This window comes from Catharus ustulatus, chromosome 7, assembly GCF_009819885.2.
Source record: "Catharus ustulatus isolate bCatUst1 chromosome 7, bCatUst1.pri.v2, whole genome shotgun sequence".
Lineage (NCBI taxonomy): Eukaryota > Metazoa > Chordata > Aves > Passeriformes > Turdidae > Catharus > Catharus ustulatus.
The window spans coordinates 33,076,950-33,221,128 of NC_046227.1; the positions used below are offsets into that span (position 1 = coordinate 33,076,950).

A 144,179-nucleotide genomic window follows, 5' to 3' on the forward strand; every position below is an offset into this window, starting at 1 on the left:
GCAGCTGTAATGGACTGTGCCTGCACTTGGGAAGAGAAACCAGAATGTCAGATGAGCCTGGTGCTGTAAACCAAAGAGCTGTAGAGGACAACCTGTGTGTCACTGGCAGTTGTATGCTTTTAAAACTGGAATAAGTTATAAAAATAAACTGTGTTGCTGTGGATAATGCTTAACAGTGAGGTTTATTCTTAATTCAGCTCCTGTGTCCCAGTTAAGTGGGAATCTGAATTAGCTGGGGATTGGTGATGATCCGTGGTGCTGACAGCAGTGGAACGTTTCAGACACAGGTGAGCAGAGGTGGAAGGCACACTCAGCGCTGGCTGGGTATGCACTGACTTCAACACCAAGGGATCTGTAACACTTCATCTCCCAAAACCACTTGACAGTTTAAAAAGAATATTTACAAGCAATATTGCACATCATACTTAAATTACAGTGGCCTCAGCTTGAACTTGAGAGGGAGGCACTGGCATTCTGCTTTTTTCTAATATCCTAACTTCTGCCCTAATTGTAGGTTTAATTAGCTTTGCCTTCTTCTTTGGTTTTCCAATGTAGTTACTAAGAAACATCATTATTGAGTGTGCTCTGATAGTCCATCACACTGACTTATACAGTCTGGGAAACACAACAGACCTAGACTCCACAGTTACTCAAATTTATTGACTTTTTACTTGGCTTAAACTGGTAACTTTGATTTGTTAATTAACCCTTGATTTAGTGCAATTTGCAACAGGAACTCCCTAATAAAGATACTTTCCATTTTAATCCAGATGGATGTGTCCTGGTTTGGGAGAGAAAAAAATATTCTCTTAGAATGCAAATTATTTTGTTTCCCATGCCAACAACTGAAAACACACAAGACATCCCCTTCAAAGAACCGAATCCCAGGTAATGCTCCAGCTGTCAAACTATTTTTTCTTATTTCTATTTAATATTCTTATTTTTTCTTATTTCTATTTCTAACTATTTACATATAGTTAGTTACCTTTCCTTTTCCTAGGCCTGTGAACTGCAGACCTCTGTTGTTTCCAGACACATCTGTGCTAAAGGCTCTCAGATGAACAGCAAAGGCACATCCAGCAGCAGCAAGTTGGAGAATTCCACTTTGAAAACTGTAATTATTTGAGAATGTAATATGAATAGTTCCTGAGGATGTAAAAGATTGTACACTTTCACAAAATTACATATCCAGTCAATAGTAAGCTCTTCTTTTTCTTCCTTGTTTCAAGTGGTGTCGAAGAGTTTGAAAATCATATTTGCAAAACCATTTTCAAAATACAGAGTGTTCAACATTTCACTCACCCTTCTCGTGAAACTCGGTTTGCAACTTAGGGCTTCAAATCAGATGCAGTAAATGCAAACTGCAGTTGCTGGAAATGCCAAGAGAATTAATGCAACACATCCAAATTTATCAGAGAATTCAAGACACACCTTACAACCTAACCTCCTCCTCTACATACACCTCTGTAACAGAGATGTCTCTGTGTTCATCTCCAAAAACAAATTTATAGTTTGATTCTATCCAACCTTTGACATTGTCTTTAAATCTGTTTTGTAACATGAAGAAAGAAAATTTAAAAATAAAATTTGAAAAAACCCATCTCAGAACCATGTTCAGACGGTATTTCTTTAAGAAACATGCAGAGGCACAACATGCAAAGTTTACCCAGTGAGCAAGATTACTGCAACACGATTTCCACATGCTGCTTCCTGGGAGAGGTAAAACAGATTGTGTATTCTGTCACTTCCTCCATCACCTTTCCCCTGTCACGCCCTTGTCTCCCCCAGGGTGAGGGCAGGGCAGGGATGGCTGCGGCTATCGCTCCTCACACCCGGGTGCAGGAGGTGCCCCTTCCTCTGGCAGCTGCCTCAGCCATGGTCCTGTCAGGGCTGCAAGGGAGCTCTGGGGGTCACTGTCACTGTCACTGTCACTGTCAAGGCAGGGTCACCTGGAGCAGGGACACAGCAGTGTGTCCAGGTGGGTTTGGGATGTCTCCCTGTTCCAGTGCTCTGCCACCCTCGATGTAAAAATGTTCTTCCTCATGGTGAGATGATATTTCTTGTACTTTAGTCTATGCCCATTGCTCCTCATCTTGTCACAGGGCACAACTGAAGAGTCTGGCAGCGCCCTCTCGGTACCTGAGTTTGAAATATTTATATTGTATTTGAGGTATTTATTCTGCATTACAGAATCACAGAGTCAACTGGTTTAGTAAAGACCCTGAGATTATCTCCAAACTGACCGAACACCACATCAAGCAGACCGTGACACACCGTAAGTGCCAAAGCCAGTTTTTCTTTAAAGACTGAGAGGAATGGTGACTCCACCACCTCCCTGGACAGCCTATTCTAGTGTCTAGCCATCCTTTCTGTAAAGAGATTTTTCCTAAAGCTGCCCTGGCGCAACACAGGCTATGTCCTATGGTTCTGTCGCTGGTTCCGTGGGAGAAGAGCCCGGCTCAGAGCCAGCTCCACCCTCCCGTCAGGGAGCTGTAGAGAGCGGTACGGTCCCCTGAGCCTCCTTCTCGCCAGGTTGAGACGCCCCCTCAGCCGCTCCTCACAGGACTTGTATAAATACAAGGGGACTTATACAACCCCTCTCTTCTTAGGCTAAACACAAACACGGGCAGCTCCCACGCCTCTCCTAACGCCCCCAGCCCGTTTCCAGCGGGACAGCGCGGAGGGCAATGCCCGGCTCCGGAACGACACCGGACCCTTGCTGAAACGCCAAGATGGCGCCGGGCTGAGGGGGGCGGGACTCGGCCCCGCCCCCGCGCGCGCTCGGGGAGGGGGGGGGGGCGGGCGGGGCGCGTGCCGCGCGCGGCCGCCAATCAGGGGGCGGAGGCGCCGGACCGCGCGCGCAGGCGCGCGGGGGGCCGTTGGTGCGGCGGCGGCGCAGGCGCGGTGCCGCTGTCGCTGAGGGCGGCGGGTCCCGGCGGTCCCACGATGTGGTTCGGCGGCTCCGTCCCCGCCGCCATCGCCGCCGCCAAGGAGCGCAGCTCCGTCTTCGTCGTGTTCGTGGCAGGTACGGTACGTCCCGGGGCCGCCCGCTGCACCCCCCCCGGCAGGGCCCAGCAGCGCCTTCCCAGCCGTGTCCCGCCCGCCGCCCCTCCCGCCGAGCGGGATTTGTGCTGTGTCAGCCCCAGCCGCGGTGTCGGTGTCCGGCCCCCGCCCGCCTTGAGCAGCGGAATGGCCCGTCCGACGTGTCTGTCGCCTTCCCCCCGCTCTGCTCCTCTGGCTGGGTTCTCGCCGTGCAGCTCTACGGGCTGTTGTGTTTCGTTTCCTTTCCTCGTACCGACAATGCGTGTTTCATAACACTGTAATTGGAACCTGTAGGAATTCACATCGTCTTGTGTACGCTGCCTTTTCTCTATGAAAAAAAAGATGGGAAATAGAACACAGTCTTGAGCTGCGCCAGGGGAGGTTTAGGTGGGACACTGAGGAATTTCCTCCCAGAAGGGGTTATAGACAGTGGAACGGCTGCCCTGGGAGTGGGGAGGTCCCTGGGAGTGTTCAGGAAAGCCTGGACGTGGCACTCAGTGCCATGGTCTGGTTGACAAGGTGTGTTTGCTCATGAGTTGGACTCGATGGTCTCACAGGTCTTTTCCAACACGATTGAAGCTGTGATATTCTGCGATTAGGCAAGCTCTTTAACTTATTTTTGAGCTTCTGTGTATCTCTGTGTGTGTTGTTTCTTAAGGTTTTGCTGTTGCCCTAAGTGCTGGTGGCTTGGAAGTTTTTCAGGTGCCTCATGAAACAAGCAGCAATGTTAAACGTGTGACTTAGTGTTGTTCCCTTACGAACTGTTGAACTGTGGGACTCACGTGGCTTCAAGAAGTTCACTCCCAAAGGGGATATGAACAGGAAAGTGCAGTTCAATTCCTTTGCTGACACAACTCTCCATGTACTTGGAGAACAGCATTTTCTGCTGGATAGTAAACATACTGATAGAAGTCAAGGTCTTGTCAGACCACAGGCTGGGCTGTGTTGTTGTTGGAGTAAGGGATGGGGTGGAGCAATTCGTGAAGAGCCACAGCCCTTGGGAAAGAGTCACATTGCAGAATTTGGGAGGGACCCCACGCTGGAAGAGTATGAGGAGTCCAACCCTGGAGGAGGAAGGAGCAGTGGAGACAAGGTGTGAGGAATTGTGACTGCAGGAAAGGTGGGGAGGAGATTTGTTTTTATTTCCCATGATCCTGCTCTGATTTTTGATTAGTAATAAGTTAAATACATTTTTCCCCAAGTCAAATCTGTTTTGCCTGGGAAGATAAGAGGTGACTGATCTCCCCCTGCTTTTATCTCTTCTGTGAGCCTTCCATTACATTCTCTCCCTGCCCAGCTGAGGAGGGCCGTGACAGAGGGACTTAGGTGGGCTTCTGAGTAGTTTCAACTTGATTCTATATCAGGCCTGAGAAATGCATGTTGTAACAATATATTTTTTATGAAACAAAAATTGTGCACAAAATGAGGCCTATTAGATGCTGATGTTGACTGGGTGGATGTAGGAATATGTAGATATACAGGGGAGATAAATTTATAGTTGCAGAGATGTAACCTAGTTTTGTCATTGTGTGTGCTGGGAGGATTTGTTTTGTTTGTTCTTATGAGCCCTGGAAAAGGCAGAGCGTGACTTCAGCCTGGCACATTTCTGAAATGGAAGAGTTGGAGAGTTCTGCCAACATCTGGTCCACCCTGGGCACCGTGGGATCAGGGCAGCTGATCCTGGCAGAGCTGATCACGGAGCTGCTCTGTTACATGAGCTGGGAAGCCCACGAACTTTCTTGCTGTGTGTAGAAGCAGCTGAGTTTGAAGGATGTGAAGTGCTGAAAGAGCAGTCTGACTTTGTGTTAGCAGAGATTGGGTTTGTTGTTTGGGTAGAAACACGTTTCAAACTGCACGGTGATGGTAACTTTGAACCTTTACACTCCACACTTCCCACTGGAGACAGGCATTTGAAAGCACCTGGAGAACAAGCTTTCATCAGTGTTTGGTTCTGGACACTTCATCCAATAATATCTATGGGAAATAATGAGAGAAATTGAAAATGTAAGTGAACTATCGTTCTGGGGCGGCCATTGTGGAGGACTGCTCTTAGGTACAGTTGATAAAAAGTAGGAAATTCTGATATGTCCATCTGTGTTTGGTTTCTGCCACCATCTGCCTGTCCCTCTCTCCCTCTCCTCTGCACTTACATTTTCTCTAGAAAATGAAGAAGTGGATTATTCTTTCTGCTTCGAGAATATTTTCTAGTCAAGCAAAGAATAACGTGGTTATTTATCTCAAAAATGAGGTGACATTTGTGATTGTAAGTGTGCATTGCTTGAGCAGGTTTCTCCTAACACGTTTTTGCTTGCAGCCATAATCCCAGCATTTTTGAGCTCAGTGTTTAAAACCTTCATGGTTCATTCTGGTGCCAGGATGGTGTAAGGGTATTAAAGATCCCACTGAACTCATGGGAAGTTGCAATAAAAGGGATTGCTCCATTCTCCCCGGAGAGCATGAGGTGAAATGGGTCTGCCTTAGGAAAATGGTTTTAAATACTCAGATGAGATGTTAGAGGCCTCTGGACACACCAGGTAAGGGGTTGTGTTTGGGGAACAGATGAGTTACTTTGTAGCATCAAGAAACTGCCAGCAGCAGTTTCCCTGTACTGCTGCCCAGGGAGACTGTTCCTGACAGTGAAACAGCTCTGGTGCCCCAGGGGATGGTGTGAGGTTGTGTCAGGGAGGTTTGGGCTGGGTATCAGGAAAAGCTGCTGTCCCCAGAGGGTGCTGGGCAATGGAACAGGCTCCTCAGGGAAGACTTCAGGGAGAATTTGGAAAACACTCTCAGGTACATGGTAGGATTTTTGGGGTGCCTGTGCAGGACCAGGAGTTGGACTTGATGACCCTTGTGGGTCCCTTCCAACCTGTTATGATTCTGTAAACATCCCTGGTATCTTGTTGGTAGCTGTTCTGCAGAGGATTTTGCAGCCTACAGAGTTAAAAAAGCCTCTGATTATTTCAGTCACTAAAGTTGATAGTTCATTTGATACAAAACTCCTCTGTTCTGACTGAGGTGTTTAAGATTATTCTTTCCAAAGGTTAGACATGTTCTGATCATGAATATACCAGGCCACTCATAAAAAGTGCTTTTCAGAGTGAAAAAATGAAGGAGTATGTGTGTGAAATGAAGGGGTATGTGACAATAAAAAGCTTGAAATTAAAATATTTCTTTCTTTTTAATGTTTGTAGAAACCCTCCTCCCTTTGTTCATAACTTTATTCTTTTAATAATGTCCATACAAGATGGTGATTTGCACACATAAGCTGTTTGTTAGTTATTTGTAGCCAAGATGTATCAAGGCACTTTTCAAGTTAAATAAGTGAAATGACGCAAAGGAGGAGGAGGTGAATGCTTTAAAGTCCTGGCTTCCTGGCATTTCCAGAATGGCAATCCTCTCTTGCTGAGTAGTTATGAAATGTTGGACATGGAAAAGCCAGTTGGGCTTAGCTCTCCCCTTCTGAAAGGAAAACACTTCCCTGATGACTGCATGCTGGTGGAAATTAGTATTCTGACAACCTGAGATGGTTTTGATTAAGTTTCTCATATAGGAAGTAAATTATTGCAGGAAAAGAGTCATGTCCAGTATGTGAATCACTTGAGAAATTATTTATGTTTTCACTATGTAGATTTCAGGTTTAAGAGATGAAGTGGTGTGACTTTGAATTGTTTAAAGATCATTCCACTAATTGAAATAAAGTGATGTTTTTGTTTGAGAAACAAGAAATCTGAGAGTTTTGGGATTAGAATTTTGAGGCTGTTGTGCCTGCTCAGTGTTTAGCAGAATTATGAATTATGTCAAGTTCTGTTGTGCTTGACCTCTTGACTTATCTGATGTTTTTCCTGTGACCTGGCAGTTTTGATTTCCGGATATAATTACTACTACAGAACTGTAATAAATGAACCCTAACCCCCTAAATGAAAAAGGGTTATCAGAACAAAAAGATGTATGAGAACAAGCAGCTGTTCAGTGGGTAATCAGTGCATCAAGGCACAGAGCTTTATAAAACATGAGCTCTCAGCATTTTCATTCAGTCATCTCTCAGACTGTACTGAGCAGCCTCTGCCCTGTCTGTGTCTTTCAGCATTCTTTTTTCTCCAGCAGTTGGTTGTGTGGAAAAGTTAGTGTTAGGCAAGTATTTAGGTATTTTTAGTAGCCTAATCGGATGAGCACATGTCCTTTTGAAACAGTGTGTGGTGAAGCAGCTGCCTGCCTGTGAGCATTTGGAAACAGGAGAGGAGGCAGAGCTGCTCTGGGCACAACAGCTGCATTGACCACACTTGGAAGCACTGCTTTTAAAGCAAGAGGAGAGGTTCTCACGTAAAATAGTTTAAATATTTGCTTGCTTATGCAGAAGAATAATAAAAGAGGCAGATACTTTCTTACTTGCTCCAGTAATTCCAGGGAAAAACTGAAACTCGTGATTGAAAACCACTTGTCCAAAATTGTATTTTTGATACGTGCCCCAGTGAGAGACCTTGTGACCAGACAGCAGCACTTCACTGGGAGATTCCATGTAACTCCTGATCTTTAACAAGTCAGAAATATTGCATGGAATGGCAACTGGGATGAAACAAACAAGTGGTTTGTTGTTGACACTGAATAATGGACTACTATACTTCTATACTTGTGACTCATATTCTTCAGCAAGACTGCAGTCCATTCCAAGCTGTTAAGAAGTAATACAGATTGGAGATAAAGAATGGTTGCAGGCCAGTGTACTTGTTGAAAGATGGTTAATACTCATCAGAATCTATTTATTAACCCACACCCTCACTAAACTGGTATTTTGGGACATAAATGTATGATTGATATGTTTCTTCTGATTAAAATAACACCTCTGAATCTGTGGCCCCTGAACACTTTTTCAGTTTCTCTTATCCAAGCAGCTCCTCTGCATTTGTTATTCTTGTTCTTCTGTGCTCCTCACACCCTTTCCTCCCCTCCTGCTGTTACTGTTCATGTCAGGAACTGGAATACAAAACTAAGTTACAAATAATCTGCAAATAAATGTTTCATGGTTTGGGGATTTTTTTAACACTGTCAAACTGTGAAACCTTACCTGCAGAGTTATGTTTTTAGAGGGAGTGGAGAACATAGTTTTACCTACTAGCAGCTGATGTATTAATATGGAATTACATTTATAATGAGGGGCAAACAGAACATAATTTTGATATATTATCAAAGTGAACCAGCTGGAGTGAATTGTCTCCAGATTATTTAAAAAATAATATAAACTGACTTGAAAATAATCCCAGAGTGTTTTACAAAGATGATTCCAAGGGATTGAAGCAAAGCTAAAATCAGGGCAGAAACAGCAGTTTGTGTTGGGTTTAACTTGTGTGTGATGTGTCTTGCAGGTGAAGATGAACAATCTACTGAGATGGCTGCAAGGTGGGAAGACGAGAAGGTGACTGAAGCTGCATCAGATGGTTTTGTTGCTATTAAAATTGACACCAAAAGGTTTGAGCCTATTCTAATTCTGTCTCTTATACAGTCTTTCATTGATGATGATGATGAGAAGTAAGAGGCTTTTGAAGCCTTTCCTCACCCTGATTAGGAGATAGTGGTTCTAGAGCAGAAGTGAATTCAGTACTCCTGAAATCCCTGAGAAAATGTCAAAATTTATTGCTGTGTTCTGCACATACTCATTGTGTATTTCAGACTGTATTCCAGTACTAGTAATAGAATGGTTGAAGAAAGTTTGCCCTTTCTCAACTGGAAGAGACACAAAAATGCTATTAAAAATGCTGGAATAAAAATGCAAGTGCTAGAGGCAGCTCTTGGTTTGCCAAGTTACATAATGAATTAAAAACCTTTCATGAATTCAGAAAGATAAAAATCTGTAAAGCCCCAGAGAAAATGTGTTTGTCTCCATTGTAACACATAGAATGGAGAAGCATTTAAGTTCCTGGGTAAATTACTCAGTTATGTTTGTGTTCCAGTCCAAGTGCACAAAGTGCACTGACATTTCCCCAAATGGTATTATTTTGAAATGCTCTATAGACATTTTATTAGATTTACTACATTATTTGTGCTCAATAGACTACATTTCTTTTTCCTGAATTGCCTCTTAGCACTGCTTTCCTAATTCCTATGTAGTCAACTGTGATAACCAAGGATTGTCACCATGTCAACACTTTTGCAGAATGTTAATGATAAGATGCAATGCAAATTTGCTTTTAGTGTTCTCTCAAGTATTTAAATAGTTTTGTAGGACAGTTATTTTTATGATGAAAGACTTAATCTGAAGTTGTTGCAGAATGATTGCTACTCCTAAATGAATCTTTTCTTTTAAACAGTGAAGCATGCCTGCAGTTTTCTCAAATTTGTATCCTTTGAGATCCGTTTAGATGCTACATTATGATTACAGATAATTGCTCTTTACAAGTTAATACCCTTCTTAAGACAAATACTTACAAGCAGTGCTATTGAAAACACTTATTTTGGCACAAAACTATGCAATAAACTGTGTATTTAATAGATACCATCTGTGTATTCAACTAGCTGTCAGTTATTAGAGAAAGTGAGCAAATTGGTTTTTTTAATGTTAATCCTATGTAATTCTCTACATAAAGCTTTAGATAATTTTCTATTTAATCTAAATAATGTATTGGTTCTACTAATCAGCATTGGAAAACAAACAAAAAGTGCTTTAAATGATGAGCTGCAGCTCAGAGGTGCAGAGGAGAAGGAAGAAGCAGTGGCCAGGGTTCTATCACACACAGGTGTGAAGTCTGGCAAACTCTGCCTGTCTTAAGGAGGTCACTGCTTATGGTTCATTAACTGTGTGGTGCTGTGACTTCTGTACCTTAACTTGGATTTCCTTTATGCTCTGGAGATTTCATTACTGTCTGCTTAAGATGTTGTCTGACACTAAAACAAAATCATTCTCCAGTCAAAGCATAATCAGTTGCCTGGAAAGCTGGAGAAAAATGCTTTGGCCTAAACCTGAAAAAAGAAAATAAGAAATGCTTACCAGTTGCATGAAATGTTTGCCAGCATCTTTTTCTTTTCTTCCTCCCTTGGCCCTGGCTGCTGGTGACCAGTTGGAGATCAGAGCTTGGGGCTGGAAGCTCCTGTAGGAAGGAGGTCTGCTTTGCCCTGTAAAGTTCCTCTGTATCAACTTGTGTCCTTCACCACCCTTAACTGTCACCGTGCAGATCCCGTAGTGTGCGTCCCATCCAGTTTTTTTATAGGAGACAATGGAATCCCTTTGGAAGTTATTGCTGGCAGTGTGTCTGTGGAAGAGCTTGTTACCAGAATCCATAAAGTCAAACAGGTAATGCTGACAGGCTGGATCTCCCAGATGGAGCTGGTAATGCTCAGGACAGTGATGGTCCTGGCCCTAAGCTTGTGCCTTTGGGAAGTTACTGGTGAAAGTAGAACCAGTGAGTTACTGGTTCTGTCATTCCAACAGTAAAATTTGCACCCTTGAGTTCAGTACACAGGTTGGAAGCACTGTGCACAAGTGCTGCATTAGTTTTTGTTTGGTTTAGATCACCTGTGTAAACCCAAATGTGTAAAGAACTCTAAACTGGAATGACAAAATGTGACTACTCACCTTTAAGGGGATTACTCTTCAGATCATAGTGTGGTTTTGTAATATTGTTCTTTAATGTGGATTTCTAGAGTTACACAAAAGTGTAGATTCCTTTATCACTTTGATTTCAAGTGCAAGACAAAAATTAGAAAAAAATAATAAATGCATGATTGTACCATACTTAACAATATGTGGTAATTCTAGTTTTATATTTTCAATAGGGCTGATTATTCAGTAATAATATTTCAGTCTTGACCTTTTAACCTGTGAAAAATATTTGAACTTTCCATTCTCCCTTTTCCTAATTTCTTAGATGCACACAGGGAAAGGGCGGCCTTTGGAAAACGGCAGCCAGGCATCTGCTCCCTGTCCCTCCTCTCAGCCTGATGGTGCTCCAGAAAGAGCAGAATCCAGAGCAGGGCTCTGTGGCTCTCCAGAGGCTGTTAAGCCTGAGACAGTAGCATCTTCTGCTGGTAATGGTTAGTGTTCTTACACAAATGCCACCTCAATTCGCTTTGGAAATGGTTTTTCTTAAGTTATTACATGATGGTACTTAAAGGGCAATAAATTGAACAGATTCACTGAGGAAAATCTTGGGATATTCCAGAATGATTTGTGCAAGTCTAGAGAGAAGGGTAACTTGTCATTCTGCTTAGTTTTAATAAGTGAGGAATCTGGTTTATAATGTAATAAAATTGTGTATGCTTTCCAAAAAAAAGAATTGTAATAGTAACCTGAAACCAAATTGTTGAGGGGGGGACTCTAAGTAGCAGAACCTCGTGTCTCCCTGAGGTGTCCCAATTGCTGCAAACTGTGGCTAGCAATGAGCCTAATCATTGTTATGATAATAAATACACCTTTTCTTTATTTCTTATGCATTGCTTTCTTGTAAATCCCGTGCAGATGAAGCAAATTCAGGTCAAGCAAGCCAGGAAACAACTAATTCTGCACATGAGCAAGCAAATGATGCTCAGCCTGTGAATGATCTTACACTCAAAGTAGAAAGGCAAGTCTTCTTTTGCAGACTTCTTAATGTTGTGTTGTATTTGTTTCTCTGGAGGTAGTTTTGTTGGGTTTTGGGTTGGTTTGGGGTATTTTTAGCAAACACATTTAATTACAGGATTGTGGTCCTTAATCTGTTGTCATCTGGCAAATATTTACTTGGTCTTATTTTTTATTACATGTCTCTGACAATGCTAGGGCTGATACCAAACCAGGTTTTTAATTATCATCATTTCTCGTGTACTTTGAAGAAAGAGGTAATCTGGAGAACTGCAAGTGTTCACCTTTGATAAAACTTCAATAGAGATTGTATGTTTGCTGCAAGTTCTTGAACTAATTGAAACATTGAACTCAAAGCACTGGAGACTGATGCAATAAAATTCCAACCTAGCTTTTGTATAGAGATGTCATCTTATTTCTTTTTGTTGATTTGATGACTGTTTGTAGTTTAGGATATTGAAAAAGTCAGTGGAATCCTGTTCTGAGACTCCTGCTTTGATCAGTGAACAGTAATCAGTTGAGTTTAGTTTTTTGAAGTATGGTGATCAGAAACACCTGGCTCAAAACATGATTATTCATTATTCATTGTTTTTAAATATGGGATATTGTTTATAAACTTGTTTTTAATGTGTATTTGAAATACACTGTCAAAACCCATAACACATGTTTAGCAAATAGGAATGTTTATAATGCTAAAATATATTTTTAAACTTTTTAATGCTTATTTCAGTTTTCTTACAAAGTTATTGGACAAGAGGTATATTTTTTACTTACCTCTGATAAGACAATGCAGTCAATATTTTACTATAATTATCAATGTTCTTTTTTTAAAAATGCATTGGTCTTAGATACAAATCTGGCATAATTTATCTAGAACATTTTTTGCAAGGGGGAGAAAGAGGCCAAACTCTGTGATAATCACCACTTTCTTTTGAAGAAAACAGCTGCCATACAAACATTTTCCTGATTATGTGACTTTTCATGCTGGGTCATGCCTGCCCTTTCCTCAGACTTCAAATGTGTTGGGATTTTATTGTCAATCTGTACTGAGAAAGTAACTTTGTTCTTTTAAATCAGTCTTTATTCTGAGGCATTTTTCTGGATAGCTGAGACAGATGCATGTGCATCTATGTCAGGGCTATATATTACTTGTGTTCCCTTTTAGGAGGTGATGTGCAGAAGAAACCAGATGGCTTAAATAGCTAAAAAGAGATTTAGTGTTTCTGTTACCACAGATCATAAATAATATTTGCTTATTGTATGTCTTCATAAGTTGGTTCAACAGTAAGCATATGTAGGATTCTTGATTTAATGAGTGGAAAGAGGACAAAGTATGTTAGAAGAACTCTAAAAGTGAGAAGGGAGGTGGTGAAATCACCCTTTGCATGGCTGGTGCAGCCGCATGGGAATGAATCACTGCTGGTACACGAGGTATTAGCACTGTGCTACAGCTCATTTTCATGTGTTCTCCTGCCTGTGCAAATGCTTCATTAACATTGGAAAATACTGCAATGATAAGACTTTCCACTCTGTTCTTAAATGTAGGTTAACAAAAAGGCTTGAAGAAAGACGAGAAGAGAAAAGGAAAGAAGAAGAACAGGTAACAAAAATGTAAAACCCCTTGCAGATTTGGGGTTTTTTACCCTTATTTGAATAAATGTTAAATTCCTTCTTAAACAAACATACTTCAGTCTTTGCTCTTGTCCAAGGCAATTTGTGGTCCACTTTTTATATCTCTCTATTCAGAAAGAAATTAAGAAAGAAATTGAAAGAAGGAAAACTGGTAAAGAAATGTTGGAGTACAAAAGACGACAGGAAGAAGAACTGACCAAACGTATGTTGGAGGAAAGGAACAGAGAAAAGGCAGAAGAGAAGGCTGCTAGAGAGCGCATAAGGCAACAGATTGCATTGGTAAATTTTGCATTTTGGAAGAGAGCTCGCTGCTTCTCTCTCTCACAGTGTACTAAAATGATAAATCTTCTCATTTGATGAAGCTTTGAAAGATTGTTCATTTTTCCATTTTCCATTTCACATTTCCATTTGTGGCCTTGTATAGTTATGTTTTTTGTTTGGAGTTTATGTAGCATTTCCTGTGCATAAAATGAAACTTCTGCTTTCATCTCCACAATTCTTTTCTATTGGAACAAACATTTCTATCATGTTGCTTGAAGCAAGTGGAGAATTATCATATAAACATAAAAATAATTGCAATTTTGGCATGGTACTAAAAGAGAAGCACAGGGAGTATTTAATTGTAGAACAAGAATGCTGCTCACAAAATGATAAGGAAGATTATTTTCCAAATTAGTATATATGTGTGTGCATATATGGATATAAACAGTTGATAGCAATTGAAATTCTTCCTCATTATTAGGTTTTGGTATAGAACACTTAGAACTGCAGTCGTGTAACTTCTCCTACGGTTTTTGCCTTTATCTTCCCTGGAGTGTTGAGCTTGCATGGGAAGATCGTCTCTTAACAACTGGTTGTGGGAAGTGACTCAGTGAGAAGTGTTATCTTGGCTAATGACATGAGATTGTGCAGTTTGGCAGTGAATAATTCTTTGCAGTTCCACTGTCTTTTCTCCATATGGTCTGTTCATATCTGTGCAGTTGGTTCATGAGTACAGATCATAGCTGTTTTAATGAACATTAAGCAACAAGTTATGTTAACAATTAAAGTTTCCCTTTGATCCTTCCTCAGGATCGTGCTGAGAGGGCAGCTCGCTTTGCAAAATCGAAGGAAGAAGCAGAAGCTGCAAAAGCTGCAGCTCTGCAGGCTAAACAGGCTGAAATAGAGGCCAGAAAAGAGGCAGCTCAAAGGGAGAGAAGGTGAGATGCAGTAGAGACACAAGTGTGTATTTTGGGGGGAGAGGCAAAGAAACTTTTGTAAGAAAGTTAATATATCTCCTCATCTCTTGACAACATGTTGCCCTGTTGAGCTGTTTAAATAGTGACATTAAAGGTAGCTATTTACATGAACGTCTTTGATAGCTCTTATCCTTTTGACATTCATGATCATGAAACACTAACCACCTTTAGATAAAAGCTTTTTCTATCTGAGCTTTGATTTAAATACCAGTACGATTTAGCATGAGGGGGAACTAGATAAGGTGAGAATGACAAAGATAATGGGTGCAGATCCAGGGGCTGTGTGTGTGGATGGCTTGGGTTCAGCAAGGCTGGGCTGAGGCCATCAGCTGCCCTGTCAGATCTGTCTCCTGCTTTGCTGATTTAAATATTATCCGAACCTATGGGGCCCTTATACGGAGTTACAGAAGAGATGCATTGTGAGAGATCAGCAGCTGGTTTTCCACTGTGAATTCAATCTTACAACCCATCTGCACTTCCCTGGGCAGGATGGATGCCAGTCCCTCTGTCCCACATTTCACTGCTCCCATTATCTGTAAGTGTCCATGTCCTGACTGACCCCAACACCTGTCCTGCAGTGCAATAGCCAGGATTCAGTTCCGCCTCCCCGATGGATCTTCCTTCACTAACCAGTTCCCATCTGAAGCACGGCTAGAAGAAGCCAGGCAGTTTGCTGCACAGGTGAGCATCAAGTAGTTGTTGATGGTGGTGGAGTTGTCATCAACTCCTTTCCTTGCTGGGTATTTGAAGGGAGTTTTGGTAGCAGCCTTCTCCAGTGCCACCAACTGCCTTTGGATTGCAGTGTATCATTAGTAAGAGATAGAGGAAAATGAAGGATATTTCATATCCTGCTCTGAGGGTGATTGATAGTTTGATACATAACTCTTGTTAAGGTATACTCAGCTGGCAAATATGCAGTTGTTTGAAAATGAACAGTTACAAATAAAATGTTTTCTTTATATGCTTCACAGACGGTTGGTAACACTTATGGCAATTTTTCACTGGCGACAATGTTTCCCAGGAGGGAGTTTACCAAAGAAGATTATGGAAAGAAGTTACTGGAACTCGAGTTAGCACCCAGTGCTTCAGTAGTGTTGCTGCCGGTAGGTGTTGGTTTTGGTGTGTTTGATTTTTCAAACAGCAGTACAGTGGCTGGATATTTGGTGTTGCTGTGATAGTATTTGGCTTGAATTTGGGAATTCTTGTCTAAACAGATTGCAAAATTACTCTAGTTTTTGTCAGGACTTACTTGGAGAAGTTTTTCTGAAGCAGATAAACATAGATTCTTGTCTAAAGTGTAATAATCAAAGTTTTTTCTGCCTACAAGAGCAGACTTTAATACCTGACAAATTTGCTTGGTGTGTTCATGACAGGCAGGAAGACCTGCGACTTCTGTTGTTCAGGCTTCGGGCAGTGATCTGTGGAAGTTCTTGGGCACAATCCTTTACCCCCTCTTAGCGGTTTGGAGATTCATTAGCAACTTTCTGTTTACGAGCCCACCCCCCTCCCAGCCCTCTGTGAGATCAGCTCATCAGCAAGACCACTCAGCTCCCTCAGCGTCGGGCAGCATGGAGCAAAGCAGGTAAGGCAAAGTGTTTGAGGCAGCTGTTTCTCAAGATTCTTGCTGCAATTACTTTAATCATGTAGTGGGGAACTGAACTTCCAGTTACACAGTAGAAAAAGCATTGTCTTGCAGTCATTTATAAATAGGGAATTCAGCTGTAACTAGAAAGATGAGCTTCACTTCAGCTGATACTGTTTGCAAGATAAAAATGTTAAAAGTGAGGTATCAAATTGTTACAGGATGGTTGTTCAGCAAACAGAAGCAGATGAAGTTTAGCTTTGACAGGTTTTGTATTGCCTAAGGAATGAAATCTCCCATGTACCAGGAGAGCTGCTCAGCTCTTGGTGAAGAAGCCACATATTGCTTCAATAAGAGGGAAAATGAGAGTCTGCCACTCTTGACTACTAAGTGACAAATTTTCACCTGGGTATTGTTTCCCAAAGAAACAAAGGGTTGAAGATTATTGAGGATAAGAGAAGGATGGATGATTTGTGTTTATTGCATTTGCTGCTTCTTTTGTGTAATTATTATTGAGGAAACTGTCAAACCTCACTGTTCTTTGTGCCCTAGGCAAGCAGTCAGGAAACGAGTGGTGGAAAAGCGGGGGGAAGACTTCAAAAAAGAAGGCAAAATATATAGACTGAGGACTCAAGATGATGGAGAAGATGAAAACAATACTTGGAATGGAAATTCTACACAACAAATGTAGTTTTGAGTAACTGCAGTTACTATCTGGCTGCTTTTTTTTTTTCCTTCTCTTATTTGATCTAAGTCAACTAAAGCTTCTGGACAAGTGGGGCTTATTTTACACTGACTGAATTACTTAATTCTTATTCCTGCGGTGGATTATGGAATAAAGTCACCTATGTCAGAAAAATCAAGTGGGTGTAGGTGAAACCTAGTAAAAAGACTGAAAATCTCCATCAGCTTTCATAAATACTGCCCTATGCCATAGAAAGGCACTTTTTAATCTATAAATATTCTGCTACATAAATTTAAGGGCCAGATATATTAATATAAAGGTTATGGTAGAAAATGATTAAAATGAGGGTTTCAGAAGCACTATAAGTAGCAAATCAGGTAACTAATTTATGTTTAACTTTTTTCTTGCTTCTGCAACTGCAAGCAAAACCTTGTAGTTTTTAATTCCCTAAGCACTCAATAAACTATTTTCCAGAAAACATGACTGTTCTGTGAAGTTCCTCTGATGTTCTGGTATCACAAGGAAGCGAGCAAGGTCATGCACTGAAATTTAAAATACAGCAAACATTTTGTTCCAGTTTAAATGACTGTATATGAAACAAAGGAAGAGGGGGTGAAAATCCAATCTATACAGTAGCTGCAGTGTAGCAGTTTTCACCAGGAGAGACAGTAATTTGCTTAAAATTCTAAGAAGCAGAAGAACTTCCAGGGGTTCTTTCAGAACTGTGGATGGTGATGATGAAGCAAGGACAGATGCCTTATATGCAGATAGGAACAAGCAATTTTACTTTGGTCTTTAGGTAATCAAATCAGTAATGCCCATGGACAAAAGAGGCAGTTAAAACAGAAAAAGAATTTTCCTCCCCCTTTTTAAATTGGAAGGCAAACAACAAAATGCTGGGGAGCCATCTCTGAGGAAAGAGTGCTGCAATACTGCAAGTACTAGTTGCTTTTCCTAGTGGTGTAGACTTTTTTTGAAGAAAAAACCAAACATTTTATGATGTGACAATATTACATTTTACTACTAAGTTCTATATGTGATTGTTTATGAGATCTTTTGGACAATTTTCCGTATTTGAATGCAAAAAGAACCAGGCTCAGTGCTCCAACTGCAGAAAGGGCAAAAAGCACATAGAGTGCTATTTCTGCACTATGGGATGTCAAATCCAGTCCCAAAAAGTTCACTCTGTCAGCTGCTCCTGGAGTGGGGTCTGTTGGTGTCACTGGATGGGAAAACAATGAGAAAGTGTTAGTGCAGAGCCTGGGGGAACTGTTCCATGCAGCTGTGGGCACTGCTGCTTCCTGTGGCTTTTAACGGTGTTGTCCAATACTCTGGTAGGAGCTGTAATTCTGGGGATCAGGGATTAGAGCAATTGTAGCTCAGAGTAAAGGCACAGCTGAGGCTGATAGTGCAATTCCTGGTAGTACAGGTGAGTATTCTCATTCCCAAACCACCACACTAGCCCTGGTTGCTTTTTACTGCTCCAGTTGAGAAGACACAAATGACAAAAGAATTTGTATTTCCAAAGCCTTACCTAAAACATGGATTTGTATAAAGCTCTTTTTTTTTCCTAAACAATCTTATGGGAATATTGAATGTGTGTGGTTTGGAGAACATTTTGGGCAGTTCTGTTTGAGAAAAGTCTAATGGAATAACTTTTGCTACATTTTTAAGACAGGCATGCGTTGAGGTGCTCTTGCCCAAGATTTAGTCTGGTGTTGCACAGGGAAGTGATATTGACTGGAGTCTTTAAAAAAAAATTGCAGAAAATGGTGGTGTCTCTAAAAACCTTTTTGGATTGGGATTAGATGCAAACACCCAAGCACTATTTCTGCTGCTTCACTTACCTTCTGGATCCTGTTCCAGACAGGGATGTGGGCCTGTTGCTGGGTCTGGAAAGCCATTGCAGTTTATGATCTGTGAGTAATACTTTGCTGAGGCCTTGGGGCGCCGTGGCAAGGCAGGGTCTGAGAAATTCACATAGTAGAGCCCAAACTTTTCCTCATAACCCGCTGCCCACTCGATGTTGTCCATCAGTGTCCATGCAGTGTAGCCCCGTATGTCAACACCATCGTGCACGATGGCTGCAGGCAGGAGCAGAGAGAAGAGAGAACAGGTCAGTGATTATCCCTCAGCCAGCCAGGGCAGGAAGGTGCTCCAGAACATCCACACATGGCACAGTGAGATTTACTGCCATTTGGGGCTCACAGGTTTTGTTCTCCCCATTCCCACCTCCCCTGTGTTGACTTGGTTCAGCTGTTTCGAGGTAGCTCAGCTGCCAAGTTACAGCCAACAAGCAGCCAGGGTAGTTCACTCAGTGCCCAGGACTGGACACTGCTTTTCTCTGCTCCAAAAATTAAAGCTTTTGTGCAAAGGGTTAGGAACAGAGAAGAAAAGCCATTAAAATGCAAACAAGTGTTTGTGGGGCCTTGCTGTTTGCTACAAGGCAATAAATGCCTGAACACCTGGCTGTTCCCAGTGCACCAGAAAAGCAAACTGAAAAAGCCCTTTCCTGAAGTTGTTTGACCACTGTTGTAACTGAAACCAGTTTGGAGGTTGGGTTTTTACTGTTGTTTTTAAAAAAGATGCAGTTTTTAGACACAGCAGTAGTCAGACTAAAAGGAGTTTAGGAGTTTATCAGGTAGTAGCACCTTCTCTCACCACATGCAGCAAATCAAGGAACCTGCAGGTTACCCCACTATAGCCAGGCTTTGTTCTTCCTTTAGATCATCTTTCCTGGCACATTTGTGACTATCCATGGGCAGTTTTTGGTAAACCCAAAGGCTCTTGGAAGTGGATTCAGTAAGTCCATGTAGCTGTGTAACTTGGAGGAGTGATGGCAGTGGTCTTTCAGCTCTTTACAACTTGCTTTATACACCAGATGTCAATAATCACTCTTACCTTTCAGTGCCTCATTAATGTAGCTCCGATAGTAATGCATTCTCCAAGTGTCATTGAATTCAAAGGCTCCCCTTTCTGAGACCCCATTTTCAGTCACATAAATGGGAGGGTTGTTGTACTCTTCCTTTATCCACCTGAGGATCTTCCTGAATCCAAAGGGTGTCACCTTCAGCCAGACAGAACCGGAGTCCAGCCAGCTGCGGTCGGTCACTGTGGCTACGCCCCTGTGGAGGAGAACAATGCTCAGGGCCAGTCCCATGTGCCCTGCACCTCTGTGCCCAGGGCTGAGGTGCTGCTGCTGCTCACAAGCCTAAAAACACCCCTCATGCTTTGATTGACAATAACACTCTGTGTAAATCAGCTATGGCTGACAACGTGATGTTGGTTGTATACTACACCACCATTTCTACTTTTCAAGGCATAATGCAGTGCTTGAGCACACAAAACTGCCCTTTACATTACATGCAGGAATGTAATGAGCCCTCTGTCCTAAGGGTTGAAACTATGAGGAGCTGGGATGTAGCAGCAAAGGAAAGTTATAACAATTTCATCTATTCCCTGTGGAAACATTTTGGAAAGGAGACAATTTCACTCCCATGTGTGGTCCCACCATTACCTGAATTCTCATTAAAAAAATTAACAAGCTCCTAATGTTTACTTTTTGAAGCAGAGGAATAAAATTAGTATCTAAATAAAAAATCTTGACTTAATCTATACTGAACCATGAAGTGATTTAGCTATTTAGGCTTTGAACTTACATTTATCCAATGCAGTCAGGGACCTAAACCTGCTTAAGAGCAAATGGATCAGTACCCACAAACCAGGATAACACCTCTCAGATTAAACTGCAGATTGGAGGCAGGAAGTATGATAAATACTGTTTATCACCTCATGTGTGCTGGACTTTTGTGAAAATAACAGCACCTCAGGTACTGCTTGGTTATATTATCCCTAGTATTGGTTTATAACAGCTTAAAATACCTATCTCACAGCTTTATTTGCTATAAATTTACACTTGTCAGTTAACCCAGGCTCCAGCTGTGCAGATTTTACTTGACCTAATTTATATTCATCTCTTACCTATCAGAGTCATATGACTTAACACTTGTAGGGTAGTTCATGTTGTATGTTAAAACTGTGGTATAATGATTTAGACCAAAGTAGTCATAAGTGCCTTTAATTCTTTGTTTTTCACTTTCAGTAAATTCTGGAAGTCTGCAAGAGAAAACAGAGAATTCACTTTGCCCACACTCCATGGTGATGCTGGGATCCCTGGTACCAGCACCACAAGCACAGGGAGAGAAACTGGGAACTGGGAATGGAAAATAAGAAATGTAACTGAGGGACCAATGAGTTCAGTACATAGTTTTAAGAAAAGTTAAACAAATTTACCACAGGCATCAAGTAAAGTACTGTGGCTAATGCGGGGCAGTTACTGTGTCGCTGAGCTGACAATTTATTACCCCAAAGATATATTAGTCAATTTAGTTTGCAAAGGAGGTAAAGACAGGGAATAGGCAAAGCCCCCTGGCCTAGATTGCAACCAAGTGTTCTTAAAGGTCCCTTCCAACACAAATTATTCTGTGAGTCTCTGAAAATGTACACTAGAATTTTTCTGTGAGGATACAATAATTTTTTTTTAGAGTAACATTGGAACAGAATCATTGAAATGTATCATTTCTGTAAGAAAAGCATGTTTCAGCACAGCCAGTGAAACAAAAGCAGGTGTGTGCCTGGGCTCTTACCGGGACTCACTCAGGCCCTGAGCCAGACTTCGTTCCCGAATCCTTCTTTTCATCACTTCACCGTAATCACCATTTTTGAAAATGGGGTGAGCAAACCAACCTAGGAAAAACTAAACCAGGAAATAAGAGAGGATAAATCATATATCAAAACATTTAGCCATTTAGCTAGAGGGATTTAGCCATTCCTCTGTTATGTGTTGCTTCATAGTGGTACCTGAATTTACAACAGGTACAACAGGTACAAAAGGGATGGCCATAAAACAGCAGTAAATTTAATAAACTTTAGTCACTACAATCATATTTTGTCTCATTTCTGTTGCATTCTTGATCAGCCCTCATAAGAAGGGGATACATTTCCTTGCCTCACCATTTCATTTCAGTGAGATGCTCACCTGGGTTCTGGCCATGTCCAGCACCCAAAGAGGGGGTGTCACCTGGGCAGCAGGGAGAGCTGTGACCGGGGTTCTGTACCTGCATGAATCGTCTGGCAGATTCGATGTCCTCCTGTCTGTGTGGGTTGCGTGGCTCTGCCCAGTCAGAGTTGATGGTGATGGAGATGAGCCCTCCCTGCCTGGCCCGGTAGGTCTCGTTGTAGAGGTGCCAGGCCTCCGCGTGGGCCTTGATCAGGTTGTGTCCCACCTCGTAGGGAAAGCGCCCTGAGAGATCCGAGATGCCTGCAGGGACAGGAACAGCACAGGCAGTGCAGCAGCACTTCCCAGCCTCTCATGGCTGTTTCCCAGGTTAACACAACCCCAGGGCACTCAGAGCTGCCCCTGGTAAAGGAATGAATGTGCAGCACCAGGTGCCCCAAACCCACCTCTGGGCTGGAATCAGCACGAGGCAGAGGCAGCAGAAGGAGCAGCTGCCATGGCAAGGCTGTGAAGGCAGGACCCTGCATTGCCCCTTCTCCCCCTGGACTGGGCCATGGACTGCCAGCCCTGGCAACTGGCTGCTGCCAGTTTGGAAAGCAGAAAACTGTGTGTTCAGGTCAGCTCACATCCCCTCTTCTCTTGGTTCTACTCCTGAGCTGGGTCTTCCCTCAGCCCTAACTCTTCTCCATCTTCCCTGGAGCTGGTCTGGAAACAAGGTCTGCTCCAGGCAGCAAGTGTAATCCAGACTTGGAGGTGACAGACAGAGTAAAAGAAGGAGTTGTTCACCACAGCAATCCAAACCCAATCTATCCACAGCTCACCATTTTCCATGTTCCACCTTCGCAAGCCCCAAGGAACCACTCTGCTGCAGCACAGAACAATTGTGCTGGCAGTGCCATGAGGGCTCTGAGGTTATGCCCAGCAGTCTTACCTGGAGCAGCTGTGCCAGTGCCATGGCCAAGATAGGCAGTGTTGTAGGGTTCATTGAGGGTTATCCAAAATTTCACTTTATCCCCCAGCCTCTGGAAAAGGACCTCAGCATATTCCTTAAATCTCTGAACTATAGTATCGTTCCTCCACCCACCAACGTTCTGCAGTGCCTGTGGGAGGTCCCAGTGATAGAGAGTCACCTGTGGGGAAAGACAGGAGGACAAAGGACTCAATCAGTCATTCTCACAGTAACTCAGATTCATTTATGACCACAAATAAACTATGCTTTGATCTGCAGTTACCTGTTCCTAACGTAGTTTGATGTAGTGATCACTCACGCACTCAATAAAATCAATTTTTGCAGTTTCTTTAGGGACTGCCTAATGGTAAATATGAAGCTTTTACCAAAAACCACCCTGTGACAGCAAGAACTCATCAGTGAAAAACTGCTGCACCTGCATGGCCTCTCAGGTGAAATACAATCCAATAGAGCACCTGTCTGGGCTGGCACTGTCTGGGTATGAGGACAGAGCTCAGAGTCCCTCATCAGTGCTGAAAGAGCTGATTGATGCAGGGGTGAGGTCACTGTCTGTTGTATGTGACAAATAACACTGACCAGTGGAGCTTCCTGACTCCCAGGAAAAGAATAAAGTTCCATCTCTCTCTAAGAAAGGCAAGAAGGAAGATAAGAAGGATCCTGGGAACAATGTTAGTCTCACCTCAGTGTGTGAAAGATCTCTGTGTAAGTCCCTGTGGAAGCTATTTCCAAGGTAAAGGGATAAGAAAGCAATTGGAAACTGCCAACAATAGGTTTACTGTGGTCTTTCTGGGTAGTAATTTCAACATATCCCTACATTCCAGGTTCATTTGCTTATGCAATATCCCATGTTTCTTCACAAAATTAAAAATATGAAAAACAATTTCTGTGTGAAGAAGGGTATGGATGGAAACACACACGTTGCTCTGAGCATCAGATTTGGGGTTTGCTGTTTTTCAGTTACCTGAAAGTTACTGGGTGTAGTTACCTGAGGTACAATGTTGGCTGCCAGAAGGGCATCGATCAGCCTTTCATAGTAGTTCAGTCCCTTTTCATTGATGTATCTGGTGGTTCCATCTGGGAGAACACGGGACCAGGAGATGGAAAAGCGATAGTGAGACACCTTGAGGCTTTTCAGCATTTCCACATCCTCCTCAATCCGGTGGTAGCTGTCACAAGCTACATCTCCAGTTGCATCTTTGCCAATTCTCAAGGGAGTGTGGGCATATTTGTCCCAAATGCTGAGTCCTTTGCCATCTGCTCTCCATCCTCCCTCAATCTGTAATTGAAAATGGGGGAAGAATTATTAGCAAACCCAAATTCAGGTCTAGCAAAGAATTCAGCCTGTTATTCTTTGTGGTGCCACACAATTAATTAACTATCCTCAGATACAGTCCATCTCAGTTTCCTGACCTGGTAAGCTGCAGTTGCTACACTCCACGAGAAGTTCTCTGGAAACTCTCCATATAAAAATTCATCTTCCTTGGGCAGTGGGATGCCGTTATTGCGGATGATTTCTGCATAGTACACAGCAGAGCGCTTTGGCGTTCTCGGCCTGTTGGGGTTGTCAAAATCAATCTGGTGCAATCCAAATCTTGGCTCATAACCATCCACCCATTCAAAGTTATCCATCAGAGACCAGGCGTTGTATCCTTTCAGATTAACACCATCTACCTTGTAAGCTGAAAGACCAGAAAAAAATGGAGGAGCATCAGTGGCATAATCACACATTAAATGAACCCTAAGGAATTCACATGCAAGTCCATACAGTCCATAAAGGTGGCACGGGTCAACTAAGATAACTGAAAGAATTTTCATAGTTGCAGGAAAAAAAAGTACAACTATGCAAAGGATATAATAAAAACAAACACTGTGTTTATATTGTATTCAGACTATTCAAAGACTGATATCAATCACTTTTAAAAAGTACTCTTCACAGGAGTAAAGTAACCAGAAATCTAGAGAGGGGACACACAACATCAACAGAACAAAAGCAAATTCTGGTACCTTTTAAAGCTTCATCAATGTAAGTTTTGACGTAAAATATCCTGGCATTGTCATCAATGTCCGATTTGGACTTTGCCCCCACACCATTCTCGATGATATATATTGGGGGGTTTCCATACTCCTCTTTGATCCAGTTCAGTAGCCTCCTCAGCCCCCAGGCCACGGGCCGATGGTCAGGGAGAGCTGAGGTAGGCCAGGAGCTGTCAACCGTTATTGAAATTTCCCGATCATAATCGTAAGAGGAGGGGCTCAGACGTGTTGTTGAATGGCTTATAATTTTGGAGGAGTATGTGTTGAAGCAGAAGACGTCTGCGGTGCCCCGGATGTATTCGCGCTCCTCCGCTGTCAGAACCGGCAGGCGCGACGATGGCAGGTTCTGGAGCTCGCTCCTGTTCCCAACTTTCCACTTCATGACATCAGGGTAGTCCCCGTTCTTGTAAATGGGGTGTGCAAACCAACCCACCAAAAACTGCAAGTACCTGTCAGCAGCTTCAATGTCCCTGGGGTCACTCGGTGTCTTGGGCTCAGCCCAGGTGGTGAAGAGGCATGGGGCAATGATCCCTCCCTGAGTCGCTCTGTATTTGTCATCGTAGGTGTGGTAGACCTTGGCGTGGGCTTTCAGGAAGATGTGGGCAACCTTGTAGGGAGCATCACCAGGCTCCTTGACATTGGGTGGGAACAAGCCCTCGCCGTAGCCCAACCAGGCGAGGATGTTGGGTTCATTGAACGTAATCCAGAACTTCACCCTGTCCCCAAACGTCTGGAAACAGAAGTCTGCAAAGCTGTCAAACAGGTCAATGATCTCTTCGGTCTCCCAGCCACCGATGTCCTGGAGAGTTTGTGGTAGGTCCCAGTGGTAGAGAGTGACAATTGGAGAGATGTTGTTTGCAATCAGTCCATCAATGAGGCGGTTGTAGTATGCAACTCCATAGCTGTTGATTGAGTTGTTCCTTCCAGTGGGGAAAATTCGAGGCCAGGACACAGAAAAACGATAGTTCTTTACCCCTAAGGCTTTCAGCATGTAAATATCTGCCTCCACCTTGTTGTAGCTATCACAAGCTATATCTCCAGTATCGTTATTGTTTACATTCCCTGGGACATGGGTGAAGTTATCCCAAATGCTGGGTCCTTTGCCATCAGCATCCCAACCTCCCTCTATCTGGTAGGAAGAGGAAGACACACCCCATGAAAAATCCTCTGGGAATGTCCCATAAAAATACATGTCTCTTTCAAAGGCAGTCTGGGACGAAAACTTCTGCCAGACAACCTTTGCCTTGGAGGGAACTTCTGATGCTGGTAAATTTGGCAGCTTCGATGGCACAGGTTGGTCAAACATCACTGGTGCAGAAAATCTGCCCAAGGCTTGGGATGGAAAACCATTATTTTCAATAACACTAGAATAGAAGTAAGCAGATGCCTTGGGAGTCCTTGGTCTGTTGCTGTCTTCAAAGTTCACGTGATGCAGCCCAAATTTTTGGCTGTATCCCACAGGGCCTTCAAAGCCATCAAGCAGGGATCGAGCAATGTAGGACCCAACACCAACGGCATCCAGTTTCACCGCTGCCACAGAAACAATGAGACATTGTTAGTTACCCACCTGGCCATTTCCTGGACACAGCTCAGCACAACAGAAGCACCACAGCCAAGGATATGTGTGACACGCCAAACCACTTACAAATGGTTTTAAAGGCTAAAAACACGTCACAAACAATTAAGAGTATCTGACAGAAAAAGCAGTCAGCACCATAATAGGAGCTGGTGAAATGCTTAGTGATAGAAATGTGTAACAAAAGAAGTATTAGTCAAGAGGTATCTGAGTACAAGACACTTGTGCCACTGGTATCCCTTCCCTTGTGTTCTTGTTTTCAAGTAGATTTCACCAATTTAGGTGTATGGTGCACTTTTAGATTTAACACTAATTAAACTGAAACATTGCAGGTACTTAGTGCTTTCCTATATTCCCTGAGCACAAGAGAGCTTCTTTTAGCAGAACAGTGTACCCAATACCAGCAGATGCAAGTCCACTATACCTCCTCACATTGCTTACAAAAAAAGCACTAAATCTCTCTTATTCAAGAAAAGCTCCCTTCCATGTGCAGTCCATCCACTTTACTTCTGCTGAGGCATAACAGCAATGGTAAATTGTGTTTCCTTAGCTCTCTCAACACTTCTAGCAGTATGTTGAGATCTAGGTCAAGCTAATCAAATGCTGTACACACTGATCACCAACATATTTAATACCGCATATTTTATGTTTTTCTGACAGTATTGTTTAGTCTATCTAGAGAGCATCAGTCAAATCTCTATTTGAAATCTCAGCTCTATACATTCTTCCAGAACTTGTCACTAACGTTATTTTTATGCCAAAAGATACACATCTTGCAAAGATACAAGCATAACATGAGCATTCTATAAGCATAACCTAAACATTTGCAAAATGATTGAGGTAGAAATTTTAGGAAGATATTCTCAGTCTGAAGTGGTCACTGCAAGTTAGATCTGATTAATTGGTAAAGGTAAATTGGTAAAGTTCAGCCCCAATTTATGAGAGATCTACAGGCAAGAGCCTGCAGGCCATTCATCTCCAGGGGAACTGGAGTGTATGAACAGTGTTCTCATAGAGGGACTGACCTTAGGATCCACGCTACATTAATCCATATATTAAAAAAGTGCATTCCAATATCGAAACAGAATGGAGAGCTCCATGTCTGGACACCAGATAGACTTAAGTATATAAAGTCACACTCATTACCTACACAACAAGCAGCTACACAACATCACTGTGCAAGTGGTGATGTTTTAAAGTTAACCACTATGGAAGGTCTAGAATGACCACTCGGCACGATTAAGAAAAAATAAAATAATTGGATTTGTCCATACCTTTCAGGGCCTCATTGATGTACTGGCGGAAATAATCCACTCGCAGAGTGTCATTGAGAAGATCCCCGGTGTCTGCTGTCGGCACACCATTCCCTGCTATGTATATTGGGATCTTTGACCCTGTGTATTCCTGGGATACAAACTTCAGCAGCCTTCTTAATCCCCAAGGGACCACATGGATCCAAGAAGAGGCAGCCTGTGGCCAGGAAGGGTCTACATGCAAGGAGAAGTTCCCAATGCTCTCATAGCCTGGTGTGCAGCTGGCGTTAGCTCCAGCACTGACCAGGCGGGAAGTGTAATGGGAAAGGCCAAAGAAATCTGCAGTCCCTTTCACCAAGGTCTTCTCCTCCTCTGTAAACACAGGCAGCTGGGCAACTGTTGTGGAGCACTGCTGGTTCACTTCCTGGATCTGAGCCTTCAGGATATCTGGGTAATCACCATTAACAAATACGGGGTGAGCAAACCAGCCAAGCATGAACTGCAGGTACCTCTCAGATGCCCTCACATCCTCGGAGCTGGATGGAGTCTTGGGTTCAGCCCAGTCTGAGTTCAGCACCAGCCCCACCTTTCCCAGTTGCTGAGAACGGTATTTGTCATTATACAGGTGCCAGACCTTGGCATGAGCCTTGAGAATTGTGTGAGCAACCTGGGAGTAGAAAGCAGAGGAGAATGTGTCACACTCCATCTCACAAAAGCTCTTAAGCATTGGGTTTATTGCCATGTGAAAATGTCCTCTCCATCCATAAGAAAACACCTTGACAAAACAAATAATGATTGACAAGGAGTGTAGCAAGTTTTGGAATAAGCAAAAGAATCTCACTATCCATCCACATCAGCTTTCAGAATAGAAAAATAAAATAACAACACCTGGCCTCCATTAACTAACCCATTTCTAGCAAGTATCATAAATCCAGCAACCTAATAGTTGTCTCAGAGGCCACATTAGGTTTGAACATTGTTAAAGCCCAGAACCATCATGGAAAATAACAAGAGTAGCTGCAGGATCTCAATTATTCCTGTGGCCCTACCTTGTAAGATGCTGCTCCAGGGTCAGTGATTCCTGGAGGATGCTCTCCGGTGCCATAGCCAGCGTAGCTGATAACCCAGGGCTCGTGGAACGTAACCCAGAGCTTGACCCGATCCCCGAACGTGGAAAAGCAGAAGTCTGCATAGCTCACAAAAGCATCTATGATACTTTCATTCTGCCAGCCACCAAGAGCCTGCAGAGCTTGGGGTAGGTCCCAGTGGAACAGAGTCACCATGGGCTCAATGTTAGAGTCACACAAGAGGTCAATTAAGCGGTTGTAATAATCAACACCCTTGGAATTGATGGTCTTGTTGGTGCCAGCAGGGAAAATTCTAGACCAGGATACAGAAAATTTGTACAGCTGGGGGTGAAGGCCCTTAAGCAGGTAAATGTCATAGCCGGTTTTATAGTAGCTGTCACATGCCACATCTGCTGTTTGGTTCATGTGGACATGGCCTCCATGCCCAAACTGGTCCCAGATGCTCTCTCCTTTCCCATCCTCTGCCCAAGCTCCTTCGATGTTAAAGGCACCTGTGGATATGCCCCAGAGGAACCCATCTGGGAAAACATCTTGCAGGAAAGAATCCCTCTCTGATTCAGACTGCTCAGCAAACATTTCCCAGACTGTTTGATAGGAGGATCGAGGGGCAAGAACAGCATCTGAGTTTTTCTGTAGAGTATTTATTTCACTGGAAATATAATAAATAGAAGTTAAAATCTCCAAGGTGGATGTCAGTGCCATAAAACTTGTAAACACGGAGTAGAAAGGAAGTTTGCTTCCCATTCAGGTCACATAAGCTACATACAGATCCTTTGACATCTGATCAATCTAACCCTGCTCTCTCCCAGCAGTGAGTAACTGCAGAACAGCTCTTTGAATGTAGAGTCTCATAATTCATTAGTTAGGTCAGAGGTGCAAGCAAAATCCTTGCAGTGAGCAGCAAATTCCATGCTACAACTGCTCCATGAATTTCCTGGCACTGTAATCCTTAGCATTTGCCTGCACAATGACATCTCTCACATTTCCATAAGCTCAGTTGGCTTCTCCCCTAGGAAAGCCTCTATTGGATTTGTTTGTTTGTAACCATTTTGCTCTTCAAAAAAGCAGAAGGCTTGAAAAATGTGCTTGTTCTATTGGCTTGAAGGTGCAATTTGGGTAACCAAGGATGAGAGTGTGGAAGAGGATTACATTTTAGGATTAGTAGCAGGATAGAGGATTGCAAGTAATTGGGAGAGGCTGGGCTCAGCAGAAAAGCAGCTCTTTGCAGCCTTTTCAGCAACTAAAAGCAGACTTCACCACTAAAATGTCTTGTGTCTCCCTGCACAAAGCTTTCTAGAGGATACTGTTTCATTACTGTACTTTATTACAGTATTGTATGCTATTACAGTATTTTTATAGTACCTTAAAACATGAGGTAAGTAGTCCAAGAACTCATTAATGTCACACCCAATTATGTGTGCTTCTTCTTTATTAATAGCTGCAAACAAACAAATGGTAAGTGATGGATGTAGTCTTAGATGCCATGGACTGCATGACACTACTTGTAACAAACAATTACATCTTGAAAGAAATTTTTCCTAATATCCAACCTAAACCTCCCCTTCTACAATTTGAGGCTGATGAAAAGGACTAAAAGATTTGGGAAAGATTTCCTGTTTCACCCCCCTCAACACTCACCATCCATCCTTAATTTTCCAAGAATACTATAAAAAATTGCAAAGTTATTTAATCTAATAGCAGTAGCCTACATTGGATGATTTTGAATTTCCTCTATAAGTTATCCTGCCGATCTTAACTAAAAAACTCTCCTTGTTCAAACATCACTCACCTTTGACAATGGCAGCTACTGGTATGAAAGGATGCTCTGACATGGGAGCACAGTCAAGGGCCTTTAGACTAGAAACCAAGATGTCTTTGTCCTTCCAGACATTCTGCAAACCAGAAGTGAGGGAGTAGTATGAAAAAAAGCATCAGCCAACTAGTAAAACCATGTTCTTGGCATTTTTTACATTTTACATGGGCAGCTCCTTATCCTGCTACCCAGATGCTGGATGACTCTGCTTAGGAATTTTAAGAAGGCAGTTCACTACCAGAGGTTTAATATAGGTTATAATAGGTACCAGCCTACAGCATCACTGATGTTGGTGCTGCCATGAGATCTAATCCTTTAATAAACTCACCTTCAGTAACATTTCTAGCACTGGCTCTGCTGATGAAGAATGTGAAGTTTGGCAGCACTGTTGTAGAGCTCATGCTAGAATTTAATATCTCTTAGTATTTTGGTCAAACACTTAGCATGTGAGAGAGAAAGCTTTTCTGTCCCAGACAAAAGGATTTTGTCATTCCAGTTGTTAATACATCAATAATAAGCATTGACTAAGATGATCCTTTCCAGCATCTTCCAATAACAGTTTTTAAGTCAGAATAGCAATAGAGAAATGAGCACTTTGCAGCTGCTTCCCAGTGTAGCTGCTGCCTGAGCTTTCACAGAAAATCACAACTGTTTAGACATGCATCACAGCACATGAAATTCTGCTCCTATTTATGGTCTGCTGTTTGCTGCTATCATTTTAACCCTGTGCATAACATTACCTGGAATTCACTCAATTTCTTGTAGAAATATGTTTCATTTCCACAATGATACTGAACATTAAGAGACACAAAGTCTACTGAATCCTGGAAAGAAGAAAAGGAAAATAATCATGCTGGATTAAAATGGGTGGGTTTTGGAAATATTACATTAAAAATACATAAAACTGTGTAAGGATTGATAAAGACATATTGCTGGAGTAAGAAGCCATACAGCTGTATGGGAGCCCTGGACAATATAGGGAGCACAAACTGGATACTGTATGGGAAGATGTGTTTTGCATGTCTCCTTCTAAACAAAATACAATTTAAACAACTAAATTAAATTCTATTTTATGAATTTAATATTAATGATTTACAGATACTTCCTTATTTTCTGTTTATGATTTATCAGAGAAACCATTATAACTACGTGGTTCAGGTAGGTCTTATCAAAACACTTGGTTGAAAGTCCACTTTAATCATTCCATAACACAAGTGTTATCCCACTAGAACTCATCAAGCTCAAGGGAATAGATTGCATTTTCTTGTCAAACTAGCTGATGAAGCTGAAGAAAACTGATAAGCCTTCAGTTTGTTTTTCAGTCTAAGATTTTGTTCTAGTTTTGACCTCCCTACAAACCACACCTTGCTTAAATCCTTGCAATGTCACACCTACAACATTGCTTGACTTGGTTCTAAGTTTTGAAAGATTATAAACACAGCAAAAAGCCCTGCACTGTTATCTGTGCACTGTAACCTACATCAACATCCTCTGGGTGAGGACAGCTACAAACAGGGAATTGGGTCTTTAGGAAAGGATGTCATTGCCTTTGTACAGATAATGTTCTCCTTGTGTTGTGCCATCCCTATGCAACTACAGCACTTTTAGCACAGCTCAGTCTGGGTTTTAACATAATCAGCAGATATTTTGAATATCAGCTAATTAGGATAATGTATCAGTATCTTTGGTGGTGCATTAGGTATACCTGCAGAGAAAATGGTAACAGGTACACTTTTTGGAGACACCTTGTCATTTAGCAAGTATATTGCTAACACTGCCAAATTATGAGAGCAAATTTGTCTCCATGTAGCTTAATCAGCGCCTACCAGCCAAGAAAGGACACTGAAACAAGTTTTAAATCAGCAGTTTCACATAATCAGACTAATCAAATAATTAAGCTTACCAAACTGGTCAACCTGCTAAAATTTTATTTAACTTGCAACAGGTTATTTGATCCCATACAAAAAAAACCTAAAGCTAAATCAAGGCAAATTTATATAAATTTAGAAATACTTCCTTAAGATGTTACCTGAAGAGAAACTGAAAGCAATTCTGATGAAGCACTGTCCAAGACATCACCCATTTCCAAAGCAATGGACAGCTTTCCACCTTGAGAAAGAGAGGCAGTCTGTTAGTAACATATTAAGGACAAATAAAAATTTCAGTTTACTGCAGTCATTCTAAAAAACAGTTTTGAATTGTTGAAGCTGTGGAACACCAGACAGTGCTTCAAGCAGTTGATTTCAGAATACCCACTGTGATCTCAATGCAGAGCTGAAAAAGGTAGAAATTCAAAGGCATCATTCAAGGGGCCTTCATCAATAAAATGCCCTTCCACCCCCAGCATAATTATAATTAACATATTTATTAATTTTCATGCCTTTGTGATGGTTCTACAATTGGTTTTTTTTAATCCATTCTATGTTGAATGTTTCTGAGACACTGGGGTGGGAAGAACTTGGAGGAACAAAAGATGCAGGAGGGAAGATGGGCAACTTCTAAGGGCTATCACCAGATAGCGTGAACTGTACAACAAAGTGTACAAATGTAAGAATTAAAAATTCTTCCTGAAAAATGCAAGAATTAAAAATAGATTAACTAATTAAAATTTGGAGAAAAGAAATGGTGACTTAGCCAGCTGTACTGGTTGTCTGTCTGGAACAGAAAAATACCAAGGCTAAAGAAGGCAGAGGTGACATCTGCTTGGAAAATCCCAGGTACCCATCATGGAAGAGGTGAAATTCTATTGCTGTGTGTAATACAAACAGGTAGGTGTGGGATTCAATTACTGTAAACCCTGGTGTCTGCAATGAGGAACGTCAAACAAAGGACACTGCAGCCTTCCTCAGAGTTATTATTGTATAGGAAACTTCTTGTGCCTTGTTTTTTCACGGTTTCAGGTACATTCCAAAAAGCTTTTAGTCTTTCCTCCATGGATCAGGAAGAGGCACACACAAATGTCTACACAGAGACTGAAGGTAGCAGTTGCCATTTAATGCAACAAGAAAATGTTTGTGGGTCATATTGAAAAACCCTGCTCTCTTACCTGCTGGTGAGACCATCTCATGGAGCATGGTGTAAAATCCTTTATGAGCAGCAGCCACGGCCTGGACTCGCTCCTGGGGCTCAGCGTAGGGCAGGCTTTGAATGACCTCTGGCAGGTCACTGAAGGAGAGCCACACATCCACCAGGTGCCCAAAGGCACGGAAGCTGAAATCTGCGTACTCCACAAAGAGCTCAGAAAATGCCCTGGCTCTCCTCCCGCTGGCCTGGACGGCCACAGCGCTGGGGACGCGGCCCTGGTGCAGAACCAGCACAGCTCTGAGCTCTGCAGCAGCCAGGGCCTCCAGCAGCTGCCGGTAGCACGACACCAGGGCTCCATCCACCTCCGTGGTGTTCCCCTTGGGAAGAAGGCGAGCCCAGGGCAGGAGCACCTTGTAGTGCGTCACCCCCAGCTTGCGGAGCCGCGAGAAGCGCCGGGGCAGCTCGGAAGCCACGAGGTCTGCCCGGCCCAGGGAACCCTGTGCTCCAGTCACGGCAGGGCCCTGCTGTTCCTCGGGCAGCACCTGCTCCTGCAGGCACAACCTCTCTGCCAGCTCACTGGGTAGAGGCCCAGCCATGGTTATAAAATTCCGAGCAAATTCCCCATCTGTCCCAGGGCTGAGAGAAACCAACAGAAAGAAGATGACTGTCCTACAAACCAGGTCCATTTCTGAACCTTACTTCAGAAACAGTTCCACACTACTTATACAGCAGTAGAGGTAATATTTAACTGAAATTACCTGTTATATACATAGTTACAGATATATATGTCTGTTATCTGTATTATAACATAGATAAATATTTTCTGAACTAGCTGACACTGGAATAATAGACCAGGACTTTCATTCAGTAGATAAACAGACAGATAGATGAGCACAAAAACACTTTCCATCAGCTAGAGAAAGGTCATGTAAAAACATTTTATGAGATGCTTATGTTTCCCTTTAAGTTTAAATATCAGTTGACATTTGTTAATACTGCCTCCCATTTAGAGGAAGATGAAATAAATAGATAAACTTTCCCTCTCCTTTTGGCCTTTTTCAGCTTTAGAAGAATTCCAGCATAGCTCTGGATGCAAAATCAGTAACAGTGTTATCTGCATGGCTGGGCTGGCTCCACCATGGCTCAGGGCAGGCAGGGCAGCAGGAGGCACGTTTGTGGTCTAATTCTGAGTGGATAAAGGAAATCTGAGATGTGGTACATCACCCAGCTGGAAAAGTGACTCTGATGTGAATTCAGGCAGCAGCAACACTGTGCTTCCTCCTGCCCCTTACCATCAAAGAATTTCAGTCTCATTTCTTTGCTTTCCAAAGCACTTCCTCCTTCAGTCCCAAAAACACTGCTCTCCCTGTAGGGTGGACAGATTCAGGTCACTCACCTGAAGTGCTGAAGGGCAGAGCTAATTCAGCTTTTCAGCATTCCAGTACAGCAAAACTGAACAGCTGAGAACATTTTTAAACCAACTAAACACAACATTCTACATACCTATGAAATGTTGGGTCCGTCTCGTCTTCTTTAATAACCAGAATTCTGTCTAAAGCATACCTGCAATCATCTGGGCAAGTTGTTGCTGTCAAGCAATATTATCTTTAAGTTACAGCAGGAGACATCCCCCAATATGTGCTGTTACTTAAACCTTATAGAGGGGGTTGTAATTTGTGTACTCTGACCCTATAACTTTGACTCCCAGATTTTTTTTTCAGGAAGCCCTAAAGAACTCACTGTAACATTGTGCCAAGTGGTCTGAACAAGTTCCCTTCACTGTGATGTCTGAAGAGCAAGTTTAAACATTAACTTTACAGCACCACCAGGTGTTTACTTTTCAGTAGAGCTGCATAAACTCAAAAAACCCCTCTCAGCCTACTGAACTGGGGAAAGAAGAAGAAAAAATATTTTCTCCTACATTAACAGTATTTATTTTCAAACAAAGATTAAGAGGAGGAGAAGGGGAAACACATAACGAAGGCCAAACATCTTCCTATTGTTATTCTATTAATATAGAATAACATCAAAGTGTTGTTGCAGGTGGGTGGCTATTTTTAATGAAATGTAGAATTTACCAAAATGTGGTTTATGAAAGAAATGTGTGGAGAAGTTACTGCAGTTGGAGTTAGGGGCCAGTGATGGGGTAGTGTTGATGACAAGTATTTATGATTCCCTCCCTCCTTAAACAGAACTGTTATTTTTAATGATATGCCTAGTTAGACCAAGGTGTAACTCTGCAAAGCTGGGAGAGACTAAGGGGAAAAGAATAGTGTCTTACAAACCAGCTCAATTTCTGAGACTCTTTCAGAAACAGTTATCTCACATTATTTCTAAATAAAATATGTAATTTTGATATCTTTCATGCATTACAAATGTTTCTTAGGTGCTGGTATCCAGTCAACAAGACAAATATTCAGGTATTAACTCTTAATACATTATTTAATAATCCTGTAGTTTACAGTAAAAACTGAGAATAGAAATTCAAGCAAAGTTTTCTTATAGAAAGATCTACAAACAGGTTTACAAATATAGTCTTAAAAATCCCTCACAAATGGTGGCAGGTTTCAATTAACTTACAAGTCAACACATTAATTCAGGTTGGGGTTTCTGCCCTGCTGACTTAAAGCCTTGCTTTGGGCTTGGCTATTTGCAATTTTCTACTTTACATATGCAACAGGAGCCTGCACATCTTTAGTCCATCTAAAAAGAAAGAGAAGTAATCAGTTTCTCATTAACAGAAGTTTAAAAAAATCTTCTTAAAAAGGAGCATCTGTCATCCAGGAAATTTGGTCTTCCCTAAGACATTAAATATTTAGATCACTATTTTTTTCAGCCTCAAATTACAGGCAGAGAAAACAGCAATCTCACATGTTAGACAATGTAACAAACCCACCTCCAAATATTTAATGAGTTTTTATTTTTGTTAAGAGAAACAGTAAAAACCTATGGCCTAAAATGTCTACTAAAGAACAATGTAAAATTAATCTTGTTTAAAACAAAAGCATCTACACAGCTTGATGGTGAAAAAAGCCATTGGATGATTCTCCTCTGCATCCAGGTGATGGCACTGAAATTCAGAGCTATCAGTGGAACTAATATATGTGTGTCATGTCTTTAAAAGCTTCCCAGGTATGCTCAGTGTAAATGAGAAATCACATATTACTGACCACACTCTGGCACAGTCATAGGAATTTAAGGAATTAGCCATACAGCAGCCCCTGCAAGAAAAGAATGCATTTTCCAACTTGGAACCAGTCAGCTCTACAATGCCATTCTCAGCCCTCAGTCCTCCAGCAGATAGTTTGGGTTGACAACCAGGTATGGATCATCATCAAAAGTCTCCTCTTCTCTGGATCCTCTCAGTCCTGACTGGGACAGTTCGATCAGAATGTGGTCCTGCAACAGAAAAAGATTCATGTTAAAACATGAGGTTTGTTTGTACTCCTTGAAAGGCATTTTTATACTGGTAGAATCCCTTATTAGTTACTTAACCCTTTTAATTGTGAGCTCCCTCTAACAGATTCTTAACAACAGCATTCTGTGGAAATCACTTCTATGTTGTATCCTTTCTGGGAACTTTTCAGCTTAGTGCTTTCCATTCTAATGGTTTTATGGCTTTAAAAACTAAAAGTAGTTATTTTGTCATACTTTTTCCTCCAAAATGCCTTCATACCCCTCTGACTTAAGGCTATCCATTGGATACAAATGTTAATTGTATTTTTGTATCCTAATGTATAACTAATGTTACAGAAATATATCACACTTCTGTAGTGACTTAGTATAGTACTTTGAACTTATACACATCTCTAATTTATTTCAGTGCTTTTTTCTGTAATTACTGTAACAGGTGTGATACAAAGAAGGCATTTATATTGCATCAGTCAATATAATGGAAGAACAAAACAGATTTCTCCAAACACAAGTATATTCTATTAAAAATGAAACATTTTTAATATATATTACAACCCTATACAAGTTAACACCCTTTTCACTATCCACACATCTCTATACATACGTAATGTGTAAGTCGGTGAATGACCCTCTCGATGATCTTCTTTTTATTTATTAATTCTTCTTCAGATTCAATTTCAGATTCAATTTCCTTTAGATACCAATTAATAAGTTCACTCTTCTTTAGTGCTGCATCGTCCTCTTCTGCAGAGAAAATAATTTGCATAAACACAGCAGCAGTAAACCACCACTCAAACCATAGGAGCAAAGGATTTACACATTAACATTCACAATGCTGAAGAGAGAAACATGCTTTTTGAGTTGTTTAGGAAATGTCAGACTTCAGGGGTTTTTCTTAAAGCACCATGTTTTGCACAGGAAGATGTGTCATGGTTTAATTGGAGATAATTGGATTGAAAATGGAAGCTTTCAAGTGGCTTCCAAATCCCATCAGCCTTCAGTTTCATGAAAAACCAGCTGCAAGGACTCACACACCTTTCCTCTAAGTAAGGGCTAAAGAAAAACCACTGTCACACAAAGCCAGAGGAGCCATCCCTCTACAGGTACTCAGCATTTGAACAGACACTGTCATCTCCACACCCTTCCAAAAGCTTTGTAGATTTAGTATCTGCTATGAGACAACTGCATTTCATTGCAGGAGCAGCCTCATTGCAGCTGAAATAGCTTCTGAAGAACTAATCCAGCCATTTGCTTAAGACAGGCTGTGGGTGCTGGCATGCCTTAAAGCTCCTGCTCCAGTTTCTACTACTGCAGACTCTTCTAGCTTGGTTACACCATTGTGTGATACAGATCTTCATCTGGCTCTGCTCTGCTGACAGATCTGAACCCTCATCTTAATGGGTTTTGATAAGTGACTAAGATAACAGAGCTAGAAACTCCAGGAAGTTCTGTCTGCATCACCAGATGTAGTACTGTCATACAAGCATGGGTCTACACCTGACCTGACAAGTTAGTTGTCTCAGCAGGATTGAAAATCCTATGTACAACAGCAAGAGATTGCCTTCTTTGCAATAAAGAAATTCTTACCTTCCTCTGCTTTCCGGAGGTGCAGCACCAGGAGGTTGGAAATCCGTCGGTACTCAGAGAAGCCCAGCCTGAGAGAAGCTTTGGGTGCAGCATCCTTGCTCACATCCTCAGAATGGCCATTGATCCCATTCACAACACCATTGACCCCAGCTGGAGCTTCTGCCTCACCTGTTTGGACACATGGCCACGTTTAAAGCTGCAACATCTTTCAGCTATTTAATACTCTGAGCCACTGAAAAGCCTCCCACTGACCAACCAGGTGAGTTGCTGAAGGAGACTGAAGAAACAAGAGAGTTAAGAACAAGAGTCCAGGTTTTTAGAGCTCATTAGATGAGAAGCAGGTGAGAAACTGAAGAGAAGCACATGCTCAATCAAAATAAGCTGTAAAGACTGGAAGGACTTTCCCCTTTGAAAAATTTCTCTAGTAATTTACCATTGACTCCATCTTGGTCCTCCTGATCCTCCATTTGCTGTTCATCATCTTGGTCTAAATTGACATCAGGAGTCTCAACTCTAATGATGGACTTATTTAAAAGCCTGAAAGCTTCCTTCACATGTTTTGGGTGAACCTGAGGAAGATTTGAAAAAATATATATTAAATAGGCACAGGGGCTCTCCTAGTTTTCCAACAGCTCCAGAAGCTCATTTCTGACTCTAACAAAGGGATTTTCTATGCATCTCACCTGATTAATCCTAAGCAGTAAAAACTGGAAGTTAAATTATATCCTGCTACAAGTACTCCAAGGTCATGCAAGGTTATGGAGGGAAAAGCAGCCTGATTAATCTTTCAGGATTTAGCAATCATGTGAAGTCGATAAAATTTTTGCTAAGCCAGGAACTATTGGGAGAAAGATCAGTGGAGCAAAAAACATTAAAGAAATGGGTCTGAACAGAGACAATATGAAAGAAGGAGAGATGTAATTAATGATACTCTCCTCCAGAACTGAAAAGCAAAAACTGGAAAAATCATCTGTAGCTGAGCCATAAGCTAAAAGCTATCTGTTTCTTTATAAGCTGAATTTAATTTAAAAGAACTCAAAGGGTGTCCTTACACAACCAGCAAGCAAGGTTCCATCCCTGCATGTGTCACATAGCCTCTAATCAATGTTTCAAAAGGCCTGCTGGGTTTGAAAGCAGGGACTAGAGGGGCAGTAATCACACTACAGTTAACAGCCAGAACAACACATGCTTTTCAGCAGTGGTTGATGTGAGCAGGAGCTCAGATCACACATGCAGGTACTCCTGGAAAGGTACAGATACTTTGATGAACTTTGGCTTCTTGGACTGCACATGGAAGAGAGCCAAGAGATTACAAATGGAGAAAGATCAGGAGACATGGCTGACAGCAGCACATGACTGTCATGATTTAATAAGTGTGCTGACACAGCTGTAATATAAAATCATGCAAGTTCTCAGTTTGGACCAGCTGACCTTAATTTTACAAGTCATCCCTTAAACAGTGTTTCTGGCACACAGACTGAGTATGAGCATGACTCAAGCTCTCCTCCTTACCCACAGGACTACATCCAGTATCACAGTGAAACAGCAAATGCAGAACTGCCACACATTTCCATGAAGGTTTACCCAACCTTCCATCACACCCTGTTACCTCATCACAGCAGTGCATGCGGGCCATGGCCTCAGACAGGCGGATCATGCTCTCCAGCTGCCTCACTGTGATCCTCCAGGATGACTTGGTCACTCCAGAGCCATCGCGCTGCCGCAGCCGCTTGTACTGCTCCACTATGAAGTCCTCAGACTCCTTGGATATCTGTGTGGCATCAGAGTGACACGAGTTCCAGTGGTCAGAGTACTAAAGCTTTTTCTTCTTGCTGTAGATTGGCAGTTCCCAGCCTTTGCTGTACTGCTTTTATCTGAAATATTCTATGCTACAGACATACTCTATGGAAGTATAATGACAATCACATTATGCTGAAATTATGTTGTAATAATGATCACACTTATCAGTGATAATGACATTACAGCAAGTATATCACTGCATTAATTATTTTATAGCATATTTTTTAATAATTTCTATTTTTCTATTCCACTGACTTGTTTCCAAGCATAATTGTCTGTCCCTACTAGATTGTTATGAAAAATCCAACACACAGCTCATCCAAGCTGCTACTTGAACAGACCCCAAAAGAATCTGTTGTTAGATCAGTTTCCCATGCTCTGTATTTTACCAAAAAGCAAAGAAATAGAGGCACAATACCCTTTTAAAATAAAGACACATAAACTGATTAAGCAGCAAGTAAGTCAAAAAACTCTGCAGCAGCCATGTTGAATAACCCATGCCTGTGAGGTATGAGAAGGCCATGAAGTGACCCCTCAATTGTTCTAGACAAAGGTTAAGAACTGCCATGGACTATAACAGTCTCAGTTGGGCTGGCTGGGTTTCTGGAGTTTAGGAGTACCAGGTTCCAAAATATATTCTGTTTCTAGGTAATAACTTGAGTTTACGGCTCCTTCCTTGAGAGAACACTACCCCAAGTGTTTGGCATTTGCTGGAGAAAAGCCTACTGCAGAGTGACTGTTCCTTTGGACCTCCTCAGACAGAGTAACTGTTCCACAGTTTACTTCAAAAGTAGAATTACCTTTGGTTTAAACTGTCTTGCAAACAGCAGATACCTTCGGATATCATCCAAGGAATAGACACGGTCAACAGACTCCTCCACTCGGGAATGCAGATCCACAATGCGCCGGGCAATGGCGTAATCTGTCACCTGGGATATTGGGGCTGGGTCAGGATCACTTGCACAGCATCAGCCAAAGAGTAAAACAACAGTTCTATTCTTCCTTCCCAATCACCCTGCTCACTTGTAATCCTCATGGCAGAGCTAGCCCTTCCAGTAGCCAAACTCTCTGCCAGGAGGTCCAGGAGAATGCCCTGGGGGTTTTTAATACAAGGACACACAGTAGAAGAGGGATAAAACGCAGTTTTAGGATTTATAACCTCTTGGAACTCTCCTGGGTAACAAGTTAGCCAGAGAACAAGCAGAAAAGCTGGACTTTGCAACGTGGGAACTTTCTTCCTTTTCAGCCTGCCCGTCTCTCTCACCAGTCCCTTCTCAATTAGATAATCAGTCTGAGCAGAACAGTGGCTGAACCAACATTAATCACAGGATCTCATGCGTTCCCAAGGCAAATGCCACATAGACAGGTGGCAGCAGTCTCAGCCTTAGTGACCAGCCATTTGTAAAAATGACTGATGCTGTTAGTTTGCAGGTCAAACCACTACAGGATGAAAAGGCTGTGTCCTTGTATTCAGCAAAGCATGTTCAAATTTGTACTGCCAGCTTTTAGCTGCACAGAGAGAGTAGAACAGCAGGAGCAAGACACTCTCATGAGATTTGCTTCGCTCAAAATTGCAGAGGGCCACCAAGATGGTCAGAGGGCAGGAGAACATGATGTATGAGAGGGTAGAAGAGCCAGGTCTGCTCAGCTTGAAAGGAAAACAACTGCTTTACTGGCCAGCATAGATGTGATGAAACCAAATAGTTCTTGAGTAAGAGGCAACCCACATGAACTGACCCATGAGAAATTCTGATTAGATATAAAAGTTATTATTTTCTGAACACATCAGAGATGTCACACATTGCAGGGGCCTGGAAACTGCAGAACCTCCATCCTTGGAGATACTCAAAACCCACCAGGTCAAGTCTTGGCAAACTTCTCTCAATGATCTGTTTGAGTGCAAGGTTAGATTGGAGACCTCAAGTGATCTTTTCTGACACAAACTATTCTATAATTCCTTAAAATTACCTCATTACATTCATCCACAAGGATGAAGAAGAGATCAAAGCGGGACATGATGGGAGCTGACAGGTTGATGTTTTGTTTCAGTGACTTGGATCTGTCATAGCGGCCACCAACTGGGTTTGCTGCAGCCAAAATGGAGGTTCTGGCATTCAGAGTAGCCTGACAGTGGGAAAAAATAAATTAAAACAAAGTTGTATCTGTGACCACTTCCTAAACCAACTCATTGCAACTCAAATGGGTCAGCATAACTCTTTTTAGATGGAGTTCAATGCAGGTTTACAACAATCACTCCTCCAAAGTACCCAGACTCCACCTACAGGCCCTTTCTAACCAGGTCTCTGCCCTGAGACACAGTTTGATGATCAAAATTGAAACAGTGCCTCACTCTTGCCAATAATACTGAAACAAGCCCTTAAAACTGTTCTTTTTTTTGCTGCAAACACACACCATTCCGTAATCTTTTTTGGGGTTACTTCAAGGTTAGGTTTTTCCCATTTTCTGTTTCCTGTCCACTACTATCTCTTTTTAACTCTCAGTAATATTTCTGACCTTCTTGGGGTATATGCCACAAAAACTTTGCAAAAAGTGATCTCTGTCCTGCCACAGTGAGGCAGCTGCAGAGGTGACATGAAGATCTGGCAGGTGAAGTCACACCAGTACATGTAACAGGCAGCCAGGTAATGCTACAGACTACACACAGAGTGCAATCTACCTTCACTCCAGCTTTAGTAATGGATATTGTCTGCTGTTCCATTGCCTCATGAATGGCTACTTGATCCCGCACGTCCATCTTGTCAAATTCATCAATGCAACAAACCCCCTGCAGTGGAAATATGAAAATAAGTGACCCAGCTTCCATTGCTTCGGGAACAAAAAAGCATCACTAAGACAATTTAGGGCTCTATGTCATTAATCAAACTCATTCTAGGAATGCAGGAGCCTCTCCCCTTCCCAGACTCACGTTGTCTGCCAGCATCAGTGCTCCAGCCTCAATGACAAACTCGTGGGACTCCTCATCTTTCACCACAGCCGCAGTCAGACCTGCGGCGCTGGAGGCTTTGCCACTGGTGTACACAGCACGGGGACTGAACTCATCCACATGCCTGTGGGAAAGAGTAATAAACCCTCCAGTATTTTTTCTATCTCTGATATTTTAAAATGTGCAATTAATTTGTATTTTTAATATTCAATGTCCTTTGAAAACATTTGGAAATTTGTACGTTGAGTTTGCTTTACCCCTGTTCAAATACTTCAACCACATCCACACAATCACTGGGAAATATTCTCAAAATATTTTACTTCCCTTTCCTATGTTTAACACAGAAAAAGGCACAGTGCATATTTACAGCTCTTGTCACACTGGACAATATTTAAATACTGGGTCTTTGACTTACTTTAGAAACTGACTCTTGGCTGTACTCGGATCACCAACAACACAAACATTGATGTCCCCACGCAATGAAGTGCCTTCTGAAGTGGTCTTGGGAACTCCTCCAAAGAGCATCAGCAGGACCCCACGTTTTACTTCATCATTACCTGCCCCAGAAGAGATTAAACTAAACATACAAAGAAAACACCACAATTTTTCTATTTAAAAAAACCTTCATATCATTAGAATTTTAGAGCATTTGGGCACATCTGCTTAGAATTCATCTATTTGCAGACCTTAATGATTTAACACCAGAAATATCCAAAAAGTAGATTTTTCTCTTCTAGCACTACCAGAGATGAGGGGGAGAGTTTGTGGTAGCTGGCAAAGAGCTTTCAACCTTTCCCAAAAACTACAGATACAGCAAAAGGAATTAATAATTACACAAGTGAAATCTTCCCTGTCTGAGGCCACAAACAGATTCTTACCATGGATAGTGGGGAAGAGGCTGGTGCACAGATTATGGTAAAGGTTCTTATCTTGACTCATTTCAAAAACCTTTTCCCACTCCTTCACAGACATTTGGTTTTTAATGCTTTCTGCAGTTTGTTCTTCATCTCGGAGCTCTTTTCCACCAAACTAAACCAAGGAAATAATACAGCAATAAAAATAATAACAGAGTCACTAATGAATGTGAGCACTGCAGACAAGTCACAAAAACTTGCTCTGAAATCTAGATGGGAGGAACACATTCTGAAAAGCTGCCCTTAGGCTAAGTAACCTCATTACCTCATACCTTTAAAAAGCAATAGCCAATTTCCTAGCAGGCAAAATCAATGGTGTAACTTCAGTTAGTAAGAAAATCCCAAGTGAGTTGCTTGTACAGAGATTTAAAAAAACCAGTAAAACCAATATGACTTTCTTTGACTAAAATTGTCTTTGTAAGCATTCTTATATTAACAAGAACTTCCAAGGTCTTTTGTTGCTCTGAAATGGGGGCCAGAAACTTCTACTCCCAGAACAGACCAGATACTCTTTTTATCCTATGTGATGGTGATGCTGTTAGCAGAATGACAGACTACAGAACCACACCATGCCAAAACCCAGATGTAATCAGTATTATTTGTGCTGCAGTAACACCCCAAGATGTCACTTGATAAACCAGAGGGAACAAAAAGGATCCCTGTTTTTTCTTGTGACAAAATGCAGCAACAGGATTTCCTGGAAGAAAAAGAAATGCTGCAGAAATGGATGAAAGCTGAATGGAACTACATATGCTAGTTAGCTGTTTAGAACAAAGTGTAACATAGGCAAATAATTGCATCTGTGAAAGATGCTATGAGCAACAAGGACAGGAAAAGAACCTTGCTATGCAAATTCAATGAGAATATAAAGACAGTCAAACCAACACAGAAAAGTGGCACACACACACACTTAAAGCTTTAACCATTCCTGCCCCCAAATCTGAGGGAAAACCATACAGAACAGAAATCACCAACACCTTAAAGCCTCCTTTCTCTGCAGACTCACCCGTGGATTTGTTGGTGCAACATAACAAGCCAGAAAGACAAGTTTATAGGAGAGCTCTCGGACGCCGAGGGCACGCAGTCCCCGGATGCCTTCGGTCTCGTAGCCCTCTGTCCCTGTCACCCGCGAGCCGGTCTCTGCGCGTAACCCTGCCAGGGAAACAGGGGTAAGGACAGCAGCTCCCAGCACCAGTGGGAAGGACAACTCATGGAGGTCATGAGTAGCAGCAAACCTGGTGTGGAGAGCTGGGACACGTCAGGCACGACAATGAGTGAGCCGGTGAAGTCACATTTGTCACCTGCCTGGGCAGACTCCACGGCCTCTGCACGCAGGATCACCTCCAGGCTGCGCGGAATGCTGCCGCGCGGCAGCTCGCCCTGCGTCTCCTGGATGCGCACCTGGCAGGGACAGAAGGTTCAACACCAGCATGGCACCAGATCTGAAACTGCTTCAACAGCTACACTGCTAAAGATGTGTTCAACAGCATCTGACTGCTGCCATCCACTCCATCCCTCTCACAAAGTGACAAACAATCATTACCCAGCACTAAGGAGTCTTGGAGCGGCTTAGAGGATGTACAAGGGCCGCAGTGACAATTCTGAAAAGTAACCTGAAAAATTTGCTTAAAGTGACTGACATAAAATACAATTGTGGGATGTGAAGTGCTGAGGATTTGGGAGAGTAAATCAGATACCATAAGCACCTCTTTCCATACTTGCATTAAGCAGCTACACACAATGTACTGGAAACGTAAGAGTAACTCTGGCTTGAATATGTGGGGTTTCAGTGGCTTACTTGGACAATAAACATCATACAACAAAACCAGTAATTTCCCATTCTTAAAAATAAGTCTTCCAGGAAGAAAACTTTTTGCAGAAATTGCAGTGCCTTTTCTTGATGTTGACAGAACAAAAATTAACCATATTAATTGTGTAGAAGTACAAGCAACACCTTCCAACTACCACAGGAACATTACTGGTTGTCATCATCCCTAACATCACCCCTGTACCTTTTGGAAATCAACAAATCTTGATTTGTTTGTGTCCAGCAGGAATCTCCTTCTGTTGGCGCAGACTGGGTTTCTGCAGATGTTTGGTTGGGTGTATTTGAATTGCTGCTCCACATCTTTGATCACTGTCTGGCAGTCGAGGCACAGGAAGGTTCCACTGACCAGCTCTGGATGGACGGGGTGGGTACGAACCACCTGCCCACTGATGCGCAGCAGGGAGCCAATTTTTGCTGAAGTCAGTTCTCGAATTCTGTTTAAAACAGACATTCACAAGGATTAAATTATTGACTTGACAGTTTTAGGCCCAGGGTAATAAGATAGAATATAGTGTCACTGACTAAAGAATTACTGTAAAAAACAAAAGAAACAAACTTACTACAATATGTTCTCATTTTAGATCAATACTAGAGGTCAAACCAATGCAAAAATTTGCATTGGTACCTCAAAACCAACACACTCTAAATTATTTTTTTTAACAAGAGAGGCTACACTTGTTTGTAAAACATGATGAATTTAACTATCTGAGCATGATTTACAAATGAAAAACTGTGTCAAAAAATCTCCTGCACAAGATCAGGAAACTTTGTCACAAATGTACTGGCAAACTGCACATTTCACACTACATAACCAAAACAGCATGCTTTGACATGTTTTCCCCTGGTAGTAAAACAGCACAAGTTTCTGGAATTGATAATCATCTTACTTGTGTCTGGTAGGCAGGTCCTGGAATGCAACATAAAAGTCCTTGTTTGCTGGAACATTCCCGTGGTCTCTGGCAAAAGTCTTTGTTGCTCGACACAAGTATGGATAAACTCTGAAACATGAGGAAAAAAAGTTCAAATTTTAGAGAAGCTATCAAGATGCCTTCTCTGCTTTAGATTACATCAAAGGCTTGTATCAGATTTCCAGGTTTTTAATGCTATGCTGTATAACCCAAAAAAAAGACACTCCAAATATGCTAAATGTGAGATCACTGCATAATAATGTTATTTTCACTACAACAGACTTTTTAAAGTCTCATTTTATGACGCTTTTATCTTTATGTTAAGAAATATATCTTCAAAATAAGTGACCAAGTCAAGACCATGAAATTTTAGAGTTTAGTTTGTATTCTTATAGTGACCACCTACTTCTTCACAATAAATGCAATTATCTGGTTAACTCATTGTTTCCAGAGGGGAATTCACTGAGAAATGTTTTTGCCAATGAAAAAAAAAAATCTTAAATATAAGCGTTTTCAGGATGCAGAAAGAAGATAAGCCTCTTATTTTTTTAATCAATGCAAAACATTTTGGGCCTTAAGACTCCAGAAGAGCTCAGCTTTACCTGAAAAAACCCACTCTACATTTTACCTGTAAAATTCCTCCTGAATAGTGGTAGAGAGCTGCTGATTGAACTGCTCCAAATCTGCAAAGCTGACGATCAGCGTGTTCCGCTCCGGCCGGATCAGTTCTTCAGCATCTCTCAAGTACTTGACCTCCCCATCGCTGTTCTGGAACCTGAAAGTGATTCAGGAAAATGTTTCACAGTCACACACCAAGCAAATGAATACTTTTGAATTCAGGAGAAAAGACAGAGGAAAGGATCACTCACATTCAGGCATCCCACAGTCCCTTGCAAAGCTCTTTTCAAAAATATTTCTTCTTCCACCCCCTTGCTACACCCCAGCACAGAAACACCGGGTTTACATTTCATATAGCAGGAGAGTTGTCCCAGTGCCAGACAAAGTGTCATTTAAGGTTTAACAATGGCTCTGCACCAGCAAACACGGTTTTGTTTCCTCCGGGTGATGCTAATGGTTTCCTTATTTGATGCGGATGGGCCCCTCAGGAGGCAAAACGAAGGGAGCCAGATGTATTAGCGTGTAACACCCAAACCAAGGAAAGGGTTTCCAACACAGCTGTGACAAAACTTTGTTAAATGGGACCAAATGCACCTAAAAAACCCCATATAACCATGGAACGATTTGGTTTAGAAGGGATTTTAAGATCATCTCGTTTCAACCCCCTGTCATGGGCAGGGACAACTCCCACGACACAAGATTGCCCAAAGCCAGACTCAACCTGATCTTGGACACTTTCAGGACATCCCAACTCCTCCGGGCATCGTTTCCACGGAAACCCCCCGAGAAGGGTTTTGCCTACCAAGAGACCACCGTGCTGCCTTCTTAAAGGTCCCCCCAGGCAGAGGCTGAGACCACAGCAGCGCTTTTCCAGCTGAACGCCAAAGGAAGAGGCACCAGGCCCTGACAGGATCTCGCCAAATGGCGGCCCCTCCGTGAGGCGCTGCCGGCCCGCCACCCGCTGCCGGCCCTGCCCGCCCCCCGCCAGGCCCGGCCGCCGCCACTCACTCTTCTAAGAAGTCCAAGAACAACTTCTGGCACTTCTCGGCCACTTCATCGCGGACCTGCTGGTGCTGCGGCGCCGCACCCGCGCCCCCCACCGCCGCCACGGCCAGATCCATCCCGATCGCTGCCGCTGCCCCGGCCCGGCCCCACAGCGGTTCGCGCCACACCGCGCACCACGTGGGCCGCGCGCCCGCCGCGCCGGCCAATCGGCGGCCGCTGTGCCGCAGAGCCCCGCCCCCAGCGGCCGTTTTCGCGCCAAAGGCGAGGGGCGGGCAGGACAGAGGGCGGGCTCTGAGCGCGGCCGGGACAGCGCCGGGCACCCGCGGCCCGCCCCGAGCTGCGCTGTCAGCGACAGCGAACCGGGGTTTGTCAGCGAGCTGCTCAGGCTTAGGGCTGTGCCACAGCGCCACAATGTTTCCCACTGAGAAACAGAGGTACAGAATGCTAAGGGCTTGTAAGGGACCTTAAAGATCATCTAGTCCCAGCCTACCTGCCATGTGAGGGACACCTCCCACTCGACCATGTAGCTCAGGGCCTTATATCCAACCTGGTATTGAATCCTGTCAGGGATGGGGAATCCAAAACCTCCCTAAGCATCTGTCCCCTGTCCCTCCCTTGCACTGTCTCACCATGCTCACAGTGAAGAATTTCTTCCTAATACCTTATTTAAATTCCCCTTTTCCAATCTGTCTCCATTCCCTTTGTCCTGCTGCTACAGTCTTCCCTGTAGCCACTTCAGATACTAGAAGGTTGCTGTGAGGTCTCCAAAGAACCTTCTCTGATCCAGGCTCAACAGCCCCAACTTTCTCAGCCTGTCTTTGCAGCTGACGTGCTCCACACTCCTTTTATCAATTTCGTGGCCCCCTTGTAAACTTGTTCCAACAGTTTCATGTCCTTCTTATGCTGGGGAATCACAACCTCCATGCTGCTCCATGGCACTGCTCTCCCCAGGAAGAAATCAGCTATGGTAGCTGGAGTTAATATTACTGTGGTGTGGCCAGGGCACTGCTGAGGAATCCCCAAGCCAGGGAATCCCCACAATGGGTGCAGGAGGCACTTGGGCAGCTGCTTGCTGAGGAGATCCATGCCATGGAGCAACTCCAGCTTCTGAAGAACTGGCCCAGGTGGAAAGGGTGTAAACTATGCCAGGTGAGGGTCAGGCCACAGTCTGGACACTTGGCTCCTTATTGGCTCTGTTGTAGGATGGTTGAAGGCAACATTTGCCAAGCAGTGCCATGGCTGACAGCCATTCCCGAATGGCAGCTGCTGGCACACGGCACCTGCCAGCAGGAACCACTTCAACATCTATGAAAAATTGCTTACAATTGCTCTGCCACCTGCAAAGTCATTAATCTCTGCCTAAACTGGGAATTTTGCTGTAATTAAAGCAGCTAAGGGCTCTTTTTCAGTTTTGAAACCCTTTCAGAAGTGCCAGCAGCAGCTCCCTGCAGCAGTGCGTTCATGTTACAGCACATTTGCCATACAGTGAACAGAGACTTAACTGCAAAATGATAAAAAAATAAGAGACTTGTAGAACTAACTTGGTAATTTTTAAAACACTGGTGGTGAGTAAATTCCATTTTTGTGAGATCATACTAGGAAAAAATGTGCACAAGTTGGTTATGAGGCTTGTTTTAAAAGAAACAATCCATCCTAGATGATTTTTCTCTCAAAAAAGAATGTACTACCACCCAAGGAAGAAACAATAAATAATTAAAATTTGTTTGGGGAAGTTCCTGGAAGCCCAGTATGAACTAGAGTCCAAGGCAGCCATATGGTGTTCCACAATGGATATTGTCAAGCCATTCTCCTCCATCACTTGCTTTCACATGGAGTGATGTCCAATATGCCTGGAATTGACAGGCACTGGGTGAAAACACAAATTTTTCTGGCTTTTCCCCTCCTCCTGCCCTGGCCCACTGGGCAGGGAGCAAGCAGCTGGGAGGTGCTGCCCACCAGGGTTATCCCAGCAGGTGTGGGCAGCCATGGGGAGCCAGGCCTGCTCCTGGCTGCCAAAAGAACAGCCTGAGCCCTCCTTCCCACTGGGCACATTCAGCCAGCTCAGCGAACACAGATGGGTTTTCACAGGAAAACGGTGTGGTTAAACTTCAGAAGCAACTGAAACTTTGTGTTTGTTTTGAGCAGACAGACTTCCTGGCTATTCTAACCAATATGCTTTATAGTTCCTACTAATGTTAATGGTAATTACCATGTGTATATAATGAAACAAAACAAAACCAAAACCATTTTACCTGGTGGAGAGGCAGCAGCAATGTGGATTCCTTGTAAACTCATAAACTTCCTGCAAGTTACTGGAAATAAAGTACAGTACAGGTTTTACTTTCTGAGAACTGTTACAGCAGACTTGCTATCTATCAAAACATCATAAAGGTCTTCCAGACCTTCATTATTTGCAGGGTTTCAAACCAAGTTCTAACACTCTGCAGCTCCCACTGAAGTATCCCATTAAGATGACATTCAGGACAAATGCATTTTGCATTTTGATTTATGATCATAATTATTTTCTGTTAGCTAAGAAAGGCTGTATGAAAGGATTCAGCATACAAAGGAATTGGGGCCTCCAACCGAATTCTTGTTCTTGTGCAGTTACTGTGAATAAATCAAACTACAGCATGAGTTTGAATAACTCCTAACAGAATTGGTATAAGCACAGTTGTTACAGCATGTATGCACAATACTTGCTGCCAAATCTAGAGCAAGAAACAGCACCCAGGGTATTTTTTTTTTTTCGTGGACAGGAAATTTAAATCAGTAATTTTGCTCCTGCTTAGAAGAATGCACATCTGAAGTGGAATATATTACCGGTTCTGTGTGAACAAAGGTAATCAAATTAAATTCATTCCAGTTGGCTTAGCTAAATAAAAAACTGTTTTGAAACTTGGATTCATCAGTAACAAGTGACAATGAGCTGTGTTTAAAATCCACTTAGCTTTGCAAAGTACAACTGATTACAGTGTAAGATTTTCAAGTTAACAATTTGGGGAAGATTCCACAGTAAATTAATTACAACAGACTCATAAGCAAAGCTGCTAAGTGTTATTCCTTGAATTGTGTGACTTCTAAACAAAGTTTAAGTTCTACATTTCCAGTACTTTACCTGACTGACCTTTAGTATGATTGTTTTCTAATGGAGAACTCTTGTCATAAGGCATTAAAATTAAGTCTTGTTCAATGGCAGCTGCAAAGATGATTTGCCCTTTTGTGAAACTCTACACAATTTATACACAGCCTCACTGACCTTTCTGTAGCATAACCAATATGTGACTTCTCTGACATTTAAAAATCAAGGTAGCAACAATAACACAGACCATCCACACCATACCTCCTACTGAAAGCTTAATCATATAAAATGTTAAACAAAAATTAAGTCAGGAGTTACAAATATGTATGAATATCAGAACAACTACTGCAGTATCCAAGTCAGGAACTTAATCCTTTGCTCTGTGGCAGCAACACTTACAAACTGTTTTAGATTTGAAAACCAACTCTCAGATGCAGTCTACAAAAGGAAGTTTCAGATACATTGGTGCCTCTCCCAACACAGGGAACATTCTCTGGCTTGGGAGGAGGAGGATGATGAGAAGTAGCTTTATGCACTGCTGCAAATTGAGGAGCTCAAGTAAGTGAATAATCTGAGAAAAAGTAGGTGTAGAAAGAATTTCAGAAATACTCTGACTTACACAAACACTCAGATTCTCTGAGTGTACAAAGTTGGGCTGTTCACAGCATTTATAAATTAAAAAGAAAAAACCATCCTGAAAGAAGTTGGCTTACATAATTTGGGTTTTTTTCCCTTGGTAAAAGATGCATGAAATCCTTGTTTTGTTTGTTATCTCAGAGGCTGGGTCAAAGAGGAAAACACATTACCTGCTCTCAAACTCACTATCCATTTATTTTCTGAAAATATTGTATATCCCTTGTGTATTCCATTAGCATGTGTAAACTTGCAACCATTCTCAAATAGTAACATAAAATAAAGACCAGGCCTATGGCTTTTGTACAACTTTCAAAAAAATGGGGAGAAGAGAGAAAATAAATTTAAACTTTAGACAGTTATTACATCAGTAAAAAACCAAACCAAAAAAGTCTTATTGATGCATTATCTTGTGAGGATTTTTAAGTTAAAAAAAAAAACAGACAGATTTGTATCTGATTTACTTTGAGAGTTTTATTTCAACCTATTTGAACAACTTCTGACAAAGATTTCTTGTTAAGAATGTTCTCACCTGCTTCCCTACCTGACACTCACGTAAATTATCAACTGTCTGGTCTCTCCAGATTTTTAACTTGCAAGCATCCAGTCACTTTATCTTGGAGCCAGTACTTCAGAATATTCAATCTTGCTGACATAAGTTAAAAAAGCAAAATGGTTATTGCATAATTTATTAAAATGCTTAGAAAAATGGTACAATTTAATGTGACACTAAAATACTAATTCAAAGTATTCCATTTTCATTAAAAATGTGCAGTTGCCAATACAAAGAGTCTTGATCTGTTAAAATATTTTCCTTTAAATAAACAACTACGGATAAAAAAAAATTACTGTGGCACTTGAATAAAGGAAAATTTTGTTTTTAATTGCATATCACAATCCTCAAATTAATCAATACATGTTCATCAGCAGCAGGGGTTATGCCTGCAGTCAGATGCTATTTGCAGGGCAGAGCATTCCCAACTCTCAGAGCAGCACCATCAGGGCGTCAGGCGTTTGGGATCCCTCGGGAACATGGAGGTCTGACGGACGTTGTGCAGCCCCAGGTACAGCATGGTCACTCTCTCCAGCCCTACAGCAGATGAAAACAGCACATCAGCACTGTCAGTCTTTGTTCCAAGCCCAAAGGAGCTGCAGGAACTCCCCAGCTAGAGCCAGCCTCACACAGTGTGAGCAGAGCCCATTACGCGGGCATTTCCTAATCCTTAGACGGTGGGTTTTTGTAACACACCTCCTGCATTAAGGTTTCCACCAGGAACACCTTAAATCCAGTGTTAATTCTTGTGGCATCTCCTGTTTGGCTGGTACTTTGCCACGAGGACCATCTACTCTGAAGAAAAGATGCAGCTTCAGCTTCCTTCATGAAAATTCTGACTGGCCTAAATTATTTGGAATTACCTGCAAATGTTGCATGCCCCCAAACAGACAAAGAAGCAAGCACTAACACCTTCATCAAATACACAGAGACCAGGGGCTGCTGGTATGATGGTGACTTTGATAAATTCATATATAATACATTATTTTCTTGCTTCCTCATTGGTCAGATTTGAAAGTGATGTGCCTGGCTAGGGAGGTGGCACCTTTTCTTGTGATCACCTTCTTTTTAAACTCGTCAGACTGTGCCATTAGTATTTTGCTATTTATTTTATGATGATCCTTAAGTTTGAGCTTCTCTCCTTAAATTCTCCAGAATAAACAGCCCCATAGATTTACCTAACAAGGTCACTATTCAGAATTTTATACTAAATTCTGCTTTGGACTGAGCAGTATAAGTTAAGGTCAGGCTAAACAAAAATCAGATACTTACCTATTCCACCACCCGCGTGTGGAGGTGCACCAAACCGAAAGGAGTCAATATAAGCCTTTATTTTCTCCAAATCTAGAAAAGAAAAATATTGGTTTCTCACCTGCTTAATGAACCCCAAGTCAAACAGATAAGTGCCTGCAGGACTACAAGCACAACAAAAAAACCTACAAACTAACAGTGGGGCTTTACTCATTGAACATGTAAATTGTCCAGAGCTATCTAGAATTTATGACTGTAATAGTTTTCTTACATAATTTTATTAATAATTATTTATTAATAACTATTCAACAAGGTTTTGCTGGAAGACTCACTAGTTTCTTAATACCCCACTCCAGATGGTTAAACAGAATTAGATGGATTAACAGTAAGAATGAAACAGAACTCTAATTTTACTAGTCGGGTAACAAATTATGCCCCAAATTCTTCCTCTAAAGGACACAAATCAAGTCACAACTTATGTTCTTTTAAATTGCCATGTTACCAATGCCATGATGCTTGGCTCTTTCTGTCAGCAGCTGGGGGTCATGAATTCTCTGAGCTCCAGACAAGATTTCTTCTCCTCTCATGAACATATCATATGAGTTAGAGGTTTTCTGGAAACACAAAAAGGAGTTTATTTCCTACCTACAGTTCCGTAGTTTGCAAATATTTACCTCTCAATAACTTAATTTTCTGATATCTAAAGCCTATTTTCTGCTAAAGTGTCTGTTGCCCTGGAAGAATGTTTTTTCCACTTTTCAGTGATGGCAGCAGTTTTTGACCATGGAGATATCTTTATAAAGCTATCACATTTTTGCGCATTTCCTTCTGGTATGTTTTTACCAGTGAAGAGTAACTGAAAACTTTTGACAAGTCATGTAACCCTGACCTGATCATGTTACCCTCATTTTAATTACAGCAAGGCTGGAATGTAATGATCTTTAAGTTCCCTTCCAACCTAAACCATTCAATGATTCTGTGGTCATATTAATACACTTTATCTGTACTGTCAAATTATCCCGACATGGAGCAATTTAAACTAAAAAAAAAAAAAAAGGAAAAAAAAACATTGACAACAACAAGAATTTTACTTACAGGGTTGGCTGGGTCTGGCATTGTATAAAAAGGCCTCACAGCAAGAGGATATTTGTCAAGAATGTAGAAGTCTGTGTCATACTGAATAAATAATTTTGAACAGTTAGTACAAGAGAAAACTATGTAAAAAAAATTACAAGAGAAAGACAGAATCAGTAAATATTTGAAATAAAATAAAAAAAATTCCCAATAGTTTCCCACAATATTGTCTAAGTTATCAATAAAAGTGGTGCATTCTTTCTTAGTTTTTCAATACTATTTCTAGTGTAAATTTACAAATGCTGAGCAGTAAAATGTGTTGCTGTAACATGTAGGTTTTTTTTTCCCCAAAAGATCTCATCTTCTCCTGGAGATTTTGCTAGAATGTTTTGTTGGTTTTTTTTTCCCAGTCTCCTAAGAAGTGGCTCTGGAACACACTAGCCTGTTTGGTGTCCTCAGTACAACATATGATAGAAATAAATATAAAAGTTTGAGAATAGCTTGAAACTGCTTCTTAATGACAAAGACAAAACTGACAGTAGATGGAATACACAGCACCAAAATGGGAATACAGTCAATTAAACAAATGGCAATCACCAAGGCTTCACAATTTCTGCATGTTCTGAGATACTGCTGACATGTAGGTATTTACACTGACCCTGTGACTCCACAATATCAGGTTTCCATTTCAGTGCCAAATTTATTGACTCTAAAATAATTGTTACCTTTTCCTTTACCAGGCGTCCCAGGAGCTTTTCATTAGGAGTGCTGAAAAAGATTATCATCATTAAAATGAAGTGATTTAAACCTGTAATGGTGATATATTTCACAAAGTCCAAAAGATTACAAGCTACAGATCTGCTGCACTCTGACCCTTAGAAAATCTAGTATTTGTTTCAGATTGTTTTGGGTTGTGCACACAGAAATTGCAGAAATAAAATCTATTTCTTTGTTTCTAAATATTTTGTATTGGTCCTAGAAATCCCTTAAATTAACTGGTACCTAAAAATATTCTTGCTCTCAATGTAACTTCTTCCTAGTTACCATATTCTGATTACTAAAGAACTGTGTACTCCATTTCCTATTGCCATACATCTTATGTATGACACAATAAATGAGAAACACATCAACAGTTGCTGAGGAAATTATTTTCCTCCATCAAACTCTTATGATGGAAAATTTATTTGATGCACAGACCATTTAACTTAAATCACACAGCACCCTAATGGTGCTGGATATACTATGGGGAAGAACAGAATTGTTTTAATTCATTGAATGTCTTTAGTAAAGTTTATATATAAACTGCTAATTAAATCATCTTTCAGTAAATTATGGGAATTCATCAAGATTGCTTAATCATTTTCCTGAGACGTGGAAGGAAGAAACGGAAGAGTGTTACTAAAAGATAAACCTAAAGGCAGTAGAATCTTTTTGTTTAACCCTATTCAAAGACATGCTGTAATTCACATGAAGGACTGCAATTGCTGGACAAAACCCCACTTCTTTAGAAGATTCAAGTTGCTCTCACTTTATGTTGTCAGTTATTTTCTGTCAGATTTTAGAGTTTGTACCTATAGCCTATGTTAAAAGAAAGGATTATTTTCACATCCACCCATTTATTTGTCAAGAGATCTGGACAAAAGTGCTGTTCATTCCTCTAAAAGCTGTGGTTCCTTATTGAGGGCTGTCAGGTGCTCAGTACAAATCTGACACTTCACTACCACTTTCCCAAGACTGACAGAATTATGTCTTGCCCAGTACCTGAGATCCTCTTCATCACCCATCTCCACACCCGCCTCTCGAAGCATGGCCACACCTTCCCGGTATTCCAGCCTCAGAGTTGGCTCCAAAAACTTAAATGGCTCACATGGGAACTGTTTGCTCACTGTCTGAATTTCAGTTTGGAATCTACAGATAAAGAAACAAGAACAGAAGCAAAATATAAAACAGTCCAGAGTTTGCACCTAATAATGATTTTGTGATTTTGCCACAAGAGGTCTCTCTTGCAACATAAAATCTGTATTAAAACCACTTCTGGAGAAATTCTCTAATGAATTGTTTCAAGAAAATTAATGCATCTACTTCACCAATGTTAGTATTTTACTACCAATTCTGTTTAAAGCCTTTTGTAAGAAATAATTGACTAGGTCAAATTTTCACAGAGAAGACACTGAAATCACCCCTTTGGTTTGCAGTATTTACTTGGGGTTTTTTCGGTTTGAGTAATATTCAAATATAAACAAGAAATGTCCTTCTGGACAGACAAAGATTTGCATTTCAGCTGGCAAAACAGTCTAATTTGTAAGCAAATAGAAACCACTTCCTAAACTTCTAGCCTGGTTTTTTAATGAGTTAGACTGTGAATAATGGAAAATAATCCTTGCTGGTATCATGGAACAAATGCAGGCTGGTACAATCACTTTTATTCAAGAAAGCTTTTTTATATAGTAGATATTAAAATAATTTTGAAATAGAACAATCTAGCAGTAGTGGCACAAAAAGAAGGACATTTTAAATTAAGGATGGATCATTTCTCTTAGGAAGTCCTTTCAACAGCAGACAGCAAGTTTCTTAGTGGCAGATAGCATACTTAGGAGAGCTGCTAAAAGTAGCAACTACTATGGCTTGGTCTATGGCTTGAGTGAACCTTGGAAGTCAGGCACAAAAAGTAGTTAACAGCAAAGCAAAAACATCTCGCAGAGTTGTGCTGTAAATCAGATTACCAATGATTACCTGGCAAACTGAGGATAAAAGGCTTGCCTACTTCATTCCACAGTGCAAGAAATGACAAACAAAGTTGCTCATTAAAAGAAGGAAATGCTTTTATTACCTTTCCTGAAGCCCCTTGAATATCTGCACCAAGGTATCTGCAATCTCATCTACCACTTCATGATAGTGATAATTAAAAGCCATTTCAATATCCAGACCAACAAACTCTGTCAGATGTCTGTGAGTATTGGAGTCCTCAGCTCTAAATACTGTAAAATTAAACAACAGAAATTTTAACTGACCTGAAATTATCATTCCAGTTGGAAAAATAACAATCATTTGAATTATAGACATGAAAATTCTCACTGAAAGACACAGATCTAACTAGCAGCCTCAGAGCATGATTTTTAACAGTGACAGGATTACTGCAGCTGTGGTACTCAAAGGATACAAGACAGACACAACCACAGAGAGGCAGGATCTCTGCTTAGACCAACAGACACAAGTGGAAAAAACAGACAAGCTTTCAAGCACACAAGAACTTTCAGATTTGAAACCTGCCTTTTTCTGAGGAAATGGACTTGTACACGTGTGTGTCTTTTGGGATAGGTGCATGAGTCTAAAATAAACATGTCTTCCCATAAACCATGACTCATCTCTTAGTGATTAACAAGACATTTAAGACCTTCTGAATTACTTGGAATTCTTTTTTGTTTGTTTTATACACTGTTATTGACTTCTTTTCAGCATTTAGAGGTTAAGCATCTTTACACCATTTGAGGTCTTTGAAGAAAACTACTGAATTGCCACCTAAAGAGGCTATGTCCTATCAGCCTTTAAGAAAGAGAGCATGGGACTGGAAATTACTAATTTTTTATTATTTACTGACAGTTAAAAGTAATGTTGTTCTAAGTAATGTTGTTCAGTACATGTACAGCAACTTCTCTGTCAACTTTACTGTCATTGGTCGCCTCAGCTGAAATTTGGTTTGGCAAGTGAAACTACACCAAGTGAAATGATTCAAAGCTTTAGAGTGTGTGTGTGTGTGTGTAATCTTACTTGTACCACAGCTGCTAAAAACCACCAGGGCACACTTCACACGTTGCATACAGCAAAGCTTTTCTTACCTGGCCCAACGCAGAAAACCTTTTCAAAGTCAGCACATATACACATCTGCTTGTAGAGCTGTGGGGACTGAGCCAGGTAGGCACTGGTTTTGAAGTAGGATACAGTAAACACATTGGCTCCTCCTTCACTGGCAGCTAGAAGGCAAGTGCTTTTATAAGGAATTATTGAAATAAAACCAAGCAGTTATTAAAATAAAAATGTAAAAAATCAGTCAGAGGTAGAATGACAGATTATTTGTCTTACATTTAAAGATCAGAAAGAGATTTTTCTTTAAAGCACATTAGAGGAAAAAGATATATTTGCATCCATCCATCCATCCACGGCAAGGTAAATTTTGCAGGTCAGGACTGTCACACCTTGTCTTGAAATCTGCAAATTTAGCTGGGGTAGTATAAAATGTTACTATTTCAGCTGACCTTCACCTTACAATTAGAACAGCAGAGAATACATATCTGTACTAACACATCTACCTGCACCCCCAGATTTCTGTGGAAACCTATCTCTGCCAGTGGCTCAGGCTGCCAGGGGTTCATTGCAGAGCCTGAGAGCAAAGTGCATATCCTGCTTTGCCAGGACCATCCTCTCTAACTGAAGGCATAAATACCTCACACAGCCAATTCCGGATTTACCAGAGGGCATGAGCCAAAAGTATAAAGCCTCTTCTCAGTTTGAAGCAATTTTCATAGACAGCTCAAGAGCAAGATCACATGCATTTCCATTACTGCAAAGCACCTACCAAAACTGCATCACTTCACCTGGCCAATTCCCCGTGTGTGACATGAGAGGTACAGTGACCTAACACAAGTAACTTTTAAAAACCTCAAATTAAACCAGTTATGATGTTTAAATTGGAAGTTCATAAGGATTGCACTGATTTAAGTTAGTTTTACAAAATATGGTCTCATCCAAACAATGGGATGCTTGCTTGCTTAGGTCTTACAGAAATAAACTGCATAGGACTTTTTTAGTACTTCATAGTATATAACTATCTCCATAGGAAAAAGTCATCCAATCTTCTAGTTCAATGGCACTTTTCATGTTGAAAGAACAGATATTACATGCATTTTGTTAAAAAGCTCATATTTTATCTCAGCCAAGAGATGTCTTCCAAAATATAAATACAGAAGCACAAAATTCTGTAAGCAAGACATTCTCTATGAATGTACATACAATAACACAGTAACACAAATGTTCTGCTCTGATTTCCCATGCCAAGTATCTTACTGGTATCAACAAAACCTCAAAGAACACCAGTAAGACAGAAGAAAAACCTTTACCAGTAAATCAAACCATTGGACTTTAGAAAACAATACAGCAAATCAAAAGGATTAGAAGCAAAATCTACATTTCAGACTTTAAGGCTGAAGCTGTTATTCCACATTTCCAAAAAGAGAAAGGTCTACCACATTCTATTCTGCCACATTCTCATTCCTAAAGAAGTGACAAATTGTGCCATATAATGGCAACATATTTTATATCATGTTTGTTGCAACATCTTTATGATGGAATGTGCTTTTAATCTAAACTAAAATGTTTTCTTTTAAATACTGAGAACAGGCAGTGCTCAACACTGAGAACACTGATTTGAAAAATAATGCACATGATCAGAATTAAACATTCATATGCATTGCAAACTAGGTTACTCAGGTATACATATAATTTTTCTTGTCGTTCTTTTAATACCTTGTGTCAGTAGAAAAGTAAAAACCAACTCTGACACCTGCTAGAAGTTTGCTATGTTGCATCTAAGCTAAAAAGAAAATTAATGTTTTTAAAATAAAAACTTATTAAATTTTTATTTACATATGAAAAATAGGTACAGATAGGTACACTGAGCAACTATAAAAAATCACACCTGTAGCTGCTGGATCACACATACAATACCTGAAATGATTTTGGGAGTCTGAATTTCCACAAATCCCTTGCGAATAAGAGTTTCTCGGAAAAGCTGACAAATACCAGACTGAAGGCAGAAGATTGCCTGACTAGTGGAGGTCTACAAGAGGAAGATAAAATAATGAATCCTATGTTAGTTTTTCCTCTCTCTACTACTTCTTCTGAACAGCTGAAAGGATGAATTCCTTCCCTCATGAATACCTGATTATTATATCTACCTAAACAGTGAAAAATGCAAATCCATAATTGTCTGTTACACAGAAGGAAACAGGAAAGGAAACCAGAGAAATTATTAATTTCAATTTATAGCATATTCACTTATAAATGAGGCACTATGGTCAATTCTACATTAAAAAAATACCTGATTTATGAGATGTGCTTCTGCAAATAAAGGTTTTATAGCAAGAAACTGAATAAAAACACTGAATCTATTAAAAAGCTTTCAGCACACTGAACTAGAACAGCTGCAGAATACACAGTGCATGATAAAAGCAAAGCCATTAATAAATTACATAAGGTAGAAATGTCTGTTAAACGCTACCAAATACAATGTTTTTCATGAAAAAACACAGCCACACATTAACCATGTACAACACTGCCAGAAAAACATCCAAAACCCAGAGTCTACACCTCCAACATTTAAGCAGCCCACAAAACACCTGTTGATATGAACTGCAGTTTGGGTTTTTTTAACCTTACTTTAAAAGTAGATTGAGCTGAAAACAGATTTAACTGAATTGGTAATTTTCTTTTTGTTTGTGCACGTGACACAATTGAGCTGCTCATGTGGGTTAGCAAATACCTCCACTGAACATTCCTGGAACACTTTTGGCATGAAGAATAAAAAAACCACCTTAGTGATTGCTGTAAGACTGCAAGGCATCAGCACTGAAGCCATATCTGATTTTGTGCTCTCAGCATCTCAAACGTGACAGTGAGCACCCTAAAAGAGCACAAAGAGACCAACGAGTTCCTGCCAACGAGCAAGAGAACGGCTCTTTACATCAACCTGCGTCACAGCACTGTTTACTTCTCTTTCTGAACAGCACCCAGCTCTTCAGTTAGGGTAAGAAAGGTCTTGTGGGCTTTTTCACATGACTCCTCTACTAAACCACAAAACAAAAAACCCCCAACCAAAACGAATTATATAAGCAGCCAAATTTAGACAGTCAGTCGGTAGAAACACTAAAATAAAGTTACATTCATCATCTGTGCAAGATAAAGACATCCCTTTACCACCAAAGAGAAAACTGCAATAATTCTGCAGCTCTGTAGCTGTTTGGAGTTAGTTGTCATTTTAGCTGACCAATGAAAGATTTCAGGAGGGTAAGTGGTTGAGACTAGTAAATAATAGCAGTTCTCACTGTCTGATAAACTACGTCTGACAGACCACAGCTGCTACTCAAAATGAAGGAAATGAGGTTTTGAGCAACAGTTACAAAAGTACCCTAAAAGTTTTTCACCTTTTTCACATTGGTCTCCAAGAACCAGACATATAGTTAGACTCTGCCTGAGTTATGGGCATAATTTGGCAGTGTTACATCCAAGTACCAGGATGACTCAAAGGGATTTTTTCTTCTTAACCAACTCCTACTTGAAAGGTGAAAGAGCAGACAACTTCAAGTCACCTTTGAGTTTCCCAATAAAATTTCTGATGAACTAGACACATCTAAAATTGCTAAGAGAGAAGATGTGTGACATTAACATAAAGCAGGATAGGAACAATGCATCTTCCACCCTTGGTGTTAACCAACAGCAGTTTCATGCCAGAGCAGGTGAGAATGCAGCAGTAACCCACACAGCCCCAGAAAAAAAAGAAACCTGGTTGCTAAACCCAGCCTGAAAGCAATTACATGGTCTGACCTAAAACTGCACAGACACACAGCCAGTCAATACCTAACAGAGATCTCCAGTAACAAAGGTTCATCAGGCAAACTCCTCCTGTCCTTTGTGAGGATGCAGGGCAAGGATTCTATCTTCCTAAGCCATCTACAGTGGTAAGTTATGCTTAGAAACCGCATTTATGAAAGCAGCCAAATTCACAGAACTGGACACTGAAGCTTTTATTTAACTACAGACCAAGAACAAGCAGCAATTCTCCATACCTCAAATTTGATCTGACAAGACCACTCTTCTTTCACCAAAGGTGGCTGAGTTTCAGTGTGTATTCATTCAGAGACTGCCAACATGGATAACAGGTGGAAATTTGTGATACTGCAGTCTCCTTGTAAGAATTAAACAGACCCACAAGACATCTGAGATAAGCTCCTAAAGAACTCCATCTGAAAATCTGCAGTGGAGTCAAATCAATGACCTCAAAAGTTTTATGTGCCCCTACAATTTCTAAATATTTTAAAAATGGAGAAAAACTTTTCAGATTTAATAACATTCTTTGCACTGGTGTGATGTTCAGAACAAAAAGAGAACAAATTCATTTGAACAAAATTCAGTAACTGAGATGCTGGTATATACAGCAACATTTGTACATTGGTAAGTAACACAGCCACATTTTGAGCTTCCACACCTAGGTGCAATACAGCAAACTAAAGACAGAGTCAGCTGTCAAAATGATTTGATTTTTACTGTTACCTTAAAATAAGATTTTGCCACAACATTCTTTTTGTGTAGTGTTTATTCCAATAGGAACCCTTCCACATACATATTGACAAACTATCTTATCTGAGAACTCTGGCAAAGACAGTCAATATTGCTTCAAGAATTAATCAGAAACAGGAACAAATTTGTGACACTTAATTGCAGTTAACAATGTTAATGTTTTAACTCAGTCTGCAAAGCTCATTTTACAGAAAAACTCATTATTTTAAATAATCACCTTTGTTACAGTTTAGAGAACAATGCTGAAGAATGAGTTTCAGTCATAACCTCACTCTAATTTCACCTGTGTATTTATTATACAGATGGCACAAAGGAAGATATTTATGATAAAACTGAGCACTGCAAGATTATAAAAACAATTATCACTTTTCATTTGGCACAAGCTGCAGTGTCACAACAGCAGCCATGTGTGCTGCCGAATGTTTTTCATCGGAATTGAGGGCAGTTCACACCATGATCATATCTCAGAGAGGTGAGACCAACGCACAGACACCAAAAGTTGTGAACTTTCTTTTTACTCTCACATCAGCTGCAGAAATTGTTCTCCTTCCCCCTCATTTTTGCTTTTCTGTTTGCCTGCTGTAGCTACCTATCTTCCATCAGGAACAACCATGTCATCTATATTCTTTGAAGTAATATACATTGTTTTAAATAATGCAACTAATTTTGCAATTCCTCCACTATATATACAACAAATGAAGTTTTGCTAAGAAACAGAATTTATCTTCAATAACATTTTTTAAACCTCCAGATGACTGAAGTCTACTTTTATGCAAATTTTAGTACTAGTTATAGTACAAGAATATATGAAATGTGTAGTTTGTAGTCTGAATGACTGGGACTGTGTATGTACACACTGCCAAATCACTGCCCACAAGAAAATAAACTGTATGTGCTTGTTCATTACAGCTTGGATTCAGTCAGGAAAAACACAGCTTTTGCAATGAGGAAATTGAATCCAACACTATGAAATCAAGCTTGAAGTAATTGAGTATTTGGGAAAAAAGTGCATTAAGATCAGGGTACAGCTGGATTATCACATAACACAGTCTGACATCCATAAACTACTAAAGACAGTTTCATGTTAATGCTCTACCCTGAGCAGTATAAACAGGGTAATACTGACCCTAAAAAGGGTTTGCTTTGGTCCCAATGAGCTGGGCATTAGCAGACACAATTGCAGCAACAGGACTGCAAAAAGGCACACAATTCAAGTCACATTTGGACAGATACTGTTGAGATTAAAGTCCTGCTGAACACAAAAAATAAACCAGAGCAAGGACTTTGGTCAGGTCCATTGTAACCCTGGGTGAATCTGAATTGTTTCTTTCTTCAGACTCAGGCAAACTGAGAAATAAAACCCCAAGAATTTGTGTTTCTTTCACTGATCTTTCCTTCTTTTTTTTTTTAACAATGTAAAACTGGATTAACCTGAATTGTTATTTTTAAGAAGTAAACTACAAAAATCAGAGTTTCACTAGTCTTTTCTTCATTACTTTTAATGTACCACAGAACTTAATGAAATACAGTTTCTGCTGGTCTTTTTACAGACATGGAAAGTCTACACACCACCAAATACTTCAGAGAGACTTAAGAAATGCAGAAAAGTAAAGATTTAAAAACACAGTCAGTGCTCTACTTTGCCCTTTTTAACTGTTGTGATAAGTGAATGGTAAATAAAACATCTCTATGATCAAGTGAAAGCCATTGTGAAAACTAGATACTTAGGTCAATAGTGGTTTCCTCACAGTCACCTGTGGTTATCTGAAAAAAAATCTAGTCTGCACAAGGGCTTTTCTTTCTTCTTACCAGTCCTCTTTTCTCTAAAACCCCATCTTTTCTACTCCAAGGGTGTGACCTGTATTTTATGAGTTAACCCACCAGGAACAGGCTCATTCTTCTCCAGTAACCATCCTTTGGAAATGATTTTCAAAACCCCTTAGCCCTAAATAATCACCATTTTCTCTCCATACCTCACAATAACAACTACAGCAGTAGCTTGGCATCTTGGCATTTAAGTACTTCTTGTCCCCAACCTTAAAAAAACTAAACTACCAGATACTTCTGAGACATCTTTGTCAGCAAACAGAATTGTTAACAAAAGATTGTTAATAATTCACTGCAATACTCAGTCTATTTCCACATGTACACAAGAGTGGAAGTCTTGCAATCTTTGCAACATACTTTGCATCTTTCATTTCCACTATTGTAATTTCCTTATTATTAATTACATTCCTTGTATTGCACCATCATCAAACCTTCCTTGGTATACATCACAGCTGGATGGAGTGATGCCATTTTCAGAAATACAGTATTTTAACTCACATAGTAACTGAATTTCCCAAATCCACTTTATCATGACTTGCCCTATCCAGTTAACTCCTTTGTTAATCACTATTTAAAATTAGCTAATTACTTAACTACTTTAAATACTGTGTTTAAATGGACACAAATAATTGCATACAAATGACTTTTTTTAGTCTGAGCCTAAGCAAGATCTATGCATTTAGTTTGGCAAACCTTTCTCAAAATAACAGTGTCCCTATTTTTGATGTTCAGTACCTCCTTCTTCCTTAAAAAACTGGGGCACTGAGGAAGCCAGAACTAGATGATATATTTATCTGTGGCTGGACTCCCTCCCACACTTGTAGGAAGAGATCACCACAGCAGCTCCGTTAGAACTATCCTGTTAACAGTTTCCCTGTTGCCCATGATATGGTTTTCCTAAAAGGAACAGCTGTGGGAACAATGTTTCAGATAACACATCATGTTTGCAATCCTCCTTAGTTATGCAGTGCATTTGAAACACTAAAGGCTCTCTGAAGCCTCATTTGTACTCCAGCAGTTCCAATTTATGGAACCAAATAACCGAAAATCAATTACTACTTTCTGGTTTCTCTGCATTCCTACTCTAGTGATTCCACTACATCCAGTGCCTAGGATGTATATATATATATAAATGCATGTGCTCTCACTGACACTTTCTTCTTCTTCATTAAATATCTTTTCTGCTTATTCAGCACTCCCTTACAAAAACAGATTAAAATAACACATATTTAAAATCTGCTTTTGTTCTGAAACCCATAATGAAAGGTGCAACAGAAAAGACACACAGCAATGTGACAGTCTGAGACAGAAACTTTTCTTGTGCAGAGGAGGAAGGTGATATCCAAGCCTAAACATGGGCAAGCTGTGACCAGATCACACCCAGCCACAGGTGTATGCAGAGGATGAGACTGCAGGACTGGGATCTGGCATTTCATCCTGCCATCAATTCTGTGAAAAGCTAACCTGAATTCCTGTTCAGCATGGAAGAGCTGCTTAGCACCACACTGCAGCAGCTGCTGGAGCTAAGGAGAAAAACAGCCTAATGCAGAGTTAAGGTTCAGAGCTCAAAACAAGGTGCCAGACATTGCTGAAGAAAGGGTGTCCCAACAGTGGTTGGGACACAGGAGAGGTTACAGCAACATCCACTTAGGTCAGCAGTTGCACCCTCCAGGCAGAACACTGACAACTAATGCCCCACTGCTGTACTGACAAAGGTATTTCAAAGTATTGGGAGGGCCATGCTTAACTACTGGATGTGTACAGGGACAGAAAAACTTCAGTCCAGCCCTTTCCATTCCACCTCCTGTGTTTATTCTGGCATGAGTCTTCCTTGTTTTTCCATTGCTATTTACCTTCTTAGGCTTTGCTCTGCAGATGCCCTCAACGGCACTACAGCCAAGGATACTTCCAAGTCATTTTCACCTAGGATTTTTAAATGTTATTTCCCTTTGTATAGTTTCTCTGTTCTCTTTGGGCCTCAAGGCTCCTTTCAGTTTATTATACAGGTGTTTCTTTAATATAATGGATTTTCTTAGGTTTCTCTGGAGTGCTGCTGCTTATTTTTATTCATCACCAGATGTTCAAGTAAAGCCTGCAGTTCAAGCACCCCAGATTTCACCCCTTCAGTTCAGTACACTGCCTTAGCACTACCAAAGCTGATGATCCTCCAAATGATTTTCACTTTCAATCATCAGTATAGAACTCTTTCCATTAAAGGCTTAATTTAAGACAGATTAAGAGTCCAATATGATGTGATACTGAGTACCCTGAAAAATAACCACATAATGAAGTTATTAATAGTATTATTATCAGTATTATACGTAAGGTCAAGTGAAAAACAATTAACTTTGGTACAAGTAAAACAATTGACACAAGTAGTTTTAGTTGCTGAAATAAGGATGTTGATCAGATGTTGAAAAGTTCTAAGTATCTCAGTGCCAGAACTTTTCCAAATTTTCCAATAAATGAATTTTTTTGTTTCATTTCTCAGGTGCAAAGATTGATTTACTGAGAAACTGTCATTAATCAAGAACTCTGAAGGCAGTACTAGGTATCAAAAAAAATGAGCTAAGCAGAGTCTTCATTCAGTGTTGATTAAAATTTTATAGTGGAGAGCCTAAAATGGCTAAAAAGCCTAGGAAAAGGCCAGGATGCCTCAAGACAATAATGTTTAGTTAGCTACACACTTGAGTGTCAGCTGTTGTTCATTAAAAAAGAATTAAAGTTCTGTAAGTAATTTAGTAGAGAGTATTTTGCTGCAGATCAGAAATGGTAAATATTTGAGAGGTCTGTGAATTCACAGAAGGTTGGGTCTCTATGGCCTGGTTAAAGAAAGGTGTTTCAGGAAAAAAAAAGGGAAAATACATGAATGCTGTAGAGGAAACAAAGAGAAGAGATTGGGATTGTGGCCTGGTACAATTTATCTGGCAAGACATGCATTACAGCACTGCCTGTTAAAACTCAGAGCTTCCATCTTATACTTCAAAACCGAGCTCTCTACAGGTTTTGGATAACAAAAACTGCATCTGAAAAAGAATGTCACTAAATTGTCTCTATCCAGTCACCTTTGACTTTTGCAGCTACAAAGCCCAGATGTACACAGCAACATGTCAAATCATCAATGTTTGCATGTGAACTACTAATATATATTCTTTAATTAATGTCAGTCAAGGTGAACATTTAGGATTCTAAAATCCTGTGCTTTTACGATACCATGCAAAACCAAAAAACCATATTGTTTATTTTTCTTCTGCCCAACAATACAACTCCATCAAATCCATTACTTTTATTGCTTTGTGGATTAGAAATATGAAGACTAAACACTTGCAGGCAAGCCTGCAGTACTGCATGTTCCTTACCCTCAGATCAATGATTCTGTTGTCCAGTCTTGTATCTTGGTTTACAGTAGCTCTTCCATCCTAAACAGTTGTGCAAAAGCACATAGTGAATACATACACATCCAAAAAACAAACAAAACCAAAACTTTGACAAAACAAAATCAATGGAGAAAAGCACCCTAGATCATTCTAGAAAGAACACAGAACAAACTGGCAACATAGCAAAGTTAAAGCTGTAACTTCTCCCAGAGGTCAAAGGCAGAACCCAACTATGAGGATGAACCAGACACACACATAAGACTGAAAACCCTCTGGTTTTGACCTTCCACTGCAGTTCTGCAGACATCAAAGCTATAGAGATGTTGAACACAGTTCTGGGTAGCACAAAGAAGTAAAATGCAAACCTAACCAACCCCCAGAATCACCGCATTGAGGAAGTTGCTTGGCTTTTGTGCTTTTGTTCAGCTACAAAGACAATAAAAAGTATTTGAGGATTTGAGTTTTCACCTCCTCTCCTTCCACTTCTGGTCGAACAGCATCATCCAGCTGTAAGGGCAGCCGAGGTTCAGCTGAACTGATCACATAGATCTGAAATTGAGAGAGAACAGAAATAGCATGAGGCTCTGCTCAAAAGGAGGTGTGATTTACACAAGCGTATTTCTAGCAGAGACCTGAAACAGTGTTTGCATAGGCAACTCGCTCTAAGGCTGTGATTTTATCCCAGTACTTGAGATACACTGTGCACTCTCATGGCAATACTGAAGTGCTTAGTTCTTGCTTTCCCTTTGAAAGATTTGAAGTATCTTTTTTTCTTCCGGAAGCACCGAATTGAGCCAAGTCCATACAGCCTGAGGGACAAGCTTTTTGGCATGAAAATGCCAGCTCTGAATATACCAGATTTCACTGAGTTTTAGGTTCTGATTCCAGGAAGATCATCCTGTTCTTCTCCTTGTTAATGTATAATTTACTTATCATCTGAATATAGCTGAAAGAGCTATTTCAGATTCAAAAATTTATGAGATAACTAAAATACAATCAGAGAACAAAAACCACCTTGCTGTGCCTTATGGTCTAGTATTGCTCCTAGAGGAACACTGATTTTGATGCTCTTCAGAAAAATCAAGCATAGGATAATCTGCACACATATTAAAACATATTTCTTCAAAATCTGCAGATTTTCCCCAATGCTGTTAGCTGAGATTTACCTCACTGCTATAATAGCCATTGTGCTCTACTCCTGAGGCGACTGGGTTCAGCTGTATTGTAGGCATACAGTCTAGTTAAAAACCTTTAGAAGAAAAGGATATTACATAAAGGTATAAATATGCTTTCTATTTAAACAAATTATAAAGTTACACTTCCTCCAGCCCTACAGCACAAGCTCCAGGAACTTTAGATTTCAAAAGTTTCCATACTGTTAAGCCACTGAGTTTATTTCTGTGAGAATTATGTATTCCAGTCCATTGTACTGAGGGGAAGATTGTAACTCTGATAAAGAAGAAACTCCTGACTTGCACTTAAAAAGAAGCAGACTTTTTATTCCAGTATTTACTGCAGTTAAGAATCAAACACTAGAATTACAATCTTTCCTAGCCAAATTTTTCTAGTGAGATATTTTACTTACTCGATACTTTAATTCAAATGGCAGATAAAAACAGAGAAATATAAACTCCAAGTATCTTAAAACCAGAAGTGTTTGATTTTTACATATAAAACACTGAAATCTGTACTTCAAAAGCAGTTTATTTCTCTGGCATGGGATTCTTTACTGACAAAGTTTATGTATGTAGACAGACAGACAGTGTCAACAGATAATCTATCAAACAATTAACCAGTGCTCCATTTGCTCAAAAATTTACCCTTTGAACGTGCAGTTCAACATCTTGCTGAGTACAGCCTCCGATTTTCTGATGTGCTTTTCTCACAACGCCTTCTATGTCCACAATGCTCTCTTTGGTGATGCTGGCAATAGAGACAAGACAGAAAGCTCAGTAAGTTCCACTGCACACTGCAGCAGCCTCAGCACTGAGCACCATTCATGCACTGCATGGACTGCTGAACAGCAGAACAGAGTAAAGGATCTGAAGTAACTTTTCTATCTAATAACTGATTAATGGAGGAGTGTGCTGAAATATCCCCATCCACAATGAATTCAAACTGGGATGGAAGACTTGAGAAAGAATTATGGTTGAGCTCAGTGCTGGCCCATTGTCTGTGTGTGTTTATACATAAACTGACAAGTGGCAGAGTTCTTTTTCTAGGCCACAGACACTCTTCCATGTGTCAGCTGATGCAATTATCTGCAAGATGTGTCTTCACCAGCAGAACAACAAACTGAAGGGACTCCTAGAACTGAAGGGGAAAATCAAAACTGGTTCAGCTTGTTTAAACTATATGACTTGTTACTGAAAGATGCAAGATGCTCCAAAGTCATTTCTCTCCACTAACAGTCACCAGTAGTACGTTACAACACCACACACCATCCTGGAAGCCTTGCACAGATATGATATAAAGTGTGTGTGCTACAAGCAAACAGCAAAAGCCTCAAGAGTCAGAGGTGAGAAAAGAATTTGTATGAGCAGTTTTCATTTACCCATTTAAGGTACTGGAATTTAATCAGAACTTTGCTACAAATAATCTCACCCTCAATGGAAATATATTTTCACACTGTCTCTCTGTTAGCTTACAGAAGGCCAAATATCTAAAAATGTTACTTTCTTTTTTAGGAAAATTAATGTTACAATCATCTTTCACTTGTGAGTCCTCCTTGAGAGAGCTGAAAAGCACTTTATGTACATCACTTGACCACCTAAGCCCTTAGACAGCAGGAAATTCACAATTTAACTGCAAATAATAAGAGGTGAGTGAGGATGTCATCAGACAAGCTGGCCACTGCTGAAAGCAGCAAAGCAAAGAGCCATTAGCAACCCTCAACTTTACAAGACTGGCACATTTTTTACTCTGAATAAAAATCTTGAAAACTCTGACGATATTAAAGTAACAGTGGAAAATACAAGGATCAAATTCTCAAAACCTAGTAGTGGCACTACAAGTAAATTCCAATTAACTGAAAAATAAAAAGCCAAATTTGAGTATTTTAGCTGAATACACTTTTTTGATGGCAATACTTTCAGGTGATAGAACTTATTAGCTGCTCTGAAGTTAATACAGACAAGAGTGCTTCATATGCTTGACTTGCTTAACCATTAGGTAATTCCATGTACTCCAATAAATTTGTGAACGGTATGTTCTTCTGGTACATTTACACTTTAGAAGAGCTACAGTTGCTCAAATCATGACTAAATTTGTACAAAGCAGAGGCTGAGAGCAGGCTTTAAATAAGAATCCATTTAGTTATAGGTGAGCCTCCATCTCCATCAGTTTAGCAAAGGCAACAAATATGAGAAAGGATAATTGAAATGACACCAAGTGCTTCCAAGTACTTTCTATCACAAATGATTCTGTTTGGAACTCCTTACACACACTGTGGCACCAATACAAGACAGTGTGAGCATCTATGAGACTACATGATGCTAGACCAGTATTAAGTGTTAACTATAAATTCCCTTTTCTTTTCAAATATGTGAATGTTTAAAAGAATTGAAGTTTTACTCTTATGTGAACGTTTTTCCCTAGACAGTTCTCCTCTGTTTTTCCTGTTTCCTTTTTCATGTCAACATTTTGGCAAATGTCCAGAAAACACCACTAATGACATGAATAGCAGTGTCTTCCCTGAAAATATCAGTTTCTAATCTGCTGAATAAAAGCCTTCTCACTAATAACAGCAAATAATGTTTTAAATTTATTGAAGGAAATTCTTTGTGCTATGAAAAAGAACAGTTAGATAAAAATGTGTTGTATGAAGGATTCATAATTAGATTGGTGATCCCATGGATGAAAACTGTTAGCGAAGTCTGTACAGAGCTCTGATCAGAACATGCAAGGAATTCAAGACATGCAAAATGATATCAGGTTAAAAATAAAGGAAGAAACTGACTTTTACATCACTGTAACTGCAATACTGCTTTGCAAACTTGCATAACTTTAGAACTTTGCACATAGGATAAAATGAACTTTGTCTGCATCTCTACACTGGAGTTGTAATTAAAACATGTTTCTTGATCTGGAACATATTTTAAAGTGCAGCATTCCTTAGTCATTACATTTGGCACAATTTCAAGATGTATTTCAACTGAGTTCCTAACTGTATAGGTCCCTGTAACCAAATATTCAAGTAATTGCCTGGGCACACAAAAGCACCAGGAAAGGTCCTACTGCAGGTGATGATCTTTGCATTTATAAACATCTATCATCCCCTCAAAACTTTCATTTGATAATTAAAAAATGTTCTTTTCCTCATTTAAACTCCACATTTAATCCAGTATGGAAATAAAAGCTGGTGTTTTGAGTTCTGTTTGAAGCATGCTCAGCAAGACCTAGAGCTGAAGTGCCTGAAGTCCATAACACTGCATCAAATGTAAACCACAGAAACCTGCAAGGTGCTGCTTTGATCCCAGCAGGTAATTCCAAGGCTGTTACTGAAATGGCATTTGCAGTTCAAGTTCCAACAAGAAACAAGATGCTTTAATAAAATGCCAGTAACTACAGCAAAGCATTCTCCACAGCAGCAGGAATAAGAAATCTAGGTGATTTTTGATAAAATTCCCCTGGGTAACAAAAAATCCCCAAACACCAATGAAAGTGAACAAGTAGCAGAAAAACAGTACCACCATTTCCATTAAGGACAACAACATTTATTACTGTAATTAATATTATCAGGGACTAGAAATGAAAGTAGGATGCATAAAGCACTAAGAAAAGACAGATGAAGTCTTTACATTGTTTAATCCAAAAAGAAACTATTTAAATATACAGATTAATGAAGCCCAACAATAAAAAATGTCTCTATATTGGAAATTATGTTGTATGTAATGTTCAAAAAAATCAAGATTATAATTTCTAAAGTGTCCACTAGATGCCTTATGTCCCTCTTAATTAGCTGCATGTCTATTAGCCAAGACTTTCTCTTTTAACCACAGGATTGCATTCTTGCAGTCTTTATAACAACATCTTTCATCAACAGCTTTGTGTTGCAAGCTGAACCCTATGCTGGCCTCCCAAAGTGAATCACAATCAACACTTTCTTGGTCAAAAGCCTGAAGAATAGGAAGAAACTTGGTTATTTATAGACTTCAAACAGAAAAAGTTAACTTCTTCTATATCATCTATACTTATTCTGGCATTTTGTTGTTTTTTCTTCAACACCTTTCTGTAAGCAGACTGCACAAATTATATTAATACATTATTAAATTAAAAATATTAAATAATTATCTTAATACATAATTATCAATAATCCTTTATCTGAATGCCAGTGAAAGTGAAGGCAATGATTTAATTTCAAAAAATGAGTGCATTTTGTAAGTAGTTAAGAGTATAAACACTTTGTACTCAACAACAGCAACTGTAATCCTGTCTGTACAAATACAGAAGCATGCATGAAGCCCCCTGAAAGGAAATTATCTGACATTGTGTACAAAAAGGCCAGGTAAACACCTATTCTTATTCTCTTCATTCTAAAACTATAACGATTGGTTTCCTATACCAACATTCTAACACTTGGTTGGACCTGGATACTTTCTGGGGAAAAAGAAGCCAATCTGCTTTTAAAGATTTTAAGTAACAAAACCCACAATGCATTTTTAGTACTTTTCACTAAAAAACCCCTACATTATATTTCCTTTCTAAATTTCCTTAATTTCATCCTCTGTTCATTGCATCCTGCCCTACCTTTGTATCTGCAATGTAAAGAACCCCCCACTGGCAGAAAATCTTGCGTAGGCACCACCAGACTGGGATTTAAATCATTCACCAATTTCTGCAGGATAGGACAGAGTTTTCTTTAGTCTCACAGAAAGCAGATTTGCCTAACCATGTATCATTTCTTCTTGCAACTTCACCATCAGCCTTTTCCAATCTGACATGTATTCAGACACAAAGACAACAAAAGTGGACAAAATATTCCAGAATTGCCTAAAACCAGGCACATATTACATTAAAGGCATTTTATGAGTCTTTTCCAAAAGTCAGAGAACTGCATGGGCTCCTGTCAAGTCAGTTATCTATCACAATCTCACCCTTCTCTCTGCACTTTTCTATTTACTAATCCTCAACACCCACAAAATCTGACCAAACAATCACAAAGGTACAAATGCAGACTGAAGAGCACTTAAGTGATTATTCTAAATGAACCCTGGTTACTACAAACTCCTGAGTCTCTATTTACCAGTCAAATTTCTGTGTCACCAGCAAACTTAACTGCAATTTGACATTTTCTTCCAGTCTTCTGATATAAAAATGAAACAGAAAGAGATAAAGAAAACATTCTGCAATATCCAGTAGTCTGCCTGGTATTACCAATTTATCTAGCTAAAGAACTTACATATATTTTTCTACATTGTGAATTATTTTCATACAAGTTAACCATTTCCCTTCCTCCGTTTTTAATCTCTTTCCTGCATTTTTACTCTCTAGTCTACTGCAAAGAGCCATCAAGTTACTTCCTGTGCAAGGCAGATTTTTGGAGCAGCTATATCAGAACGTGTTAACCACCTCTCCCAACTTCTCTATCAGACAGTGAGGTGGCGGGAAAGGCTCAGTGCTGAGATAGAAAAGGAGAAAGAAAACCAAAAGCAGCCACACCCAATGCTTGATGGAAAAAAGGCAGGTTGATAAATTACTAAGATAAATTACTAACTGGCACTTCTGCTGTTTAAAAGAGAAAATTAACTGTTTCTCTTACACAGCATCTCTTGCAGGACTGGGCTGAATTGTTTTTTTCTGATAAAAGACAGAAGAACAATTCCACAGCTGCCAATCCAGCATCTCAACTGGCTCTGTGCTATGTTTGTTTTGGAAGCTCAACTTCAAACTTTACACAGTTAAACTCACAGAAATTTCTTTGTAAACCTGAGCTGAACCACTATAAAGTGGTTCAACTAAAAACTCACATTCTAATGATAATGGTGGTAATTACTGTATGAATGCTGCTGACCACAGAACATTATGAAAGTTCTTGGTTTCCATGTCCCAATATCTAAAAGAGGAACTGGTTTGTTTATAATTTATGAAAATTTGCACAAAAAAAGCTCATTATTTAATCAACTAAAATTAAAAATTCAAGATCCAGAATTTTACAAACTATTTTAAACAAAGTTGTGGAGAATGTATGAGAATATGAGAAAATAACACATGGAAAATATAGTTTATATACTATCAGCGAAAACATTAAAAAATTTAATTGAAATTTAAGATATTTGAGTTAGATGTTTTCATCAATAAGTGTGTATTTCCTCATTTAACATGTAGGAAATGAGATGATAAAAAAAGACACTGAGAAAGGAGGGGAAACAGGATAGTTATTTTTAGACATCTAAGCCCAGCCTCATCTGCTAGAAATAATGGGATCACTCCAGAGCAGGTGAAAGGCAGCAGGGAAGTGACTGAGGACAGGCACGTACTGGGGCCCTGCTTCAGGTGCTGCTGACACAGTGACCCCACGTGCACTCACCAGGCAGGGAACAGCAGCAGCCTCTGAAGGACAAGAGGCAGCTGCAGTGGCAGCAGCAGAGAGAACTGCAGGAGATGAAACACTGGAAAAAGTGAGAGCATGGCAGGATATTAATAATATAGGTTTGTTGGTGGGAAGGAATCCTGAGAAGATGACTGTGCTAATGGTGTTAAATCAAAAGCAAACTGCCAAAAGAAAAACCAAAAGGATGTAACAGAGTCAAAGCACTCAGAGAACATGATGATGAGCATGTAATCATTTCAGAAGCAAAGATAATAAGGGAAATATGAATGCTACAAAGTGAGTGAGGCTGAAGTACCAGGATTCAGCTAGCAAATGCTATCCCAAAAAAGGAGCAGAAGGAAAAGTCAAAAGACAGTATGAACATCATCAGTCTGGCTACTCAGGAATTCAAGTCTCTCATCAAGAGGGTAGATGGCAGGGAGCTGGGAAGAACCTAAGGATGAGGTTCTGCCTGATTTATCAGCTCACTGCTGCCAGAAGAGAAAGGAGCTTTACCCTCTACTGCTCAGATACCCTCTTCCACAGTTTACCATTCCTTGTTAGCTCTGGACCTCCAAGACCTAATTTAAATCACTCACGTGGCAGAAAACTGAGTAGAAAAAGATCAGTGAATCACAAAAAAAATCACAGAAGGTTTATAAGTGGCAGTCAGCATATGGAAAAATGAAGACCAGCTTCCCTCTCATGAGCTCCTAACCACAAAGATCTACCAATCATGAAGTGTAAGAAATTCAGCAGTGGAGGGAGGAATGAAGAAAACTGAAAAAGAGAGCTGTTGAAGAGAACTGGAGAATAGAACAGTGTGCATCACAACTCTAAGAGTTGTTCCACTGCTCTGCAGCACAAGTTTCTCGAGGGAATACAGGCAGACTGGTTGGGAGCTTCAAGGGAGATGAATTAGGGAACAAGTACATTATGCACTTAATTCTTTTCAGAGATTCCAAGCGCTGAAGAGAACAAATCATTTCATGAAGAAACAGAACACTTCACTTTGGCTCATAAACACCTGTGAACAGCATGTTTCACACTGGCACTGCCAGCACTGAGAACCGCCAAACAACAAACACTGCTGGTTCTGTTTTCCTGCTGCCTTGAACCCCAGCAGCAGCAGCATTATCCCAACCTTCTTAACTTGGCTTCTGGAAGTCTCTGCTATAATGAATCCTTCCCCTCCCTGACATATTGAAGGTTGAAGGCTGTAGCACTTTTGCAGCTAATTAGTGGGGGCTCCCTTCCCAGCCATGAGAGTAGTGCCAAGAACTGCACAGAAGCAACTCAAGTGCCACATGTTAAACATATTCTGCACCAAATAAACTGCACAGAATTGATCCACATTTCTATTTGTGAACAAGTAGACAGACACAATTAAAGGTCTATTATAAAGCACATTTGTCACACAAGCATATCTATTACAGGATAATCTTGATGCAAACAGAAGGGAAAGGTAACTTTTTATATTTAGGTACAACACAAGACAAATAACTGAATTCAAATTCCTGCAACAAACACTGTTTCAATTGGCAAGTCTATTGCTCCTGCCAAATTTTTTTAAAATTAAAATTTTAGTGCCAAAAAATAAGGTGTAGATAAGGCTAACTCAGTGCACTTTTAGTTTCTTCAATTCAGTAAGCCACTTGCAACATGGGACTTCTTCACATCCGTTGTAAGTATAAAATGTATCACTACACTGAGGTCTGGTAGAAGAAAAATGCTGAACATGTGCAGACACACAGCACCACCACACACCAAACCAAGTGTCCCACTAAGCTCAGCTTGCCAGACTTTTTGTTAGCCAGCTTGGAAGAAAATGTAGGTTGTCTATGGGGAGAGAATGCTGCTTCAGCAGTTCAGAATGAATTTCAAGCCTGTTCTCTATTTTATCTTTTGTCAGTATAATGTATTCAACGCAATAGAGAGCTGACAATTTAAATAACTACATTTTAAAACAAACGAAGCATTGATGTTAATGTGTGAAAATGGTCCCAACCCCTGGGAGTCCTGGTTCCCACCATTGTTTACTCTGACAACAGGATATAATTGCTTACTTACTTGGCAGTAAACTTTACCATCTGCTTGCTTGCATGCTGTCCCACAGCCACAAGAGCCTGGATATTAAACTGCTGCTGACGCAGGACTAAGAAACACTGCTTCCCTGAATACAAAGAGAAACAACACAGGTGTATTAAGGACAAGTTACTTGAGGTCTTTGTGAATGAGAAAAAATTCTTTACTACTTAAATATAAACTGAGCTTTTCAGAGTGTGTGTGTGTCTCTCTCTCTCTCATTCATTGCTGCCACCACTCCAAAAAGCTGCTTCAAACTCTTCAGCTCTACATGTACACACACACACACACACAAACATTGAGATAAATTAATTGTGCCTTACATCTATAAACATTGGAATGGACATTTTCTAAAAATAACAGTAAGCCTTCCAAGATAAAGAATATTTAGACAAAAGAAAAACAACAAATCCTAACTCTTAAAGTAACTTTTTCTTCAACTCCAAGAAATACATCATACTTTTCCTCGTTTCTTTGCTCACAACTACTTCAAGTGTAAACTATTTTTAAAGAAGTTTTTTCTCATCTTCTCAAATCAAAGCTGTGGAGTTCACTTCACAAAGCTGCTCTGAGAGAATCAGGCTTGGTTTTGCACCACAAGGACTAAACCAACAATGTTCATTCTATTAAACACCACACATTCAGAATGAAGGGGAACAAAAGGAGTATTGATTCTAGTGAATGACAAGAACCTAAAAGACCAAATTAAAAATTCCTCTAAGAGCAATTTATTCATGAACAGCTTAGGGAAAAAGAAGTTAATAGGAATTAATAATAATGTACAAAGAACACAGTGCATTTTGTTGACTTTTAAAATTGGTATTTCCAAGTCAACAGAGCTCTTTCTAATCTGTTTAGCTGACAGATACAATCATTTCATACTTCTTTTCACATCTCTAATAGTCATTTATCCCTTAACTTAGTTTTAAGGAAATATGGTGATTTTAAATGCTTCTTCCTAGAGAGAAACTAACAACAAATGTTTCACTGGTGTACCAGTATCTGATAAAGGCACCAGCATGACTTCAACCCCAAGTTCTGACTCAGGACATTTCCACTGAAATGGTGAGAATAGGAAGAAGCCAGAAGTTTTGTATAGACAGCTACTTCCCCATTTTGTTAACTTAAACTCTAAACCAATAAACTAAAACATACCTAACTTGAAAACTGACATTAAAAAGCCAGTTCCAGCTTTCATTTGTAATTATGCAGATTACCATTCCTTACACTTAGCTACAGATAATTCAAGAGTATCAGAAAATCAATGCAGAACCCTTGGACAAATAATCTCATGGAAAGAAAAGCAAACATATGAAACTAGTGCAAAATATTATTAAATATTAATTATAATTATTGGAAATAACTAATCTTGTCCTATGACAAAAAGGCAACAAGATTAATTCAGTTTTTCAGAAAACAGAATACAACTATTTCTGTATTCCAGAAGCTGCAATATCCAATATAGTACAGATGCATGTATTTCTTCCAGGCAAACATTAAATAACAGATTTAATTTATAAAATTATAGTCTGTGTTTCAGATCCAGCAAGTCAACAAGGAAAGTACAATTTTCCACAGGACATGATAGGCTGAGTTTCTTTAGATAAGGGAGTATATCACTCATCTTTGCATCTCAGTGTTTCTTACAGTGTGGTTGGATACAGTATTTCCTAGGAGATAGTATTTGTCCCCATGATTTTAGTCACAAACAATTTAGCAAAATATGATCCAAGTTTCAGCATGGATGTACTAGGTGGTCAAACAGAAAAATGCACAGCTGAAGACAGCTATGATGTAACTCAACTATAAGACAGGGAAATAATGAAAGGACCTGTTATCACAGAACAGTTTGGGCTGGAAGAGACCTTTAAGGGCCATCCAGTCCAATCCCCTGCAATGAGCAGGGACACTTCACCAAGATCAGCTTGCTCAGATCCTCATCCAAAAGTCTTGGTGGTTGTACTCAATCCCAAACACTGGAAGTCTGATGAGTATCTGCATTATAAAAGGACTCGAATGTCTTTGCCATGAGTAACAGTAGCTGTTTTCATGAAGGAAGAGGATGTTCTGCAGAATGCAACCACTTCTAATCACACAGAAGATAAGTGATCAAACGGACCTCACTCACAGGACTGGTTCAAATATCCCAGCCACAAAGATTAAAAGAGGGAAGAGAACTTTTCCCGAGATAACTGAAGGCATTCAAAATAAAGCATCAAAAAGACCAGCCATAATCAAATCTAACTCATGCTTAGAAGCCTTTCCAGATCAAGAGATGTGGAAAAGAAAGCATTTGAGTAAGAAAAGTTTGGCCACTGGGATCTTCTCTATGTGTTTTGAAACACTTACATGGTGTTTAGGTGAAAAGTATAGCACCAAATGTGCTCACATTCAACAGTAAACTACCCCAAGTTCCTACTAAAAAAACTAATATAAAAATATCTAAAACACAAAAAATTTCAAAAGAAATTTGGTTAAAAACATCTGACAGTAAAACACATAGAATGTTCATGAACAAAAAAGAGAATCCATCAAAAATAAGCACATAAACCAACCAGTAATCCACCATCTGTGTTGGATAAAAGTACCAAATCACACAAGACCTTATGAAAGAAAAGGATGTAAGGAAATAATGTGTATAAAGAGTAAAAAAATGTTGGTTATACAAATTAAAGGATGGTTACATAATATTTGTCAGCAAAGAGAAGACTTTACCTGGTTTATTATAAAATTTGGCCCAATATTTAAAGCTCTTGGTGGAATTCTTATTTTCAGATATCTCACAGACCTTTGGATTCATAACCCAAAATCTAGCACAGGTCTAACATTCTGCATAAGCCCCAGCTGCCCAGTCAAACCCAGACCAATTCCCCAAGGGCTTTCCAATGATAAATATGATCATTAGATTAGGCTGACTTTAAAACAAGGCCAGAAATAACATTTATTCAATCTATGATACAAACCACAGGGCCCTGTGCACTTCAATTTTAGTACAATCCACAGAAATTCCCAACACCTCATTCTTTACACATCCTTCAGTTAATTTCCATCAGATTCCATGAGTGACTTGCTATAGGAGACAGCTGGAATCTGCAGTTGTTCCCATTAATTTATTTTGGTTTATTAGTCAGAACCAGACAGGGTTAAATAAAGGCTATGTTGGTTATTTAGGAGTCAAATTCAAGTTTCTGAGAAAAACTAAAGCTTGTTTTTGTGAAAGATTTTCCTGTTTCCTGCAAGGCTTTCCTTTCTACAGTGGTAGAATAGTGCCATGTGTGTGGGAAAGGCTAATATTACTTTTTACCCTTAAACATTTGCTTTTCTTGCAAGATTCTTTCCCCAAAGCTTAAGTAAACAAGCATATGGCATTCCCTAGCAGCACTCCCTGAATGTCAGAATTGTTCTGTGCTGTCAGACCAAGAGGGAACAAGAGACACCATCAATAAATTCAGATCATTCATGGCCATGATCAACTCCTTTTGCTTTCATTCTTCACACTGTGCTAAAGAGTTTTGAAAATAAGCACTGTTGTTGCATCTTTTCTAAGGTCAGAGTGAAGGATAACAACAGCTTCAAGTTCATATTGCCATAAATGTATGTATCATACAAAATCCCACATACCAATGTACTACAGAGAGCAATCAACAACCACAGAACTTTACATTGCTTTCATATCTGCATAGATACCTGCTTCTAATATCCTGAATTCTGTTAATAGCCTGAATTCTTCCTATAATTGCAAAAAAAAAAATCCATAGGGATACTCTAATCCATATACTGATAGTAACAACAGTGACATTTAAATCAGATGGAGTATCTTCTGTCTGAACAACTTCATGATCTAATGACCAAGGCTTTCACAGCTTTTGGAGCTGTTTCTTTAATTAACCAAGAGATTTTCATTACAAAATTACTGAGGAAATCACAGAGGACTCCTTAAGTTTAAAGATTCTAATACAAATTAAAATGTGCATCATATTTATATATTTTGATGCAGTTCCTTACTTTAACCAACTGCAGCACAGACACTCATTAAGAGGGACATGTTTTAAGAAAATGAATTCTCAAAAAAAGAAGAGACTCTGGTATCTTTGATATTCTGTACTGGATTCTGACCCCTAACCTGCATCATTCCCAAATTTAAGACTACTGTTAAGTTTTGTTTGTGAAAACAATTTCTTCATGCCTTTTTTTTTTTTTTCCAATTCTTGGAAAGACAAGTTATTTATATCTACAGAGCTGCCAAATAGAACTGAAACCAGCACAACAGTTGTCAGCATCTGATGTCAACTGCAAAGGCCAAAGCCTATTGAATTTTGCATATGGCAACCTGGTCTCCAGAGGGAACTTCTGATTCCAGGGAAGAAATATGGCTGTCAGACAGCCAAGTGTGACAGCCCACACTGCTGAGAACCTACAAAAGGGTTTCCCTTTTGTCTTGCTAAAGAAAGATGATGCTTCTTATTTGAAGTTCAAATAGATATAATTAGATACCGGTAACCGAAAGTAAGAATTCTGAAATTTTAACAGATTTTTGTTTCCTGTCAAAGAAAAGGTGTGGTGAAAATATACACGTGCAGCAGAAGAAATATGACCTGTCTGACAATGGGTATGTTTATAATACAAGTATGTTTTACTGCAGAAGCTTAAAAGTGTTTTATCTCACAACTATTAACACCTTAAGGAGAATTATGACATTTTTAAATTACTATTATTTACAATTGTCCATATATTACTTAGCAATACAGTAAAACAAAATTCACTTTACTACAATAACTGATTTCCACACAGCTAAAACCAAAATCTTCTTTTCCCTCTTGAGAAAAAGAGAGGTGGAAAAAGAGAAAAGAACCAGCCAAAGTAACACTGAGGCAACCCTCAGTAACCACGTGGCAAAGTTTTCTTGAATGCAAGACACAAGGTTATGAAACCAAAATAAACATTAAGGTTGTACTAATGACATGAGGAAATAAAACCAAAAATTCTGGAGCCTCTCACCTTTAGCTCTGCTGGTGTGAATTCGGCCACGAACCCAAACCTCTTCATCAGCCTTCTCCACTGTCAAGTCTTTAATGCGAACCAAAACTCTATCTGAATTACAGAAAAAAACCACACATTTTCAAACAGTTTTTCACTTTAAACTCCAAATCCACCTTCTATCACTGCTATTGATAAAACTGATAATAAATCCAAAACATTATTTTCTGAATCAATGGCATAACTGACTTACTGAAAACACACAAGATCCCATTTCCTTTCTTAGTGACTTGTACTTGATCCAGCAGCTTTAGATTGTTCAAGTTGATTTTTGACTTACACAGCAGGGTCAAACTGCACTTTACCAACAGCAAAACTCACTGTAGTTCACGGATGGCAGAACCCAGCATGGTTTTGATAGGACTTCACTGTACTACCTGCACTTATTAGTCTGAATTTCTGCTGCCTAAGGGATGTGTGCCCTGCTGCACTGTGCAGGGTCAAATCTGCCACGGTGAACCCAGCAAAACAAAGGCTCAGAAGTGACAGGACTACTCTCTCTATCTACCATACATAAGTAGGAAGAACAGAAAGAAACCACAAATAAATGTGCATTATTAATTTAAAAATATTTATTTTTATTAAAACAACAGCATTTTGCAGCAATGAGAGTATTACTGGGTAAAATGGTAACATTCATTTTAGGAGAATCTCTTTGACAACCTGATCGAGCTCTAGTATCACTGTCAGAGCCAAGACTGGATCAGAAGAACCATTCAAATCCAATGTAGCTGCAAAGCTAAATAACAACAGGAATGCATGGCTTGGATTGGAAAGGACAGATTTTGGATAGTAAAGGGAAAAAAGTTATCAAGGAAAATATTTTTAAATAAATCAGGAGTTTAAAAATTGTATACAACCATTACAAACTAATAATATGCTGGGTGCATGCTGCTATTTGTTGCATGATTCCTTCCTCACAAACTTCTCCCTAGTTTCAAAGTAACATTAAATTTGCTAAGACACTTCCACTGTAGACTTTTCTTGACAGTACTTTTCTAAATTTTGGGGGGCAAAAAAAAAACCCAACTTTTGCCTTCTCCAGATTACCATCTGCTGTTCTGGACTCCTTCCTTCTGTCTCTGCATACCAGTCACAGCTTGCCCTGCAAGCCTATTATTCTGCACTGGGGATTTTAGGGGATTGAAAAGTTTTATTAGCTTATGTCAGGGCAGTGCAGGTCTTTCTGCACAGATACATATCAAATCCAGAACAGAACAGAAGTGCACAGAGAAATGTGATAGGAATTGACTCAAATATATTCATGAAGTGTGTATGAGTGAGTGTGTGTGTGTGTGTGTGCTGGAAAGGGAGAAATGGGAATAAAGATGTTATCATCTGCCAGCAATTTCTGATATCTTTGTGTAGTACTACGGAAAACACGCAGCCGTCACAATCCACAGCTTTCAGTATTTCTAAGAATTTGATATTCAGACAGTTAAAATTACCTTAGGCAACCTGAAACTGTCTTGTCACAAATTTAAAACATTTTCTAGGCAGAAACATAAGGAGAGAATGAGGTGCTACACCTCTCATGGACCCATAGTGTTTCACCAAGGGTAAACAAGACACATTTAACACAAAAAATGTTACACGGTATTAATTATTAAAACAATTTCACCTTTCATAAAAAGGGAAATAAACAATATCCACAAGGTGACATCATAAAGCCCTTTCTTCCAACAGCAGATCACTTAATCACAGAATGGCTGAGGCTGGGAGGAGTCTCTGGAAGTCATCCCACCCAATGCCATGGCAAGCAGGGTGGCATAAAGCCAGTTATTTAAAGTCATATTCTGATGGGGTTTTAGTATTTCCAAGAAGGGAAACTTCCTGGGCAACCTGTACCAATCCCTGGTCATCCTCACATGAAAAAAAAATTTCTGATTGTGCTCATTGCCTCTGTTCCTGTTCATTCTGCTCCACTGAAATGAGCTGGACATAGCAACCATGCCACTTTGCTCCCCTCCTCTGACACTCCCCAAATCTAGTTCTTTTTTCCCTTAATGTACAGTCCAAACTCTTCTTTCTAGCATACTAAATATTCTTATTTTTCTCTCAGAATTCCAACCTCTTCTAAACATGGGGGGAGAGGATTAAAGTTCAAAAAGCTGTGTGGGATACACAAAACAACACGCTTTTACTTCTGGACCCCACCCCCTGCCTGTAACATCAATCTGGTTACTAAGATAATTTATCCTGCATCATGGAATTTACAACACTATGATCAATATTTCTGCTGTCTCTGTGTAGTGCCAGAATCTTCAAAGTACTGGAAAAATGTGAAAAAGAGAAGGCAAGTTTGACATAAAAACCTGAAAATTAAAAGCAATATTAGATGAAAGCTGCTTCCAGGGAGGGGATATGAGATAATGGTTCTGAAGGGAAAAAAAATGGAATGGCCAAAAATGGAGTTTTACTTGCAATCATATAGCCTCAAGTAGGCAGGAAGGACTTAAAAGACCTGACATGACAGGAGGCAAGAACCTCAGATAGTCAGGGCAGCCAACACAAGCGAAAGACTTAAGTGGGCCAAAAAAGAAGGCACAGGTGTGTGTGAGCTCAACAGAGCAGGGTGGAGAAACAAAGTTTTGAACCTGAGAAAAGTTTGAATTTGCCTACAGAGGAACAAGAATCTATCAGCATGGCAGAAGGACAATAAGCTTACTACTTGGAAAGGAAGATTTAGTTGTTCTGACCACTGTAAGGTGTGTGAGTGCCCTGTACAGCCAGTGACTCCAGGACAGTGCAGCAACTTGAGTAAGCAGAACAGCACCACTGCAGCTCTCTCAGAGCTGCCAGCCAGGGCTGAGCTGTGCTGGCTCTGCTCACCAGACATTGTGTGGGCTGCACACCTCGTACCACCATTGACTACTCTGATTTAGAAATGGCAGGCAGACTTCAGAGACTTCTCACAGACTGCAGAAACAAAATTAATACACTTCAGATAGATGGGAACATGCCTATCTGTGCTTCTCCACCACTCCTTGTCCCAAGCAGCAGCTCCTCCAAGACACCCAAGGCAAGTAGAACACCTTGGGGAGCTACTGATGATATTACAAATAATATCACACCCTCTGTGAACCCTTTGGTAAGAGCTCTCCCTGGCAGGAACTATGGAATCTGTAAATAAAAGTCATTAGTCTCAAGGAAGGGACTAGGCTGATCTTCAGCTTTTTTGTTACAGACATTTGGTTCTTTATTGTTACCAAATTCTGGTGCTCTGGATAATCACTTTCTAAAATTACAGAACAGCAAGGGTGCTGTAGATTGCATTTTAAGCCAAATAGAAAACTCACTCAACATTGTCCATACACTGTGAAGTTTTTTTGAACAAGGATGAAAGGTCATGGGGACAACACAACTGAATATGATATTCAGCCTTTTTTATATAATTTCCTGTAGCTTTCACCATTTTCCTTCTCAACAATTTTTTTTTCTCCAGTACTTTTGAGTGTTTCTTTTGAATATGAGACAGCTGGCATTGCTCCATGGAAGCAGGACTTGATCTGCCATCTCAATCTGCCAGCTTGGGTCCTGCACACAGTTGTTTGCTCTGGGATGTGAATCCAGGAGAGGAAACACAGAGCTGGGCTGCTTCCAACTCGTGATTTCAACTCATTCCCTTTCTCTGGCAGCTAGAATGTATTTTATTCAACAATGACTGCTCATGCAGTCTCTGCTGATTTTCTTGTCCCATTAAAGACTTGCTATAAAGCTTCAGTTGTTTTCAACTTATGAGTGCTCCTGTGACTGCTTCTCTTCTCTAAATTCTGCATTTCCCTTCCTAAGGGGGGATTAATCAAAACAACCATTCAAAGGAGAAAAAAAATCACCTAATCACAGATGATGTTGCTGTTTTACATGAAGAAGTTAGAAGCCAGTCTGTTACCTTCCCTCACTATGGTTTCAGGCACTAAATTTAATACAAAGATCAATATTTCTTGGGGTATTGGCCTGGAAGATTGTTCTCTAGCAGCTGAGTTTTTCTGAATCTCAATTCCCCATCAGGAGAAAATCAGGATTTCCTGAATTCAGAGTAGTATGACTGATAAAGCCCATAAATATTAATATCCAATATTAATGGATTTGGTGCCCATATACAGGAGAAAAGGAAGGTTGCACAAGCAGACAGATCATGCTCAGAGAGAGAGCACTGCTGTAATAAGTCACAGCAGAATTTACTCCAAACACAGAAAAAACCTGACATCTCAGGACTCTACATTATAAATAACAATAATTTAGTAATTAAAAAAAGTCCACAGTGATGGACAGACACAAAACTGACAAACTGTGTAAGGCACAGTCCAGGCAAGGGCATAGACTGTGATTCCTCTCAACCCAGAATTGAGCTCCAACAGTCAACCACACTCATGATTTTTTTTTCTTCCCTCACATCTCAATTTCCTGTTCCAACTCATGTCCATGACCTCCAGTCCAATTACCACACACCTTCAAAGCCTGGCCTTATCTTTCCTACACCCCTCCATTAAGCAGATTTCAACTGTAAGATCAGCCCACAGCTTCCTCCTTGCCAGGCTGAACAAGCTCCCTCAGATCCTGTGTTCCAGTCCCATGGTAGCTCTCCACTGGACTGCCTCCAAAATGTTAATGCTTCCCTTGCACTGGAAAGACCAAAACTGGACATGGCACTCCAAATGCACGTGTCTCACAAGTGATAAATGTAGCTCAATAAAGTGGGAAAATGCCAGTGGGATTTGAATGAAAAAGTTTGGTAAATGATTTCTCAAGGAAGTACTGAAGATACTGGGTAGCTAATTTCTTTTTTCCTTCTCTCCCAGCCCCTCTCTTGCAAAAACTTTTTTTTATTTTTCAACTGACCTGGTTTCTCTTGGGATTGTATCATTGATGACACTCCATATCTTTCCTTAGCATAATCCTAGAATGGAGGTGAGAAACATGTATCAAAGAAGCACACACAAGAAAATTGAACAACATCACAGAATTAACTGAGGGAATACAAAATAATTTGCTATAATATCTAAAAAAAAGCATTTTGGACTCATAAGAGATACATAAGGGAGAGAAGACAATTGTGCCCTGAAAGAAAAAAGTAATTCCAGCAACAGCAACCATGCATCAGGATCATTACTTGTTATACAAAAAATTAGTGTGATTATCTCTACAAAGAGCCTACTCCTCAAAAAATATTTAAGTCCTACATAAATAGACAGATTTAATATTTCCTTCCCATATTCAGGCACACTGAGAAATCCAGCAGATCATATGTAATTGTCACAGCCCAGTGGAGCTTGACTGCTAACAAAACCTGCCAGGTAAGGCACAGAGGAAGGCAGCATTTTCACAAAAATACCACAATTCTGTTCTTCCAACTAAGCCCATTCATTTCCAAATAAAATTCCTTGGTTTATTTATTTTATTCTGCTCAATACATAAACCAAAGTTTCAACTACTTTATTTGGGGAGGGTATTGCTTGTCTGCTTTTGATGAATTGTGGCGTATCTGTAACTTTAGGGAAGCCACTAATACTTGGAATTCCTTATTGCTGATGCAAGAATAAGCAAAAATTACTTAATAACAAAATGTACAGATGCTCATTGTTAATACTTTTTTTCTTCTTGAAGAAAGACCGGCCTACATATTTTCAGCACTGCTGTGATCTTCACGTACAAGGCAGAAGCACCTGGCAGGCCAGCAGGAGCCCCTGCAGAACCTCCTGCTCTGCTGGAGCAGCCCAGGTGTTCCTGGGGGGAGCAGAGCTGTTCTGGGGGGAGCAGAGCTCTTCAGGGAATCACAGACCGGGCCCGGTGAGGGGGAGTGGGGGAGGCAGGCAGGGTAAAGCCAAGGGCAGCTGAGCCCCCGGCCTCGGCCAAATCCCGCCTGGGCCCAGCCCCCCACCCCGGGGAGCCTCAACAGCGCGCCCGCCGCGTTCCCTGCGGACACCCACATCAGCCGCCGACGAGTCCTCGTTCTCCGGGCGGCGCTCCTGGCCCTGCCCGCGGCCGGCGGCGCTCGGCATCCTGCGGTGCCCGGCGCGGCCCTCACGCTCCCTCACGGCACAGCCCCGCGCACGCCACGCCGCTTCCGCGCGCCCGGCTCTCGCGAGAGCTCCGCGCCTGCCCTGCCCCGCCCGGCGCCGGCCGAGCGTATCGCGAGAGCTGCCCCGGCACGCGCTGCCCACAGCGCCCGCAGGGCGGGCTGAGGGCGGGGCTGGGGCGTGTCGCGGCTCGGAGCTCCCCTCAGAAGCCGTGCGTTCCCTCAGAAGCCGTGTGTTCCCTCCGGGAGCCGCTGCCGTCCTGGTGGCTCTCGGCGCCTCCAACCCCGCGCTGATGATGCTGAGGCGAATGCTGCGGAGCTGTGCTGGGCGGGGCGGGTTTGGTCCTCGCTCATCCTGCTCCACAGTCGTATTGTGGCCAGAGGTAACATCAGAGAGTCACAGAATTGTTTGGCTTGAAAGGGATCTCTGTATATCACAAAGTCCAACCCCCGCCAATGCAGGTTACCTGGATCGTGTCCAGGTGGGTTTGGGATGTCTCCAGAGAGGGAGACTCCACACCCTCCCTGGGCAGCTGTTCAGTGTTCTGCCACCCTCGACTTAAAGAAGTTCTCCCTCCTGTTGAGGTGAAACTTTGTTTTTCAGTTCATGGCCAGTGGTCCTCGTCCTGCTGCTGGCCATCACCAAAAAGAGTCTGGCACCGTTCTCTTGGCACCCGCCTTGAAGATATTTATATGCGTATAAATAAACATGTTTGACTGTGAGGTGGCCAGCTAATGAGCGTGGAGCCAAATCGAAATGCACTTTTGTTCTATCAGGCACGCAAACGTGGCTTCCCAGCGCTTAATCTGGTAGCAGTTCTGAGCCCTTGCCCAGTCACCCTGTTTATAATTAGCTGTTTATTAGTTAGCTACAAGTACGTCTGGTAGTTTTGAGAGGATGAGCAATAGTGCAAATGCAGGTGTTTCCCTCCAGCTGGGTGCTTGAAGCAATGCTACGGTTCTGAGCTGGCTGCAGGTGCCAGCTTTGAAATGACAGAAATCAAAGCTGGATGCAGCTGGTGAATCTATAGATTGTTTATTTTGTGCAGGGCGAGAAAGAGTTAGCGGTCCTGATTTAAATTCTAGTTTTGAATTCTCACATTTGATTAACTAATCCGTTTTGCGGTATCGATTAGAGCTCTTCATTTCCTGCCCTGCAGTTGTTTATTTTGCAGCACTTTGTACTGCATGGTTCAACATCTCTTCTCGTGGGAATCCCCTTGCAAAGTTCCCCTTCTGCCTCTGTCTCAGAGAATTATCACTTCACCATGAGACCGCACAGCTTTCACAAAATCCTTTCTTCTCGCGCACTGTTGAAAAGAATTAAGATTCAGTGACAGAGAAGGCAAATCACTGTCAGTTTTCATTCCTCACCACAAGAAATGAAGTTCTGATGGTGGGGTACTGTGCATTGTGCTAGTGTAACAGTAACAAAACGTGTGGGTTTCTCTGTGTCAGTTGTGTCTCTTGTTACCTGTCACGTAGAACCACTCCTTAACCTGAACCTGAACTAACAGACAGATGCAAATCTTGTGCCTCACCACGGAGCACACGGTACCACCTGCACGATGCAGAGCTTTGTAATTCTGCTTTGTAATTCTTGGCATTTCACCGACTTTGCTGTGAAATTCAATCAAGAAACCAGCCCTGTAACCCTTATTTCTGTGCTGGGAGCCTTCCAGTGGTGGCTAGCATGAGTATTTCCTCTGGGACAAATAACCTGAAGGTGATTCTGAAGGAAAAACCCTTTTAATATAATGAGGGTGTTAACTGAAAACAAAATATGGCCTTTTAAAGGGCACTGTGGCTAATTATCCCACTGCCAAACTTCCAGAGAAGCATTTTGCAGAGTTCATGCTCTCAAGTTATTTGTCCAGGGTCCCTTTGTCTTGCGGTGTGGAAATAGTTTTTTTGAGCAAAAGTCCATAATACACTGAAAGTAGAAAAACATAAAAATGAAATTAATTTAGTATGTGGTTAAATAAACCCCTCAAAATTCTCCACGTAGCTTGGGTCTGCAGCAAAAAATTATCATCTATCGCACTTAAATTGATTACAAATCCTCAGTGAGGAGCACAGAACATCACATGCAGACGCTGCAGCTCGTGTGCCGCACCTTCTGTTTCAGTGCTGCTGACACCCGAGCGATGGGGGCAGTACCTGCGGAACCTGGACCCGAGCAGTGCGAGCAGAGCCCGGGGGGCTGCGGGGAGCGGCCAGAGCTGTCCCCCGGGGCCTGGCCCGGGATTAGCACATGGAAATGACATCACCCACAGCCAATCGGGGGGCCCCGGGGGTGCAGCTGGATGGAGGCCATCCTCCACTTAAGTAACAAGACATGACATACCATGTGCTAATGCTAAATAATTTATCCCTCAGGCATATAGTGAATTGCAAAGCCAAGCTGAGGCCTGGTCAACAGTTTGTAGTTTAAATTAAAATTGGCTTTCCCATCTTCAAGGGAGGGAGGGAGGGGGTTGTCAACTGTTGTGATGAAAAGTGGAATGCAGAAAACCTCTTTTTTTCCCCTTGCTGCACTTCTTTCTCCTGTTACAACTTGATCTTATGAAAACACTTTTCAGTGATTTTGGAGATGTACTCCACATATCTCTATTGTATGAAGGAAAATCATAAAGAAGGATTTATGACATAGTGAATAACAATATCCAATATATCCTTGAAACTTAGGCATTAGCACCTATAATATCCTAAACCAAAGCTATTCCAAGATTCAGTTATATGTGTTTCAAGTTACAAATGGTATGTGGGCGTTTCCATAGCAGAGCCATAAATTTGTCTCGTTAGGAATCCAGAGGCATTTGCTGCTGCTCAGGCTGAAGCTCAGGCCCAGCCTGTGTCAGGATGCTGGAATCAGCAGCACACAGAGGTGGGTGTGATGTTGAACTGTGGCTGATAGCTGCTGAAACTGAAGCCCTTCCAACTCAGCAGTCCAGCTGAGCTTGGCCAAACCTTTGACATTTGTTAAAATATTAAGCTGCTTTAACTTAAATATGCTAAACATTTTCACTGAAACCACGAGAATCTAAAAGTAGTCAGCACTTTCCATAACCTGTCCTTACACAGCATCTTACAAACAAAACTGGTGGCTCAAATATTCTTCAGTCTTCCAGTCTGCTATTGGCCAGGAAAATGAAAGTTGCAATATGCACAGTGTTGGTGGGAGTGAGATAGGAATCACCTTTAAATTATTTTAGGAGAAGAAATTAAAATAACCTTTGCCCTATAGAATAAATCAGAACATATTTACCTCTTCTCTACTTGTTTGGCACGTTAAAACCTAGAGAGCATGAAGTGGTACAGAGATAAAAAGAGCATGTGGGGAAAAAATACAAAACAAATTGGTAGTGTCTCTGAAAGGTCTTCAGGGAATTCAGCTTTATTGCCACAATAGCACACTTTTTCGTGTGCAATTACTTGTTGTCATGGAAATGGATTTTGAAGATTTCTCCTATTTTGGATGCTGCAAAGCATGCTTAATTTAATTAAGAGGTTGCCTTTGATTTTTTCCTTTCCATATTTGTTTACTTATCTAGGTTCTTGTATGATTGTCAGGCCAGTATTCAAATTTGCCATAGATAACAGAAAGAAAAAAACATGCCACTGAAGAAAAAAATTGCAGGAGCAGCTAAAATATTAATGTATTATTTATTTTGTAGGTTATATAAGTTCATAGTGTGCCTTCTGTCATAGGGAAAGCTCTTCTATTAATAATTTCAACCTTGGCAAAAGTGTATTTTTGTAATTGATCATTCTCTTTTTGCTAAAACATTTGTACAATGAATAAGAAAGCCTTTGCATCTAGATCCAAGTAGGAACAGAATTTGGCAAATCTAATTCCTTCCTGGATTTTCGCAGCTCTACTTCCTTTAGGAAGTTTTTAGTCAATGGGAAACAAAGGCTTATTGAAAGGATTAAAGTTGCAACTATTCTCTTTGTTTTAGAGCTTCAGTCACGGTTTTCCTCTAGTAAACAACATTTGCAATTAATAAAACTCCTAAAAAAACAGGAACTTTGGGGAAGTACGTGCTTATGATAAGCAGCAGGATTTCTTTTGACAGAGCTCTATACAAAGGTGTAGTCTTTTTAAGTTCAGACAATGATAACAATTGAGTTTCTCATAGCATTTTGGAAGTGTTCCTTCTGATAAACACAAGACAACATGCTCTGCAGCCAGGAATGGGCAATACATTTAAATAGGAGATATCTTGTCAACAGTTTTCATGTTCCAAAATTATTTGAAATAGCTGCAAAATGCTCACATTTCATAGCATGCATAAACCCAGTAGTGATGTCTTACATGATGAAATATATGTGTGCATTGGACATACAGTGCTGCATATATTTATGAGCTATTATCCATAAATTGTTCGTTGTTTCCTTTAATATGGCACTTGAAAAAGGCATTTGGATAGCAGTTATCTGTGCATGAATAAGAATACATGGAATACTTAATCTCTATAATTTATTCTTTGCTCTTTTTTATGTAATGAAATATAAATATTTTCATGTTTATGTCAGCTGTATTTCTCTTACTTGCTTTATGTGTTTACTCCCAAGGAATTCTCTCCTGCCAGTGGGAAACTGAGGGAAACGCAGTAAGTTTGGTGATGGCCCTCCCTGGAGGGCAGTGTGGAGCTGCCAGATGAGTGGGACTGGCTGGCACAGGAGATTTTCCATGAACAGCTCAGCTATTGTTCTCACCCAAGTGTCCAGTTCTTTTTCTGGGGTGGCTGATGTCCAAAGGGTGCTGAAAACAGCAAAGTGGAGCAGAAAGGGAGTGCAGTTCTGGCTGGGCCCTTAAGTGCAAGGACATTGTTCTTTCTTCCATGGCCATCTAAAGCCATTGTCCTTCTGATAATTTTCACACTTTTATCTCACATGTAGGCAGATTATTTTCCTCTAAGTGTTGTCAGCTAAGTGTTCCATATCCTTGCTAACCTCTAACCCAGAGTCAACTTCTGGTGAAGTTATAAACCTTTAGAAACAGAAAGTTGTGATGGGAATCCTGAGTCAGACTTGGTTTCAGCAGCAGAAACAGTGCTCTGCTCTCAGTAGATGTGAGTCAGACACCAGCACTAAGCCTGATCTTTGAGATTGCCCATTAAGTGTTTTTGTTGCTGTCTGAAACAAACAAGAAGCAGAGACGAGTCATCTGAACTATTAAATGTGTCACAGAGGATGTTAAATGCTATTTTTGAGCCATTTTCTTACAACAATTGTGAAGTATTTTGTAAACAAAGTGTGTTATTGGTCGAGGGTGCCCCATCAGACATTCTGCATGTATTCATTGGCTCAGCCTGTGAAGACAGTCACACAGGAGTTTGTAGGTTGGTGGAAATGGACAGACTGATTCCTAGAGGAAATAAGCTTTAGCATGAGAACAACAGCTGAACTGAAATCCCATAAGCCAGGAAGAACTGCTACACAATTACACTAACAGGTGGTTGGCTTCAAAACAAATTTCAAGGTCTGACAGCTCAGTGCACCTGCTTTGGGCTGATTTCTTTTAAGACTTGGTTTTGGCATGAACCATTGATAAAAACCATAATTCTTTGTGTCTGAGAAAAGTCATCATTACCATATAGTGATGATAAACTGCTAAAGCTGTCTAAAAGTTGTACTCAGCCAGAAGTTAATGTGGGTCATTCTGCATACTCTGTCATTAGAGTTCAATTTTTTGAACTGAGAGTTTTCTCTCTCAGATCTACCAGGCAAACACCACAGACCTCTCCTTCTGTAAGCTGAGATAATTTCATTGACTAGAGTGCTGTGATTTCAATTAGGTATGACTTCAGCCTTTCCATTCACCATCATAAGAAAAATCAAATTTTATTTTGGCAAGGATTTTGACTAAGATATTCAGCAAAGTCTGTGTATCTATTATGTATTATGTAATTTATACACTGAATTTATACACTGAATAATTCTGAATAATTATAAAGGTCATACTCTTTCTTCTACATTTCTTTTAATTGCAGACATTTTATTTGGGGAGATTTTCTTATTTTCTTATATTTGTTTTCATGAATTCTGGACAAAGGAAGGATGGTCATTTTCATTTTGGAGAAAAAAATCACACCAAGCTTTTTTTCATTCAAATGTCTGTACTGGTGGTCCTTTTTGGATGGTTCCCACATGTCAGTAAAAAACAGGATGAATCTTAAATTTGGTCAGAACAGACTGATAAATGTAGCTTTTGGAATTGAAGTTGCTTAGTTTCTATAGAATTGAAATGAGATTTTCAGAATGGTCTAAATACCTTGAAATTCAAGACAGAGAGATTACAGAGTGTCAAGTTCATCACATCTCCATAAGATATGGGCTTTCATTCTGAACCCCTCACTTTGCAAACCTAATATGTCAGGGTTTTATGTGGTGCAGTCCTGAGTTCTGGACATGTGTGGGGTTTTATTTTCTTCTAGAGACAGTAAGAAAAATATGATCCCAATTTTCAACTCTGAGCAGCTAGTGTGATTAAAAGCACACAGCCTACATGCAGATTCACAGCCCAGTGCCAGTTTGGGGACACCAGTGTGACCTGCACTCTGCTCAGACTGCAGCTACCCTTCACTGCTGTGCCTCCTCTCTTTGTCTGTTGAGCAAAACTTGCAGATATTTATAAACTTCATGGTGTTCCAGACTGTGGGGAGGGCATACAGAACTGCAAGTGTAGTTCTGTAGTGCTACTGTGGGCTTGGCCACTCTCCATTTTGCTGGTTTTTAAAGACCTAAAATTATGATTATATGGTTAAAGCTGGGACCAGAGAAACAGAAAAATAGTGATTAACCTGGCATCTCCCATGTCCTTTTAACGAAAATGCAAATCTACATAGTAACAGGTTTTTGTTTTAACTGTTCTTCATTCAGAATGACTAAATACATTACCTGACAATAGTGGTGGTTGCTTTTTTCTGAAAATTCTGTTTCTCAGGTCTTGATAGATGACTCTTTTTACTGGATTGCAGTGGATTTTCCTGTTAATTTTCCTTGGCTGCTTTATATGATTGACTATGTGATTGTCAAGGTCTGTCAGTTAGATTTTCAAATTTTCGTACTTAGATTCCAGATTTCATGATCTGTAGACTTGAACCCATCTAACTGGAAAATAAGATATGAAGGTTACTAAGTTACACCTTGTGAAATATACTTTAAATGCCATCTTTCAATTTACTGTGTCAGTTATCCAGGTTTGCAGTGGCTTTTCCTTTGTTGTAGTTATTCAGTTAACAAAGACTGACATGCCTTTTTTTTTTTGGCTGTGAAGACAAGCACTAGCACAAAGCTAAAACTTCAGCTTCCTTCCTTGGGGAGGAAGACTTAGCAAAACTGAGCATTAGATTCAAGAACTGGGTACAACTTTTATCACTTGAAGGGTCAAGATACATAAAAAGACCATGTGGATGAAGAATCTGAGGACCCACAAATTTCCCCTTGTGAATACCTAACAGTGAGACAGGGACAATTCTTTTCTGCCACTGAGCTCAGGGAAACTGCCTGCTCCCAGAGCTGTCTGACAGTCAGCTTCTGTGGACACCTATATTTGCACCCAAATTCAGTGTGAATCCACACTCTCATACTGAACTAGCCCACTAAGGCAACCCAGTGCTTTCTAGAGAAAGTCATCCAGGTATCAAGCTCAAACATCGCGGTGTTTGTTTACCTGGTGACCTGACTTGAAATACAGTGGAAATGCTCAGGTGAACATAGCAGAGATAAGGGTTGGTCATTTCCTCCATTTGCTTCCCCTGAAGTGAGCCTGAGGAAGAGCTGAGGAAGAGCCAGTGGGCAGTAGCCTGTAGGGCACAGCTGTTTGCGTTTGTCTGTGGTGCAGATCATCCTAAGAAGATGTGCCCTTGGGTTTTCTGCGATTGGAGAGTAGCCCTGCTGTGATTAACACTTCCTGTACCCGGTGTGAAAGTGCTCAAAGTTGGGTTGTTCTCTAATACATCAGTAGATTTCAACCTGCTAAGAAGTGATGCTTTATTGCTTTCTTAGAATGAGGCTGTAAGCTTTCCAGAAGGTCAGGACATCTCAGGACTTAGTTTTGAATGCTTTTCTCAGAGACCTGACTGTTGAAGAGTGCTCAGGTTTTAAATTGAAAGATTTGACCCACTTTGTAGAGGAAGAATAACAAATAGAATTGGAAGTGGGAAGATTACTGTTAATAGCACATGAAGTGCTTCTCAGCAAGCTTTAAAATTGCTTTGTTTCTCCCTCTCCTAGTGCTGTAAACATGACAAACCAAAGGAGGACCTTAGAAGACAGCTCAAGGAAGCTACAAAAGCTGTTGAGAAAGCAAAGAAGCCAGCTGGACAGGTTAGTGTCAAACACAACATTTTCTAATAGCTGTGCTGGGTTGATTTCTCCACATTTCTCAGTAGATACACATCACATTCTGAATGGTATAGTGAAGCAAGTGAGGATATTCTCATACAGAAAGTTCTCTTTGATGAATTCTGCATTCTATTCCTAAATAGAATCTTCCTAAATCCTTGGTAAATAGACACCTGCTTAATCCAAGATTAAAGAGAAGATGAAAATTTTAATACATTGCTTTTTCATTTAGAGTTTAGTTACTGGACTTTCTGTTAAAAGACTCATTTTTGCTGGTTTGGGCACAATTACTAAAGCACACATTTGGCAATTAATTGAGAAATATCTGTGTTTTTTAGAAATGTCAAAATTCTGAACCTCATGCTTGGGAGACTGTATTGCTTAGAGGGAATAATGCTAGTGGTTTGTGATATGTTTGAAGAATCAAGGGATGGGATAGTACTGACAAGTCATAGGTTAAGCTTCTTAGTGAGAATAAACCTGTAGATAGCAAATCTCTTATCATGGAATCATCTAGCTCTTCTCTGTGATGTCTGAAAAAAGGTTTTGGCACTAGGGTGCATGACTGATGAATGCAGGGGATATATCCATGTCTGTAAGTTGAAGTAACCATCCTCTACTTCCAGAGAACCCATTACCAAGGTCACTGCAAGGCCATGTGGTATCCACAATCTCTGGATATCCACAATCTCCTTCCTTCCTAATTGTGGATAAATAGATGGATGACTTGCTTAAGCAACATGCAGTGGCCAGAGTGATCTGCACAAGCATTTGCACTGTGTGCAGTGCACAGTGGGAAGACTTGGTGTTTCCTGGCTCCCTGGTTGCTTTCCTTTCCCTTCTCTCCTCACTGGACAGCCCATGTCAGTCTCCACAGTGTATTAAATTCTGCTTGCAGACAAACCTGGTCATTTGGTGCCTGTCAAGGAATGGCAGTAGGGGCAGGTGTTTCTCTGTCACTGTGTTCTACCTCTTGCCACTGGATTTAATTTCTCTCCCTCAATATTTCACTGCCTCCATATGAAGTCTAAGAGACATCTCTGATGTAAACCAAAGGAAGTTTTCTTTTCCTGTTATGTCTCCAAGAGCCCAATTCTCCTTGCCATACTCTAACTCCAATTTGTGAATAATAATTCTTTCTCTGCAGTTGGGTAGGTTATTGAACTACATTTCTCATTCTGCCCTTCAATTTTATTTTCACAAAAGAAACCCATGGCTCTTTACATTAGGAATCAAGGGAAAGTTTTGTTGGAATGTGTTTTGCAAGCTGAAATATTTCCAACAGTGAAGACAAAAGTCTCAACTCTGTTAAGGGCTTAGTTCCATTTACAATATAGTTTTTTTCCAGAAAAATTTACTCAGTTTGGAGGGAAATTTGAATTCTGAGGTGATACTAAATGAACTTTAAGTTGTATGTATGCACAGCATGAACAAAAGGAAATGATTCTTTATGAGAGATGGCAAAACAGGGCAGGTAGGAAGAAGAAGAATGCTGGTTTTGCAAAGGAAATGCAAAAGGAAATATTCTGTGTAATCAGTTTAGCAAATAAGGATAATAATAACAGAGACATAAATGTGGCAAAGAAGGAAGAATTAAAAAAATATACTGGCTGACCTAATTGAATGAGAATTGCCTTTGTATGATCTGCTGTCAGGTACTTTAAAGCACATTAAACAATAAAGATGAGGATTGTGCCTAATAAACTGGTTTTGACTTTGAATGTTTGAGCTGTAAAATGTTTGTTTCAAATATTATTTTTGTTTGTGATGATATCCATGAGTGGTAACTGGTTTCTTCCTATACAATATTTATTGACTACAATGAAAGAGGGATGGGACATTCAACCTTTGTCTTTGGAGTGAGAAAATAAGTTGCACAGGCAAAAAGAATGGATTGTCTGTTATTGCTGTGTCTATCCCAGTGGGTCTGTATGAAGCTGTAAATTATAAATGTTATATAGCTTTTTCTACAGTGGGTTGAATAACATCTTAAAATGTGGTCTAATGATAAAAGTTAAAGCTGTAAACTGAGGTTGACATAGAATCACAAAGGAAAATAATCTCATTTTAACTGGCTCTGTAGGTGGTACAGTGTTCTACAGAATCGCTGAGCCATTACTTGCTCTCTAATTGTCCTTCATTTTCCTGTGCTGAGAAGCTATTAGTGCAGGATATAAATTGTGTCTGTGTTGGATTTCTGCAGCTAACTGGTAAGGAATCAAATTTTTAATTTGTCACCTAGAGCTCCCCAAGCACCCCTAGAACATCAGACAATAAAAGCTGCTAAAACCTGAGGAGTTTGGAGTCACCCACTTGAGAAACAGTGTTGATAATTTAAAGGCTTTTTGGCCGGTTTCAACTCTGGGACCCATTTTCTATGCAGTATACTGCTTCAAGCTAATGGATTTGTAATTAGTGGGGAAGCCAAATTCATAAGGCTGCTCACTATTTAAAGTATCACAGTTCAAGCTTAAGAGACAGTTCATTACAGCAATAATACTTCTTTGTCTTCGCTGCAGTTACAAAAAGTGATTTTTACATGTTGTGCTTATTTGACTTGAGTGGAGCCATGGTCCCATCATGAACCCTGTAGCTTTCTTCTGTTCTGCTTTGTTTGTCACAAGCCACTTTCTGCTTAGGTGGTTAATTGTAGGTTTGCTGTGGTAGAGTGTTGGTTCTGGCTTATGGTCTCAAAAGCAGCGGCCTTAAACTGAACAGGGAATAATTAAAATCCTTTTGCTTTGCAGAACCTTAAGAAGGCTCATAAAATATGACATGAACTCTGAAGAGACAAATTGAAAATCTGATTATGAGTCGGAAGAAAAACTTTCTGTCCAGAGTAAATGATTTATCTTCATGTCTCCATTTTCAAAAGCAAACAGGATCAAAATCATCCCTAGCATTTGCTTTAGCTATTAAAATCAGTGTTTTATCTTGCTGCAATTTTTCATTGAATAACATAAAATGTATATGATATATTTAAATTTTTTCCCGCTTCATTGTGATCTTTTCCTAGTCTCACCCTGGTTTTTTCTCTCTCCTTACTCCTGTGTCTCTTTCTAGAATTTCTCCTGATTTTCTGAGTTGCTTTTTCAGGAATATTCTCAGCCAAAAATTTGCCATGGTATGAAGTCCAAGAGATGAATTTTTCTTCTTCATAGTCTTCATATGTTTAGACAGTTGAAGAGGTATTGCATTTGAACTTATGCATCATTAGTGAAGATCTGTGTGTGTACAACTGAGAGCAGAATTGGCTTAAAGTCTGCTTCAAAAGGAAATTGAGTAGGATCCTGCAATTCCGACTTGTTTCCCTTTCCAGCAGCAATGAGCTGAATCAGAAGGGAACTAATGAATTCTGCTCGATTTCCTTCAGTGCACCAAAGCCCTTTAAACACACACTGAAGAAGGGAAATGAAGTAGGATTAGTCCATTTCCCTTTGAAGCCAGCTGTGTGTTCACAGTGCATGTACTGGAACATTATTTCACTTGCCAGTTTCTGGCCATGGGCCAAACTGTAGTATCATCTTGAACTGATGCAGGATCCAAAAATACATGGAAAAACACATGGACTGCCTGTGGGCAAGAAGTAAGAAATTGGTGTCTGTATGGCAAATTGGCTTGTGTTTTTAACTTTAGTTCATTACCTGGTTGGCAAGGGATGACCTAATTTTTTTCATTATTTTTTTTCATTAGCTTTGCCATAGCCAGAAGCAGTTCTGGGGCCTTAATTTCCCCTTCGGACTGACTTCAAATGGGAGTGTGAATTTTTAATATAATATTAAGATACTTTGTTGTTTCTTTACTGCTGCTGTGTTTTTGAGGGAGGTGTTTCATCTTCTGGAGTGTTTGGGGAAGAGGGATGTTTGAGGAGTTGTGTAATACTGAAAGCTGTGTATGTGTGACTCATACAAGTCCTAACTGTTGTTGTGCCTGTATATAGCACCTTTCTTTCCAGACTGTCTCAAAACATTTTGTAAATAATGTGGTGATTTCCTAGTGTGTGACACTCTCAGGGACTGAAGATATGACTCTTCTACTCCAAAAGGATGAGACTGCCAGTGCATTTGAGTTTACTGTTACTGCCACACAGTTAAACAGTTCTGACATTTTTGTGTGGGAGATAAGCAAAAGATAAGCAGAGTCTTATCCACAGCACTAAACATGTTAAGGACACTGGAATGAGAAGTGTCTACTGTCACCTAATACTGTGCCCTTGACAAAAATGGGAACATTTGGGCTGGAACCTTTCTACTGCAGAGCTATTGGATCTCTGTGTCTCACAGGGCCTTTCTTATAATGTTCTCAGTGGCAGTAACTCTGGCTTTATCTGTTATAGGGCACCTGTGATTCACATGTTTTCCCATGCCACTGGATTTTGCCTGTTTAATTCCAGGACACTTCTGAAGCCACAAACAAAGCTGACAAATGTGCTGTCCTGGTGGCATAAAGGAGGGTGAACCAGGCATTTACTGGTGCAGCAGTGGCAGCTGGAGGTTAAGCTTTCTCACAGTTGTGTTGATGTAGCTTTCTACAGGAAGAAATCTGTAGTACAGTGTTGACTCCAGGGATCAGTGCATGAGGGTTCTTGGCCGCCCTTAAAGTAGATGTGCACTAACCAAGTTAGGGATTTGTAAATTAGGACTGGGACTTCAGACTTGATCCAGAAGTGAGGGGAGGATTTGTGGAATACCCATAGCACCAGAGCAATATTAGACTCTGTCAGGCTGAATACAGTGCAGCTTCTCTCTGAGGTTCAGGTTTGCTTGCAGGTTGAGTGAGCTGCTGAGTTGGTACAACTCAACAACTCAACAACTGACAAAAGGCAACTACCATAAGCAACCTTCCAATGGAAAACATGCTATAACAGGAAATTTAAGGAAGCTGGCAGTAGCTGTAAAGAAACTTGCCTCTTATCTGACTGCTGTTCTTTTACCTAATGATAATACTGTCTGTAACAGACAGTGGAGGATTGTGATTGCAGGCCTGAGTTCAAACCACAAAATCTGAATACGTATGGGCTTGCCTTTTGAGAAGATTAGGCAGTCCAAAACTAAATCCTTGGATAAAGCAATGATCTTTCTTCAGGCTTTGGAAAAACCAAAGGAATTTCTTAGTTTGCTGTTCTTTGTTCCCAGGAAAGCCTGGTGAAAGGAGGGAAAATAAGAAAAGCTATAGTTGCATTCCCTAAAGAGGCCTTTAAAAAAGCCCAAACAACCAGGCAATAAATAGTCAGGTAGGAAAAGATGAATGGCCTTTAGAATTTACATGCAAAACTGCCCTTGTGGGAGAGCTACAGGGAAGCTTAACAGATCTCCATAAGTACCATTAACTCAGCCAAAAGCTAACAGAAAGTTGTCAGCGTTCTGCAAGGCCAGGGAGCAGTCCCAAACGCATGCATGCAGATTAGACATGCATGACTTCTGGGGGCCCTCCGATGGAAGGGGATGCACCCGATCAGGAGAGCAGGGAAAAACAAACAACAAAAAAAAGTGCAGATAGTTCAGTACTCCCTAACCCTCAACTCTGGAGATGTTCCCTTTTGTACCCAGCACAAGAGAGGTAGAAATTAGGCCACAGCATCACTGGAGCAGACGGGCACGCTCTGTCTGCGCCGCAGCAGCATGTGCTTCTTTTCAGGGAGTTGCCTGGCAACGGAATGCTGTCCGCCCGAGTGACTGCAGGAGCCCATTGAAAACCTCCGACGGGCAGGGCAAGGGCAGAAAGGAGGAGAGGAAGGAGAGGAGGAGGGGGAGAGTGAGATCACCACTTGAGAAATTTCTGGCAGCAAAGCCAGGACACCAAGAATAAGGGAAAGGGGAGAAAAACTCCTGCTATTCAAGAGCAAATCTTTCCATACAATTTGGTTCCATATAAGTCAGAGGGAGGGATCCGTTGATTGTATAGGATATGTGAGGATGGTCACACCCAAAGAATATATGGTTTCTAATATGTAGAATATCCAAGCTTCTGAGAAACAAAAGGTGCTGAATGCACACTCCCAACCTTGCTGCAGGTAGTGAGAGGCTCCTCCAAGTGCCCCTTCCCTCGACCCCCACGGCAGGGGATGGCTCTGGGCTCCTGAGTGCCCAAGGACGGGATATGTCAGCTCTCTAATGACGTCATTCAGTGCCGGGGACCGAATCTGTTCTGGCGACCAACAATTGGATTGCATCCTTCTGCCAAACGACTGATTTCTCTTTGTGTGGGAATTAGTTAAATATCACTTCATCTGGGATTTTAAAGATCCTAAGGGAGTCAAGTGTTTAACTCTCACTGAATTTCAATTGCATATCTCTCTGGGAAAATTAATGAACTGAGCCCTTAGGAGCCTTGCTGTTTTCTAAAGAGCTAAATGTATTGTTTGTTGTCCAAGTCTCTTTTTCCTTTCATATATACATACGGAGTGTTCACTTTTACATGCAAAAATATTTGTCAGAAATTTCAGTTGGTAACACTTTGAAAATTTGGAGTCTGTCCTTTTATGGAACTAGCTTTCAAATAATTCCAGCTAAATTCTGCTGTGAGGATTGTGAAGTGAATTGTTGTGAAGACAGACATCTTGACCACTTTAAGAGTTAGCAGCTCTCTAAACTAAATGGGTAATTCTCTAAAGAAGTCAAGATCAGACTCAGGAAATGAGCACCAAAACAGCCTTCACTGGAGGCTCTTGTAATATGCTTTCCCAGTGAAAACTCAAGCCCTGGAGAAAATAATGGAATTAGTTAAATATTCAAACAGGAAATGCTGTATTAAATCCAACCAATATTCCATTTGATATGAAGCCAATTTTTGACAGTTACCAGAAGCACAGGAAAGTATACTAGGAATAATTTTGAAGAGGATCCTGTAAAGGGTGTTTCTCTCAAACTGTAATCTCTTTGTAGTAGGATTACTTTAAAAAATGTAAATGTTAAAGAAAATATATGGGTGATCATAGTAAGAACTCTGGAAGGGCTTTAAGTCCCTGCAGGCAACTGTATATGTTGAAAGTTTGAATTAGTTTTTCAGAGTGAACCATTTCTCTGGTGCATATTGCCAGGAGCTATTGTCATACTCAGTTCTTTGGTTTTCTTCTAGATATACATGGGAATCCAGATAGCAATATGAATGTGCTTAATAAATTCAAAGTAATTGGACAGGTGTTATTGTATCTGAGGCTGGTAAGGTGTTAGGGATTGAATACACTCTCCAATAATATGTATTTGTTGTCATACTGTCCTGTTGTGTGAAGGCCACTCTCCTGCAGCAGCCAACAACTTTTGAACTTTAGGTGTGGTACTAACAGACTCAGGTAGAATCAGCATGGATTATTTCTCAATTAAAAAACTGGTTTTATGGTGACAACAGAAGAAATTCTCTTTTCAAAAAGATACATCAAGAAGTGAAAATAATATTTCCATTATATCTAAAAAATTATATGCTATGAAGTAACAAACCCTGTTGATTGCACTTTTTTTTTAATCACAAGGCATGAAAAGAAACGATAATAAAATAAAATTTAGATAAAATAATTTTGTTTCCTTTGGAAACTAGAACATAAATTACTGGGTTTTGTAGTCTTTTAATAAGTGTTGGGATCTTTTGAGAAACAGTTTAGAATGGGGAGAATTAACTATCCAAGGAAAGGGTGGTTGTGACAGCTACAGCTGTAGCTTATAAGGTACTGAAAGAAAGAAACCTTTTGGGATCAAACATCCTGTGTGCTCTCCCTATGACATTCATACTTTAATTCAAAAGTGCAGTCTTCTGAGATATGTTTCAGATTCTATGTTGCTGCTGTCATCAAGCATATCATTCCTATTATTCTCAGTTCACTGGGTTGTGCAAGAAGCAGTTTTTCTCCCAAAGCCCAGGAAATGAGCCACGGTGATTGTTCATCAGAGAATACAACTGAAGTTTAGCTTTGTGTGGGACTGCAAGAGTATTTTCTGTAATCAAAAACTGTGTATCCATTTTGTGTCTGAAAGTAGGATCAGAAGTTCCCAGGTTTTCCAGGCTCTGTAATTATTTCAACCATTCTGATACAATAAGACTGGGTTCAGTCCTTGCTTGTCTCTTATCAGATTTGCCATACTCTGCAATACAATAAACGCCCACACAAAAACAATGTTAAAATAAGGTTAAGGTGAGGACATATACTCACAAAGGAAGGAAGTTCTGAAATACTGTTTTCATTAAAATCTTCATTCAACAAGTAGAATGTTACGAAAGATGAAGGCTCCATGGCTGAGGACTGAAAGTATCCTAAATTTTCTACTACTGTGGTATGATCTTTATTGTACAAAAGGATTCTTCAGTGATCTGACCCATCTTGATACTCCCATCCACTATCAAAATGCATGAAAAGTTGTTGCACTAGATTTGTTGCAATACTTACTCTGTATTTTTGTGCGTGATATGTTTTGATATCCAGAGACAGCATTCAGAACTGAGAGCCTGTGTTCCATTCTGAATTTCTTTGCCTTTTAGAAGCATCCTCTGTTCTGCATCTGAAGCTCTGAAATGGCAGCTGCCGTACCTGATTTGAAGCCTCAATTGCTGTCAATTGTTGTTCTTTTACAGCCCCACATGGAGCTATTTAGTCTTGGTGAGACATAGATTTCCAAGCACATTTACTCAGTTTCACTTGGACATCACAAAAATTGCCTTTGATACAAATCTCATTCACTTTGATGAGGTTTCCATAGATTCCACAAACATGATGTGACAACTAAATTTTTTTGTTTATTGACTTCCTCTTCTGCTTGTCTTCATTTTGGCATGGTATTATTCCTACAGATCATTTAACAATCACCTAGATTATTTTGAGGAATTTTGTGCTGTTTTCTCTGAGATTGCTTTGCTGGAAAGCCCCAGCATATTTGAACTGCTATATCATATGTCAGTGGCAAAGTATTATAAAAAAAGTAAATAATAGCTTCAATATGTTTTTCCTACCATATTTACTATCAAGAAACAGAATTTTTCAATTAATTTTATATAATAATCCAGTAAGTATATTTTGATGATAAAATAGTCACTTGGTAATAAATATACATCAAGCAAAAGCTACAGTTTGCTAATAATGAGATTATATGGAAGAACCAGAAGGAAACTGTAATGACTGTACTAGCATCAAAAGCTCACACCTTTTGCAAATGTTTTGTGCCTTCCAATGAAAACTGAACAAAAGTGTGTGGTGTTCATTGCACCATCTCAGCAGTGTAGGAGGAGGTGTGATTTTTTTTTTTGTTAAAGACAAGTTGTGCCTGTCAAATTTGCTGACCCTACAGCAGGGTTACAGCCTTGGTGGATAAAGGCAGGGCAACTGATGTCATCTACTGAATTTGTGCAAAGCTCAGTTGGACACTGTCCCACACAACATCCTTGTCTCTAAACTGGAGAGAGATGGATTTGATGGCTGGACCACTTGATGGATAAGGAATTGGCTGCTTGCACCCAGGATTGCAGTCAGTGATTCCATGTCCAGGTGGAGACCAGTGACAGGTGCTGTTCCTTGGGGCTGCCATCAGGATTGGTGCTGTTCAACACCAGAGTGCACCCTGAGAAATTCTGCTGATAACACCAACCTGTGTGGTGTGCTGGGCACAGGGGAGGGGAGGGAAGGAGAAGGAGAAGACAAGGTTCTGGGAAGACCTTAGACCCCCTCCCAGTACCTAAAGGGGCTACAGGTAAAGGGTAGGTTTTAGATTAGATATTCTGAAGAAATTCTTCCCTGTGTGGTGGGGAGTCCCTGGCACAGGTTTCCCAGAGCTGTGTCTGTCCCATCCCTGGAAGTGTTCAAGGCCAGGCTGGATAGGGCTGGGTGACCTGGTCTAGTGGAAGGTGTCCCAGCCCATGACAGGGTGGTTGAAATGAGATGAGCTTTAAGGTCCTTCCAAACCAAGCTGTTCTGTGATTCCAAGATTGTGTGCAGGAGACAAATGATGGACTGTATTAAAACAATTCTGAGGGTTTTCTTGTTGCTGTCACTCTTGGATGTTTTTATTCAGAAATTAAAATGTTCATATGGAGAGAGTTTAGATTTCTGGAATGGTTTTGAAGTAATTGTTCTACTTTGAATGTGTATTTTATCTTGCTTGGATGAGTAAGAAAGAGTTTGGGCAAGGCCTTAGCTTTTATCAACATGCTATTCCAGTATATGCAGGTTTTTGTTGCAAGCTGTGGGACAAGGTAGAATATATTCAGTTTAAAAACTCTGCAGAAAAGTCTGAACTTGTGTGTATGTTTGTAATCCTGTACTCAAGATACTGCTGCCATGAGAAGATCTTTGTTTTTTCTCATTTTACTGTATATCTTGTTTTGTTTTATTTTTCTGATTCTGTTTCTTATCTACTCTATTTGTACTTTTTTCCCCCACTTGTGTTAGAAAATAAAATCAGTGAATTAACAGAAAAAAGCATATAATGTAAGAAATAAACAGCTTTTCAGTTACAGCAGGCATTTTAATTATCATTAATAGGGATGTGCTTCTTTAAATCAACATGGATTACTATCAAAATGTGATGGCTGTCAGATTGACAACAAATCTGATTTCATTTATTCCATGTATAGGTGCAGATCCTTTGTTGCCTAAGTTGTCATAACTGATGACTTGGTGAACTGTGATATATTACTCCAGCTGGGGAGGGCCAGTGTAAGAATATTGATGAATCAGTGGTTCAGTTTTTCTTTCATTTTACATTTCCCCCCCCACCACTAGATTTTCCTTGATTTTACTGTCCTGTGTTTTCCTCTGTCTTTTTCTCAGCTGTGTGGTTATTTAGGGAACAATGATAGTGTTCCTAGAGGTTTTTAGTATAATAAATGTTTTCACATTTCGTTTGGTATAAAATTTACATATGTTTGGCAGTGCTGTGTCAAATGGGAGTAAATCCTGAGGAGGTGCCCCTGACTTAACCCAGTGTCTTGTGTTATCCAAAGAATAACTTCAAAGCTGATTATTTCACTGAGAGGAACCACACAGGGCAACCCTTTGATTTTCCCTTTTACTGCTCACAAGCTCCGATAAAACAAATTAAAATAAAATTTCTCAAAGACTACTTCTTTATATTTTTAGTTGTCCTAATAAAAGAGATCACCTCCATGTTTTTGGTTGTGCTATAAAGTGCTTTTCTGTTGAGCCAGTGTGATTACCATTTGCACATTCCTTAGTTTAAAGGAAAAAAGAAAGCTTTATAACTTGGAGCTTGTATCACACAGCCCTGGCATTGTGTTTAACGTGATTCAGTGCTGCAGCTGTTTATTCCCTTTCTTCTTTTCTCTGACAACAATTTAAGATGTTTTTGTTTAAAGTGAAACCGTGTTCCTGTTATTCACCTACGTTATAAAAATCCTGCCATATTTGAAAGTGTCATCAGTTCAGCAAATGTTTGAAACTGTATTGAGAATTTAATAGATCTGAGCAGATGGGTCCCCAGTTTCAATCCCTGTAGTGAAAGATGTGCACTGCTGAGAACCTGCCTTTAAACAATGACTATACCATATGTTGGAAAGAAACACATTAAGGTTTGGCAAACTGTTTAAAAAAATACTTTGCGTCGTTCAGTCTCTTACTTTAAGATTGCCAAAATTATCTCAAAACATGGAACAAATCCTTTAAATCAAACAGTTTAGCAGTGCTGATGAGCATTTAACCTGGTGTGTCCTAAACAGCTTTGTGCATAATTGAGAAAGACTCAGAAAATGCTTGTGCTGTATCAAATAGTAAGTTGGCAAATCATTGAACTGGGCTGTCCTGAAGTTTTGTTTGATGTGTGAGAACATAGCCCTCTCACACTGTTTTTATTATGAATGCAGGAAGTAATGCTTATTAGGGCCTGGGAATCCTGTTAATACATATACTTGAATTAGCATGTTACCACTGACAGTAGGTTTACTTTGTTAGCAGAGAGCTTGAAGCATTCAAGTAAAAAGTAATGTATTCAAAGGCCAGTAAAAGATGAAGTAACAACTTATCTTTTAGTGCATAAAAAGTAACCACACTGTAAACATGGGATCTCTGTTAATCTACAACAGTTGGAAACATCAATTGAGAGAACATAAAGTAAGTCAAGGCTCATATGAAGAAGTAATGTCATGTAGTAGACAAATGACTTAAGTGAAATAACAGCTGGACTTTCCAGGGTACAAGGTCTTATTTAAGCCTGAACTAAAGCAACTACTGAATATTTTGGTTTTTGTCTACTAGAAGTGTTAACTATCCCTAGACAGCTTAAATAATTTTTATGCACATACTGTCATAGTTGCAAATTGTTGTTACTAGGAATGTATTTGTGAAAACAGCTTTTCCCCCCCAGGTATCCTCCATTCTCCTTCACAAAGTGCTCCCCCTGCTTTTTGGGAGGGAAGTCAGATACACTAGAAGTGCAGAGTCAGTAACAGTGCCACATACCATGCAATCCCAGTGAGAAGTGGTATGCTTGAGATACAGATCCTTAGATCCAGCTTGTATGGAATTGTCATCAGATTCCATTAGATACGGTCCAAACTTGTGGCCACAGTGATTGCTGGAGACTGCACCCAAAGACTGCTTGCACAGCCTATAGCTGAGCATTCATCCTCCAAGGCTGAGCCTGTCATACCTTGGTACAGTTCTGATTCACAACTTGTAACCTTCACAGGGAAAACTTCAGTTGTAACTAATACTTGGTGTTTTAAACCCTGTCCTGTAGTCCTTAGTAAGTTCTTACATTTTATTTCCTTCCATCTCTAAGATAATGGTGTATCCTGGCAATCTTTTCAGACAGAGGATTGAGTCCCTCATTCAGGCTGAATGCTGAATCATGAGTCCAGTGGGCCATGCTGTGTGTACAGTTGGTCATTCTGGCTCACTGTCTAGGGGTGCTTTAGGCTGTGTCATTGCTTACTAAGATATTTAAAGCATAAAACTGCAGTGATTCTTTTAGAATGTGCAGTATGTGTGGCTTTTGAGTGAGAGGTGAAGGTTTGCCTAAGACACAGGTAATAATTAGTTAGTGAAGGAATACACATTTAAGGATGTAATAGCATTTAACATATGGGTGGTGGAAGCACATCCATAACAGAAGTGCTGTACCTGTGGTGATCTGAGAACTCAGAAGTGCAAGCAAGGCAAGGCTTCTAGGAAAAGCAAAATCTTGTTTATATGAGTGTTCAGCTGGAGAAAAGAATAAACTTTTGAGAATGCAGGACGTAGAAATGGTGTAGAAGCAGCAAATGTCAACCTGGATTCCATTTGGGAATAATTGCTTTGATAATTTAAATTACTTAATTACATTAAACAGTTTGAAGGAAAGAGGTGGCAATGACTGCTGTAGCACAGGGAGAAATGGAAAAGTCATTAGTCACTGGAAGACTGAAGGATGATGATAGAAAACTACAATAAAGGGAAAGCTCAGGAACAACTACTAAAAAGAAAAAAGGTGTATTGAGATAGGGAGTTTTGTTATTAAAAACCCCACAACTATGTTCTTCCAAATAATCCTGTGAATTTTAGTACTTTTTTGTGGGTTATGTTAGGATAGAATTTCTCCACCAGCATCCTTGCCAGACTGTGATTTACTATCTGTGATGCAATTGTCTTCATGTTTGTATTTAAAGTAACTAGGTTCTTTCTTTGTTCTTTCACATCCTTAAATTGAATGTTTTCTCTCTTTAAGTGTGAAGGCACTTGTTCTTTTATTTGGTGAGAGAATCAAAGCAGCTCAGATTGCATAGCATTGTTTCTAATCAAATGAAAGTAGATAACTCTGTAGTTGGAAAGTGAAACCCAGCAGTGGTTCCAATGAAAACAAATCTCATTAAGTGTAACTATTTTCTCTATTTATATTGCCTTGTTTTCCATCTCCTTGCAAATTGCTCTTTCTTCCTTCTTCTTTTGTAGTTCTAACAAACCAAAATGAAATTAAACATGCTCTGATTGCATTTACATCATCCAAAATTTCAGTGACTCATATCATATAGAAGGTACATGATCTAAAGACTCAGTTATGTGAACTTGGTACAAAGTTTGTTGTTTGGTATTATCAATACTTCTTCTTCCAGAACAAATGTGTCTGAAATACTTTCAAAGGAAGATAACTTTAAAAATTTCAAAAGAAGACATGGTTTAAGTCCTACTGAAGTACTTTCTGTAACAATATGATTCTTAGCAAGTATTGATCATTAAATATCTTTGTTAGTGTATATATTTTATTTTTAGTAATGATAAATGTAGATGCCTGCACAGCATTTTTTTGGTTTTTTTTTTTGGCCTGAGAAGTGTCCTACTAAAGTAGAAGCTCTACTGTGAAGCAGAGACAAGAATTATGATTAGCACTGGTAACTAGTTACTGCAAAAATTCTACTGAAAATCTGCTTCTAAGAAATTACAACTCACATTACTAATACTATATACTTGAGTTATGAAATTGATAGAATGACAAGCCTTGGTCTGTTTTGCCAAAGTATATCAACAAAAATCCAAATATCTCAGCTAATTTTCTGAGTGGCACTTGTGTGTAAATGCTGGTGTTTGCTCTTGTCATACTTGCATATGCAAACCCAGAAATGTGTGTGTTGCAATCATACCTGTACATATGAAAGCAGATAATTTGAAAGTACTTCTAATATCAGCAGGAGGTGAGGACGGTAAGAAATGTGTAGTGTTAATTCATTAAGTATTTCTGTGAGAAGTGTTTGTGAAAATAAAAGGATTGTTTAATTGACTCATAACTTTGCATATTGTGTGTACCTAATTTACAGTAGATATTCAGGTACAGAAAGCTAAGATATTTGTGTGCATGTTTATAATACAATTTGTTTTGAACAAACTGGATTTTTCTGGATCAGGTGATGCATGAGCTACCAGTTCCTTAACAAGATCATGGATTGAAGTACCTACACTGTCTTACATAATATTGGGGATTAAGTGTAAAATTTCTTATGTAGAAAAGTTTGACAATTTGAGGAAAAATCTGAAAATTTCTCTGCAGAAATGTTTATTTGGTCAACTGCCATTGAATAACAGGAACCTTTCAGCTGATTGCTATAAGATACTTTTGAGGAAAGGAAAGCTACTGGCTTACATAGTAGGGTTTGCTTTTAAAATCCATACTTGTCTCACCTCTGTCAGTGTTTGTAGTGTGTAAGTGCTTAAAGGTAACTGGTGCCTTAAATCTGAATGTCCAATCAATTAATTTTATTTTGGATAATTGCTTGCTCTGGACATCTGGTGTGATTACTTCTCTCACATTGCTTTTGTCTCTGTTTCCACCAGACATCTGCCCTACAGACGTTGTTTTCATTGCTAAAAAAGTCTAGAAAACCTGACTTAGTCTCAGCCAGCGAACAGACTACAGGCAAAGTCTCAGTGAACATTAGTCAGTTTGTGGGTTCCATAATGTTAGTGTGTGACTTTTGAACTGCTAATTTAGCTATAACTATACATTGCACCAGGTACCCTTAAATTTCACTCAGCTAAGAAGTGCTTGTTTTTCTTCATTCTCTATCAGTTGTGTATTTTGCCATGTGTGACTTATCCCTACATCATGGCTCCTAAAGATGCTGTGAAACACTGGCAAAAGAACATTGCCACAAAGATGTTTTGAGAAAACATAAATTCTGAACCTGGTGATATAGAATATTCCTTTGCTGGATACTGACCAGCTGAAGATTACTCATATAATAACTTTATAATAGAAATAAAATTCCTATTCTGCAGAATGCTGGTATACTGGTGAATTTGAAAGCTGTGTGAAAGTGTTAGCTTTTAGGTTCTGCTTTAGTTTAAAATTGTTGCTTTTACTATCTACTGCAAAAAAAGTTAAGTATCCTGTTATGAATTATATGGCATTACAAATCCAGTTTTGGAGTTAGAGAAATGTAAGTCTCTTCAGAGATCCAAATTAGTGGCTGAAGTAGACACTCAGACCTGAAATTTGTGCATATTAGCAATCTTCAATATTCCTTCCTCAGTGTGGATATTCAATTGCTAGAAGAAGTTGCTGAAAGGGGAAGAAAATCTCATTGTATTTTCTCATATCAAATTTACTTGACTATGTCTAATTATATCATGGTTGACTGTCAGCAGAAAAAGTGCTTGGGTAATGTTTTCCAAGAGCATAATAAAAAATGGAAAGAGAAAAACAGCCTTAGTGGGGTTTTTTGGATTCCTGTTCTGTCTGCATCATAGCAATGTTTCGCTTTTAGACACTTTGGGTTGTTTCCATTTTTTTTTAATCTTTGTGCTAAAATACTTCTCCATTTTGCTGTACTCACAAAGAGTTTCCCATGCCAAACTCCTCTTACTGGGACAATCGCAGTTCCTATTCTTAAAAAAAAAACCAACCACCTTTTTAGAATTTTGAAAGAGTACATTTACAGTCTGATCCTGAGATCTTGTGGCTTCTTCTACTGTGTCATATAAGATTCTTAAAATGCAGCCCACTTTTTTCACTATATTTACTTGAATCTATGTAGTCCACAGCTGTTTCCTTCACAGTAGGCTTCCCAAATAAAACAGCTGCTTACATAATGTAGAAGCCACAGGTTGTCTTCTCCTATATATCAGAGAAAAGATGTTTTACAGTACTCATTTTCTGTTATCAGAAGAAGAAAGGAGGCTAGGGAGCCATCTCAGACTTTGATTTAATTGAATGTTTTTATTATCCAATTCAAGCTCAGGATGATAATGATCATAATAATACCATGTCTCAAAGGGTTAATTTAGTTTTCTCTCTTAATCCTAATTTATTTGCACGTTGTAATCCATTCAATGGGAAATGTCATCACTCTGTTGCAGTCCAGTGTCACTGTGTGTACAGGATTGTGCAGTTCAATCTTTCTGTTACCTTGAGGGTCAATAGCAAAGGCTCTTGCAGTGGCCACTACTCATATTAACTTATTTTTTATCCTTATATCTTGGTAGCTGGAAAGTAAAATATTTTACAAACTCTACAGTCTGTTTTGTACTTACTAACCTTTTAAGACTCACAGTCAATATGTCACAGTCTCCTCTGAAGTACAAGCCATGATGTACATGAAGCAACCCATCTTGATTTTATTTCTAACAGATCTTATGTGCCTGGAATCAATTCCAAATGTAGGATCTATCTTTCAAGAGGTGGAGGCTTATTCTTTCATGTCACAGAAGCCACTTAACTTGGGGATTCATTCCTTCCCTTGAAAATTTTAATTCCAAGAATGTAAATATGACTTTGAGCTGTGCACCTCAACTGAATATGATGAACACAAAGTCTCTAGGAGTCAAATTTTTCATTACATACTGAAAAACCCACAAAGTATTAGCAAGGGAATGTTCTGTTATCCTCAGTCACTGTTCAGGTCATCAGTTGTGTACACATCTCTTGGCTCTGGCATTCAGACACCAGGTCTGTCCTGAAAGTTTCTCAAATCTTCAGCTCTGCCTGATGGACATTTGAAAGATAAAGCACAATGCAAACAATGTAATTACAATAAACTAGGGTTGGCCAAAGCTGATCTCTTCCTGAATTTGTTCCAGCTCTTAGTGAAGGCATATGAAACCTTGTCTCCCTCTTGTATATAAAGTCTTGTTGTATTAAAAAAAAATATGGTAAACATATGTGACAATTTCCTTAGAAAGTCTAAATACACTGTCTTTGTTTGTCTTCTTTCACTAATCTTACCTGTGATTAGGTGTCACTGTTTTGTCTCTTAAATGCAAAATAAATGATAAAATACGTGCTTTCCTTTTGCATTGTATGAAAACATTTTCAGTTTTCACAATTACAAGTGTAACTGGCTGTTTCTGACACTTTGATCACAAACTCCAAGGAGCACCTTATCTCTGTAAGTTTATTTGTAGGAAGGACTATAAGAATAATTAGGAATTGTCATGCTGCTGAAGTAAAATATTTTTGAAGTAAGGATAATGTACTTGTGACTGAAGTTCTTTTTCTCTTGGGGTAAAATGTATTCTATCAGTGTATTGTGTGCTTGGCAGTACTCTTAATATCATTCTTTTTTTCATCTTCAGGACTGAAATATCAGAATTTACCTTCTCATACCATTTTTTTCATACTGGGTTCCCCTTCTTGTTGAAGTCTCCCTGTCATGATGCCATGCTGTAAGTTATGGACACTGCTCCTGCACTCTGCAGCTATGTTTTCATCTCAGCTGTGCTAACTCTTGGGTTAACTTAACTGTAATTGAGGCCTTTGCATATTCCTAAATGATTGAAAATATATTTTCAGAAATGGCTGCTGATTGAGGGAGCACAGATGGACATTTCTGTAAGAGTGCTGAAATTATTGGTGCTGAAAGTGGGGCATGGTTACTGAATCTGGACAGTCCAAATGAATCCAACTAAAAACCCTGACTCCTATTATCCCATGTAGGAGGGCAACAATCATGCCATAGTCTCATTCCAGGAATGTGCTTCTGCCATCAGCCTCAGCCTCATTAGCTTTCTGTCTAGTGCCAAATGTAGCAGAATTGTCTTCCTGTTTTCTGTGCTTTCTCATCAAACTGCTTCATCCTCTCTAACAGAACTCACAAGCCCAGTCCCTCCACTTCTAACTTTTTTAAGCTGTTAAAAAAAGAAAAAAGGAAGTCTCTTTCTCTCTTTTATTTAGTTATGTTTTCTCTTGATTGTTCCTACAAAAAGCTGGGTATTCAGAACTGCATTGTATGAAAATTTAGACATCCAACTCATTTCAGTAGGACTTCTCAAGTCCCAAAAACTGAGTGTAAGAACAACTTCTCTTGGTCAGAATAAAGGCTTATCTTGTCTTGACACTGCCCAGTATCAGAGCACAGGAAAGGATATGAGAAGACAGTAAGTATATGGTGCTATTTCCCCAAAATGCTCTGCCAGCCTCCAGTAATTTTCAGAGCAGGAACTTCTAAAGCCACATATGGCCTCTTTGCATTTAATTGTCCAGGCTGGATTTTCTTCCACTAATTTTATGACACTACTTTTTGTGTCCCTATGAACTTTTAGCATCTTTTAGTTCTATAGATTAGCTATGTGCTGTGGAGCAGTAGCTGCTTAAACCAGATGCCCCCTTATTTTTATGTCAGCCTAGTTTTACACTCTCTTATCTGTTTATCTTCTGTGTAATTCAATAGCTGATTGGTCTATCTATCCACAGCTGTTCCTCCTACAGAACCTCTTCCATACCTGTGGGGCACATAAACATATATAATCATGAAAAGGAATCATGGTGTTGGCACCTTGTCATGCAGAATGGCAAAATAAACTTAATTTATTAATTGATTAAATAGATGATTCCCCATAAACATTTTATACTCCTGGAAGCTACTTCTCTCTTGGTATTTGAATCCTTGAAATTCTGGGCATGGTTCTTTAATTTGTAAAATGTGAATTACATGCAGTTTATCACTTCAGTGTTCAATGTCCAACAGGTATATTGAGATAGAAATCAGATGGGCTGTCAAGATAATAGAATTCTGCATTAATATTTATGCAGTTATATATATTTATAAAAATATATTAATATTTTCTTATCTCTGAACTTTTCAGTCTGTCTGTCTACCTGACTGGGGTTACTCTCCACTTAGTACTTCTTTATCCTAATAATGGATTCAGCCCTTCACATCCCTTTTCTTATCCTTTAAGTTTGCTCTTTTAACGTAACAATGTTTAGTTTCTTCACTAGGAACATTTCTTTTTGTCTTCATAAGCTGGTTTTGTGACTATATGTGCATCAGTGTAGAGGAATTGTTACTGTTTGTATAAGAATGAAGCTGTCTCAAATTTATGTTTATTACATTACACAAGGCAATTCATGCAGGGGGAGAGAAATGCAGTTCTTTGAGGGCTCTGTAGACAGGAAAATTCCTTTGCTGGGCAGAGTGCAGCAGAGTGAGCAGACAGGTGCTGTCAGGTGCCTGCAGGAGGATGTGACCTGCCTGACACATTTGGTTCCTGACCAGTCACCGTATGGCAGTGAGCTACAGCAAAGCCCCTGGGACACAAATACTTGTCTTGGAGATGGAGAATCAAATACTGCAGCAAAACGTCCCCAAGAGGAAAACTTGAAACTAGCAGAAAGGAAAAAGAGAGAATTACAGAAAAGTATTAATTGGAATAAGTTTTTGCCTTGGCTCTTTTAAAGGACTTCACTTTTTGTAGACATGTGGCAGAATGTTTTTAGACAGCTCTAACATATTTTATTCTCCCCTCATCTCTTTGCTGTTCATTCCTTTTTAATGCATTTCTGTTTTCACCTTTTCTTTTCTACCTTACTTCTTATTCTCATCAATCACCCTTTGATAGCTTTATATTTACCTTTCTTTGTTTGGATCAGTTATTGAAAGTAAGCAGCTACTTTTGATGTCTCATTAGCACTTTTTGAAGCTTTCTTCTTGCCTCCCATTTTCTGGTCACACAAGCGTAACAGTTGTCGTAAAACCAATATCATAAAAAATGGAATCTGTATGTTTGTGTATCTGATGAATATACAATATTCAGTTCCCATAATTAAGGCAACTGAAAAGGTTTTAGCATATAAATAAAAAAAGCACTGTCTGCATTTTAAACTTAGGGAGTTACACACAGGCAGCTTCAGAGCAGCCATGAGCAGAGGTGCCAACAACAGAATCAGATAGCACTGCTGGGAAAAAAATACATTCCTGAGTTTGACATCTGGGTCCTGCAGCTGGAGTGACTGGAAGAAGAAAGGGAAACAGTACAGACTGTCATCAAAAGGAGATACTGGTGCCAAGTGGAAATTGCATACAGATGCCACTTTTTTACTTAAGACAAATAGCTCAACTATACAACAGCAACATCATCCAAAGATGTGCTTAGAAGTGCCTGATGGGTAAATGAACATTGCTTTTTGTGAGTAGAACTGGCTTATAACTAGAGATGTGAGACTTTTAAATTGAATTTAAAGTTGGATACATTTTAATGTTTGAATAAATAAGCTCCAAAGAATTTTTATGTATAAAAAGGCAAAGAACAAAGATGGTGTATTCCAGCTATTTTCTGAGTAACTCATTGTTTTAGCTTTCCTGCCCAATACTTCACTTTGCAGTATATCAGTCCTGCTCAGCACATCAGTTAACCACACAGGGTCCACTGTAATCACTCTGCTGAAAAGCCCCAAGTATTTCAAGCTAAAATTAGTGAGAATTACTTAGACAACTTTCCTAGAACCATGTGATTCAAGCATCTCAACAGAGAAATTATGTGTATTCACAAATAAAATGGAAAAAGTTAGTCTAGACTTTTAGGAGTTGCTTGGCTGATCAATATGGTCTTCTGGGAAAGACAGATAATCAGGTAGTGCTGTGTGCTGTGTAATGCCTGCTATGAATACAAAAAGGTTCTGTGCCCTCTTTGTTGAGGAAACTCTGCAATAAGAGCAATAATAAAACAGAAAACACAACAGCATAAAATACCAGTAGGGATGCTCTGTCTAGAGAAGGTACCAGCACCAGCCCTAATGAAACTGTGACTGGAGAAGAGACTGGATAATGCCACAGAAATAAAGAAGAAGGAAGTAGATTTAGAGTCTAGATTTACTTAAACCATGAATTAATGGTCTGACTCTGTTATACAAGGGACAGATGTCCATGTACTGAAATCACTTTACCCTGTTGACTTCAGCAGGAAATCTGGATAGTCCAGGGGTCCTGAGAATTTTCCTTTGTTTATAGAGGTAGTCCCAGGAAAGTTGTAACATCTTCAGTGTTGCAGATTTTCTGCAAATGTTTAGAGGTTGTGCAAATTCCAGGAGCATCAAAACAGGCACCTTCCACAGCATAAATCAACCTTAATTAATAAAACTGTTGCATTACCATGGTATCTGATTTTAGAGACTGAGTATTTAAGGCTTCTCTTTCTGTCACCAGATCTTCAGCATCTGCAAGTGTATTCCAGGCTACTTTACTAAGAAGAGTAAGTGGGAATGATTATTGGGGAGTAAGCAATTCATGGTTTTGAAATTCTGTCTACTGAAATACTTGAAGAAAAATAATGTATTTTGGCAGATAAATAACTTCTTCACTGAAGGACACTTTACATAATATACTGCAAATTGAAAGGAAAAAAGCTTGAACCCAAAAGTCAATCCTATACAAACAAGACCCTTTCTTGTTTAGCTTGTATTATAACTTGCTGTCTTGGTACTATCTGAAGCAGCGTCAATGGGTCTTGCTACCATTTGGGAAACCTGTGTGTGTTTCAGTCACACATTGTTCTTGCAGGATTTCCTTAGGCTAAGGCACACAAGTGAAAGAGCTCCATTTAAGAGAGTCTGTGAATAACTAGGAAATGAGCATCAAACTCGGCATTATCTGAAGATGTTTGTTAACATGAAGGATGTTCCTTAAGGCCTCTATCTTGAATGAGAAGAGTTTTTATTCAGGATTGCTTTTTGAAAAAGCAAGAGTTCTTTTGCATGCATGTCACTATGGGCCCTACTCAGGCGAAGAACGCTGTTTGATGCTCCTGGCACGGTTTCCTTGGATATAACTGTTATAGACAGCCTCATTTGGAAGAAGATTATAACTTTTCAGCGGTGAGAATGGGCACAGCCTTGCATACTTGCCTTTAAACTACTCTTGTTTGATTGCAAAGTTGTAACAAAAATCATAAAACCTCCTGGGTCTCTACTGAGGGAACTCTAGAAGAAAAACACTGTTACAGAGAGAAGGCTCTGCACTTTCATCAGGAGATCAACTGTGACCCTTGCCTTATTTTATGAAAAATACTACATTTCTTGTCTAGCTGAGGAAAAGGAAATACCTTTGTATAGGCAGTAGTTTCTGCTTCCTAAGGAATGTTAGGCAAAATTATTTGTTATTATATAGTAGAATAACAAACAGCTGGAGAAGCAAGTTTTAGATGGGTGCTAGGTCAAAAGTACAGCCATGGACATAAATGAAATTGAAGTTTCCTATCAGAATAAGAGATTATGACCCAAAGTATACTCAGTTGGGTTTGTGGATGTGTGTCTGTGTGCTTACATGGATGTATTCAGAAGACAAACATATGTTTCCAGAAGGATGTTCTTACTCGAGTCCTTGCCTAAAAAATTTCAGTGAAAAAGATCTAGGAAGTTGTGCTGGTATAGTTTTCTGTAATATTGGCAGAGTCTCAGAAAGAGCTTCAGAGAAGAGAAAAGCATTAACCTTTAGACAGTGAAATCCTTAAACTGTGAAAGTCATCCACCAAAAAGTTAAGAAAGCATAAAGTAGAATCTTGTTAATTCAAAGACAAAAGGGATCCACTCACATTCACTCTTGTGTGCTTTGTATCAGCATCATCCTCATCTCTAGGGAAACAGAGGCTTAGAAGAATACAAATGCTGTATTCATGTTTATCTAATTAATTTATAGAGAGATTCCTAACTCATCAGACAGTTTTTTATTTATCAAAGTCAAAGGTCCTAACATATGTCAGCCTTCTCACACAGATGTTATACATTTGATATCTAATAAATAATTAAACATTAAATTCAGCAAAGCTACACAGAATATAGATTTGGCCTAATTAATATTTGGAAATTTGAAAACCAAAAATAGTATAGATACCACAATGATTTTAATAAGGTGAAGTGAGGTTGTTGACAAGATTTGCTTTGGAGGCTGTGTCAATTTATGTTAATTCGGTGCAAAATCAGGCTGGGATTTTGAATACATTACCATTTTCCACTTTGTGCCCACTGACTTGTAAATCTTGAATTATTAGCTTTTTACTTCTGATGGTTTTATCAATTGCCTATTTTAGATCAAAGCAGATCTTTAAAAAATGTCAGAAGAGCATCAGTTTTCTGATTACACCTTCTTTTCAGATATTTTAAATTAGCAATGAAGCCACCATGTAATGTGTATGAAGATACCTGCACTTTAGAAACAATAAGAGTGTGGCTGAATTGTGGCTACCCCAGCAGATGTGAACTAATTTTTCATCTTTTCCAAGCCATAAACAATTAACTGTTTCTTTTCCATAAACTCAGACTATCTATTGCAATGTAATGGAACAAATACAAAGCATCTGGAAAGAGAATAATTATAATTAAATTAGTTTTTCCAATTAGAGAAAATGGTGAGCCTTTCCCTTGATTTAGAGTTATAATAATCATTTGTAATCTGATTTAAAAGGGGCTTATGGTTGCATTCATAAAACTGGGAGACATTAGGATTGACATGACCTCTTAGGTATCTAGAGAAATTACAGGTCTACAGAGGTAAGAATATATCATTAAGTCCTGAGCTGACAGCAATTTTTTATTTGTACTGACCTTTGGTTGGATTAAGTCCAGTCATCAGAAAATAATTCCATTTCAAGCAGCTGAGCATTATTTTCAGGTTTTGCTGATTCAGGATTAAGTGTAGCTCAGTGGCTGAGGAGCTCATTAGGATGAGCTGTCCGTTTGCTGATGGAGTTTGTGAAAAGGCTGAGGAGGAAAACACGATGGAGCTGTTTCTGTCTGGTGTGTGAATATCCTTTACAGCTCTGGTTTTAGGTGGTACAGGGTTCTGTAGTGTTCTAGACTCCTCTTACTGACAGCTAGACTACACCACATTATATTTCTTCAAATGATATGGGTGCTTAAATGCAAACATAAAGCTTAAGAAGCTTTTGTGGGTTCCTGTGGATCTGACACCCAGGATATCTCTCGCTGCTAATGCACAGAACCCTTTCAGACTGGATAGTGCCCGTTGACAAGTAGATGTGCCTAATCCCCGGCAGAAGTCATAAACAAAGCACCTCTCAGCTTTTTCCGAGGACAGTGCTTACTCCTATAGGTGCTATTTTAATCCCACACAAAACACTGAAGAGCCGGAGGAGGAGCCCTCTTGCCAAAACAATGTCCCTTGTCAAGGGACATCGGGGCAGAAGCTCGGGTTTCCTTGCAGTCTGAGAGCCACCGTCTCTCGGGAGGTGCTTAATCACCACGCTGTTGTATTTGATGGGGTGCTTTTGTCTTCTGAGTCCTTTTGAAAATGTTGAACTTTGCATAAATAAATATTCACCAAGTCGGAGAGAGACTAATTCTATAGCCCAGTGGTCAGGACAGCCGGGATGGATAAAGGGACAGGTAATCCCAGCTGCTTCCCTGGCTGCATTGATATTACCTCGGCTAATATCACCCAAGAGCACAAGTGGGCTCAGTCAGTGTCACCTCAGCAGTTCAATCCCGTGTTCCAGTTCAGGAAGATGCACCTTTCCATTTCCTCCCAGGACATGGTTTGTAGAGGGCACAGTGGACCCCAGTTTGGGGTCAGCTGAAAGAGTACATGTAAAGTGTATACTGCCAAGAACAGGGGATTTTAAAATGGCTTCTGAAGAGATACAGAAATCTTTGTTCTCGTTATTTGATTGTTACTGAAACTGGGGAATGAATTAATGAGATCTCTTTCAAGCACCTGGGTAGCAGAGTCGTCTTGAATATCACAGACTAAGTATCTTGTATCCTTCATCTGTTACAGTTTTTATTACAGAGTCCCCATAAAATGCTTAATGAGGGGGCAAAGATTAGTTCGTAGGAAGAAGCAAGAGTGAGTAGATTCAAGGATTCGTGGCTCCTTTGGCTGTTTATTCTCTGGGCTGAAGTATGATTAAACTGTTGGGCTGGTGAATACACTACACTGAATATTCATGCAAATGCCATGCTCTCTCCTTTATTGCAGAATATTAGCAGGACCATGTAACTCCATACATTCAAACTATACAGTCTGAGCATATTTAGTCTGGCTTCAACATGACTGGGCTGACTACATTTCAACTTAGTGAAACTGAGTTTGCCTTTGAAGCAGGGATCTAATGTTTTTTCTAAGCAGTTGTCATACCAAGAGGGAGCTGCTTTCCTTAGTTGATGGGTTAAGGAGAGAATCACAGCATAATACTCAAACTAAGTGCTTTGTTGTGGGTTTTTGGTTTTTGTTTTTGTTTGGTTGGTTTTGGTTTTTCGAGTTTTTTTTTTAATTTTTATTTTTAAATGGGAAAAGACCTGCTTTTATGCTTTTATGCTTTTCAAGTATTCTGCTTTTAAAAATTGCACTAATATCCACCTCATTCAAAAAGTCCTGTGGACTCTATATATGATTGTAGAATTACACTGTCTTAACCAATAGCTGCATTAAATCTGATAAGCAATATAGTCAACAACATGATTGATGATTGAGATCTATTACAGATCTCTTAAGTTTGAAACACTGGTATTCAAGACCTCTTTCCTGAGCTTTTTTTCAGGGAAAGGTGCTCTGCAGGACCATGATCACGTAGCCAACAGGTAATATTTTACCTCAGGAGCAAATAGGGCTCACTTCCCTTAATGAGGGGCATCTGTTCTCTCCATGTATTTTCAACCTCTTGCCCCCTACCTGAGAACTCGTGTGTTTGTTTAACAGTTTGGCTGTTTACTTAAGGAAGTTTTGACAAGATAGCTGAACTGGTCTAACAACTTCCTGGTCCCAAAATCTGGGCTCCCACTTCATTGCTCCCCTGACAGCTCCCAGGTGCATGAATCTGCCCTCAGTCTTGGAACTGCTCTGATTTTTGAATTCTTAGTGAGACAATTCAGTTCACTGTGCTGGCTGAGATCAATTCACTTCCTTCTGCCTGTTTTCTGTGGCTGGTGGATCTTACAAAACAGGAGTCAAACTAAGACCTTATTGCTGCTGAAAGAAAAAGTGAAAGAAATAACAACTTTTCTCTCTGCTTAGCCAAGTATCTGATTACTTTTTTTTTTTAAATCTTGAGTGTAGTCAGCCCTGTTTCTGAGCTGACTTCATTAAAATAGTATAAAATACATTTAAAAAAAGATACTGTCTATTTAATCAATTAAGTCTGTTCAAAATAAAGTGTGATTTATTCAATAGATAATGCACAGCAGGCGACAGGTCCACAGGATTTAGAATCAGAGTATTGAAGATATCAAATGAAAGGATTAGAAGAGGGAGAGAGGGAGACTGAAGACCTTCCCAACAGAGGGAGTCAGCTTCAAATTCTTGTGAAACTCCAATCTTCAAGAGCTGAAGTGATTTGCCAGGGAGTCACATGAGCAGAAGCTGAGGGGTCTGCAGAGGCAAGGTTAAGGGGGAGAAGGAAGGGGACTGTGAGGTGTGAGACTCCTTTCTGTCCTGGTGATGAGCAGATGAGCTCAGTTATCTTGTGTCAGTGTGTTATTAGTGCCAGTTTAGTGTGGGAAAGCTCTGGGATCACCTCAATGGAATTGGAGAGAAAGAGAGCAAGAAAAGCAGAGTGGGGGCATGTCCTGAAAAGTCTTGGAATGGAAGGTCGTTTTCCCCAAGGAAAAAAAACCAAAAATATTAGCCTAAGAGAGGACAGTATTGAAATGGAGCAGCCATAAGAAAGATGACAAGGAGTTGTGACAGGAAAGTTAAGGAAAGATGTTCTACTTTTGAACTTCTCAAGTCTATTTTGTGTTGTATCTGTTGAAGAGTGTCAGAGATTAGGATTATCACCAGTGATAATTACTGCTGTCTGTGCAATTGTAGCTTGCAGAGTGTTGAATTTCTGGGCAGCTCATGTTCTTGAAGCTGTGCTGATGTCAGTGGTGACACTGACAGGCAGGTGAGGGGCTCCCTCTGGAAGATCTGCTCCATTACCAAGTGCTCAATAGGAAGGAACCAAGGAAGTAAACAAATGTGTGCTGGGATTGCACTTTAAGAAATCCAACCTCTGAGTTTAGATTTTTTCATACAATATAGAAGTAATTTATCTTTCAGCTAAAGAAAAGCAGATGTTGGAATGGAAATACACATGAGAAGACATAGCAACAGTTGTGAAAACTGTATTTTTTTTTTTTATTTGAAAAGTTTCTTTTTACTTTTTCTTGTTTGTCCTGGGTATTTTGTGTAGTTTTAACAGAACAGAGCCATTAAAAATTGTATGAAGATATATTTTTAAAGGAAAAGTTAAGTAAAATAGATAAGAGGGTAGTAGGAATAAAAGGCAGCATCAACAGCAAAAAAGTCCAAGTCAAAACCAAACCAGAACAGAAGCCAAAGAACTCTGCAGTGTAACCCTTCAAAAATCCCTCATAATTACTAATTACTCTGACATGTTTGTGTGGTGAGAATCTGTTCCTGATGTGAATTCCTAAGGACAAGGATATTTTAAATATTGACCTATTTCTTTCAAACACTGCCACTGAAGACAAATTGCTGCAAGATCATTGATAGCTGGGTGTGCAAAGTTTGCAAGCCTTCAGTAAGGGAGAACCATTTTTCTGAAAATTTATTTCTGTAATGTTCAGCAGAACAGTTCCACCTGCTCCATACTGAAAGATTTTGTTTCATGTACATCTCTGACTGCAAGTGAAACCAGCAACTTGTAATCTTCATTTGTGATGGATTTGGGCTGTAAGATTGTGCACCTTATGAAGCATATTTCTTTAGGTACCTTGTTGTCCCTGAATTCAGTTGGAGTTTGTCACTGAAGCCATCTGTCCTTCCAAGAAAATAGTTTTAATCAATACCTGCTGCATATATAATGAACCCTGACTCCTCTGAAGTCAGTGGTAGCTGTGCTGGATCACTTGTATCAGCAACTGAAAATGGTGCTTGTAATCTACATTTATATACCTGTAGATATATTTATGTTACATGTTTATAAATAAGCAAACACAAAGTACATTTATAACCAGCTTCTACTAAAATGTGTTTTGAAAACCAGTTAAGTATAGCATTGTTTTATTGTATGTCCTGATAGAACTAGAATGGTGGGAAGATAGTAAGAGAATTGTTATTAAAACAAATTCTCTTTAAACTTCACCCTGTTGAAATATTGAAATATGAAATATTTTCAGAGAAAATTAAAAGAATGACAGAAAAATTGTTACCTAAAGAGAAAGGATTTTAAGAAATCTGTACCTTCTTTATAAGCACTAATCCCAGTGCTATGTAATTTCAATTGGCACGTGATTTATGGCTGTGAAAAGGAGTCTGTATAGCTCTTTCAAAACATAAAGTGAGGGAGTGGCATCCTCTGAGCAAAAACCTCTGGGGCTCTATCTGCTTAAGTGTTTCCTAAGTTTCAGCACTATGAGAATATGAGAATACTCCATTGTTAGGGGATTTTGGAGGCATGCCTGGATCAAGGAAGTACTTCCTCGTCTTGCTGTTTCCTTTCCCAAACAATGTAAAAAATGGTCTTTTCAACCAAACATCTAGAAGTGGTCACTTTGTACATTGTCCAACTAGAGCACAACCATCATAAGATAAACCATTCACTTGCATGAATGGCTCCATGTTATTACTGTGACTTCCTTTTTATTTTCAGGGTGATTTTGTTTTGATTTATGTATATGCATAGAAGTTCAAGCCCCTGTGTAATGATTGTGTCATAAAACTGGCCAAGAAAGCAGCGATTGAGTCCCCCTGTCACTGCCCTCAGTGTACATTCACTGAGGCAGCCTCACTACACCCCTCAGCTTTTACAGGCTCCTCTAATGTGGGCTTGGTACCACCTGATCAGCCAGAGTGAAAACACACCTACAAATAATGGATTGCCACCCAAAGAATGGGTTACAGTGGCATTTTACCCCACTGCTTCAAGTGTTCTGACTTTACTTCCAAACAACATTTCAGAGGAAGCAAAAGTAAGTTTGCATACATATTCCATTCTTCATTTAGCCTTGCATGATCCAAAGGCTTTCTAACAAATCTCAGGCACTCAAAATGTGTGCATTAGAGTATGAGGTGAATATCCATGTTTTAGTCCAGCATTGCTGTTGGCAATTGCAAAAACATAGCAAAATACTTAGTGCCTGAATTCAGTGGAAAAAATCTTTGTAAATACATGATAAATCTTTTAAACTACCACACAGCATTTTAAACTGGTTTGTAACCAATACTCAGTGATTTGTAACCAAACTCACATTTGTTCTCTGTTCTGTGTCTTGAGTTGCATATTTAAAATTACTTGGACACAGCTATTATTTTATTACTTCAAGAAAGTGCTGAGACGATGCATTGTGTATGTCTTGAAGAATGTCGTGATTATTCTGTATGCTAGAGAGGAGAAATTTGTAAAAAGACTTGGAAAGTCCCTTTGAAAACTTTGGAAGATTCTTGGTCTGTGTGGACCTGTCCAAGTATAAATCACAAAATTAGGTTCATTCCCCTTTGTTGTGGAATTTACACTTTGACCAACTCATTTACTGGAACCGCTTTTGCTTCACAAACATCTTAAAATTCACAGCCTCAACAAAAAATTAGCTTAAAGGTGATTTTGTTTTGAAGTGGAGTAAATTAATATTTTTTACCAACATGGTATATTTGGAATACCTCAGTGGATTTGAGAGAAATTTGCTTTATTTTCTCTGACTTACTCATATGTGAAAAGACAGAACTGGATTCATATTTTTTGCTGTGTTTCCTTCTGACTTCATCCAATTTGCAAATATTTGCTCTATAAACAGTACAAATATATATTCATTTTTATAGATATATAAAGTTATTTAGAAATAAATATATGTGTCTTTGGACTAATTTTTCTTGTTGAAGCAGAACCCCAAGGAACTTGCCACTCCTTTTCAAGACAGTCTTCTGTCCACAGGTTCATTAATTCTACTGAGAACAATGGCAGTTTTATAAAAATCATCCCTCTGGGGCATGGGTTTAGGTTTTTTTAAATTTTGCTAATTAATTTTCTACACAAATTCTTTCTGTTGTTTGTTTAGTGTCCTTTTAGTGGTCTTTGGCAGTAACATGACTGCTGAGTTTATTCTCTTGCACCCTCTTTCCTGTTAACTCTGCTTGAGGTAGCAGTTGGTTGACTGAAGGGTAATGGGAATAATCTAAGTTAATGCTGGGGGCTCTAAGCATTTCCTCAACAAATAAGCAGCAGTGTGTTGATAGCCTGTAAGTATTTTATAAGTGCAATTAAATCACAGTGATTGATTGGGCTGGGGTGAAAATCAGAATCATTTAGAACAGCAAATTCTTCACAGGAAAACCCTCACTAAATTAAGAAAACACACAAACGAACAACAAAAATAAACCATTAGAGGAGTTCTGCTCCCATAACCACGTTTTCCTCATTTCTCAGCCCTGTTTAGGAGGAACAGCGTGATCAAAGTGAGACCTTTTGTTTCTTGAGAATGCATCTTTTCTGCTGTTGATTTATGTTGAATGAAAACACACATTAGAGTTAGCTGATCTGAAAGTTTAGTTGCTAAAAGCAGGGGAGGAAATTTATGTCCTTTCCCTTTTATCTCACTTTTCTCTCCCTTTGCCTGGCCCCAGGTTACAAAATCTTGCACTTTTTGTGGTACTTGTTGGATTCCTCATAGAACACATTCAATTCACTAAATTGCTGGAAAATTACCTATTTTCTGCCAGGTTTTGTGCTGGTTCAGCACTGAATGAGCTCAGCACAGAATCAGATGATTACTACTGTCATTGCAAGGGAAGGAGTGCAGGATGCAGCCAAAGTTGCAGCCTCCTCACTGGAGAGAAGCTGAAAACAGAAAGGTCTTGTATTTATGAGAGTATCTAATATAAAACATGGAATTTAATGTATAGTTTAGCATAGTGGTACTGGCTCCACAAAATCACTAATGTGCTGTGCCTTGAAAAAACCCCTGCAATATCCATGTTGTTTCAGCTCTGACCAATAGATTTTTTTTTTCTTTTTTAAACTTCTGGATTCTTTTTTATATTTTTATATATAAGTAATAGTTATGTTTGTTTTGTTAATGTAAGTACATCTACTCTCAATGGTTCTGTTCTCTTGGGTATTCATTACCTCTGAATGCACTCTACTAATGTGAAGACATGACTAACTAGGCAATTAAGATTTCAGCACTGATTATTGGTAATCCTATAATCTGATTCCTACTAAAAATATTTTCAAGAACTGACATTCTGTGTTTTTAAAAGGAATGTGAAGATTGTAATATTACTTTAGGAAAATCTGCATGTGCACAGGATAGGGAAAGCTCCACAGAGGAAAATCACTTACCTCCCTCAGAGCAGATACACTTTAATAGAATAACTTTATTTCTAGTCAAAAATGCCTTTGATTCAGCTACATTTGATTACTATTAACATGTAGAACTAGATTTAGAACCACAGCAAAGACAGAAGAAATGCAGGATTGACTTTACATGATATAAAGATTAGGCACTTGCAGTAATCTGAGTTTGACTCCTGAGGCTGTAAGCTTTAGCAATTGCTTAAATAGATTTCACTTGTAGATATTTTGCCTCAAAAAGTTCTAAGTGACAGTTTAAGTAATTTTAAACATAATGTTAACTGCAGCAAATGCATTCTGGTGAACAAAACATATGACATGGAACTCAGGTGGCAACTGGATAATCAGTATGTATAGAAACTTATTTTCCTGCTTTTCACAAGACATGCAATTTTCTAAGATATTATTGTGTATTTAGAATTGTAATAACAGCACTGAGAAAAATTCAACCAGAAATGAAAATACCACTCAAAGTAACTTTTTTTCATATACTTTTATTTTACCTTGAACAGAAAATTTTGCAAACCATCAATTACTGAGAATGGAGGAAAAACCCTAGCATGTAACAGGAGGCTTTGGTTATAAGTGCCATTTCTACAGCAGAGTTAAGCTATTGTAAACCAAACATCTTGTAGTAAGGTAAAAATATCCAGTCAAACTTTTAAGAATAACAGCAACACCAAAAACATTTACATATAAACAACAGAGAAATATTTTCTAAACTTTTAAAAGTCACTTTGCTACAATCCAAAGTGTTTAGTTCACATATCTATACATACAGACAGTCACTAAAACTTTTGTGAACCAACCACTTGTCCACAGGACCTGCCTAGACAGTTTGTCATCAATACGAAAGGTTTTTTATATAAATAAGTCAATTAAACTTCACAGAGACTAAAAGAAACAATATAAAATTCCAACTGTAAATAAATCTGTACATTATGGTCAGTCTTATTTGTCTGAAATCTTGCACAACTTTAAAGTGTCTCTTTAGAAAATGATGGCAAGGAGCAGCGTTAGCTGGAATGGAAACTCGAAGACTCTGACTCTGTAGAGACAGAAGAATGTCCTGCACGTTTGCCTTTTGAAAGGATCTTGAGGCTTGATCCTCTGCTAACTGATGTCAAGGCATTTTGAGCTGATGTTTTGAACTTGGCACCCAGGAAGGCGTACAGAATTGGATTCAGGCAGCAGTGGAAGAATGCCAGGGCTTCTGTAATGGAGATCCATTTGTGCACTACGGTGTCCAAGCTGCAGCGGTGCCTGATGACTCCCAGCAGCATGAAGGTGTCGATGGTGATGCCGATGTAATACGGCAGCCAGCAGGCAAAGAAGGCGAGGATGAGGATAACCGTGGTCTTCAAGGCCTTGCGCTTCTGGTGGCCTTTGGAGTGTGACAGCTTGGATATGATAATGCAGTAGCAAGTCAGAATTATTAGACCAGGCAAGACAAGTCCTACCAAGATATGCTGGAATCTGAAAGAGATCAGCCAGGTTTCGTGAGGGTACATGCGATCACAGAAATACTTCCCTTCTATTTCACTGGTGCTGGCAAAGATTATATCAGGCACTGTCAGGAGGAAAGCTGGCAGCCACACGCCTACATACACCACCTTCTCAGCCAGCAGCTTTCGTGGGCGCTGGCTGTTGGTGGCGTGCACTATCGCCAGGTAACGATCTAAACTTATGAAGGCCAAAATCAAGACACTGCTATAGAGGTTGACTGTGTAAATGACATGAACTGCCTTGCACAGAATATTCCCGAAGTACCAGCTGATGGCTGCATCCACAGACCAGAATGGCAAGGTGATGACAAAAAGGAGGTCAGCCACAGAGAGGTGCAGCCTGTATTTATCAGTCATGCTTCTTTGCTTCTTCTGGTAGCCCATAACAAGAATAACCAATCCATTGCCAATTATTCCAGTTACGAAGATGATGGAGTAGATTGTTGGCAAGAAGATCCGGTTGAAATCGGCATTCTCATGCTGAAAGCATGGCTCTTCGTAGTCTCCATAGTCACCCGAACCAATCTCATCTGTGCCATTTTCAGAAACTTCAATTAATAACCCAGATGACAGCTAAAAAAATAGGAAAAAATAAAATTAGATGTTAGCTCCTCTGCAAAAACTTACTCTGTATTACAATATGTGAAGAGTTGCTTAAACAGTCTTTACTGTCACAAATGGGCCAATGTTTTTAAAACCAGATGGGAAAATATAATGTTTGCATATACATATATAAAATACACAGTGAATAAGTTTTAAACTTCCTTTGTCTTTCTCTAAGGAGTAAGATCTTCCTAAGGGCAGGGCCCAAAGGAGCAAAGAGAGATAATGGCTACTTCCAGGAATATCATTTGTTCTGGACACTTCAGTGCTCTTATCAGATGGACACTACAAACGGGAGAGCCCAGAAAGTGCCAGATGCGAGAGGTCTGTCCATACAGAGCATGACCTATCACATTTAACTCCTACAATAGAGGGCTATAAAAAAAATTACTTAGAAATGCTGCTGCTTCAAAGTCCCTTCTCATTAAGAGGATGGGGTCAAGGAGAAATAGAGAAGGTACCCTCGGCTGATGTAATAAAGAATAAATAATAGCAATAATTCCCTGCTGAGAAGCAATTGACAGCTCCACACACTCAGCCAAGGAAAAAACCCCAAAGCCCATAAAGAAAGAAAGAAAGAAAGCGAGAGGTGACCTTAATCAGGGGAACTCAAGCCCCGTGAAGGGTCACCACGATGGGCCACGTTCTCTCCCTTTGTTCCGCACGCTGTGCGGCTGCGGGGCAGGGGCTGAGCGCGGCGGGCGCGGGACTGCAGCCAGCCGGACCGAGCGAGCAGAAGCGGTGGAAAGAGGAAGCGCAATTCGGTGAGGGCACACAAGCGCGGCAGAAAAACCACCAACGGTTTTGGTGACGGCACTAAAAGCAATAGTGGCGGGAGAGTGCCATCTGCCTATGTGCAATTCCTCAGGTTTTCTCATTTTTCTTGTCATGCGCTTGTCCCGCGGACCCCCGAGCTCCGCGCAGGGCGCGCCCGAGAGACCCGCAGCGCTTCACACGCGGAGGCACCGGTTCCACGCGGGCATTGACTGCGGCCCTAAAGTTGGAACTTGCCAGAGATCTCCTCTTTGCTCCTAACTGCTCTCCAACCTCAGGCAGAGGAGCTGCCTCCGGAAGAGTGAGACACCGCCTCGTTTGGCCCGGGGAGCGGCTCCCTGTCCCGCCGGCAGCCCGGGGTCTGGGCGCGCACCAGGCAAAGGATGCCTCCATTCCCTGGAGTCAGAGCGCTCCAAACTTCCTCGCCTCTTCCCCTCTCATCGCTCCCGTAGCGCTAATTGCTCTGCCGGCGTTTTTCACTCCGCAAAGGTGCCACATGTCACTTGAACTGACGGCCGAGCAGCAGAGCCCCAAAGAAGGAGCGGAGTCCTGCAGCTGGAATTTGCAGCGGCTGCAGCTATGCCCAAGGTCCGAAGCGCTGCAGGCAGAGGCAGCAGCGGCCGGGGCTCGGAGGGGAGCCCTGCCCGTTCGCTCCCCGCAGACCCCTCGGCTGTCCCGACCCCCGCCTCCCGCAGCTCCTAGGGCACCTTTGTTTGCAAACAGCGCGCACATGGGCAGCCGCCCGCGCTGCCCGCACTTACATCCAGGCTGTCGAGGCTGCTGTCCATGCTCAGAGCCATCGGACTCCGCGCTCTCAGGCTGTTGCCGCAGCCGCGCCTCTCGCAGTGACACCAACTCGCCGCTGCTCCAAACACGCCCCAGCGCTTCTGGCGGGACGCGGCTCTTTATAAAGTCCCGGGCTGCCCCCCCGCCCCGGGGCAGCCGCGTCTGGCTCCTCCCCGGCGGTGTCGCCGCGCTCTCGGGCTCCGGGCGGGCGCCTCGGGCCGCTCTTTGTCTGCCGCCCCGGGCATGGGAATTGCACTTGCCCGGCGCGCCCGCGGGGGCCACGCTCCTCACGGAGGCATTTGCCCCCCTCTGATTGATGTGTTCATACAAGCGGGCTTTTGAATTTTCCCTCAAGAACATTCTTTGAAGTGTGTTGTAGAGCCCTGTGTTGCCATGGGTACCCCAGGCGGGCTCCGAATGAAGTCACTCACTGGTCCAGGAGTCGTGTGGAGGAGGAAGAGCGGGGGTCCTGTATGCCATTGAAAATACTGGCAACTCTGTCCTCAGAGTTTTCTCTTCCCTCCTGCTGAGGAGAGGCAGGGAGCAGGGGCTGGTCCCTGCTGAGGGATGAGAGGTTCTGCAAACCTTTCAGAGGCTGCGGAGTGAGTGGGCTGCAGGTCGCCCTCTGAACTCCTCTGGCACCTGCGGGTTTGGCTGAGAAGTTGGATGATGATCTGTTTCAGGTACCTGGATAATATTTTAAAAATTCAAAAACAAAACAACCCCAAAAACAAAAAAGAAACAAACAAAACCCCAATCTCAAAAAAACCCCATAACAACAAAAACACACACACACGACCCCCACCCCCAAAAAACCAAACCAAATCAAACCAAAAAAAAATCACACACACGCACGTGCACATGCATACACACACACACACACACACACCCCACCAGAACCCAAAGAACAAAAAAAAAAACCCCAAAAAACACCCCAAACCCCGAAATTATATTTATACAATATACATAGCAATCATAGGATAGGTTTGCAAGAGAAAATCAACCCAAATATATAGAGAGACAAACAAAACAGAATCATTTATTTCTTCTACAGTTATCTCTGGGGTCTCAGTACTGCTAATATTCATGCAGGCAAATTAATTTGCAGAAGTGATTTTGATTAGCATGGTGTGTCGTGTGTGTGTCCCCTCAATTTCACAACTCACAACAAAAAGTTATAGTGAGTTAGTATATTGGGAATAATTAATTCAGCTATATAGATTTACCCTTTACACTTGATTTTTGTAATGGAAAGAAGAAGAAGGGAGAAAATATTCTTTATGTAATAACAATGTGCTCAAATTATCCCAGTAGCCTCAAGGGATGATAAAAGTGAAAGTTTGACCAAAATTTTATTCTAAAATACCCCTATTATCAGTTCACATGCTTTGAGTTAGTTAAAACACCAGTTTCAAATGCAAATATTATTTTCAAGTATTTGACAAGAGTTACTCTTCCTGTAACAGCTCTAGAACTTTTTCTCACACCCTACAGTGAATATGAATTTGGTTATGATTAATAACCAAATAATGTTTATCTTTAAAACAAGATATATGGGGTATGACCTATAATGTGATTGTATACTTTAACTACACTGTAATTTGACTGTAATTAATTTTATTGTAATTTTATTGGCTGGTCTGGAATATCACATGCAAGTTGCATTAAAAGCAAATTGTAATTTATTATCATTCAGGAATTACCAGTCTTCAGAAAATTCAGTATCTACTTTGTGTTTATATCCAGAAAAATCTGAGGGACACCATGCTAGAATTCTATAGAAATAAAAGATCTTCTCCTGAATCTCCATATTTAGGTGCTAACCCTCAGCTAACAATACCCTAAGTCTTCTTTCAAAACAAATATGACAAAATTGTAATTATTGCTATTCATTCCTTATTTTCCATGGAATCTGGGATATGTTCACTACTTTTTAGACACACAAATAGGAAAACACATTCCCCCAAGTCATCACAGAACGTACAGCACCACATTAGATGACCGGGCAGATAAATGAGCAGATGAGGGATGTTTGTATACAAATGAGTAGGATCATGTCTAAATAATCATCTTTCACTCTTTCACTTAGAGGGATGCCCAGCTCATAGCACCATCAATTGCCATGCAGTTTTCAGCAGGGATATGGTGCTGGGAAGGCTCTCCAGCCTGCTAAACATGCAAACCTGTGAACAAGATTTTCAGAAATACACATATTGAACAGGCTCTAAAAAACTAATCAGGACATGCAACTGCACAGAGGGGAGGTGAGCTTTAAGGGAGGATTGGTTTCTACCTTGTCAGAAATTCGTATGGATGACAGATGTCTTTTTTGGAGAAGTATTTTCATCTTGGAGGGGCTTAGGTGATTATATATTGTTCCTTCTCTAAGTGTGCAATGCAGGACATTAAAATATGCTCATAGTGCAGTGACTTGTGGCAATGGCTGCAGATGAGCAAAAGATACATAATGATAAAATAACATAACACATAACATAACATAACATAACATATAACATGACACAAGAATTTATTTTTTATTGGGTTGGATAGCATGGGATGCATTGACATGTGGGGAGTGATGCACAGAACTGTGAGTGTAGTTACAGCCCAAGCAGTCAAATGTTTCCACAGCTTCATTTTAGTGTACAGATAGATCTGTAGCAGCAAAATATGTGATGTAGAAATGGATTATGTTAATTAGTGGGATATGGGACAATCACTCATTGTGATTTGTGTTGTATTCACAGATAACCTAAGAAATTCGGAACCAAGGAATGGTTCACTGAATTAGCCCTGAAGCATGGTAGTGCTGAGTGAAGGGAAATTCGGGCATGATACCGATCTGATGAGATGTTACTGAGGCTTGTTTGGATGAAGGTCCTCTAAAACTGTCATTCACACTGCTGCTTTGTTATCTATGATCTCTTTTGTTTCCCCTATCAGAAAATGCATGTGAAAACTTCCTTTGGTGCACAGAGGACCATCCAGGGCAAGTTAATGATTTCCAAAGTGATAAAAGAAGGGAGCTGTTTCTGCAGAGCATGTAATTCTGAGTGAGCTACAAATCTTCTTGAGACAGAGATGGCAAATAGCAATTTCCAAGCTTATGTTTTGCATTATGTGTTTTCCTGGTCACAGAATTACTGTGAAAATCAGACCTTTCCTAACCCACCTAATACACGGTTTTATTAATGAAAACATGCCTTCTAAGAGTCAAAATCCTATGAGTTCTTACACTGTTGTACTAAGAGTACAATGCCTCAGCTTGTGAATCATTAACTATTTTTCTTCTAAAAAGAGACATAAGTGATGGTCATATAAAGGCAAAGTAGTTGCTAACAAACCTTTCTAATGGTAAAAATGCTCTTTTGATTTAGCATCCACACAAGTAGAAAAATAAATTGCATTTTATTTAACCATGACCCTATGGTAAATGATTTACTTAATCTGAAGGCTTCACAAAGGCTTTTAACAAAGCAAACTTTTAACTAATAAAACTTTGATAGACCATTTCCTGTGAGCAACACCTAACACAAAGGATCCTTGGATTATATAATGTATTGATACCCCAATGTATTAGTTACAATGGTGTATTTATAAATTGTTTGTTATTTTTGTAGCATTAATGGAGCTATACTTTCAGGACACATAGAAGATGGTATCATAAAAAACATAACCAGCATTATGGCTGAAATGACTGTACTATATAGTAGGAAGTGAATAATTTTCAAATATTCACTGATTTACTCTGTGCGTGTCAATTCCTGTACTGGAAGGCTTCTTAAAGTAGAGTGTAATCTGACAAATTAACAGAAAATGTGCTTAAGATTATATGCAAGACATCAACTTTGAGTAGTGGATTTTTCTATTATAAAATCCAGGGAACCAATCCTGTGGATTTGCTGCTAGATGAAAAACAGTTTCCTGATAAAACTCAGAAGTTTATTATAATACACTGGATTGACTTAATGACAAATGGGTCTTCAAGTGGCCTGAAGTTGTATACATAGAGAGGAAAAGGATATACTCTCCCTTTTCCATCTGATCTTTCTGTTGAAGTGGGAAAGGTATCAATCTTACGCCTGTTAGAATGGTTACAAGCGGTTTGCTGGGGTTGGGTTTCAGTTAATGGCTTTCTTTGCTCTTGGTTCTCAAAGCTGCCTTTCTCCATTTCTTCCTGCCTGTGCTGCAGTGGAAAAAGCCTACCAACTGTTACCCTGATCTTGGAAGAAAAGTGCCCCATTTATGAGCAGGGTGCCACCTACACTCACTAAAGCACAAAGACAAAACAAAACCTGTGAAGGAGCAGGACATATCTTTCAATTAGTAACATGTTACATCACCACAGAAATAAATCTCTGTATGCAAGGAATGAGACTGAATATCAGAACAAAGTTATAGGAAAATCCTTAACATCAGTATAGGGTAACTAAAGTGTTATCAGCTCAAACCTCACATTTCTCTATGTTTTCTTCCTTTTAACAAGGACAATTTATTTTGTTTCCTTTAAGTATTGCTACAAGGCCAATATGTCTAAAGTCAGCACAGAAAAGTCAGCAGGAAAAAAAAGAAGTGCTATCCTCTAAAAAGAATCATAGTGACTCCTGTGTTTTAATCCCACCTCCATCTGTGGCCTGCAGCAAATCACTTAACCCTCTGACTGTGTTCAGCCAACTGTAAAATGGGGATAACAATACCTACTTACCTACCTCAGAGGAGACTTGTAGGGATTAATTGGTTGATGTTTGCAAGGCACTTTGAAGACAGAAAGTGCTTAATTTAGAGCCTGTTGAAATTATTGGTGACACTGATCAGCTAGAATTCAAAGGGGACCAAACTCATTAAGGTTCTGATCTTCCTCCATTTGGCTGTGTTTATGGGTTAGCAAATCTCACTGCATGCGGACAGTTTATTGTTTGTTTGGAAGCAGAGTAGACTAAAAAGATGCTTTGAACAACTTGGTTAATCCTTTTAAAAAACATGTCTTCATTAGCATATCACTGGAGCTGAAGGTTTTATCTTTGATGATTCTATAGCAGAACACTTCTGGAGAAATGTTGAAATAGTTTTGTTTCCAGAACTGTGGTCGGTTCAAAATTATGAAAACAAAGTAAAACCACACTAATAATGTCATAACTAGTTTCTTTCCTATAACCAGACAGAATTTTGACTTTCAGAGCATTTAGATAGATTTATGTTTAGCTACAAGATGGGTTTCTTATAATGTTGTTCTTTTAGGCTGTGAAATTCCATTAGAAACTTGCTCCAGTTCAGTTTGGATTACTAAGGATAGGATTTGTTCTGGGGATCCATGCTAAGAGCATACTATATCTTAAGAGCATATGGATAAATTAGAAAACATGTCCAGCTATTCATGCATACATGAGTATTTGTCAAATGTCATTTTTTCTTGTACATAGCTTCAGAAACACGGTTGTATCCGGGACTGGCCATTGCTGCTCCTGCCTGTGAAAACAGGACTCACCTAACTGGAGACTAATAACCTGAATAGGGCCTGAGCAGCTTGGTCTAGCTTGGAATCCACAGGTTCCTTCCAACTTGAATTATTCTGTGACTGAAAATGCCTCCATCAGACCATGTCCTCATGCCTCTGCTATAGCAATGCCCAGAGTTATCTGGATCAAAACAAATCCCTTTATGTTTAATTACATTAAACCCATTTGCTCTACACAATGGAAATGGCATTTTGATGTTGAGTTTCCGCCCTGACAGTTTTTGATCAATCTTTTGTTGAAATGGTGTCTGGGGAATTGTGTGCTTGGGATGTAGTGGAGTGTGCTAGCATGTGCCATGTTTTCTTTGTAATTTTCACACATTTCTTCTACTTATTCTCTTTGGATGCCATAGTAGGCATTTATTTTCCACATGTTGTTGAAATATTATTTACTTACCTCATTTGCCCACTTGTCTGTACAGAGTGGCACTGAAAGCAGAGCAAGAACAACCACTCTTCCTGTTTAGCTCAGTTTGGCATCTGAAGTTCACAAATGTTTTAGTTTTATTGCATCAGCTCTGAAGTAAAGTCTGTACATGTGGGTGCTGAATGTCAGCTCAGATGCTTGTTTTAGAATCCAGTATTTCTCCTGGTTCAGCAAGTAGGAATGTTGCCCAAATTTAGTGATGAGCATTCCCATAGTTTCTTTCTTTTGGATCTCTCTTCCCACTATTTCCCTGAAATTTTACTTTAGAATTCCAAAATTCCATGCACTTTTTATTCTTTAGTATTAGAAACCAGCTTTGCCATATGCAATTGAGATATGTGCAAGAGTGAGACTGAGCTTACAGTATTGAGTCAGTCCTTCCTACTTAGGTAATACTAGCTTTAGCTCAGTAACTGGGATGTCTGTTGAAACATGACCAAACATTTCTAAAACAACCCAAAAATCTCCATTAGATGATGACAAATTTTTGGTCCTGCTGCCAAGTCCTCTATACAAAGTACTTGGCAAAATACCAGGAGTAAATACCCATATACAGCCTATTCTATCCATTTACTTATTGCCAAATACAAGGATGTAGATGGAGAGCTGTAGTAATATTTGTGGCAGGTACATTCCTTTCTCTGTTCATTAATTGCCAGTGAGATGAGCATGATATTACACACTCCTTATTTTAAGCTGATTTGTCATAAATAGTGATATTTGTTCTTGCTGGTTTGAAAATTTAGCAGGTAGGGTTTGAGGCCTAAACTTTGTAAATAATCACTAAAATATAGTAGAATTTCTTCTCAGTCATTAGGTGACCAACCTTTTGAAAGGAAGAGAACTGCTTGAAGAAATTATTGGCATGTTGAACCTCTTTTTCTGGTTTGTTGGGGAGATAAATCCAATTTTCAGGGTCTATCTTACCACATATAGAGTCATATGACACAAAGAGCTGATCTCTTACAATTGAACTTGCTAAACTTTCATCTTCCTGGTTTTAGATTAATATTTAAGAAGTGGAACAGGCAGTTTTAGACAAACTTTATGCTGAACCAGGCATCATCCACATGATTTCCATAGTGGCTGGAACAAAGACTGTACAAACATTGTGGTGTGTGCCCTTCTGATTCTAGAGAAAAGTGACAGCATGTTAGTTCCTGATCCAGATCAGATCCATAGGGAATTGGGGATTCAGCAACAAAATGAGAAGCCGTGGAGCCCTCACCTCTACAAGAGAAGCTGAGGCAGAATCCTTAAGGAGCATGAAGAGTAGAAGATGAGCACCCTAGAAAATAAAGAACATTAAAAAACTCTTCCTGCCTTTTCCTTTTGCACAAAGAGAACTGCATTTGGCTGTACATGGACCTTAAGGTGAAATAGCTCTGCTCCTCCCTGCCAGGGAGAGGAGAAGTCTCCACCTGAACTCAGATCAGTTCTTTTTCCACTGTCTCACCAGACTCCTGCACACATCACAGAAGCATCTAGAAGCTGAGTTGTCATTATTATATCTGGTCATGTGTGCACAGTTGTTCACGCTTCAGTATGCCTAGTTATGCATCAGGCTACATAGAAAACATCTTCCCCAAACCTGCACATAAACAGGGAACAGGTGAGTGTCAGTGGAGAAGAAAGAGAAAGCACCATCCAAACAAAGTGTCTCTGTGTTTAGGTTTTTCATCAGCCCCAAGGTACACCTGAACACAAGAACAGGGAGTAGGAACTCCAATATTCAAAAGTGATGGTTCCAATTTAGCTTAATTTGCTTCAAACCTTTTCCATTTAAAACTGTAGTCTATAATCCTGTTCCTTCATTCATGAGTGCAGTACAACTGAACATGGGAAGAAAAATTTTAGCCCTAAATACTCAATTTATAGATTAATTTGCTATTCTAGGAATTTGCCATTACTTTAAGCAGATGGTTCTATATTTCTGAGTTTATTTTTCAGTAGTGAGTGAATATTGTGAAAAACATACATGAGGGGATTCTAAAAATACTCCTAGGTTACAGTCTGTGTTCAGGACAGACTGTACCAAATTATATTCGATCTTTTTTTTTTAATTTTTTTTTTTTTTTTTACGTATAAAAACAGGAAGAAGCCTTGCTTCTTCTGAGGACCCTGACAAATGTTTCTACCTGGTTCTTTCTAGAAAGATCTCTTCATGTACCAAGCAGGGGTCACTGTAACCATGGATACTTATACTCCATTTTCCCCTGGTTTTCTGTGAAAAACTTGGTAGGATGCCCAGTTTAAACCACATTTTGAGTTAGGTAATCATAGGCTCGGTCTGCTTTTATGCATTGTGGTTTCAAGTTTTCAACGGTTTCTCTGTGGTTTGAAAGCTCTGTTTTTTATTCCTTCTTCTTTTCTAAGCAAAGAAGATGTTAAAGCAAAGTAACTTGATAACACTTATTCCACCAAAATAATATCTTTTTGGGAAGGTTTGATTGCTGTGTGGTTTAAAACTGAAAACCACTCAGAAACCACTTAAGTATCATATTCAATGTGAAATTTTACCACATCTGGAAAGAGACTGTTCAATTTCTGGGATGTGTCAACATGCACCTAGGAATTAAGAAAGACTTGATCTGTTTTCAACATGTACCTTACAAGTCAGTCATAAAAAGATTTCTAAATTATTTTAGTGAAAAATAGAATACTTATCCTGATGTAGCCTGTCAATCCTCCTTTGCTGCTTTGATATAGACCTACAAAGGATCTGAGGGTGGTAGGTGTGGCATAATCCAGCTGAGGGGAGAGACTAATTATAGATTATTCTCACCTTTCAAAAACATTGGAGGTGTTTAATAGGTGGACAAAGGCAAAGATTCCCAATGTGAATGAGAATGAATGAAATATGGAAATGGGAACTGGTCTGCTGGATTTGGAAGCAAAGCTCAGGAAGATCAGAAGAGCCCAATCAGCTCCATCCAATAGTGAAAGCACTGTGTTAAGCCTTGAAATGGTTAGTTTTAAATAAATCTGTCAAAACCAGGACAAAGTTGTGTGACTACTGACTGCAAATGCACAACCTACATCTGGAAAGAGTAACATGGATTGCTATTGCTTTAGTTGTCTTACTGGAGTGCAACCTCTGGTAGGAAGAATATTTAAAATGTGGAAATAAATGGGAAAACAGAGCAAAAAGAAACTTGAGTTGATAAGGATATATTGTAGTAGGACTACTTAATAGCTTTTATTGATAATCACCTCTAAGTAAATGAAATACAGTAGGTTCCACTTGTCTGGACAGTAGTAAAGCATTTCATAGGATTCTCTTTAAGTGCTGACAATTCATTGAGCTAGATTCTGAGATTTAATAGGATGTATCTAATATGAAGGAAGACATTTGTAAAGGAAAATAACAGTGATGACACTGAAAGGGAAGCAGGCAAACTCTTCAAGGTTCATGGGTGGACCAATGGTTACTCTATTTTGCATTAACTTTGGAACAAAAAATTGGCTCCTGAAATCCACTGCTAGTGGAAAATGAGGTGCCACTGCTGAAAGTGGGATATCCTCTGACCTGACAGAAGTGACAACACACAAAGAGTTTCAGGATGAGTCTGAATTTCTCCTGTACATCTGGGAAAGCTGCATTGCTCATTGAATGCATCAAGCAGGGAGAAAGAAGTACTGAGGGGAGAAAGTGCTGTTGATGCCAAACAGAGCACTGAAAAGGTGTCTTCGGAAATATCTTTTACAATTCTTAACAAGAAAAATGAATTCAAATGGAATAGGTGCAGAGAAGGGTGATTGGGGTGAAGTGTAGAATGGAGAGCTGCTCCTACAAGAACAGGCTGAAGGAGTTTCTTTTCATCAGTTCACAAAAGGGATGTTGAAAGGGACAATGGAACAAGGTAGTATACATCTGGAAAAGAAAAGAAATACTGACACCAGTATGGGACACAACTGACTGGATGTGAATACACACTGTAAAAATATGAACAAGTTTTTAACTGTCAGAGGAATGAGCTTTAGGAACAGTTTCCCCATAAACCAAGATTGTTGACCCTGGATCATCCCATTATCCTAAGTTTGGATCTGAAATTCTGTTCCTTTGAAAGCTACAATGTCTGTGGAATTTAAAATATCACATACCTGATGATCACAGAATATAAACATTTGTGTAACTTTTATACTATGCATTTTTGCTAAATTCAAAAGTTTGTGTTTCTTTCTTTTGGGTCTTGAGCTATTAGGGTATCAAGGTCTATAGTGATGCAAAGAGCTGCTGAGAAAGTTCCCTTCTGAAAAAGGCCCCTAAAGACAAAGTAGTATCAAATAGTTCATAAAATCCTGATCTTGTTCTAAGGGAGAAGCAATTTTCAGCCACAAATGTCAGATTTTAGTATCCAGGCTATGCCAGAGCTGGTGAGGAAATCTCTGTTGACTAATATGATAACAACTGCTTGTGCCAAGTGTATTTGTACCTTGAAAAAATTTATCTTGGAGTAAAATCAGTCATGTTCTGTACTGCTGCTTATCACAAGAACTCAGTCCAAATCATTGATTCAGTAGTTTCTGACTGATTGTGTGAGAAAGGCTGTTGTAGAGAAGATTCCAGAAAGGCAAGTGTTAGTCTTTGAATAGAATTCAAATCTTATGAACAAAGGGACAGACAAACCTTTCCATCATCTGTCTTGTTGCCAGTGGAAGGTGGTTTCCTCCTAGGAAAGGTAGAAATCAAAGGCAAGAAAAGGCAAGTAAAAGCAAATTGTAAACATGCAGAGCCAGAATCTGGAGGTCAGCAGGAGGTCAGTGCCTGACATGGTAAAACTAAGGTTTAATTGTGTTCTTAGACTTTGATTTTTAAATTAGTACCCCACTAAGGGAAAGGCTGCACTCTAAACAGCAAATACTTTGGGTGCATTATGTTAGATATTAGTAAATACAACCACAATCACAAATCCATTGTAAAGTTGGTTTTGTTAATTATTGTAGCTTGGATG

General features: G+C 39.9%; 5 protein-coding genes across 5 annotated transcripts; 1 reads left to right on the top strand and 4 right to left on the bottom strand.

Moving 5' to 3' along the window:
- Window positions 1–2,894: 2,894 nt before the first annotated feature.
- On the top strand, window positions 2,895–17,204 carry UBXN4 (UBX domain protein 4). The gene is made up of 13 exons (XM_033065166.1): window positions 2,895–3,025; window positions 8,403–8,505; window positions 9,345–9,373; window positions 10,206–10,324; window positions 10,899–11,064; window positions 11,489–11,591; window positions 13,133–13,187; window positions 13,334–13,498; window positions 14,291–14,418; window positions 15,036–15,138; window positions 15,429–15,560; window positions 15,831–16,039; window positions 16,592–17,204. The coding sequence occupies exons 1-13, from the start codon at window positions 2,947–2,949 to the stop codon at window positions 16,728–16,730; spliced, it is 1,530 nt and encodes a 509-aa protein (XP_032921057.1). The 5' UTR covers window positions 2,895–2,946; the 3' UTR covers window positions 16,731–17,204.
- Window positions 17,205–17,734: 530 nt separating this feature from the next.
- On the bottom strand, window positions 17,735–34,185 carry LCT (lactase). The gene is made up of 17 exons (XM_033065019.1): window positions 33,522–34,185; window positions 32,505–32,584; window positions 31,216–31,299; window positions 30,452–30,554; window positions 30,025–30,100; window positions 28,624–29,311; window positions 27,596–28,241; window positions 24,716–26,275; window positions 24,122–24,390; window positions 23,697–23,987; window positions 22,673–22,871; window positions 21,842–22,044; window positions 21,371–21,480; window positions 20,706–20,840; window positions 19,626–19,849; window positions 18,572–18,808; window positions 17,735–17,946 (listed from the first exon to the last, which is right to left on the bottom strand). Exons 1-17 carry the CDS (start codon window positions 34,183–34,185, stop codon window positions 17,735–17,737), a joined length of 5,781 nt encoding a protein of 1,926 aa, XP_032920910.1.
- A 1,346-nt stretch (window positions 34,186–35,531) lies between these two features.
- Window positions 35,532–48,654, bottom strand: MCM6 (minichromosome maintenance complex component 6). The gene is made up of 17 exons (XM_033065389.2): window positions 48,521–48,654; window positions 47,523–47,669; window positions 46,874–46,984; window positions 46,171–46,420; window positions 45,394–45,559; window positions 45,165–45,310; window positions 44,123–44,273; window positions 43,660–43,801; window positions 43,227–43,368; window positions 42,978–43,085; window positions 42,269–42,424; window positions 41,101–41,229; window positions 40,110–40,271; window positions 38,934–39,069; window positions 38,501–38,668; window positions 37,518–37,657; window positions 35,532–36,898 (listed from the first exon to the last, which is right to left on the bottom strand). The coding sequence occupies exons 1-17, from the start codon at window positions 48,631–48,633 to the stop codon at window positions 36,785–36,787; spliced, it is 2,481 nt and encodes an 826-aa protein (XP_032921280.1). The 5' UTR covers window positions 48,634–48,654; the 3' UTR covers window positions 35,532–36,784.
- Window positions 48,655–52,686: 4,032 nt separating this feature from the next.
- On the bottom strand, window positions 52,687–89,350 carry DARS1 (aspartyl-tRNA synthetase 1). Its single transcript, XM_033064954.1, has 16 exons — window positions 89,247–89,350; window positions 88,159–88,216; window positions 83,278–83,370; window positions 78,265–78,367; window positions 70,484–70,586; window positions 69,132–69,212; window positions 68,646–68,705; window positions 60,832–60,943; window positions 58,947–59,081; window positions 57,941–58,088; window positions 56,872–57,018; window positions 55,836–55,878; window positions 55,132–55,212; window positions 54,539–54,650; window positions 54,058–54,129; window positions 52,687–53,322 (listed from the first exon to the last, which is right to left on the bottom strand). The coding sequence occupies exons 1-16, from the start codon at window positions 89,316–89,318 to the stop codon at window positions 53,231–53,233; spliced, it is 1,512 nt and encodes a 503-aa protein (XP_032920845.1). The 5' UTR covers window positions 89,319–89,350; the 3' UTR covers window positions 52,687–53,230.
- Window positions 89,351–130,088: 40,738 nt separating this feature from the next.
- CXCR4 (C-X-C motif chemokine receptor 4) lies at window positions 130,089–133,399 on the bottom strand. The gene is made up of 2 exons (XM_033064792.2): window positions 133,258–133,399; window positions 130,089–131,692 (listed from the first exon to the last, which is right to left on the bottom strand). Exons 1-2 carry the CDS (start codon window positions 133,294–133,296, stop codon window positions 130,631–130,633), a joined length of 1,101 nt encoding a protein of 366 aa, XP_032920683.1. The 5' UTR covers window positions 133,297–133,399; the 3' UTR covers window positions 130,089–130,630.
- Window positions 133,400–144,179: the final 10,780 nt, after the last annotated feature.

What these genes read in the sequence shown, in the direction of transcription:
- DARS1 (XM_033064954.1), bottom strand. Translation starts at nt 89,318, where the DNA reads ATGCCGAGCGCCGCCGGCCGCGGGCAGGGCCAGGAGCGCCGCCCGGAG. An exon ending in CAGAAGTGGAAGGAGAGGAG is followed by an intron (nt 68,706 to 69,131) that starts GTGAAAACTCAA and finishes ACAACTGTTTAG; the next exon opens with GATGGAAGAGCTACTGTAAA. An exon ending in ACACGCGGGTGGTGGAATAG is followed by an intron (nt 53,323 to 54,057) that starts GTAAGTATCTGA and finishes CATCTGCTGTAG; the next exon opens with GGCTGGAGAGAGTGACCATG.
- MCM6 (XM_033065389.2), bottom strand. Translation starts at nt 48,633, where the DNA reads ATGGATCTGGCCGTGGCGGCGGTGGGGGGCGCGGGTGCGGCGCCGCAG. An exon ending in TTGCACCAACAAATCCACGG is followed by an intron (nt 44,274 to 45,164) that starts GTGAGTCTGCAG and finishes TCCTTGGTTTAG; the next exon opens with TTTGGTGGAAAAGAGCTCCG. An exon ending in CACTGATGCTGGCAGACAAC is followed by an intron (nt 43,086 to 43,226) that starts GTGAGTCTGGGA and finishes TTTCCACTGCAG; the next exon opens with GGGGTTTGTTGCATTGATGA.
- UBXN4 (XM_033065166.1), top strand. Translation starts at nt 2,947, where the DNA reads ATGTGGTTCGGCGGCTCCGTCCCCGCCGCCATCGCCGCCGCCAAGGAG. An exon ending in ATTAAAATTGACACCAAAAG is followed by an intron (nt 8,506 to 9,344) that starts GTTTGAGCCTAT and finishes TCTTTTAAACAG; the next exon opens with TGAAGCATGCCTGCAGTTTT. An exon ending in GAATCCATAAAGTCAAACAG is followed by an intron (nt 10,325 to 10,898) that starts GTAATGCTGACA and finishes CTAATTTCTTAG; the next exon opens with ATGCACACAGGGAAAGGGCG.
- CXCR4 (XM_033064792.2), bottom strand. Translation starts at nt 133,296, where the DNA reads ATGGCTCTGAGCATGGACAGCAGCCTCGACAGCCTGGAT. An exon ending in GCAGCCTCGACAGCCTGGAT is followed by an intron (nt 131,693 to 133,257) that starts GTAAGTGCGGGC and finishes CTATTTTTTTAG; the next exon opens with CTGTCATCTGGGTTATTAAT.
- LCT (XM_033065019.1), bottom strand. Translation starts at nt 34,185, where the DNA reads ATGGACCTGGTTTGTAGGACAGTCATCTTCTTTCTGTTGGTTTCTCTC. An exon ending in CTGGAGCAGCATCTTACAAG is followed by an intron (nt 28,242 to 28,623) that starts GTAGGGCCACAG and finishes TTCTACTCCCAG; the next exon opens with GTTGCTCACACAATTCTCAA. An exon ending in CAGCCAACATTGTACCTCAG is followed by an intron (nt 22,872 to 23,696) that starts GTAACTACACCC and finishes CTTTCCCCACAG; the next exon opens with GTGACTCTCTATCACTGGGA.